This window comes from Phaseolus vulgaris, chromosome 5, assembly GCF_051622355.1.
Source record: "Phaseolus vulgaris cultivar YP4 chromosome 5, ASM5162235v1, whole genome shotgun sequence".
Lineage (NCBI taxonomy): Eukaryota > Viridiplantae > Streptophyta > Magnoliopsida > Fabales > Fabaceae > Phaseolus > Phaseolus vulgaris.
The window spans coordinates 9,057,660-9,191,018 of NC_143502.1; the positions used below are offsets into that span (position 1 = coordinate 9,057,660).

At 33.2% G+C, this 133,359-nt stretch overlaps 10 protein-coding genes and 1 pseudogene across 16 annotated transcripts; 4 read left to right on the top strand and 7 right to left on the bottom strand.

Annotated features, from left to right (window-relative positions):
- The first annotated feature begins 23,263 nt into the window (after positions 1 to 23,263).
- Positions 23,264 to 31,791, top strand: LOC150027464 (uncharacterized; annotated as a pseudogene).
- Positions 31,792 to 35,931: 4,140 nt separating this feature from the next.
- On the bottom strand, positions 35,932 to 36,931 carry LOC137835093 (uncharacterized). The gene has a single exon (XM_068643440.2). The coding sequence runs from the start codon at positions 36,502 to 36,504 to the stop codon at positions 36,040 to 36,042; it is 465 nt and encodes a 154-aa protein (XP_068499541.2). The 5' UTR covers positions 36,505 to 36,931; the 3' UTR covers positions 35,932 to 36,039.
- A 3,885-nt stretch (positions 36,932 to 40,816) lies between these two features.
- On the top strand, positions 40,817 to 41,869 carry LOC137833931 (uncharacterized). Its single transcript, XM_068642001.1, has one exon. It carries the CDS (start codon positions 40,817 to 40,819, stop codon positions 41,867 to 41,869), a length of 1,053 nt encoding a protein of 350 aa, XP_068498102.1.
- Positions 41,870 to 46,238: 4,369 nt separating this feature from the next.
- Positions 46,239 to 46,893, bottom strand: LOC150027465 (uncharacterized). Its single transcript, XM_090302509.1, has one exon. It carries the CDS (start codon positions 46,773 to 46,775, stop codon positions 46,344 to 46,346), a length of 432 nt encoding a protein of 143 aa, XP_090158635.1. The 5' UTR covers positions 46,776 to 46,893; the 3' UTR covers positions 46,239 to 46,343.
- Positions 46,894 to 51,303: 4,410 nt separating this feature from the next.
- LOC150027466 (uncharacterized) lies at positions 51,304 to 54,591 on the bottom strand. Its single transcript, XM_090302858.1, has 6 exons — positions 53,646 to 54,591; positions 51,995 to 52,128; positions 51,814 to 51,918; positions 51,655 to 51,730; positions 51,484 to 51,579; positions 51,304 to 51,402 (listed from the first exon to the last, which is right to left on the bottom strand). Exons 1-6 carry the CDS (start codon positions 54,546 to 54,548, stop codon positions 51,304 to 51,306), a joined length of 1,413 nt encoding a protein of 470 aa, XP_090158984.1. The 5' UTR covers positions 54,549 to 54,591.
- Positions 54,592 to 58,314: 3,723 nt separating this feature from the next.
- Positions 58,315 to 59,238, bottom strand: LOC137835094 (uncharacterized). Its single transcript, XM_068643441.2, has one exon. The coding sequence runs from the start codon at positions 58,835 to 58,837 to the stop codon at positions 58,391 to 58,393; it is 447 nt and encodes a 148-aa protein (XP_068499542.1). The 5' UTR covers positions 58,838 to 59,238; the 3' UTR covers positions 58,315 to 58,390.
- Positions 59,239 to 69,184: 9,946 nt separating this feature from the next.
- LOC150027467 (uncharacterized) lies at positions 69,185 to 69,913 on the bottom strand. Its single transcript, XM_090302510.1, has one exon. The coding sequence runs from the start codon at positions 69,799 to 69,801 to the stop codon at positions 69,370 to 69,372; it is 432 nt and encodes a 143-aa protein (XP_090158636.1). The 5' UTR covers positions 69,802 to 69,913; the 3' UTR covers positions 69,185 to 69,369.
- An 11,979-nt stretch (positions 69,914 to 81,892) lies between these two features.
- On the bottom strand, positions 81,893 to 82,629 carry LOC150027468 (uncharacterized). The gene has a single exon (XM_090302452.1). It carries the CDS (start codon positions 82,523 to 82,525, stop codon positions 82,094 to 82,096), a length of 432 nt encoding a protein of 143 aa, XP_090158578.1. The 5' UTR covers positions 82,526 to 82,629; the 3' UTR covers positions 81,893 to 82,093.
- A 12,281-nt stretch (positions 82,630 to 94,910) lies between these two features.
- LOC137835095 (Tetratricopeptide repeat (TPR)-like superfamily protein) lies at positions 94,911 to 97,046 on the top strand. The gene has a single exon (XM_068643442.2). The coding sequence runs from the start codon at positions 94,911 to 94,913 to the stop codon at positions 97,044 to 97,046; it is 2,136 nt and encodes a 711-aa protein (XP_068499543.2).
- A 4,915-nt stretch (positions 97,047 to 101,961) lies between these two features.
- On the top strand, positions 101,962 to 117,542 carry LOC137835096 (disease resistance protein At4g27190). 7 transcript variants are annotated; one of them, XM_090302465.1, is made up of 10 exons: positions 104,769 to 104,906; positions 106,346 to 106,394; positions 110,904 to 114,236; positions 114,525 to 115,001; positions 115,292 to 115,534; positions 115,623 to 116,179; positions 116,264 to 116,346; positions 116,503 to 116,596; positions 116,698 to 116,802; positions 117,102 to 117,542. In XM_090302465.1, the coding sequence occupies exons 3-7, from the start codon at positions 110,928 to 110,930 to the stop codon at positions 116,298 to 116,300; spliced, it is 4,623 nt and encodes a 1,540-aa protein (XP_090158591.1). In that variant the 5' UTR covers positions 104,769 to 104,906; positions 106,346 to 106,394; positions 110,904 to 110,927; the 3' UTR covers positions 116,301 to 116,346; positions 116,503 to 116,596; positions 116,698 to 116,802; positions 117,102 to 117,542. The 7 variants fall into 7 exon arrangements, with proteins under 7 accessions (XP_090158586.1, XP_090158585.1, XP_090158587.1 ...); XM_090302460.1 differs by lacking the exons at positions 104,769 to 104,906; positions 106,346 to 106,394 and adding an exon at positions 101,962 to 102,088 and having other exon boundaries at positions 116,678 to 116,802; XM_090302459.1 differs by lacking the exons at positions 104,769 to 104,906; positions 106,346 to 106,394 and adding an exon at positions 101,962 to 102,088.
- A 5,114-nt stretch (positions 117,543 to 122,656) lies between these two features.
- On the bottom strand, positions 122,657 to 123,796 carry LOC150027469 (uncharacterized). The gene is made up of 2 exons (XM_090302859.1): positions 123,354 to 123,796; positions 122,657 to 123,257 (listed from the first exon to the last, which is right to left on the bottom strand). The coding sequence occupies exons 1-2, from the start codon at positions 123,794 to 123,796 to the stop codon at positions 122,657 to 122,659; spliced, it is 1,044 nt and encodes a 347-aa protein (XP_090158985.1).
- Positions 123,797 to 133,359: the final 9,563 nt, after the last annotated feature.

Genomic DNA, 133,359 nt, shown 5'->3' on the forward strand with positions numbered 1-133,359 from the left:
AAGAATCAATAATTAAATACTAGAATCATAACACACAAGACAAAATAAAGGTTATTCACCTCTATAAAGAGAAACAACTGATAATTAGAAAAGACACCAAATTATTCTCCTCTATAAAGAGGAACAACTGATAATTAGAAAAGACACCCAATTAATATTAGGATCCTTCTATAACTCTGGTATCCGTATCCTTTAATACAGTGGACAGAGAATTTTCTTGTTGTTAGCAATTAAACATAAAAGGTGCACGTGAGCATGTCATTTTTTATTATTATTTTATGCTTTCAGTAGAGATTATATTCTTGTGAGTGAAAGCAGTTAGAGGAATATCTATAAAAGGGGGGGCTTGAGACCCTAGTAAAGGTATGTTGTTTTTTAGTACTACAGACTGAAATTGATTATTATTTTGTATGCTCTCATTGACTTGATCGTCGAAGTGTGATCAACAGGTAGAGTCTCCTCTGTTTAAGCGCAACGTTGTTCTAGTGCACCAAGAAGAGGTAGATTAGAAGCGGACATTGCCCATCCAATCAACCCAAAGGTCAACTGGCGAGAACAAATGTAAAAAAGACTTTAAATACAAATTTAATTAAAAATATTCAAAAATTTATGAGAAATTAAAATTTAATTAAATTTGTTTTTAAACTAGAAGAGGAAATGAATAAAAAATCAGTTGTATTTGTGAATGTAATTCATATATATATATATATATTTATGCTATGTTTCCATCTAGGTGAGTATTGTTTGGATCGATTTAACCTCCTTTTACACATATAATTATCCCTCTTTTTTTATATATATTTTTTAATTTTAATAAATAAACACATTTTGATTTAATTTTTATAAAAATAATTGATTTTCATTCCTTTAAAAAATACTTTTAATATGTAACCATTCTCTTACACTTAATATTTGGTGGAAATGATATCATAGATAAGAGAGTATTGTAAGAAATTATGTAAACTAATTTCTAAAATGTGACTCACATGACATTGAGTTTGGACTTTAGGCCCGAATATGATTTAATATAATAATAGAATAAAGGGTTCATTGGTTAATGTGAGAAATATATATCTGATGATACCTAATGAAAACTTACATCTGATGGAGATTAGGAATTAAGAGCAATAGGTTTTGTCTCTGCAAATAAATGTTGTCCCACTATTAGCCATCAAGAAAGTGTGTGACAATAACGTAATTGCCAAGTTGAGACAAAGGAGATAAAGTAACTGCTCAAGTGAGATCACTCATGGATCAAAGTAAGTGCTTATTCCTTCTTGATTGTATGAATATGTGTGAGAATCATGATGTGATAAGATCTATATGTGAACATGACTGTATGCGTTCATAATCATGTTTTATTTACATGTCATATCAGAACCTCGTTGCTCATTTTTCTGATTCTCCATTAATGTTTTCCAAAATCTTAAAGAACCCTAATTTTGTTCCCAATTTAATTAATCCCAATTGAAGAACCCTAATTTTAAAATTAGGGTTTATGGATCAAAGTTTCCATTCCTCAATAATAGAACCTTAATCTTCCTATACCCAACGCCATTAACGGTGTTAACACCCTGTGAATCTAAACACGTCACCACCGCAAACCTCTGTTGTCGTCGGCGTGCACATCTCCGTCACCTCACATATTTGCAGCTGACGACATAGGTGGTCGCGACCTGGTCGACATCAAGGAACGTGGTGGTTCGTGCGGTGATCGTGGATCTGTAAGGATCAAGCCCATGGTGCGGTGAACGTGGCTTAGGGTGTGACGATGTTGGTGTTTAAGCCTGGTTCGACGCAAACGACCAACGTCATTTGGCAGCAGGGTGGTTAGCGTAGTGGCTCGCGCGGTGGATTGGCTGGAGGCGCGGTGGTAGTGCAGTGGTGGTGAGTCACGTTGGTATTCAACATGATGGATGGTGGAATCGAAAAGAAGCCGAATGGCACAGGGTGGCAGTGATTATGTTCTAGGGTTTTAGCAAGAGGGAAAATAAACCTTATGTGAATTATTCCCTACAACTTATGTCATCAATTTTTTTTTTTAATTCAATTAATGAATCACATGTGCACCTTATTTCATTATTTGGTTGCACTTATGATTGTGAATAATATCATGGATCAAGCAATTTGGTTGCATTTTGTGTTGCGGGAAATTGCAGAAAAATAAAATTAAAAATATGCATGTACGAATTAATTAATTCCACCTTATGTTATTATTATAATTAATTCAATTTGAATTATATTAAAGTTTAATTAATTAATTGAAAGTGAGGAATGAAAAATTAATTTTTCCGCTTTATGTATTAAATTTTAAATTGAAATTTTGGAATTATTTGTATGATGGATTTGTAATCACCAAAGTGATCAAATGTTTATGTTTTATTTAATTCCAAATTATGGATGAATTTTATTTCAATTAATGATATAATTTATGGAATTATTTGTATGATAGATTTGTTAATCACCAAAGTGATTAAATCTTTAAGTTTTATTTAATTCCAGATTACTGATAAATTTTATTTCAATTACCTATAGAATGGATGCTAAATTATTTATATATGGGTAAATGGAAATTCATTATTACAAGACATTTTTTTGGATCACCCAAAGGTTGATTAGTTGTCCTTATGATTAATGGATATGATTGTTGGTAGTGAGTATGTGTTATTAGTTTTGCTTGTATATCCAAAGATAACAAGTGTTTCTAGTTAATGCATATATCTTGCATCTATGTTTTGTGTATTAATGTATCACCCAAAGGAGAACATTAGTATGCATAGAATGTTTGTTATCTGAATTTGTATTGTATGTTTAGTTTATGACTCAAAGTATTAATGTTAAGCATGTGTGATCAAGTATCTGTTCCTGTATCTTTATGCGGATGAAAGAAATCAAGGAAACCAATCCATACATTATGTGAACAATCAGGGAGTTGGAAAGAAAGTCTTCAAGAAACATGGAAAGGGTAAAGGACCACTGAAGATAAATGAGTCCTCTACTAAGCTCTAGAAGAAGAATGACAAATGTCATTTCTGCAAGAAATCTGGATATTTCCAAAAGGATTGCCTAAAACGTAAGGCTTGGTTTGAAAAGAAGGATAAGCATAATGCTTATTATGTATGTTTTGAATCAAACTTAGCTGAAGTTCCACATAATTCTTAGTGGATTGATTCTGGATGCACAACTCATGTTTCTAATATGATGTAAGGATTCCTTTCAACCCGAACCATAAAGCCAAATGAAAAGTTTGTCTTCATGGGAAATAGAGAGAATGTTCCAGTGGAAGCTGTCAGGACTTATCGTTTAATCCTCGACACTGGATTTTATTTAGACTTGATGGATACTTTTTATGTACCTAGTATATCTAGGAATTTAGTTTCATTGTCTAAATTTGATGTTGCCGGATACTCTTTTAAATTTGGGAATGGTTGTTTCAGTTTATATCAACGTACCTATTTGATTGGATCTGGTACTCTTTATGATGGATTATATAGATTGAATCTCGATAATTTATATGCTAAAACTCTTATCGCATCATAATGTTGGCACTAAACGTAGTTTAATGAATGAATGTTCTGCTTTCTTGTGGCACAAGCGTTTGGGACATATTTACAAAGAAAGGATTGAGAGATTAGTAAAGAGTGAAATACTTCCAAGTTTAGATTTTACTGATCTGAATGTGTGTGTGGATTGTATTAAAGGCAAACAAAAAAAACACATAAAGAAGGGAGCCACAAGAAGTACTGAGCTTCTTGAAATTATACACACTGATATTTGTGGACCTTTTGATGTAAATTCTTTCAATAAAGAAAGATATTTTATCACCTTTATTGATGATTTTTACCGTTATGGTTATGTCTATTTACTGCATGAAAAATCGCAAGCAGTGAATACTTTGGAAGTTTATATAAATGAAGTGGAAAGGCTATTAGACAGAAAGGTGAAAATTGTCAGGTCAGATAGAGGTGGTGAATATTATGGAAAGTATGATGAAAGTGGACAACACCCTAGTCCGTTTGCTAAGTTCCTTGAGAGACGTGGTATTTGTGCTCAATACACAATGGCAGGTACACCACAACAAAATGGTGTTTCAGAAAGGCGTAATCGAACCTTAATGGATATGGTTAAGAGCATGTTAAGTAAGTCAACCTGTTTCATTGTGGATGTATGCTTTAAAATCTGCCATGTATCTGTTGAACAGGGTTCCTAGTAAGGCAGTTCAAAAGACACCTTTTGAATTGTGGACATGAAGGAAACCCAGTTTGAGACACCTGCATGTTTGAGGATGTCAGACAGAAGTTAGAATATACAATCCGCAAGAAAAGAAATTGGATGCAAGAACAATCAGTTGATATTTCATTGGTTATCCAACAAAGTCAAAAGAGTATATGTTTTACTGTCCTACCCACAACACAAGAATTGTTGAATATGGAAATGCACGGTTCATTGAAAATGGTGAAACTAGTGGGAGTGGTGCTTCACGAAATGTGGAGATTAAGGAAGTTAGAGTACAAGTTCCTTTAACTAGTACCTCAACTTCAAGTATTGTTGTTCCTAATGTAGTTGAACCACCCAACAATGATGAAGAACAACAAATTAATGATCACGAGGTTAATAATGAACCTATAGTAGAATAACCACAAGAAATAGAATTAAGAAGATCTCAAAGAGAGAGAAGGTCTACTATTTCGAATGATTATGTAGTCAGAAAATGAATTAAGTATTGATAATGATCCAGTTTCATTTTCAAACGCCATCAATGATGATAATTCTATAAGTGGTTAGGTGCCATGAAAGATGAGCTTAAATCAATGGCACAAAATGATATATGGGACCTTATAGAATCGCCAAAAGGGTGCAAAAGAGTTGGGAGTAAATGGGTCTTTAAGACTAAACGTGACTCTCATGGCAATATCAAACGTTACAAGGCCCGACTTGTTGCCAAAGGTTTTACTCAAAAGGATGGCATTGAATATAAGGAAACATTTTCACCTGTTTCTAAGATAGCTTTAGAATTACCATGACATTAGTAGCTCATTATGATCTTGAGTTGCATCAAATGGATATCAAAACTACCTTTTTGAATGGGAATTTAGAAGAGGATGTTTATATGGACCAACCAGTGGGGTTCATTGAAGAAGGAAAGGAACACATGGTGTGTAAACTTAAGAAATCAATATACGGGCTTAAACATGTTTCTAGATAATGGTATCTTAAGTTTAATGATATTATTGTGTCATTTGGATTTAAGGAAAACATTGTTGATCGGTGTAAATATCTGAAGGTCAGTGGGAACAAGTTTATATTCCTGATTTTGTATGTTGATGATATCTTGCTTGCAACTAATGATCTTGGTCTATTAAGTGAGACTAAAAAGTTTCTCTCTAATAAATTTGAGATGAAAGATATGTTGAAGCTGGAGGAAGCTTCTTCCCTACCAAGGCTTGATGTGTGTTTGATGAAGAAAATGGCTTGGGTGCTTTGAAGATTGTAATAGGTTTTTAGATTCATTTGTAATTAGGCTTGTAAGTGTGTATGATTGCCTTTTGCTGTGTAACCTATCCTAGATGCCTAACCAAGTCTAGATCAAGCACATGGTGTGGTTAAATGGTTTTTGAAAAGTCTTTTGAAATGTTTTTAACAGTTTTAAAACAGTACACAAATAAATCTGTTTTATGGAGAAAGAATCTGTTTATTTCTTCTCTGTTAAAAAGGCTTTCGTTTAATGGTTTTTGAAAAGCTTTTTAAAATGGTTTTAACAGTTTTAAAACAGTACACAAATAAATCTGTTTCATGGAGAAAGAATCTGTTTATTTCTTCTCTGTTAAAAAGGCTTTTCTAAATTTCTGTTAAGGCACCAAGGGAAAGCTCAATTCGTTATTTCAGTTAAGCTGAGCTGGCCTGTGCGTTATACTTTAATCTGTTTTACTGTGAAAGAACAGGTTTATTCCTTGGTGAGTTGAAAGGTTTTTCACAAGTTAGTTAGGGCTCCAAAGGTACCACTCAGACAGTTATTTCTGTTAAGCTGAGTTGGCAGTTTTCACAAATAAATCTGTTAAGATTCAAAACTGAATCTGTTGTTTTCTTAACTGCTTTTCAACTGTTTTATGAAAAGAAGTTAGAAACTGTTTTCTATATAAACAAAGTCTCTCTCACATGAATAAGTGCTGAGGAATTACGCTTTTGACAGAGATTAAACAATTTCCATGTGAGAAGAAGGATTGAAAAGAGTTTTTGAAAGGTTTCCAAAGAGATTTTCAAGTGTGCTTGTTCTAGGAAACCTTGAATCTTGGTGAAGGTGCTGGTGCAGTTTCCGCAGCAAATTGAACTACTGGTTTTGAGTTCTTGCATCTTCTTTTCAGGTGTAATCTTTCCTTTATTCTGTTTTGTAAAGGTGTATGTGTTAGTCACTCCTTGATAGGGTTTCTTGGAGTGCAAGGTGTGCTGAAATAGGGTTTTTCAGCATTGTATGTGATGTTCTTGTAGGGTTCAAGAACTGCTGGTGTTGTAAGTAATTGGCACTGTTTTTTAGTGAATTCCACCTTGGGGTAAGGTGAGACTGGATGTAGCTCTGTATGAGTGAACCAGTATAAAAACGTGTGTATCTTGCATTCTCATCCCTGCACTCTTTTCTGTCTTTGCTTAATCCTGTCAAGAACTAAATCTGTTCTTTTTAAATTGAATCTGTTAATTCTGGGTTAAGTGAAAATTGTTCTTCCTGTCTTGTTAAAGGTTTCTGATCATAAACAAGGTTGCTGCATATAATGGCTTAAGTGAATTGTGAACAAACTGACCATTCATTAAAACCTGTGAAAGGAACATTTTTCTTGAGATCTTGTGTTGTGTAATTTTGGTTGATCTCTAAGCATAGCTATATCCTTTATCCTCACAATAATAAGCTGATCTGGTTCTGTTCTGATTCTCTGTTGATCACAATTTTACAGTGAACAAAATTCAGATTGTGCCATTACTGCTCTGAAAAATCAATCTGTTTCATGTAAAATCAATCTGTTCTTTTTGCCTCTGGAATACTGAAAAATTGTGTGTTCTTGCGAAAATTTTATAAGCTCAATTCACCCCTCCCCTCTTGAACTTAGACACTAATAGACCCAACAAGATATGGGTGAGGCATACTATGTGATAGGAATTGAAATATTTCGTGCTAGATCACAAGAACTATTAGGTTTGTCTCAGAAAGCATAAATTAATAAAGTTTTAGAGAGATTCAGAATGGATAAATGTTCAACATCTCCTGTTCCAATACAGAAAGGAGACAAATTTAGTCTCATGCAATGTCCAAAGAATGATTTGGAACAGAAACAAATGGAGAATATACCTTATGCATCTATTGTTGGGAGTTTAATGTATGCTCAAACTTGTACACAACCAAATATTAGTTTTGCAGTTGATATGCTTGGTAGATACCAGAGTAATATAGGATTGGATCATTGGAAAGCTGCAAAGAAAGTTTTAAGATACTTACAAGGAACGAAGGATCACATGCTTACTTATAAAAGATCTGGTCATCTTGAGGTGATTGGATATACATATTCAAATTTTGCTGGCTGTGTGGATACACGAAAGTCTACATTTGGTTATGTGTATCTTTTAGTCGGAGGAGCGATTTCATTGAAAAGTGCGAAGCAGTCAGTCATTGATGCATCCACCATGGAGGTTGAATTTGTGGCATGCTTTGGGGCCACAGTTCAGGCTAATTGGTTGCAGAATTTTATTTCAGGACTTGGAATTGTTGACAGTATTGCCAAGCCACTGAGAATTTATTGTGATAACTCAACAACTGTCTTCTTTTCTAAAAGCGACAAGTATTCCAAAGGTGTTAAACATATGGAATTGAAATACTTTGTCGTTAAAGAAGAAGTTCAGAAACATAGAGTGTCAATATAACATATTAGCACTGATCTTATGATTGCTGAACCTTTAACAAAAGGGTTACCGCCCAAAACATTTACTGGTCATGTTGTAAATATGGGCATTATGTCTACTAGTGAATGTTGTTATTAATGCTTATTTGACACTCTAAGCTCATTGATAAATAAAGTTTCTGAAATTTCTGATTTCTACTTTATGTATATGCATGTAAATTATGTTGTGGAAAACAAATTATGTTGTTATTGGTGAAAAATGACATTATGTTTGAACCTATTATGGATTTCTCATTATAAAGTCATATTAAGGAGAAAGAATGATATAGTAGTACATGGAAGGAAATGTGTTGATTGAAATGACATGTAACCGCCATGACTCTTATTATTTCTATATCCTTGATTTTGATGGATGATAGAACCAATTTATGTAAGGCCTTCTAAATGCGCATTTATGTAATTATTAAATCATGAAAGTATTATAACTCATATGAGTCAAGTGGGAGAATGTAAGAAATTATGTAAATTAATTTCTATAAAGTGACTCACATGACATTGAGTTTGGGCTTTGGGCCCGAATATGATTTAATAATAATAATAGAATAAAGGGCCCATTGGTTAACGTGAGAAATATATATCTGATGATACCTAATGAAAACCTACATCTTATGGAGATTGGAAATTAAGAGCAATAGGTTCTGTCTCTGCAAATAAACGTTGTCTCACTATTAGTCATAAAGAAAGTGTGTGACAATAACGTAATTGCCAAGTGATAGATTGGGACAAAGGAGATAAAGTAACTGCTCAAGTAGAATCACTCATGGATCAAGGTAAGTGCCTATTCCTTCTTGATTGTATGAATATGTGTGAGAATCATGATGTGATAAGATTTATATGTGAACATGACTGTATGCGTTCATAATCATGTTTTATTTACAAGTATGATATGCTTACAAAATTGATCTTCTATAGCTCTCCTAAGGTTTTGGATAGAAGGTACGAAGGTTGGGATTGTTTGGGTATTTGGTGGTTGGCTCAAGAATCAATGTTGCTTAGGGATGGCAAAATGGGGCGAGCTATATGGGTCGGTTTGTGGCCCGCTAGTAAAAAACGTGGGGTGGGTTCAGTTTTTCAACCCGCTGACCCACTTTAGCTCGTCCTGCATAATTCGTAGCCCGTACGGGCCAACAACGGGATGGGGTGGGGCGGGCTAACCGGCTGGTTCGCAAAAAAGAAGACGTTTGTGTGTTGACTTGGTAGTGCCAAGTTTGACTAAAAAAAACTAGGTTTAGGTTTTCCATTCATATTCATTCATCTGCGTTGCACAATAAAAAAAACATTAATATTTTTATTGTATTATTTTTATAAAAAATTAATTAATTAATTGTCATTGTTTTAATATATGTAAATGACAGGAAAGATTATAATTATGAAAAATTGGATGAAAGTTCTTCTAAGGCTGCATCCAATGTTATTGAAATGGAAGAATATTAATGTTTTTGAATTAACTATGTTTATTATAGTGGTGTTTATGTTTAATGTTTTTGAATTAGCTATTTTTAATGTTTTTGAAATGGAAGAATATTGATATTTGATTTTTTATCTTAATTGAATTATTAATCTTTGACTATGTTTGAAATGGAAGAAACCAATATTGATGTTTGGTGAAAAGACCTGATTTTGCTTTTAGTACATATATTTAATTTGAGAAGTTACCTCCATTTTGCTCTTCATGCAAAATTATAGGACATGATATTTCTAAATGCAGACAAAATCTTGATAACCTCAATAACATGACCAAACTGTCTACTATTTTGTCCAAATCTATTGTTATGCAACCAAAGAAACTAATGATAATGATGCCCCTCACAAGGAAGTGGATGGTGTCATAAATAAATAGGTAGAGATAAAGATATATGATGTACCTATTCGTAATGTAGGGATGATGGAAGTTTAGGGAGTTGTTATTGATCTTGATACCTTTTGTTGAAGTTGTTGTTGGCCTGGTGGAGAGTGGATGTCTTGTTGGTCAAAAGTTTAAGAAATCGGCTGAAGATAGAGAGACTGATTCATGATCTCAGGATGATATTTTTGCTTATATGCCCTTTTGGAAGTTGTTTATGACTAAGTTGATTTACTAAAAAAAAACTCATTGCCTCATGAAAATTCTAGTCTTTTATAGAAGGATTCTCTCGTCTCAAATATTCAGCTAATGCAACAAGTCCTAAATTAGTTGTTGCCAAATGGGTTATTTCTAAATTTGTTTTTCAAGATTTTAAATTTCTTTTAGGTGATGAACAAGAGGCTCGAGAGTCATGTCCAACCATCTTACCAATAGATACAGTTGAATATATCTTGACTGGTATTTCTTAGAAGAAGTCAATTTGGTCTATAAGTTATGGGATGAAAAGATGAAAAAGGAGGAACCATTAAGTGAGGACGATGAATTAGTTCAAACCTCCAGGAGACCGAGTCGTCCTCTTAAAGCTGCAGTGAAAACCAATAAGATGACCTCCAAAATAGGTCAACCCAAGAAAAAGTAATCGTAATAATGCGCAACAATATCATACAATTACTAACATGAAAGCTTTTATAAAAAAAAAAGAAAATATATCATACAAGTTGGATACAAACGAGAGTCCATATGATTGAATTTCCTTCCTCTTTGTTGTCTTTGGGAGCTACGCATTAAAAAATGTTCTTTTGTTTGTCTTCTTGTCTTTATTTATTTATTTTCATTTTTTTTATTTTAAATTCTCAATATAGTTGAGTTGTTTAGGTTACTCTTGAAAATTTCTTTATTTTTTTACATGAATTTGGTCTAGTCCCATAGTTTCATTTTTTATTTTTTTTTATATTTTTTTTATATAAGGACACATGATGTTTAACATGAATTTTATTAAAAAAAAAATCAAACTAATGTCATTTTGCCACATTGCATGTGGTAATGTCATTATAATCTTATAACTAGCAATAACAACATCTCGTAATATTTATATCTTTTGTTAAAATTTAAAATTCAAGGTGTTGATACACATTGTAATTGCACAAGTTCAATTTATAAAAGATATAACATAAATTTTTAAAACGCTTAATTAAGTTTTAAATCACATCTATTAATTTTTTATTTTATTAAATGTATAATTTTTTTTTTAATTTTTCAATTAATTAAGTTCCTACTATATTATTTTATCTTAAATTAAATTGATATGTTCATTTTATTTTATCCTTGCTTACATATCTTTATAAGAAAAAAATAAAAGTTAACATAACTAAGTTCTAGATTCCTAATAAGTTTAAGTATTTTTAATTGAGTTTTTATTCAAAATTTACATAAATTTTAATTATCTTTATCAAAATGATATGGTATGTTGTTGTTTTAGTATTTAATTTTAAAAAATTAATAATATCAATTTTTATAAAAATAATTAGTTATTTTATTATTGTTAAAGTTTCTGATGTACTTTGAAACAACATAATCAAATAATAGTATCATTTCATTTGACGGAAAAATAAAAGTATATAAAGATTTTATATACCTAATTAAATTCAAGAATTTTTAACTAAAAATATTTAAATTTTTAAGAAACTTAAAATTTAGTTATATTAATTATTCTGATATGTTCAATATAAAAAAATATTAATTATACCTAATCACGTCGTTGAAAAAGTTAAGACCAATTTATATATTCTTTTCTTCTTTAATGAAAAAAGTGACAAAATTCTAAACATCAAAATGAAAAATATCTAAAATATAATCTTATCTCAACAAAATATTTCTATCATCAGAATCAGAATTAACTGATATATTCATTAATTTCCACAAGTGCCTTTTCATTATGACATCATATAATATAATAATAATACTTTATTTTTCCCTACCACTACATCACAACGACATAACAATCCATACAAATATAAGACATTCTTTTTACTAAAAAATGACTAATTAACATAATTTAATAAGATATGACATGAGTAAGGGAAACATTAAATCCAAATCCAGTACCAAATAACAACTTTCCGTAGGTAACCCAACAATTATTTAATCAAGAGAAAAAGTTGGTTTGATAGAAGTTTTTTCTCCCACTTCACTCTACAATCTCTTTTAATATTTGAATATTATGTTTCTGAATCAAAATTAATATAAATAAATTTTTAAAATAAAATAATAATATATTTAATTGTCAAATAAACATAGATATCTTTTAATTATAGAATATTGAAAGAAAATATAAAAAACACAAAAAAATCAAGAATTTTATACTGGTCCACTCATAACAAAGCTACATCTAGTCTCACCTCACACCAAGGTGGATTTCACTAAAACAACACAATTTATTTACAAGAAATTATAAATATGTTTTTGAATACTACAAGAATATAACTCCCTCAGTGCAATACCCTATCATAGCTGGGAAACATACCAAGAAACTATATTGGCCATAATCTAATACAGAAATACAATAGAGTATAGAGAGGAATGAAGTAACCAAAAAAGTGAATCAAGAAACACTAATGGATTTCTCAATTTCACAACAACAAAGAAATATTTTTGACCTCAATCTAGATGATGAAATTTTTGCTCCAATAAACCTCAAAGATCTTTCAAAAGCTATTTCTCACAAAAACTTGAATCACAAAAACTCTCTTAGATGTAAAAGTTGTAAAATGCATGAGTCACCTTTTTTTTTGAAATAATGTAGACCCTTTTATAGAGATTTAACAAAAAAAAAATTATTAAAAAATGCAGTTAAGTAAAGTCAATCTATTGAAAACTCGAAGCAATCTATTAATCTCACTTAAAGAAATATAATATGCATGAAAAATGATTTTTCTCAAATGGAAAGAAGTCAAACTGAAAACATGTGTTATGTTACATATTAAAACATGGTTTTCAGTATATAAAACATATTTAAGAAAAAAACTAAAACTTTTAAGTATTTTTAATCAATTAATTTAAAAGATAAGAGATTGAAAAACTATAATTTTCCAAAAATCAATTTAAGAACCAGTTGAAAAACTTTTTAACTAGTTAAAAATATATGTTCTTGGATTCATTATAATTTCTTAAGGCAAAAGATAAATCAAGATACACAAAATAAAAACTAAACTACCTAGACACTTAAGGTAGTGAGTATTCAATATGACTTCAACAAACACTAAAGTTAGATCCTTGAGATGTCCAACAAATATTTTTAATTTGTTAGGATTTTGTATTCACGTTATTGGAGTATTAGATAATGTGAGATACTCTCCTTAATTCTCTTTACGAATTATACTCTTTACGAATTATACAATAAGTGGAGATAGTGTAAATTATATAAGTTGTTGACTATTTACATAATTTTTTTTAAAAAAATGAAAAATATATTTTTAAACTTTATCAAAAAAGCGTATTAAGTAGCAAATAATACATACAGTCATTCAAACATTCAAATGGATTGTTTTTATTAAATATTAGATGACCGCTGATATTTAAAATTTATTTGAACGAGAGATATAACACTGAAAAAGTTGATGGAGGGAATAACAACAAATAAAAGGGCCTAAAATAAAATCTCAAGATTTGAAACAAATCTAAGGGTGCAAAAAGTAATGTAAATAAGGGAGCCATTAACATATAAATATGGGCAGTTTCTTCCTGCACCCCACAATTTTTTAAATCTCAAAACTGATCTTCATCTTTTATTTGAAATTGGGATCTGGGAGTGTACTATGGATTCATCAATCTGAAAGTGAATCATGTTCCTTTCTGGATGAGGGGTGTTCCAGAAGTAAAGTTTGCATAAATTGTTGATTTTTGGATTGCTGAATCCGAAAGCCTAATCTCTATTACGGATTGGTGGATCCAGAATGATTTTTTTCAATTATAGATTTCTGAATCCATAATGCATATTTTGAATTACGGATTGACGGATCCGGAATGATTTTTTAATTATGGATGTTCTGCATTTTTTTTATTTTGGATTAACACTGTCATTCATGTACTACCGGAAGCATCAATTCAGGAGGTTAACAGATGCGCCAATCCAAAATTTTACTGGAAGCGTCAATCCAAAATTTTACCGGATTTCATAATCCAGAATGCAAAAAAAATAAATGTACAATTTTTATACAGGGATGATTTTGTCTTTGCACAAAACTGTGGGGGTGCAGGAAGAAAAATGTAGGGGTGCAGGAACAAATTGCCATAAATATGCAGAGAAAAAGTGAATTAAAAAACCGTAGATCCCAAGTGTGTAAAAGGTATTTTTTTCCTACCCTTCCCATACCCTTACATTTTTCTTTTCGTACCTTTACATTTTTTGAAATATCTAAATTATTTTTGATAGTTTTGGGTCATTCCAAAATAGGGGGTGTTTCATAAGCAAAATATGTTTTTGGAATAGGAAATTCATAAGACAAAAAAAAACCATTTTTGAATATCCATTCTGAAATCCATTTTTTTGACTTCAAGAATGGTAAATATGGAATTCATAAAATGTGCTTCAGAAAGAGTACTAGAAAATTGTTAGAGTCTGTCCTTTCCATGAATAGGTCACGAACTTCTCTTTCTAAAATGTAATATGCATGTACTCTACTAAAAATACACCAAAATAATGAATAAAGTAAAGAAATATCAGCGCCTCTGCTTGCTCTCAATAGTGTCCATGAAAATGCAGAGAAGAAAGAATGAAGGTGGTTTGCGCTAACTTTGAGATTTTTAAAAATTCTAGGTTAATTTTGTAAATTCATATAAATATGGGGTGTAAGAAGAAAAATATAAGGGTGCAAGAAGAAACAACCTGAATGCAAATTCTCTAAAGATGTATGAGTGCATGACTCCAAGGGAGTTTCTTCTTGCACCTTTACGTTTTTTTCCTGTACCCCTACAATGTTATGCAAAGACAAAATTATCCTTATTATTTTCTAAAAACCTTAAAACACACTACCCACACTCTTTCTTCTTCTTCCTTACGCACACCACAAACCTATATTTCCAACATTTCTTTGTCTTTCTCTGTGCACGGTGACTTCATCTCATCGCACAGAAACCGTGAGGCACGTTTTGCTTGATGATGGTTTGGTGGTGTCTCCGACGACTTGGTGGTGGTTCGGTGGTGTCTTTTCATCTCATCCCTATTTTTTTGTTTTTTTGGAATCGTTATTCCACAACATAGTCCTAGATTGAGTGTTCCAAAAATTCCCGGATGAGTGTATCTAGAAGTTATCCGGATTGAAATGCATTCCAGATCCACCATTTCGTAAGCTAAAAAAATGCATTCCAGATCCACCAATCTGTAACTGAAAAATTGCTTAAGAATACAACAATCCATAAGTCAACAAATTGCTTATGAAACACCCCCTCATCCAAAAAACATAAAGCTTTACTTACGGAACAACCAATCCGTAGATCATATTTTCACTTATAGATTGATCCATCCGTAACACAATCCGGATCCCGATTTCTGGGAACCTAAAACACCATAACTACCCAACCTCTTAAAAAAAAAACTCAGTTCTTACCTCTAAAAGCTAACCAACACTTCGGCAACGCAACCCACTCCTTCACCTTGTTTCATGTAGCTAATATGAGCCTCCACCAATGCCACCAATGAACAAAGAAGAAGAAGAACGGTGGCAAAGCAACTCATCCACAATGCCCTTTTGAAATAAAAGACCAAGGCTAGTTTGGGAATTTTAAAAATTGTAGGGTTGTAGGAAGAAAAACGTAAGGGTGAAAGGAAGAAACTCTTTGACTCTAATTGGCAAAGCAAATCGTAGGCCCATTTGAATGCAAAGATTTCTCTCACCAATTTGTTGCAGACAATTTCTTCCTGCACCCGCATAATGTTATGGAAAGACAAAATTGTCCCTATTAATTTTTAAAAATCTTAAAATGCACTTAAGCCTAAACTATTTTTTTCTTCTTCATTTGCCTCTCAGCAGTGTCGTTCATCCTCTTTCTCAGCAGTGTCATTCCATTCCTCTCTCAGCTGATTCCATTGCCTCTCCACGGACTCCATTCCTCTTCACCAATTTGTAACATAAATTAGGCTTTCGGATGCAGTAATCCAGAAATTAACAATTTATGCAAAATTTGCTTCCGGAACACTCCTCATCCAAAAAACAAAATGATTCAGTTCAGAATTGATAAATCCGTAGCACACTCCTAGATCCCAATTTCCAATAAGCACAAAAATGTCATAACCACCAATGCTCCTAAAAAAACTTAATTCTTACCTTTAGAAGCCATGCAAGACTTCGGCAACGCAACCACTCCTCCATCTTCTCCACACAATTAAAATGACTCTCCACTAACACCTGAGATGAATGAAGAAAATGAATAGTACCATATAAACTGAACCACGGTGCCTTTTTCAATTAAAAGGTCAAGGCCATTTTTAGGATTTACTACATTATGGGGTGCAGGAAGAAAACCGTAGGAGTGCAGGAAGAAGAAGCCTTTGATGCAAATTCCAATTCTCCAAACCAAATCGTGGGCCTAAAAGCAGAAAATGCAAACGGCAGCAAAGTTATATACTCAAACGCAAACACACTACTTCTATCTATATATCAAAGGAAAATATTTTGTAACACCCTAAAAAAGTAAAATACACATAAATGACAAACCATTATAATAATATTGTAAATTAAAAAATAAATAAAATATAATTAAAATATTAATTAATTTATTTATCAAGTACATGTTTATTATTTTGTATGGTATCAAGATATCAGCACTTGATCCTGCCTGTTGACCGGAGCGCTGGAGAATGCCTCGTCAAGGATCGACGTGCGCGCCGCTTCTCACCTCCGTTCCTCCTCTGGATCTATCTCAAGAACCTGCAAAGAAACGATACGGCGCCGCTGCGGCCGATCGCACTCCGACGCTCAAGTCAGTGACGGTATCACCAAATACTAAGAACTGGAACCGTGCAAAAACTCTCTCACAAACAGCTCTGTCACTCGCAAGCGTAAAGTGTATGAACTGAACGCGCGTACCTTAGAAAATCTGTTAAGAACTCTTATATACCTGGTGATTTTCTCTCTCCTGGCAGTTACAGACCGTACGTTCAACTAAAAAAAAAATATCCCTATATGTTCAACTAAAAAAAAAGAAGCTTGAACAGAAGCACTATAACTTTGCTGCAAACAAATGGAATACAACAATGGGCAAAGGAAAAAGCAACATGCATTTGAATGCAATCAAAACTTCATCAACATGCAGAACCAATCAAAAGTTGAATGAATTTTGTGACGGGGTGCAGAGAGAGGTGTCAAGGAATAGATGTGAGAGGGTGGGAGTGAAAGGTGGAAATGGTGAGGGTCTGTTAGAAGTGACCGTGAGTGAGACAAAAAGGAGGTGAGAGTTCTTTTTTTTCGAATGATAAAAAGCCTTTTATCAAACAAATGCTTCTTCCTGCACCTCCCCACAACCCCATACACACGTAAAATTACCATTTTATCCTTTAGTTAAAAAAGAAATAAACCCTAAAACCATGCCTACCATTTTCACCTTATTCCTTCTTCTTTTTCTCTGATTGCGACATCCATCCCAGTCACCTCTGGCACCCCAAGCACCCCATTTTTCATCTTTGAAGGTTTTTTTGTGATTCTTTACAATGTTTGGAAGCCTTTAGTCCCTTTGTGGTTATGTGGTGACAAATTATAGTTTCTCAGATGTATTTTACTCTTATCTTGCATTGGTTCCTTACTTTTGCTTGCGTTGATTTTTTTTTTTCGTGATTTAAAAACCTTTTGATTACGTAATTCAGATGTCAATTTAGGATCTAGGAGGTGTTTTCTATATTTGAGAATTTGAAAGATTTTTTAAAAAAAATATATTTTGGATTACATAATACATAAGTTTTTTCTGAATTTGGAAAAAACTTCCTGATTATGTAAGCTTTTTTAAAAAATTCTTCCAAATTCTACTAATATGGCAAACACTCCAAAATCATAATTTAGCTTTCGGATTACACTATAATTTTTTTAAAAAAACACGTTCTAGATTACGTAATTCATAATAAAAATTTGTATTACGAATTGACTTATTCAGAATATTTTACCAGATTTAGGAACTAAGTTTTAGATAGGCTAATCTAAAAGGTACACAAACATTTTAATTAATTTTGGATTGTATAACCTAGAGAATCATCGGATTACAAAATCTATGATATACAAAAAAATGCCCTCCATAACCAAACCTTCAAACATTTGATTTTTTTTACAAAAGGCTATTTTTGGAATTATAAAACTTATGGGATGCCGCAAGAATCTATGAAGGTGCAGGGAGAAGCAACTTTACCAAATTTATGAATTGGTTAGGCCCAAAAACATTTTTAAGTCAACATGTAGTTGTTAAAACAAAAAAAATTAATAAAATATAAGTAACTACCATTTTAATTTTTTTTAGAAATATTTGAAATGGAAAATTTTATCATTTCATGATTTTTTTTATTTTTCTCATATATTATTATTATGTATTTTTTTATAAATATTTCATTTCCCAAAGACAAAATCAAGGAGTTGACAATCTATAAGACGAATGTTTTGTTCAAACAACATATCATGAAAGACACAAGTATTTCGTATGATAGATGATACAACAATATGCAGTCTCTCCTTTATTTTTGATAAGTAGACGATAAATGCATAAATTAAGCTAACATCATATTTCTTTAACATTTGTACGTTTATGCTATATTGCAGGGAATGCCCATTACTATTTTTTGTCAAAGAGATCCGTTCAAGATTCAAGTACAAGCCACCATCAAAATCTCTTGGAGTTCGAGCTAAAATTTGTTTCTCCAACAACTTTTTGACACAAATAACATTTCAAATTTGGGTTACTTATCTACTCTGTAGGATATGCGCTTTTAGCATGAGATGGCGTAAAAGACTATGGTACATAGGGAGACAAGTGTTGCGAGGGATTAAGGATGTTGCGTAAAGAAGGAATGCATTTAAAGTTGCATGGAATGAATTTATTGCAATTCCATATCCAAGCTCGTTAGACGAAGAAAGGTCAAACATGAAAGCTAAAGTTGCTTAATGCCATAAACAGTCTCTTAACGATTATCTTCTTCCAACGCCTATATAATGCTCAATGGGAAGAAGATAAAAAGTATATGTTACATTGTGCAACAACAAGGCCTAGATTTTTTAGTCTTATAAGGCTTCATAGAGAACACTTTGAGTGTTCATCCAGCAAGCTAGGAGAGAGTGCTTAAGTCTTGCATTTGTCGAAAGATGCAATCCTCCCCTAGAGAGCTAAATCAACGATCTAAATTGGGAGAGAACATTCAAACCTTGTATCTATCGTAAGGCGCAAACACTCCTTAGTATGCAAACTCAATGATCTATTGATCACATAAACACTTAACCTTTCTACCTCAACTAGGAATGGTTGTTTAACAAACAATACTTGTTAAGCTAGGTGATGAGAATCAAAAGGATGTTGTTAATAGGAAGAATGGACAAGGGCCAAATCATTTAAAGTTCTTCTTATTAGTCTTTTCAAAAGATGAGGCCCAAGCCCAAAGCCCAAGCCCAAGAAGGCCAAAAGCCCAAGAAGCCCAAGACCAAACATTAAATAAAAGAACATCATTTAAATTACTCTTGTATAGTTGTAGGAGGTGTGGATATTAAATAAAGGAGTGTGAATATGTAAAATAAAGTCACATTGTCCATGTGACTTAGGAGAGTAGGTGTAGGTGTAGTTTTTAGGAGGTGTTATAGTAGAAAAAGGTCACACCTCCCACGTGACTTGTTTTTGGTGGGAATTTCAAATGAGTTTCATTTGAATTTTCCCACCTATTTTTCAGCACCCTCACACTATAAATAGAGGTGTGGGCTCTTGTAAAATTCAGAATTGGAAATTAGAAGTAGAGAAACTATACTCAAGTTTAGAGAGAAATTGTGAGTCTTGTTGTTCCTTTGCCTTATCTTGTTTGCCAATGGTGAGCTTCAAGTGGCGGCAACCTTTCACTTATCTTGGAACAAGACTCCAAGTGGCGTGAATGCAGTTCCAAATTCTCAAATCCAGCAAGCTTCATTCAATAAGTGTTCATTCTTTCATCTCTTGCAATTTCAATCGGTAGTTTCAAATGTTTTAGTGTTCTTCATCCTTTTCACCGTTTGATTTTGTGTTTCTTAGCTTGTTCTTCAATTTCTGTTCTGTTCTTGTTGTTTCTGTTTTTCAGTTGCGTTTATATCATGTTCCTTGGTTGTGTAAAAGGAAATAGCACTCTTAATGAGTTTGGATCATCATTTTGGAAGGCTTGGTCTCCATTGATGACTCCTTAAGCTTCTTTGCACCCATTCTGTTTTCAGCTTGTTGTTTTTGTGATTCTGATTTCGTTTCCTTTATTCTAAGCACTCTTTGATCCTTTAATTGTTGTTATTCTTCTCCTATAATGTTGTTTTCAAGAGTTCTAAAGTGTCTATGTTCAATCCAACTCATATCACTAGGAGTGACTTAGAAAAGAATACTTAAGGGAGTAGCCAGGAGTGGTTAGGAGTCCAAAGAATACTCATTTACCTAGGAGCAACCTTGTTAAGAATATTTTTAACACGAACAACCAAGAAGGGTGTCGATATGAAATAATACTCGTTGAGCTAAGAGTGGCTTAGGAAATAATACTTAGTTAAAACAAGAGTGACTTGTGGAAAGAATACTCAAGGAATTAGTTACGAGTGGCTACGAACCAAAAACACTTGAAATGTACTTCGTAGTATTAGTCTAGCTACGTAATTCAGTCTGTTGATTGAGAATTGAGTATCATTTGTTGCAAAAGAGGAATCAGTATAAAAAATTGTGTATATTTTTCTCTTTAATATCTCTTTACATTACATGTTATTAATTATCCTCTACACTAACCTAGGAAGGAGAGTCAATGTGAGAAAATGTATTAACAATATTTAATATATTTTCTAAGTGTTTTAGTAAAAGTTTTCATATTGTGTCTTTTGTGATATATCAAACACAAATGTTATAATCTAATTACTTGATGGACAAAACTATCGTCTGAACACCTTCCATAAAACTATATTTACGAATTTTTTTTAAATATTAATTAAAACACAATTCAATTTTCCTCTTCTTTTGTTTTTCTTGTTTTTAAAATAACTATATCCTTTTTTACTATTAAAAGAGTTGATAAACTATGACAAGTTTGTTACTCATGAATTCACTTGTCTACTTGCCTACTAAATATTGTTGTTAACCATTTCTGGCAATATAAATTTGATATGGAATCTTTAGTGAAAAAAAAACAAAGGTGATACGTGTTGTGCTTTTGTGTGGAGTATTTGCATTAAAAGGAATGACATGATTTTTAAAAGAGATAATTTTGAGGAAGATGACTTGCTATAACAAATTAGTTTTATGGCATAGTCTAGGATAAAAATATAGTTAGCTCTTATTTTGATTAAACATTCAATCTAGGTTTATGCCTAAGGATGAGTTGGAAGAAGTTAGAATAAGGGTTGGAGGAGTAACATAGTTGTATGATGGGGCTTAATATGGGACCAAGCAAGGAAAGTATGAGAGGGAAGTAAGCAACTGGTGGACATTATGAAGCAATTGTGGAATAACAATCAGGTGCAACAGAAATAATCTGCATGTTTTATAGTAACTTAGTAGAGAGATATAAGTAATGTGGCCTATTGGACTAGTTTTTGTGCATATTAACCGATGGAACCCTAAGAGATAGAGCAAGCACTAACCTAGCCTAACTTTCCAGAAGGATGACCAGGAACATGACACAGGATCCAGGGTTAGGTCAGGGTTAGTCCATAGCTAGTGCATCAGATCCTATCATTCCTTAGAGGATTACTAGCGGCAGAGCCCACATGATTGGAGTTGAGCATCAACTAGTTTCTTTTATTTTTAATTTCAGTAGATTAGGGTGTACTTAGCATAAATTGGGCTTGAGTCAAGCCCAACTCTCCCTAACTTCTAGAAAAACCTTTGACCGCCCCATTTAGTCTCATTTTTTATCCTAGATTCTAGAAGGAAGACTTAGCTTTGGTGGCACACTATGCTTGACCTAGTTTCTAAAAGGTCTTAGCCTTGGCCGTCCCTCTCTCTTTCTCTTGTTCTCCAAGGCATTCTCTCCTATAAATAGGGTGCCTTGCCTCTTGTATTTTCACATTGAATTTTGAAGTAAAGAAACTCTGCTTGAGTGTTTAGTGAGTATTTTTCTCATAAAGTTTTGGGTCTTATCTTGTGAGAGCATGCTCCAAGTGGTGACTCTTTACCACTTTTCTTGGATTTCCTCAACCTTCCAAGTGGCGTGACCAACCATCCAATTCCACAAGCTTCTCTAATCTTTCTCTTTTATTTTCTTCCATTATGCCCTTCCATTGTTCCTTTCATTTGTGTTCTTATTTCCTCTTTTAATTAGATCATTATATTGTCTTCCCTACCATATATTGTTTTCAATTCCGCAACATATCATCATCTTCACTTATCATTGTGTTTTCTCTTTTGCTCTCTAGAAGAAACCCTTCACAGTTAACCACTTGGTTAAGTTCGTGTCCAGTGGAAGTCTTCTTTGAGCTTATCACCATATTCTGCTAAATTCAAAAAGCTTAAACAAAAGTGAAACCTCTAAAAGGTGCCAATATAAATTCAACTCACATGATTAACTCTAAAATTCATTTAACAATTTTAGGAAGCAAGGATAGAATGTGTTAAGTGAAAAAGATTATTACATGCTGATATAAAATGGACCAAAAAATTATCACTAAATGACATGGTAGTAAGTATCGTAAGGTTCACGATACGAATTGTAAGATACGATATGAATAGTTTTCAGTCCCGTATCGTAGTTGTATCATGTGGATCGTATCTCAAATTGTATGAATCGTGAAATGGTTATGTATCGCAAATTGGGTTTTTATAATGCTTTTTTAATGTGAATCAGGTCAGGTCACTTGAATTGGTTTTATAAAAATCCTCATTTCAATTTTTTTACTCGTGAACAAAGGTTCATCTCCTCTCTAACAACAATGAATATCGAACTTGAGGTGGATGACGAGAAGGTGTGAAATATGACAAAGGCAGTGAAGACGAAGTGAATGTTAGAAGGAAGTTGTTGTAGTTAGAACAACGACGAAGCACACGCTGGAGCGACGTAAGGCGCGAGACAGTGGGTTTGTGAGCGATGATAGCTGGAGGTGTTGTAGTCATAAAGGCACTATATTCAGAATGATGAAGAAGCACACACTGAAGCAACATGAGGCGCGAGACAATTGGGTTCACGAGTGAAGATAGTTGGCTATAGTCACAAGAGGCGTTGTATTCGTCGAAGGCATGAAAGTACTTTTTCTTTTCGTAGGAAGAGCAAATAGGGGAGTTTGTTTTACTGTTGTCTTTATTTATAAAGATGAGTAAATAAAAAAGAGAGTCATATATTACTTGGAAGTATGGTGAAAGTTTTCCTACAAATAGACTACAAGTAAAATTTAAATTTTGCTCTTATACTTGTTGGGGGTGGAATAGCAAGGATAAAGCATCATCTTGTTGGAACATAGAAAGATGTTATTCCTTGTTCTAGTGTTCCAAATGAGGTGAAGGTAGTATTTCTTAAGTTGCTGGAAGATAAAGAAAAAGATAGAGGAGTTGAACTTGTATTGTGGAGAAGTTACAAAAGAAGTAGCAAAAGGAAAGAATGAACTCCGCCAAATGACAACCAATGCATTTTATAAGAATAAAGAAGATGTAATTCAAGAATTTTGGAACTACATTTATGGTAAGGCATTGCCATTTAATCTTGTAAAGAACCATCTTTTCATCCAAATGCTAAAGGTTGTTAGAGAGTATAGGAAAGGTTTAAAGCCTCCTTTTAATCATGAGGTAAGAGTTTCCTATTTGAAAAAAGTTGTGTATAAGGTACAAAAAAATGTCTAAACATATAGGAGTGATTGGTAGAAATGGGGATGCACATTGATGTGTGATGGTTGGACGAATGGCAAAGGAAGATCACTCACTAATTTTCTTCTTAACAGTCCAAGTGGTACTATTTGTTTGAAATCCATTAACTTTAGTGATGTGATAAAAGATGGCAAAAAAATGTATGAGTTGTTGGATAGCATAGTAGATGAAATTGGAGAGGATCATGTTTTCCAAGTAGTTACAGATGGTGCTTCTAACCTTGTGGCAACTATAAGAATGTTAACGGAAAAGAGAACCAAATTATTTGGGTCTCCTTGTGCATCTCATTTTCTTGATCTAATTTTTGAGGATATTGGAGAGCTTCGGGTATATTACAATACCATTGGCAATGCAAAGAAAATCACCACTTACATATATAGTCACACATGGATTCTTCATTTTTTTTATAGAAAGCACTCTAATGGAAGGGAATTAGTAAGACTAGTTGTCACACGTTTTACTACTTTTTATCGTGCATTAAATTGTATTAAGCAATAAAAAATGCTCTCAGATCAATGTTTGCTTAAGAGGAATGGGCTACTAGTCCATATGCTACTAAAAATGAGGTCAAGCAAGTGATAAATCTAGTGTTAAGTGATGAAAATTTTTGGAGATCAATCACATATTGTCTTAAATGTGTGAATGCGCTTGTAAAAGTGTTGAGGCTTGTAGATGGTGATGCAAAACTAGCCATGCCTATATTTGTGAAGCAATGGATAAAGCTAAAGAGAAAATTGTTGAAAATTTCCAAAAGCAAGAAACAAGGTATAAAAAAGTTTGGAAAATTATTGATAGTAGGTATAATTTACAACTACAATAATATGATTTAATAATAATAATAGAATAAAGGCCCATTGGTTAATGTGAGAAATATATATATCTGATGATATACCTAATGAAAACCTACATCTGATGGAGATTGGGTACTAAAGCTATAAGGTTCTGTCTCTGCAAATAATAGTTGTCTCACTGTTAACCATCACGAAAGTGTGAGACAAGAACAGAATTGCAAGAGATAGATTGGGATAAAGGAGATAAAGTAACTGCTCAATTAGGATCACTCATGGATCAAGGTAAGTGCCTACTTCTTCACTTTATGTTTTGTGTGAGAATCATGATATGATAAGATCTATATGTGAACACATTATTGTATGTGTTCAATTTACGTTTATTCATAAGATCTATATGTGAACACATTATTGTATGTGTTCATGTGAACACATTATTGTATGTGTTCAATTTACGTTTATTCATGTTTTAAATTACATGTGGTATCAGAGCCTTGTTGCTCATTTTTGTGATTCTCCATTAATGTTTTTTTTTTCAAAATTCAAAGAACCCTAATTTTATAGATATTCCCAATTTTTTTTAAGAATCCTAATTTAAAATTAGGTTTATAAATTAAGGTTTTCATTCCTCTATAATAATTCCCTAATTGTCCTAAGCCGTCAATATTAGAGAACCCTAATTTTAATTAATCCCAATTGAAGAACCCTAATTTTAAAATTAGGATTTATGCATCAATGTCATTAACGACGTAAAAACCTATGAACCTGTAAGTGGGACTGCAAGCCTTCGCCGCTGTCATCCTGCGTTTTTCCGTCACCACCCATAACTGCAGCGGTGCTAGTGGCACACGCGGTGCGGTGGCAGCATGGTGGCACACGCGGTGCCGTTGCGCTTGCGGCGTATCTTCGTTTTCTGACCTCCGCGCCCAGCGATGGTTCACGCGGTGGGGCGCGACGACGTGTTGCGCAGCGCGAGCGGTGGTCGCTGGACCTTGTTCGCGCGCAGTGGCGTCGGGGTTGGAGAGAAAGAGCGACTGCGTCGCGCGGTGGTTCGGAGCGAGCGTTCGCATAAAGGTCGGCAATGCGCGGTGGTCCTTGGCTGGTAGTTGCTGCATGATGCGTGGTGACTGTGATTGGTTTTTAGGATTTCATGATAAAGTGAAAGGTGGTGGCTGTGATTGATTTTTAGGGTTTCATGAAAGGGAATTGTATTATAATATAAAATAATGAAACAATATATAAATAAATAAAAATGGGTGGACCGTGTACGAGTAAGTCTATGCACCTAACATCTAACCACCAAGTATTGTGGGTATATAGGATTTAAGAAAACCATATTGATTCAGGAACCATCGTAAAACTGTACTTAAGTGCGATTGAAGAAATTAAATATTGAACTGATTAAGGAATATTTCTTTTATCTCAGCACAGACTGCAACTGGTGTAAGTCTATGCACCTAACATCATGTTTCTTTATTTTTATTTTTATTTATTTTATTTTGATTAATGTTTAATTAAAGTTTTAATTCAATTTGAATTATATTAAAGTTTAATTAAAGTTTTTATGAAATTTTATAAAGTTTTAATGTATTTTTATTTGCATTAAATTAAAGTTTAATTAAAGTTTTTATGAAATTTTATAAAGTTATAATGTAATTTTATTTGCATTAAATTAAAGTTTTAATGAAATTTTATTATGTCATAATGTAATTTAATTTGCATTTAAATTAAAGTTTAATTAATTGATTGAAAGTGAGGAATGAAAAATTATATTTCCGCTTTATGTATTTACTTTTAAATTGAAATTTTGGAATTATTTGTATGATAGATTTGTAATCACCAAAGTGATCAAATCTTTAAGTTTTATTTAATTCCAAATTATAGATGATGAAATTTTATTTCAATTAATGATATTATTTATGGAATTATTTGTATGATAGATTTGTAATCACCAAAGTGATCAAATCTTTAAGTTTTATTTAATTCCAAATTATAGATGATGAAATTTGATTTCAAATTATTTATGGAATTATTTGTATGATAGATTTGTAATCACCAAAGTGATCAAATCTTTAAGTTTTATTTAATTCCAAATTATGGATGATGAAATTTTATTTCAATTAATGATATTATTTATGGAATTATTTGTATGATAGATTTGTAATCATCAAAGTGATCAAATCTTTAAGTTTTATTTAATTCCAAATTATGGATGATGAAATTTTATTTCAATTAATGATATTATTTATGGAATTATTTGTATGATAGATTTGTAATCACCAAAGTGATCAAATCTTTAAGTTTTATTTAATTCCAAATTATGGATGAATTTTATTTCAATTAATGATATATTTCTGGAATTATTTGTATGATAGATTTGTTAATCACCAAAGTGATCAAATCTTTAAGTTTTATTTAATTCCAAATTACTGATAAATTTTATTCCAATTACCTATAGAATGGATGCTAAATTATGAAGTATATGGGTAAATGGAAATTCATTATTATAGGGCATTATGGATCACCCAAAGGTTGATTAGTTGTCCTTATAATTAATGGATATGATTGTTGGTAGTGAGTATGTGTTATTAGTTTTTGCTTGTATATCCAAAGATAACAAGTGTTTCTAGTTAATGCATATATCTTACCAAATAAAGTTAATACTATTAGCATCATTATGTTTTGTGTATTAATGGATCTCCCAAAGGAGAACATTAGTATACATATAATGTTTTCTGAATCTGTATAGTATGTTTAGTTTATGACTCGAAGTATTAATGTTAAGCATGTGTGATTGCAGTATGTGTTCCTGTAGCCTTACATTCGCAAGTTACGTCTGTTCCAGTCTTTAATGGTCTAAATTTTTCTGACTGGAGTGAAAAAGTCCAATTTCACTTAGGTATATTGGATCTTGATTTGGCCATTCGAATCGAGAAACCTGCTGTTATTACCGATGATAGTAGCAATAAGGAGAAAGCTCATTATAGGGCTTTGGAAAAGTCAAATAGACTCAGCCTGATATTTATGCGAATGAGCATAGCAAACAATATTAAGTCTACTCTTCCCGAAACTGAAAATGCAAAAGAATTCATGAAGTCTGTGAAAGAGTGCTCCCAAACAGCTGATAAGTTTCTTGCTGGGACATTAATGATTACCTTAATCACCATGAAATTTGATGGTTCTCGTACTATGCACGAACATGTCATTGAAATGACTAATATTGCGGCAAGACTTAAGTCTCTGGGAATGGCAGTGGATGATAATTTTCTCGTACAGTTCATTTTGAACTCTTTACCGTCTGAGTATGATCTTTTCCAGATGAACTATAACACTATGAAAGATAAGTGGAATATGCATGAATTGCATAACATGTTAGTTCAGGAAGAGACTAGATTGAAGAATCGAGGAAACCACTCCATACATTATGTGAACAATCAAGGAGCTAGAAAGAAAGGTTTCAAGAAACAAGGAAAGGGTAAAGGACCACTGAAGATAAATGAGTCCTCTGCTACGCTCCAGAAGAAGAATGACAAATGTCATTTCTGCAAGAAAGCTGGACATTTCCAAAAGGATTGTCTGAAACGTAAGGCTTGGTTCGAAAAGAAGGGGATTACTTTCAACCCGAACCATAAAGCCAAATGAAAAGTTTGTCTTCATGGGGAATAGAGAGAAGGTTCCAGTGAAAGCAGTCGGCTCGAAATTGGATTTTATTTAGATTTAATGGATAGTTTTATTTTTATTTTATGTACCTAGGATATCTAGGAATTTAGTTTTATTGTCTAAACTTGATGATGCCGGATACTCTTTTATATTTGGGAATGTTTCAGTTTATATTACTGTACCTGTTTCATTGTGGATGTATGCTTTAAAAAACCGCCATGTATCTGTTGAACAGGGTTCCTAGTAAGGCATAACACAAGAATTGTTAAATCTGGAAATGCACGGTTCATTGAAAATGGTGAAACCAGTGGGAGTAATACTTCACAAAATGTGGAGATTAAGAAAGTTAGAGTACATGTTCCTTTAACTAGTACCTCTACTCCAAGTATTGTTGTTCCTAATGTAGTTGAACCACTCAACAATGAAGAACAACAACAAATTAATAATCATGAAGTTAACAATGAACCTGTAGTAGAACAACCACAAGAAATAGTATAAAGAAGATCTACTATTTTGAATGATTATGTGGTTTATCTACAAGAGTCAGAAAATGACTTAAGTATTGATAATGATCCAGTTTCATTTTCAGACGCCATCAATGTTGATAATTCTGATAATGGTTAGATGCTATGAAATATGAGCTTAAATCAATGGCATAGAATGATGTATGGGGCCTTATAGAATTGCCAGAAGGATGCAAGAGAGTCGGGTGTAAATGGGTCTTTAAGACTATATGTGACTCTCATGGCAACTAATGATCTTGGTCTATTAAGTGAGACTAAGAAGTTTCTCTCTAATAACTTTGAGATGAAAGATATGGGTGAGGCATACTATGTGATAGGAATTGAAATATTCCGTGACAGATCACAAGGACTGTTAGGTTTGTCTCAGAAAGCATATATTAATAAAGTTTTAGAGAGATTCAGAATGGATAAATGTTCGACATCTCCTGTTCCAATACAGAAAGGAGACAAATTTAGTCTCATGCAATGTCCAAAGAATGACTTGGAACGGAAACAGATGGAGAATATACCTTATGCATCTATTGTTGGGAGTTTAATGTATGCTCAAACTTGTACACGACCAGATATTAGTTTTGCAGTTGGTATGCTTGGTAGATATCAGAGTAATCCAGGATTAGATCATTGGAAAGCTGCAAAAAAAGTTTTAAGATACTTGCAAGGAACGAAAGATCACATGCTTACTTATAAAAGATCTGATCATCTTGAGGTGATTGGATATACAGATTCAGATTTTGCTAGCTGTGTGGATACACGAAAGTCTACATTTGGTTATGTGTATCTTTTAGCCGGAGGAGCGATTTCATGGAAAAGTGCGAAGCAGTCAGTCATCGCCGCGTCCACTATGGAGGCTGAATTTGTGGCATGCTTTGAGGCCACAGTTCAGGCTAATTGGTTGCGGAATTTTATTTCAGGACTTGGAATTGTTGACAGTATTGCCAAGCTGCTGAAAATTTATTGTGATAACTCCGCAGCAGTCTTCTTTTCTAAAAACGACAAGTATTCCAAAGGTGCTAAACATATGGAATTGAAATACTTTGCCGTTAAAGAAGAAGTTCAGAAACATAAAGTGTCAATAGCACTGATCTTATGATTGCAGACCCTTTAACAAAAGGGTTACCGCCCAAAACATTTACTGGTCATGTTGTAAATATGGGCATTATGTTTACTAGTGAATTATGAATGTTGTTAATGCTTATTTGACACTATGAGCTCATTGATAAATAAAGTTTCTGAAATTTATGTTGTTTTCTACTTTATGTATATGCATGCAAATTATGTTATTATGGTGTGGAAAACAAATTATGTTGTTATTGATGACAATGACATTATGTTTGAACCTATTATGGATTTCTCACTATAAAGTCATATTAAGGAGAAAGAATGATATAATAGTACATGGAAGGAAATGTGTTGATTCAAATGACATGTAACCGCCATGACTCTTATTATTTATGTATTCTTGATTATGAATAATGATAGAACCAATTTATGTAAGGCCTTTTAAATGCGCATTTATGTCATTATTAAATCATGAAAGTATTATAACTCATATGAGTCAAGTGGGAGAATGTAAGAAATTATGTATATTAATTTCTATAAAGTGACTCACATGACTTAGAGTTTGGGCTTTGGGCCCAAATATGATTTAATAATAATAATAGAATAAAGGCTCATTGGTTAATGTGAGAAATATATATATCTGATGATATACCTAATGAAAACCTACATTTGATGGAGATTGGGTACTAAAGCTATAAGGTTCTGTCTCTGCAAATAATAGTTGTCTCACTGTTAACCATCACGAAAGTGTGAGACAAGAACAGAATTGCAAGAGATAGATTGGGATAAAGGAGATAAAGTAACTGCTCAATTAGGATCACTCATGGATCAAGGTAAGTGCCTACTTCTTCACTTTATGTTTTGTGTGAGAATCATGATATGATAAGATTTATATGTGAACACATTATTGTATGTGTTCAATTTACGTTTATTCATGTTTTAACTTACATCTCCATGCAACAACCTATTATCTCAATCCTAGGTAAGCTAAATTATTTCTAAATTATTTCTACTAAGTAGTACTAAATTCTTTGGTTTCATCAACTTATTTTTTATTGTGTTAGATATCACTATGACAAAAATTTCAATCTGGATAGTGAGGTGGTGGTTGGTTTATATGAAATATTTTAAATAATGATTTTGGATGCAAGAACAAGAGTTACAATTGATAAACAACTTGAAAAGTTGAAGGGAGCTAAGGGGATTTTTGGAATGAATATGGCAATAGATACTAGAAATATGAAACAACTCGGTAATTAAATTACTCATTATCATTCTTATATGATTTATAAACTTTTAATTATATTATAGTTGAATACATTTTTTTATAGCTCTTTGGTGGGAGAGTTATGGGGGAGAAGGTAAAAAGTTACTGAAGGTAGCCATGAAAATTTTGAGCCTCACATGTAGTGCAATAGGGTGTGAAAGGAATTAGAGCACATCTAGCCAAGTGCATACTAAGAGAAGGAATAGATTGGAACAACAAAGATTAAATGCTCTTTTGTATGCGAAATACAATTTTCAACTTGAGACGAGACAAAAGAGTAAAGAAGAGAAGGGGAAACTTATAATCCCATATGTTTGTAAGATATTGACTCAGATGAGGAATGGATCACCGAAAAAGAAAATCCTTGTTTGCCTATTGAATCCTCTTGGATTGATGTACATGAGTGTTTTGATGTTGAAGAGGGAGCTCCAAGAAAAAAAGGAAGAGAAGTAATTATTTTTGTTTAGAACTTTTAGAACTTGAAAGTTCAACAAACTATAACTATTTAGAATTTATTTGTTTTTATTTTGCCAATAAAGGTCCTAGAAATTTAAATACCAATACCAATAAAAATGGAAAATGCATAGTAGGAGATGAGGAAGAAATTGAAGACATTCAAGAAGAAGAAAGTTTAATAGAAGACAAAGATGACTTGAGTGATGTTGATGTTGGAGAGGAATAGGATGAAATATGAATGATTAGGATAAAATATTTTTTTTGAAGTTGTTAAGTATGTACAAGAAACAACCAACAATAATTATGTAGTAACAACAACAATAACACTAATCTTTTGAATGGCTATAATGCAAAATTTGTTTAGTAGCATATAACCATTGTTATAGAAATCTTATGCAGCAATCACACTATTTTTTGAGCTTGTATTGTTGAAATTGTGTGGTATTTATATATGTAGATACAACACTCAAAATGAAATACGAGGTTGTTTTTTTATTAATTGCATCTTTGCATGTTTACATATTTTATATATTTAATTATATGTACATTTTTTAATGTTTATGAATCTTACGATTCACGATACGCAACAACTCACAATTCAGAATATCATCTCTTTAATAGACTACTTGTATCTTGATTCAATTACCATGCTAAGTGGTAGGAGAGGAGAGGTAAAAAAAATATAGGCGGGATGGGGATAATTATAGGGATGTAAACCATTATATAGCTTCCTTGTGGATTTTGGTGATTATCTATGGTAGTATTGTGGATTAAGACAACATCCTAAGGCATAAAGGATATACAATATAGGTTATGAAAAGTTTCTCTCTTTCTGCTAAAGCTGAGATAAAAAGGATAAAAAGAGTAATTGGTATGGATGTATTTTTGTCCTAATATCAAATGTTGATTGATGGGCTATTGTAAAAATTATAGGATGCTATTGGCTTATTATTATGTGTGTTTTTGTAACTTAAATATAATGCAAGAGTGGATGAGTAAGAGTTTTGCATTGGTTAACACATTAAAGGAATCGTTGTTTAGGAGGGGGAAAATCTAGATTTGATTATCTACAATGGAAGAAACTTCTCACACCGAATTCTATTTTTCTCTTTGTCTAGGCTCAAGAGGTGAACCAAGATTTTCTGAACATTTATTTTTGGGACGATCCTATACAAGGACCACATTCTGGAATGTGATTTTGATTCTCATGGCTATCTAGTTAATGCTTTTGTGAAGCATTTTAGGAACATGACCTGATATGATGAGGGGGCTTAATAATGTTATTATTTATGATGAAGTACTAAAGGTAGGACCATACAAATGACAGATGGATTAAGAATGTAGATCAAATGTGGATGTCATGATTTTAGTATTGTTGTGAATTTATTATGAGATTATAAAATTATATGCAACATATATTTTTGTTTGTATAAAGATTGTTGGATTAAAGCCAACCAATTGGTAGGTTGTTGGAGGGAGGATATAATCACTAAAGGGTTAGAGTTTTTCTAATTTTTGTAATGTGTTATATTTACTATGCGTACTTCTTATACCTTTTATGAAATTTCTCTTTTCAACATAAAAAGATGGAATGAGTAATATTAGAATTTATGGAGGTTTAAGAAATTTTAGTTAAGAGGAATTAATATCGAAGATAAATGTAATAGAATTTTTTTTGAGACAATGTACAATACATGAATGTATAACATTAGTTAACAAGTTTTAGAAGTTTATTATATATTTTTATGAAGGTTTGAAAACAAGTAAATATTTGATAGAGAAGTTGGATATTAGATATATCAAAAAGAGAAGGTTAATTGATTATGGGTTGATAAACACTTGACAAGTGTCAAATGTTTTTTATTTTTATATACAATTAGGTATAGAAAAGGAATGATTTGGATGAGAAAATATCATGAAAAGAGTGTCTCCCCACTAAGAGCCATGCTTGACCTAAGTGGAGACAATGGTTTGCAAATTTTATGAAATTTTGCAAAAAAGGTTAGGAAAATAGCAATAGAACAAAGAAGTATCAGAATGGCCAATCCGCTCAGTGCATACATCAAGCGCTAAATGAATTGTTGAAAGAAAACACTAAAAGAAAGAATCTTCAAGTGATAAATGCCAAGAAATCCACTAAGCGAATCTATGCTAGAGAAAGACCAAGCCATGGAGATTGGGGTTGTTGAGCATATCTGCAAGGCTCTGAGCGAAAATTATTCTTCAAGCTTAAGAAATTCATTTTGCTGGAGTTACGCTTTAAGTGGGGCCAAAAGAAATCTTCAAGCTTAAAAAAGCCCATTTTACTGGAGTTAGGCTTAGAGCAGAGCCAACAAAATTCTTTGGAGTTAAGAAAGTCTTCATTTTGCTGAGCTTAAAATAGACTATGAGCCAAAAGCGAATTGGCTATGCACTAAGCGAATAACATATTCGAGGTAACCTATCACTAAACTCTATAATAGGGAGATCATGGTTCAGAATAGGGAGGTTGAAATGAAGGTGTAACTTATGCAAAAGAAAAATAGTCCAACTGACATGCAATATCCATGACTATAGGTCTTTTGTTGTTATCTATTCATTTATGAGTTTCTTTGTAAACACCATCATGAGTAGTTAAACTCATTCTGTTGGGATTGAAGAACAATGTAACATCTCTCAATTTTTGTTATTTATGAATACTTGTTGTTTCAATTCTTTTGATTTGATTGAATGTTTAATGCTTGATATGTGAGGAATCACCATTCATGCCTTTAGAACTTGAATGATATTGGGAAACATGTTCACTTTTTGAACTATTTTAAATCAACCAAATAAGTCAATGTCTAGGAAAAATTGAATGTTTGACTTGGACTATTCCCATCTTAATGCAAAAGCAGACTATTATAAGTTAAGAAATTGATTATGATAGTTTGTTGTTCTAGATAACCATGATTAATGAATTAAATTTGTTTTGAGCATAAGGAATAGTAAACTTGACCAATAATGCATTTATAACTAACTATATCAAAAGAGATTTACAAAGTGATTCAATCCCAACACTTGTATTGAATAGAAAACTTCTCCTTTTTACATCAAGTTTCAATCTCATTACTTATATGTTATACTTATTTAATATCACATATGCATCCCCTTATGATCATATTCCCACTTCAAAAGGAAGGATATTTCTATTTTGGTTATAACTAGTCCCTATAAACACAACAACCTCTTTTATCAACTGTACCATAGTTGATTAGGTCCATTTGCTGAGAAATCACACTCCATCAACAATATGCAAAGATGTGAAATGAGCATAGAGACATGTTTTTGGACAAAAAATGACTAGTAAGTCTTCATAAACTATATATGTAACATCAGGTGCCAGATTAAGAGGAAAACACCATAAAGTGAATTGTAACCCAATTGGGAGAATGGAAGGTGCTAGAAGTATGCGTGGCTAATTCTACCCTTTGGGATTGGGAGTAATCTGCTCAAACTCTTATGTATTGAGGTGATATTTTATATATTAATATTAAGTTCTTGATTGATTATTAAAAAAAAAAACTATATATGTAACATCTTAAGAATTTAAGTGTGAGTTTGAGCTCTACATTAATTAAAAATGAGAAAGTTATATAACATATGAAGACTAACAAACCTATTACTTTAAGGTTTTTGGTTACTTATAACTTAATAGTGTCAAATCTCTTCAATTAAACTCAGAAGACTTAACAATGGTATGAAGACATAACAATGGTACGAAGACTTTAATATTCTTTTACATATTTTTTTTTTATCTTTTAACAATTATCTCTTTCAATTTACATTTGTGATTTCGTACCTTTCTTCTACACTTAGTATTCATGCTATTTAAATGTTACTTTCTTTCTATATTTCTTGTTTATGATTTTGTTCATTTACATTCTTGCTTTACTCTTCTAAGAGACTCTTTTAATTTTTTTCCAAAACTTATTTAGTTTAATTTTATTACCATTGATTTGAAAAAAAACTTTTCTAGCATTTTAGAAGCTTTCATTTTCCGAGATTCCACTTATAGATTCATATCGAAGCCAATATCATCTAGTGTTAATAGATATTAGAGCCTCAATTTGTGTCCTAGAAATACTTTTCTTAGATACAATTTAACACATTTAATTAAAAATTATATTTAATTGCTAGTCCAAATAAAAAAAATAAAAATACTATATTTCTTTTAAAAATCAACTTTTATAACTTCCTTTAAAACAGGCAAATAACTTACTCTTCTATTTATTTTCTTTCAAAAATTGGACCTATCGATTAAATTATTGAACAATTATAGTTTCCATCCTTAATTTCCCTTTCTTGTCAATTCAATATCTAGTGAGGATTTGACATGTCAAAGAACTTTCTTTTGCTCATAATGAAAATCTCATCCAATTTTTTTTATAGAAACATTTTGAGGGCTACAACATGGATTTACATGAACAATATGGGAAGTAATTATTAAAAGGAATCAATTGCATGCCATGTCTTGCCACAAGGAATTGTATCCATGATCTCCCAAGTAGTTGTTTGCCAAGGCATAGTACTCCTCTCCACAAGGGTCAACACACCAACTTCTATCTTCAAATGGGGATGATGGCACCAAATCCATGTCCACCCATCCCACACCAAACTCACTTGATGAATTAGCCCAATATTCAATCTCTCCCATGTTCAATGATTGAGTGCCACTCTCTTCCATATCATTGCTCTCAAACATTTCTGAACCTGTGGAGGATGCTGAATCATCATGATCCCCCATCTTGCTTCCACTTATTTCAGCCTCAAAAGACCTAATCAAGCTATCCAATCTGTCATCATCACCCTCATCACTTGGTGATGGCTCTTCCATCAATGACATTAGAAGAGCACCATTGATTTGCAGCTCATCATCCCCCTTGATGAGAGCCAAACTCTCACACATTTGAGATGCCATTCTCTTTTGGTTTGTTGTCTTAGGAAAAGAGCTAGAAGAGAAGAAAAAAGATGAACAATGATAGAGAGAAAGAGTGTGTGTGTGAGAGAGAGAATAGAATATGTAATAAGAGATAACAAGCTTTAGATGAATGAATTGAATGAGCCAAAGGGGGCTTTATATAGGCACTCAAGAAGGGGACATTACAACCACCTTGAACCAGACAGCCATGTGCACATGTGCACTCAAGAAAACTATGTTACATTATTGATTGATCATGCATGTTGCATATCCATATAGCATAGAGAAATTAAAAAAAGTTGTGGCAATAATTAAGCAAATGTGTGTGTATGTGCTCGTGTGCTCTGGCAATAAGGACGGCTTGAAGTAAGCAAGATCTCATGGAAAAAACCATAGAATCTGACCCAAAAACCTCAATTTTGTGAGTGGGACAAGGAAACATGAAAAGACAAGCTTTCAGTGGATGAAACCTCTAGTTGCAATAAAGTGGGGAATAGTTTTTTGCATAGTATAGTGAATGGGTTTTGCATAAAGTGGGGAATAGTTTATACAATCACTTGATGGGTGTCTATGTGTTAGGGCATAATTAAAGAACAACTTCAAAATAATATTCTTTTTAATGATTCCTTTCTCCATCTTTTTCAGTAAAGAAGTGGACAAAGAAAAATGTTGTGCACTTCACACAAAAAAATAGTAAGATTTAAAAGGGTACATATATAGTTCTTTAACTCCAAGATAGACTAGATCAAATATGGAAAAAAATAGTTGACCAAGGACTAGAAGGACACACAATCCTTCAACTTTTAAGCATAGTAACATGAAGTTATTGGTGGATATAAAAAATGTTATGAATGCTAGATAAGAATATTGTGATCATTGAATACAAAATTGGAAGCTTCACCAGTGATAGTGTGCCAAGGTTCCAAAATGATAAGAATCATGAAAAAAGGAGAAAAGGTAAGTAGTCTTTTTTTTAGAAGGTGGAGGATATGTACACGTTATTGATTATAATTACGGTAAATTATCAGATAAAAAAATTATTTTCATTTTTTTTATCAATAAGAAAAGAATAAATAATAGAGATATAAATAATAGAGATATTTTAGGGATATCACAACCCTTATATAAAAACAGAGGCATCATTCAACCTAGAGACTCAAAGATACAAAAATAGTCACCTTTATCGTTAAGTAAACCTACTCTTCCCAACCTTAACCCTTTAACATTTCTTTATAATAGATCTCATACATACCAAAGATTTTAGACACCAATCCGAATAAGAAAGTTATTTTCATATCCTGTCCGCACATGCTACAAATATAACTCTTCATCGTTATCCCCTCTTTACCAAATTAACTTTAGACGCAATTTTGATGAAAAAATTATTTTCATCACATGTAACATTTATTATATAACTAGTTAACTAGGGAAAATGCAACACTAATTTGCATGCTCTTTTAATAGTTATTTTATATAATTTACTAGGTCATAAATTATAAATATAAATAATTAAGTGTATTTAACTAAATATTATTTTGCGATCCTATATTTTCAAGTTAATTTCAATATCTCATCTCATCACGTTTAAAGTTTTTTTCACTTATTTCTTAATTTTATTTAATATTTTTATTATAAATTTAAAAACAAAAATAATTGTATTTAATTTATTTTTCTATAAAATATTTTATTCTTTTTATGATTTTTGTGGAAGAAATAATATTATTTTTTAAATAAATATTTGAGTATAACTTTTTTAATAATTTTTAGAATTTATTATTTTTTTTTAAAAAGCTTTCAATGATTTTATTTAGAATAAAATCATTAATATTTTTTTTTATAGTTATTCAATATTAAAGGCTATTATAGCATCCTTTACTAACGAAATATGCTTAACAATTTAAACATTTTTTTCTTCATATAATCCTTTATAAAAATATTTTTCTCCTATCAATATTATTTTATATTCTCTTTATTTTTTTTCCTTTTTTTGTAATTATTGGTGAGTATGTGTAAACTTTTGAAAAAAAAACTAGATAAATTATTTGCAAAAAGAAAATTACTTTTTAAAATATAAACATCATTATTTATCTTTTAATGTGTTTCTATCTATACTTAAAAATGTAGTGTCTTTGGTGTAAAAAACACTTTAGTAAATGGAGATTATCTTATCCCCACTTTAAATTCTTTAATTTTAGATAAGGTTCCAATGCAGAAAAAATTGATTCCACTTATATTGATAATGTCAAATCTCTAGAAAAGGATGGGGAAAAAAAAATCTCCATATGATCTATATAAAAATTGGAGGCATTTAAAATCTGGTTTGTGGGGCTGTCTAAGATTTTGGGTAACTTTTACACATTGTGCATGTAGGATTTTGAAAAGATATGCCTCCAATGAATATGAAAGCAAGTGGACCCAATTAAACAATGAAGAGATTGATGATAAACCATTGTTTGTGACCACCCAACTCACATTTAGATGCACATGTTGGCACTACATTATTTTTTTGTGGGGTTTAATTAAGATAGAGATTAGATGCCTAGAATATATCACTTTAAAATAATGGATGGTGAATGAACCCACTCCCATGTGATGAGCATCATTTGTGATCCTTATTGGCACAAGACTACATCATTGGGGAATTAAGCATATATATTATATTTTTTTATGTTAATCAATTGAATGTTGACAACCAATGCTAGTCTTTGAAGCATGAAGCCAGAGTATCTTGTACCATGCTTTATTGCAAAAAGGGTGAGAGTCTTCATGCCACCACAACAATATCTTTATATATTAGTCAAAAGTCATTGTAACAAGAAACATGATCATGGATATTCTAGCAACAGGATCCTTGCTTTGCACATTAGTTTTTGCTTAGTGCTCTTCCCTCACTATGCATTTATGTAATGATGACCAAGATAAGCTTGAGATAGTTTTTTTTTTTTAAAGTTAATTGTATGTATTTAGTTATGATTAAGTTTTTTGATAATGAGTAAAACAGGATTTCACTTTTTATTTCTTTATAATGAGTTCTCTTTATCATGAATTTATCCATTTTTTTTATAGAAATTGTAATAGGATTAGTTAAAGTAGCAAACGGTGAGAAAGAGTTTCTTTGGACAAACTTTTCTATCACTATCTGTAATAGAAAAAATAAATAAAGTGTGTTTCTACTTAAACTAAAATTAGTTCATGTATAAAAATATAAATAAAAAGTAAAAAACTTATATGAAATTAACTTACACACAAAAGTAATTTAATTTATATACACTAATATATTATTTGGCTGTCATCATTATTAAAAAATTATTAAATAAAAATTAATTATAGAGAAAAAATAATTAATTATTATATTTATTAAGTTAATTACTATTTTAAAAATTAAAAAAATTATTAATATTTAATTAATTTATATTATTGATAAATTATTTTAAATTAATATCTAATTACTTATCAAGATTTTAATTACTAAATTTTTTAAAATTGATAATTTAAACTTGATAATTAATTAAATATCAATTTAAAAATTATTTATCAATAATAATATAAATTAATTTAAATATTAAATAATTTTTTAATTTTTAAAATAATATTTAATTTAATTAATATATTAATTAATTATTTAAATTTTAAAATTAATTTTTATTTAATAATGTTTTCGCAATTCGTACCATCATTCAACCTAACAGTGGAAAAGAGATCCCTCCAAAACCTGATAATCGAACCCTATAATAGCAAAGGAAATGCTTTCAATAGATATTTTGCAATAGTTTCTTACCTTCAACTGAACATTATTGGCTTCTGTGTATTATGTGATTGATTGACTTCCATTTTATAAAGTGTGAGTCTGTTTAAGGTTTGAATTGCACATGCCATATCAGATATATAATCATATTACCAGCTACATTTTCTGTTTTGTTCTTTCATTTTTTTTTCAGATAAAATATTAGATAATTAAATATTTTTCAATTATAATACTCTTAGTTATTGTCACTTTAAATATTATAAATGATTGTATTTATAATTAAATAATTTATTAAAAAATTTAATACTATATGCACTCTTACCAATTTGTACTTGTAAACTCATATAAAATAAAACACTTCAACTCTCTCCATTTATTTTAAAGAGTTATTTTTGAGAGTTGATGCATACCCTAGTGGTGGTATGTGATAGGGATATAGTCTTAATGAATGTAATCAGAATTGTGTTTCCTAAAACTTGTAATTTGCTGTGTTGATTTCACATCGATAAAAATGTGAAAGAAAAATGTAAAATGTTAGTGCATCCAAGAGAGGTATGTGATCAAGTAATGCAGGCTTGGGGATCTAGTGTGGATTGTGATATTGTTGAGGTCTTTGAAGATCGTGTCAATACGTTTGAAGTTGTTTCTTCTCCATGGACTATATTTGTTGAATATGTGATAGGTACATGGTTACGTCCACATAAAGAAAATTTTGTGAAGGCATGGACAGATAAGGTGATGCACTTAGGAAACATAACAAGTAACAAAATTGAGGTGCCACATCGGAGCCTAAAGAGAATTCTTCAAAACTCCATGGGGGACTTATGTTTTTGTTGGGATTCGATCAACAAGATGATTATTTTACAACATAATGCAATCAAAGCTTCATTTCAAAAGAGCTTTCATGTTGTGGGACATCGGTATAATGTTACAACATACAAAAAATTGGTAGGTCATGTGTCTAAATATTCTTTAAACCTTATTTTCGAAAAGCTTGTTAGAGTTAAATCTATGAGATTTGATAAAATTAGTTGTGGTGGATGTACTCTTACATGTACTCATGATTTTCCATGTACATGTCAATTGGCTTCATTTGGTGTGAGTAGCATACCACTTAAATTAGTGCGTGTAATATGGACTCGATTAAGCTTTGAAGATATTGCAACTGAACATTGCTCATCTAAGTTGTCAATTGAGAAAGAGTTTGAGGTCTTCTCAAAGCGCTTTAAAGAGGTTGACGTTGCAAGTAAGGTTAGCATCAAAATTAAGTTGGAAGGGATTGCCTTTCCAAAAAAGACATCTATCTACACACCACATGATAAGGTCAGAACAAAAGGTGTTGTAAAGGCTCGTCCTACCAAATTTATGAGATCAACTAAGCGAATCCCTTCTTATTATGAACATGTGGGTTTCATACACTCACAACATGATAGTTGTGGAGTGAAGGACACATACCACAAATTTTCCAACATAATCCATTCTTACGCTAGATCAATTCACGTAGGATTTCATCCATACATTCTTGATGTTGTCGATGTTAAGGTTGATGGCCATTATGCATACTGTGTTGTTGCTGCTGAATTGGGTATGGAGAAGAGTCCTGGGTTGTTGTTCGAATGAATTTGTTAAAAGAACTCAATGAATGGAAGCAAGAATATGTTAAACTTTGGTGGTGATGAACGATATGAATATTTGAAGAAGTCACTTCTTGTTGATCGCATGTCAATGGTACCAACCAATGACACCCTTTTATTTGCACTTTACATTTGCTTTAGTGATTTAACTTCATTTGCACTTTGACTTGCAGGCAGGAACAAATAAGTGGATGCAACCTCTTTACGAATGCACAAAGCAATTCTCTATCTACATTCTCATAACTTGCATGAATAAGACCATCTAAGTTAAACATTTGCACTGTAGCCTCTATGCACTCATGTGGTACTCCGAACTTATTCACCTTTCTCCCATGAGAAACAACTTTAAACTCACCATGATCCTACAATAATCAACAAATACATACATATTATACTCAATTAACCAGTCATATCACTACAAGAAAAATCCATTTTAGCTGCTAACAAAAAGCGGGGCTATAAAAAAGTTCACTGGCATGAGTGAAGTCTAATCAAGTTGGACACAAAAATAAACATCAAATATTGTGTCCACGATGGAGACCTTTAACTCACAATAAAAAATATTAAAATAATACTAATAAGTTAGCTTCTAGAATGGAGACACAAAGTAGATGCAATCAAAAAATAAGTTTGCAAAATGATACTGCATCGAGAATAGAGACACAAAGTGGATGCAAGTTAATATTTTATTACATTTAGCATAGGTATAAGTGACACTAAGGTGATGTGGATGTTTATTGTCACCTTAGCCCATGCTAAGTTATTTAATGAGAAAGAAAATAAAACATTAAAACATTTTTGTCTCACGTTTTCATTTTCTCACACTTTCAATTTCTCATTTCTATCTCACACTTTCAAACTCAAAATCCCGAAATTCCTCCCAAAATCCCTACGTCTTCTTCATGGCCATTTCGCTCTCCTTAATTTCATTTTTCGTTTTTCGTTTTTGTCCATATAACCATTTTGCTCTCCTTAATTTCGTTTTTCATTTTTTGTCTTCATGACCGTTTCGCTCTCCTTAAGTGCATTTTACTCATATTTATTTCCTGGATAGTGTTCCCAATATCAACAATTTACTCACATTTGCTTTCTCACGCAGTGTCCCCAACGGTGATGCTAAGTTTAATTATTGTTGGAGATCCCACTTCAACTAGAGATTAAAACATTTAATAGTATATAAGTGGGTGCAAACCTCACCTTATAAGTCGATTTTATGAGGTTGAGTTAGGCTTAAAGTCCACTTCTTAATATGGTATTATCATAATCATTTTGAGCCTATTCTAGCGCGATTATTTGTTGGACTTATCAAGTCATCCGCTATCAGGTCGTTATCAGACCACCAATAATATATAGTCTCACGCACGAGTTGGTAGCCTCAACGTGAGGGGTGTGTGTTGATCCACATCGACTAGAGATTAGGACATGTCATAGTATATAAGTGGGTGCAAACCTCACCTTATAAGCCGATTTTACGAGGTTGAGTGAGGCTTAAAGTCCATTTTTTAATAATTATTTAATTCTATATCGATTTTAGTGTCATCCAAACCTACACTATAATTAAATAATATATTTTTCTTTATGTAGGCTTAGCCAACACTACCTTGTAAATTTGTGTCCCATTAGAGGTTTTCTCTAATGCATAGCCACCAAAAGACTAGCTTTCATTTCTATTGGGACGCTAAGCCCACACTAGCCTCATGCAACGTCTCTCTTTTGCACTTTGTGTTGCTCTTTTGGGGACTCTACCATCATTATTTCTTGTAGTGTATAAAATCTTCATTACTTACCAAACCATCCCATAACTGTCTCGCCACATGATCTTCATAATTAATCAGTAATGACTTATTCGTTGACACTCCTGAATAGCCTTCATCCTCAATTTCCACTTCTTCATGTTCAATATTTTCTTCAAAGTCCTCATTTCCAGTTAAATTACTATGACCACCACTTTTTCTTCTCACATATGCAGTTGGTCACATGCGGTCGACCTTAGAAGATCTTCCTCCTTTAGTCCTCACCATGTTCCTATGCATTTCATAAATGGCCTCAAATGAAAAAAAAAGCAATTTTCATATTGTATTATGGGTTAACATATCTGGAATACTTCTAAATTTCTTTATCCAGAACAATGACTACATAATAGCTTCTGAATTTTTATATCCGGGTCGTTTGTGGATATTCACATCCTGACGTTTTCACTCGCCTTTTCTGCATATGAATCACAATATTTGGGAAACCTTCGAATTTCGACATTCGGATTCCAACTAAAACAAAAACCACTTCCGGATAACCATATTTGGAGTGCACCAGTTTTCATGAAAAAGTTACTGTTTTTCTCTAATGAGCACTACCTTCTCTAATGAATTTGTACAACCAACCACCACCGCTGAACCAGGACAACCAAACACCACAACTTTCGGCTCCGTCGCCGACTCTCCGCGCAACACAACTCTTGCCTCTGTTAGTCGCTGGAATGAACTTTGCACCTCAATCAACCCTATGCCTTATTTTAAATGACTAAGGGAAAAATAATCAATTTCTTTTTAGGTGTTGGGTGTAGTCAAAAGTGATGTGGTGCATAGAGAATTAGCCAAAATGCGGGTTAGGCTCAATCTTTTAGTTCGCTGACCCGCTTAGGCTCGTCCGGACTAAGGATAAAGTGGAACATGCTAGCCCATATGCTCGCGTAATAATAAAAAGATTGTTTCTTTCTGCATCCTTCAAATTTCTTCTTGCACCTCATCAATTCCAGAAATCACCTCTTTTACAAGAAATATGGGACAGGTCAACCCGCATTACTATCCCTAAATGAGAAAATGAGAAATGAAATTGCTTGATAACTAAAGGTAAGTAATTTGTTCCTTAATTTATCTTCAAAGATCTTTCCTAGAAAAATAATAATTTAAGTTTCTTTAAGAAACTTGGAGTTTAAAAATTTTCCAATCTTCGAATTTCCGTTATGAGGATGGGAGGGAAGTTCATCAATATCTAATTAAAATTTTCTCAAGAGGGATTAATTCTAATATCGTGGTAAAAATTGATTACAATTTCACTTTACATGAAATCACTCAACATGTGAGCAAAACTCTTGAAAACTAGATACCATATTCTCAACCTACGAAAACACTCATTTTTATTTTTTTTGTAGAAAACTTATTTTAAACACTAATTTAATGTATTATTTATAAAGGTAACCTATTTTATATTATTTTTCATTGTTTCTGAAAGCACAACTTGCACAATCTAATTGATTATTCTTGGAGCTAATGGATTACTGTAAACCTCGTATCCCTACCAAACTCGAAATGATCGATTATATTAAAGATTAATTGATTATTTTGTTCATTGTTAAATTTGAAAACTCAACAAGAACAATGTAATGAATTATTTAAGTGATAATTTATTAACTACGAGTTTCAAACAAGTTCTAAATAAGCAATCATTACAAAAGATAATCAATTAACTCACTTATAAAAATCAATTATATGTGAGAATATACAACTTATAGGATAATCAATTTATATTTAATCATAATTAATTATTTGAAAATATAATTAAATACAAAAGAAAGAAAAATGATGAAGATAATATATAGTCTAATGCAAACTTATTAACATACATAAATCGTATTCAATAACTCAAAAACAATAACATACAAAATGAAAATAAATTTATTATATCATAAAAATAAAATTTCTAAATAAAGTGTCCCTTGCTCAACATCGGAATACATGTTCATACAATGTACGAATTAAGAATGCCTAACTATTTAATCAACACTATATTAAAGTTTAATTTCAAATTTTTTATTTAAACCAACTTAATATTAATATATTGTTAATATTTTTCATTTTAAATTTCGATCTATATACATTAATCATCTATAAACCAAATTGATCTCGACATCAATCCTCTATTTCAATAGGGAAATGTTACCAATAAAATTATTTCTTTTTTATTTATTTTAATATATGTTATTTGTGAGGTTGCTATATATTATGAGGTAAAAAAAACTCAAATACTACTCTATATTATTTTTCTTTGGAAAGTTTTTCTTTCTTATCAGGAAACGAATAAAAAGAATCTTTATCAAATTAATTTGAGTCATCAGTAAATACTAAATAATTTTGTTTGACGAATCGGCAAAGTCAACTTTCTCAAGAACAATTAATGAATGAATATGCTTTTTCTTTAAAATAATTATATTCAATTTTTTAAAATAAAGTGTGGGGCAAATTTCATTTCGACTTTTTATATGATAAGATATATTGTTGTGGTGTTGAGAGACGAGTGGAAAAATAAAATTATAAAATAACAAGTATGAATTTTAAAATTCAAAAGCATTTATTCAAATGGCTCTCTCTAAAATTAATTTTTGGAATATCCATTAATTTTGGGAATAACATGTACATGTAGATATGGACACATTCACAGATAATTTTTGGAATACTAAATTTATTTCAGAAAACTAGATCACTTGGTCCTTGTGCCAAATAACTAGTCTCTCTATATTGCTGCTTTAAGAAAATTTCATAAGACAATTGAAAATCATCAATATAATTTGCAGCTTCATATTCAATTGATGCATGCTCCATCATCTCATCTTCACAAGGGATCCATGAATTCATCTCATCAAAGGGCAAGGAAGAGATGATGTTCATGTCAACCCAATGATCAGGCTCACTGTATGATGTGTCCAGGTGTTCCATCTCACAGATTTGATCAATTTCAGTGTCACTGATCTCTGCCTCCAATGACTGAATCATATTCACAAGTCTATCATCACCACAGAAATCTTCTTCCTGCATTTCTTCCATCAGTGACATAAGAAGAACATTGTTGGCCTCTGAGAACTCCATCCCCAACTCAAACACACCTTCTGAAAAAGACATGTTAAATAAAAAGGATTTTGTGAGTGACCCTTTTTCTTTGGTGTATGGAAATGGTTAAGGTGAGAGAAATAGAAGCAAATTATAGATGTAGAAGATGCAAGATGAGTTTGAAAGGTGAAGAAGGGAGCCTTATATAGAGAAATAATGAATGGTACAGTAATTAATACTAGGTGGGGTAGCTTTGGTTGTTGATGCTGCATGTAGGGCAAATGAATAATAAATGATGTAGTGAAAAAGATAAGCTAAGATTCATATAATTGTGCTAAGATATAATAGTATTGATGGAAAAAAACTAATGCTTTGACCCGTCGGTGTCTACATGTCCAGCAACAAATCAAGGCATTCCAGGTGAGCATATATGGTATTTGGCTAGCTATGATGCACCACTAATTAGGGTTTGCAAGTTGCAATAGAACTGGGACATCTGAAACCAGACAATGTGCCCACTTAATGACCAATAATTAATGTAACATGCATAAAAAATTAAAAGCATAAAATCAAGGACACGTTTGAGTGGACACATATATAAATGATTGAAATTGAAAGTAAACAAATTGAAAAAAAAACGACTATGGATTCCATTGACCCTATATGAGTGATTATAAATTTTCTCTAATTGAGTAGCACCAAAGAGTATCGGTTGAATATAATATATAATTTTTATACCGGTTGAAGGGTTATCGTATATGATTTTTATTTGGTTCATTTTTTATATATAAAAAAATATGAAATTTTACATTTTGAAACAATAATTAATGTTAATGTTGTTTATCTGATAAAATCTTGTTTTCATTGGTTATATAGTAAATCACGTAATATATTGTTGTTTTTTATGTTGAGAATTATTTCAACTAATTTATTACAAAAATTCTTTTTCACATGTATTATATTATTGGAGTGTCACATCTATTTTGTACATTTATGAAAGAGAAAAAAAATACTAACATCTTTATTTTATACGTTAAAAACATTGTCTTGTTCTTTGTTTTTTTTTTTTTAAATTAACATTTTTAGAGTGAGACAAATGTCATGTTGTTGTTGTCCTTTTAAAGACTTTTTTCAATATGAGATATGAGTGAAATTCTTTTAGAATTATTTGATGTTAAATATGTATTTTTTTTCCTTTCATGTTTTAACGGTTCATATGATGTGTTTCCTTCACATACAAGACATGCTCTATGATCCTTCATTCTATAACTTTACAAGTTCTCACATGTAGCAAAATCATTAATTGTACAAAATAACATGACATACATAAGAAAAGATTCTTTGGAACCCATCAAACACTTCAATCCCCTCTTCCCATAACAATCTTAAATCTTCAATTAGCGGGTTGAGATAAATATCTATATCATTCCCTCATTGTTTTGGATCAAAGATCCTCATAGATAACATTGTGTATTTGGGCTTCTTACACGAACCGGGATCTAAGTTATAAATCACTAGCAAAATAGGTCATGAAATATGATTAATACTGAAATGACCAAACAAATTCATTTCATTGGTAGCTAGTCTAAGTCTTAGATTTCTTGATTCATTTCAAAATTGAGAAAATTCATTATCAATGTTCTTTCATTACAAAGAATCGGGTTGATGATGAAACAATTCATCACACTTTTGGTCAATTGCGTGTCATCTAAGGTTTGTAGTATCATTTTAATTTCCAAACAAATGCTTAACCCTTAAAATTAGTAAAAGCTATCAAATTGCTCTCTTAAGGGGACGGTCCTTTGTTGCCTTTTCATTATTCTCTTCATAATCATCCTAACCTTATATCGTAACAATCCACATTTTTGTATATTTTAACTCTTCAAGCTATTTTCTATATAAAATGTAATCATTAAGGCATGCATGTAAATTTTTATATTTCATACCGATTGGGCAAATTATCTTCTTTGCCTTATATTTTGATTTCCCTTCTATTAGCATTTCCTTCAACAACTAAAACAATTATGTGAACTTGTTATTGGTCAATTCATTCGTTACCCAAATTCATCAATCTTAACACCGTTGTTAATCATGTGAATTTAGTTGAACTATGGTATAATGGAGTCTGTATATCACTAGATATAAATTCATACATATGCACTTTAGCAAAAGAGTCTACTCCAACACCACAGATCATGTCTTCCAATATGTTGTCCATTATTGAATCAACAAACTCTACAATTTGGTACACGGTTGGAAAATCTAACAATTCACCATGTGATGTCTACATTATATAATTTGTAAGAAATCTCATACAGAAGATGCTCTCTAATTTTGAAAACAGGCAATGCTCTCCCATTCAAATAATTCATGGAAGAACATTTCATCTTTACTTTGTTGTCTCTACTATCAACACTACATTGTGAAAATGTATAAATTCTTTCACCATCTCTAGTAATCACCACTTATGCATATTAAATTAATCAAACTCTTATCAATATATATGTTCTATTCGTGTGCAACTAGAATTATGTTTTGTATGATGCATGTAAATCTCACTCTTTTTTTTTATTAAAGGTATAACCCTATCCCATTCAAGAATATTTAAATTTTTTATAGTTCAATACTACATAAATAAATAGGAGCATGAAAACTTACAAAACACAATCAATAAAAACATTAAGTAATATATTAAATATAAACAAAACTAAATAAATAAATTAACATCAAAATTCTAAATAATTCTAAACTCCTAATCTAACATAATATAATTTAAATTTTCACTGTAATATAATTTAATAACTTGAAACTCAAAATTCTAAAGTTTAATATAACATTGTTAGGAAAATTTCAACACCCATGATTTTATTTAAGTGCTAAAAACAACTACGTGTAAGATATGGTCCTGTTTTGTTTGTAAGAAGATAGTATTTATTCAACAATAGATCATGTAAGACACAAATATTTCTTTGGTCAGACCATATAACATTATGCAGTCTTATTTTACGTCTGATAAAATATTTGACAAAAGCTTAGACTATACACACATAAATTTAAGCTAACCTTGTACTACATTAATATCCATATACTTATTTTATTATGCATGGAATATTCACTACCTTCGCCTATCAAGAGGATCCATAAAAAGATCAAGTCACATGAAATCTTGGATGAAGAGCTAAAGTGTCTTCTTCAACAACTCCCTAATGCTAGCATTGTCAACTTTGAAAATATTATATGGTTCATATGAATTTCCACTCTACACAAGTTCAAGTAAATGCACACTCTCCAAGAAGATATAAATATATAAAACTATTAGGATGTTTCATAAAGGAGAAAAAAAAAGTAATGGTGCATGATCTGAATTTAATGCATCTTTCACATTCAAGCTCTTCAGACGCAAGAACGACATTCAACTAAGTTGAAACTCCATAATGGTCAGAAATAAATTTACAACTACTATATTATTTAATGTCTATTTAAAGTCATTCATCAAGAAGAAGAAGAAAAATATAAATAATGTTGCATAGTGCTAAAATGTTTCTCAAATTTATCTGCCCTAGGAAGCTTCATAGCGAACATTGTTCGTGTTCACATAGCAAACTAGAAAACAATGCATAAACATTGTATAAATACATTATTCATATCTAGTGAGCAAACTTGTGATATGTTGATCACTACTTAGATTAGTTATTTATCTTAGCTATGAGTGACTGTTTAACCTAAAGAAAGACTTGGTTGAGAGCTTGGAGATCGGGAAAAAGTTGGTTAAGGTAAACATGCTCCAGTATGTTGATGACACTCTATTTTTTGTAAGGCAAATATCAAAAGTGTGTTTAACATAAAAGTTATTTTGAATTATTTTGAGTTGACATTTGGTCTTAAGGTGAATTTCCTCAAGAGTAGACTTTGTGGGGTTGGGGTGGATCAGACGAAGATCCTCCGTTTTGTGACAATATTAAATTGTGAAGTGATGAGAACTCCATTTAAGTACTTGCAGATGCCTATAGGGGGTGTCATAAGAGGGGCAAGTTTTGGGACAAAGTGGTCAACAGAATAAAGAGCAGGCTAGGTAGGTGGAAGGATAGATACATCTCGATGGCTGGAAGATTATGTTTGATTACACTAGTACAAAAAGGTAAATTAACGACGGTTAAAATCGACATTTAAAGACGGTTCCAGAACCGTCGTTATTACAGGCGTCGTTAAAAGATATGATTTTTAACGACGGTTCTGGGAACCGTCGTTAAAAGGTATGGACTTATAACGACGGTTGTGAAAACCGTAGTTAAAAGTGGTTTCTATTTTTTCAAAAAAAAAATTACGTGACTTTCAAAGACGGTTCCTCTAGGAACCGTCGTTATAAGTGTCCCTTTTAAAGACGGTTCCAAGTGGAACCGTCGTTATATGTACTGTTTAAAAAAAAATAAAAAATTTTATTTTTTAAAAAATCTCAAATAACCTGCATAAAGTTTTCAATTCCAGAAAATAAAAACATTTCAAATCATAATTTAAATATAAAAATTACATACAACAAATTATAACATAATACAAAAAAGTTTGGTAATATATGAAAAAATTTGTCATTGTAATGATTTATCTATACTAGAGTGTTATACATGGTTACAAAATACTTTGACCATGTTGTTCTCACATACTCCAATGCTTCTAAATTTAGCGGGTGTTGGTCGTTGAACAACTGTGACATTTGAAATATTTTGAATTAGTGCATGATTAATAAATCTCAAATTTTAAAGTGTTTATTGTATTGAGGTATTACCTTATCCCAACCTTTCATAATTTCAGCTTGCAAAATAGTCAACATCCACTGCATAACATAATAACCGCACTCATAATTTTGAGGTTGCCTGTTGGACTGCATGTGAAAATAAATGTATTAAATGAATGAGTGAAACACATTAAATTAAGTGAACAAATATACTTTAAATACCTTAAGGTACATCCAAGTGAGTTTTTGTGCGTTTGAAGTTCTCCTCCCACACAACATATTATATCCAGAGTAAGCACTAAAATAATAAGATTTCATGTTAGAATACATAACATTATATAATATATAAGTAATAATAAATGTTAAATGAAACTGTCGTACCTATCTATAATGTTTTTAAAATAGGCAGGAGGTTTTTTATGCAAGGAGCAAAACCATGCAGCGGTATGATCTTGAACAGATATGATCAATAGTTGCCAATGACGCCTGTATAACAAATCAGTTAATTAGTTTCTCTTATTTCAATAATTTATTAAAACTTATTTAATAAATAAGAACTTACTCATGGATGTACGGAGCAAAATAAATGTGTTTTCCACCATTCTTTAAGGCAGTGGTGATGTATGTTTGTGTTTCCGACTTCTTGTTTCCAATTGATTGAGTGATTTGAGGGTCTAAAAACCCATATATATTATGTTTCCCCTCATCAAAGCATAATCCAGAAAGATACCTAAATTTCAATAAGTTAGTACTAGTATATTTAATAAATCAAAAGTATAAAGAATTTAAAATTTGAACTTACATCATCCATAATTGCAGAACTGTTATGTTAATCTCTTGATCTCCGGATGCAAGGTCCAACAAATCAGACATGTGAACGTACAACGGTAGATTACTATGCCTTCCAAAAACATTGGCATCCCATGGAACCTCTAAGACGGTTGTATCTAAAGCTGTAGCAACTTCCACCAATGCCGCCAGAGGATCATCAATGGAGACTATTTTCTTCTTTCCCAGAGGCAAATTTGTCTTAGGTTCCTGCTTATGAATCTACGAGAGTGCCAAGCTTTTTCAGGAACTCCTATACATTTGGCTTTTGACATGTACTCGGAACAAAACTCAATAGATTCTTCTGAAATGTATCTTTCAATAATGGAAGCTTCTGGACGACATTGATTCTTCACATATCCCTTCAAAATCTTCATGTATCGTTCAACTGGATACATCCATCGCATATAAACTGGCCCACACAATCTGATTTCTCTTACAAGATGAACAACCAAGTGTACCATAATATCAAAAAAAGATGGAGGAAAAAACATCTCGAGTTGACACAAGATAACAATTATTTCTTCTTCAAGTTCATCCAACTTCTGAGAGTCAATCTCTTTACTACATATGGAATTGAAAAATGAACATAGTCGAGTGATTGTATGCCTAACATTTTTGGGCAAGATTCCACGAATAGCCACTGGTAATAATTGTTGCATCAGAACGTGACAATCATGTGACTTTAAGCCAATTAGTTTCAAATCATTCATAGATACAAGACTCTTCACATTTGAAGAGTAGCCTTGTGGTACCTTAACACCTTTAAGACATTCACAAAAACTTGTTTTCTCTTTCTTTGACAAAGTGTAACACGCTGCAGGCAAGTATGTACGTTTACCAACTTCTCTCGGTGCCAATTCCTCTCGTATATTCATTTCAATCAAATCCAGACGTGCATTCACACCATCCTTTGTTTTGCCTTTAATGTTCAGAAGTGTTCCTATTAGACTGTCACACACATTCTTCTCTACGTGCATTACATCTAGACAGTGTCTAACATCCAACTTACACCAATACGGAAGATCAAAAAAGATTGATCTCTTCTTCCATATTTCACTCACCGTTTGCTTCTTCTTCATTTTTCCAAAAGTCACATTAACATTTTTGATTTTTTCATAAATTTCAACACCACTTAAGGGAGTGGGAAAAATGTCATGTTCTTGGTATCCGTTAAAAGCTTTTTTCAATCGACGATACGGATGATATTTCTTTAGAAATCTACGATGCCCAAGATACACGGTTTTTCTTCCATGTTTCAACTGCTCATAAGATGTCTTGTCTTGACATATTGGACATGCTCTATGGCCTTTCACACTATAACCTGACAAGTTCCCATATGCAGGGAAGTCATTGATAGTACAAAACAACATCGCATGCAATCGGAAAGATTCATTTTTAAACGCGTCAAACACATCAACCCCTTCATTCCACAATAATTTCAAATCTTCAATCAATGGATTAAGATAAACATCTATGTCATTTCCAGGTTGTTTTGGACCAGAGATCATCATAGATAACATCATGTATTTGCGCTTCATACACAACGCAGGAGGTAAGTTGTAAATCACTAACAAAACGGGCCATGAACTATGATTACTACTTAAATTTCCAAAGGGATTCATTCCATCAGTTGCCAATCCAAGTCTTAAGTTTCTTGATTCTTTTCCAAATTCAGGAAATTCTTTATCAATATTCTTCCACTGCAAAGAATCAGCAGGATGACGAAGTAATCCATCACATTTTCTATTATCTGCATGCCACCTAAGGTTTTTAGCGTCATCTGCATTTGCAAACAAACGCTTAAGCCTTGGAATTATCGGAAGATACCAAACAACCTTAGCAGGAGGACCTTCCTTTGTCAATTCATCAATTTCATCATTCTGACCAACCTTAACCTTATAGCGTGACAAACCACACCTGGGACATCTTCTTAAATCTTCATACTCATTTCTGTATAAAATACAATCGTTAGGACATGAATGTATTTTTCTATACTCCATACCCATTGGACAAAGTATTTTTTTCGCCTCATAATTTCGATTGGGCAAGGTATTTCCTTCTGGAAGCATGTCCTTAAGCAATTGAAGCAATTCTGTAAAACTTTTGTCGGTCCATCCATTCATTGCCTTCAAATTCATCAACCTTAACACTGCTGATAATCGTGTGAAGTTAGTTGAACCAGGATACAAAGGAGTCTCTGCATCATTAGACATATTTTCAAAAACTACATTAGCAAATGATTCTGCTCCCACGTCACGAATCATGTCTTCTAATCTATCATCCATTGAGAAATGAACTTCCTCCGAACCTCCGTGCACACTTGGCAAGTCTAACAATTCACCATGCCACGTCCATGTCGTATAACTTTTCAAAAATCCATCACACAAAAGATGTTCTCTAATTTCAGAAACAGTCAATATCCTTCCATTTAAACAATTGATACAAGGGCACCTTATCCTTACTCCATTATTATAACTAACGGCATTATGTTCTGCGAATTGTATGAACTCTTCCACCCCTTTTTCGTAAGTATCACTTATTCGTGATGTATTAATCCAACTCCGATCCATAGAACTGTTAAACTAAGAACCAATACTTTCAATATGTAATCATGAAAAAATAAAACAAAAATGCCGAAGGTCGGACACCTCCGGACTCAGAACCAATGCGTTCAATATGTCAAAACAATATATAATCATTGAAAATTAAATCAAAACTGCCGAAGGTCGGACACCTCTGGACTCAGAATAAATTCGTTCAATATATGCAATCAATATCTAATCATGAAAAACTAAATTCAGATTGCCGAAGGTCGGACACCCTCGGACTCAGACTTAGTACATTCAATATATAAAATCAATATCTAAATCAGAACAAACACTCTCAAAATATAATAAATCAAAATTTAATACATAATTAAATAATAAATAAACATATACTAACCTCAAAATATAAACACTGGTCGCAGGGGTAGAGCAAGATGGCGCTGGTGTGGAGCGGGGCGGCGCTGGTTGCAGGGTTGTGGCAGCGTGAGGCCACGCTGGTCACAGGGGGCCGCGGGTGAGCTCTAGTCGCGGCAAAGCAAGGCGCGTGCGAGGCTAGGCGGCGCGGGTGAGTGCTAATCGCGGCAGGGCACGCGCGAGGCTAGGGCGCACGCGAGTCTAGGGCGCACGCGAGTCTAGGGCGGCGCGGGGAGCTGGGGCGGCGCGGGGAGCTGGGGCGGCGCGGGGAGCTGGGCCGGCACCGAGCGCACAGGGGCGCGCGAGTAGTAGGGGCGCGCGAGTAGCAGGGGCGGCGCGGTGGTTGTCGGTGTGAGCGCGAGGTCTAGGGTGGAGAGCTAGGTCGCGCGGGCGGTGGAGCGGCGACACTGGCGGTGGCGTGAAGGTACTGGGTGCGGGTGAGAATGAGAGAAAGAGGGAAACTGGAATGTGAAAATGAAGAGAGGGAAGGCGCGCTGGTAAGGGAAAAATTAAAAAAACAACTCACTTTTAACGACGGTTCAGTAGGGAACCGTCGTTAAAACCTCCTCATCCACATTTAACGACAAGCTATAACCGTCGTTAAAAAGCCAAACAAAATTCAATATATTTACGAAACTGCCACCGCCTCGCTTATTACGATGGTTCTTTTCTAACCGTCTTTAAAGGGAGTCATTAATGAAGTTTTTTGTACTAGTGTTAAGTCAGTTTTATCGTCAATACCTCTGTTTTGTCTTTCTCTATTCAAGTTTTTGTTTACTGTGTTGAAGAAGATTGTGTGTCTGCAAGGGAATTTTTTATGGGGTTAGGGGTTAGAAGGGAGGAAGATTGCATGGGTTGCTTGGGATAAGTTTTGTAAATCTAGGGAAGCGAGTGGGCTCGATATTATTAAAGTTAGGTTGTTTAATCTAGCCTTGTTGGGAAAGTGGATTTGGCGTCTGAATTCGGACAAGGGTGGGTTGTGGAGGGAGGTCATTGAATCTAAGTATGGAGGATGGAGAGGCCTGAATGAACAGTGGGATAATAATAGAAAAGTATCTTTGTGTTGGAGAGATTTGATGAAGGTCTGGAGGTCCGTGGAGTGGGGAGGGAAGTTTGAAGACTGTTTCAATTGGGAGGTTGGAAATGGGAGAGATATTCTGTTTTGGACTGACAATTGGGTAGTCTTGGGAGTCTTGAAAAGCAAATTTCCGAGGCTCTTCTCTTTGTCTGTTCTTAAGGAGAAAATCTAATTGATTGTGAAAAATTGGTTAATGGGGTTTGGGAATGGAACTTAAATTTGAGAAAGAGTCTTTTTTTCTTGGGAGGAGGATCAAGTAAGCCCGCTTTTAGAGATGATTTCCAATAAGAGGCCCGAGTTGGAGACCGCGAACAATGTTTGGAAAGATAGCGAGTCAACAACGTTTTCAGTCAAGTCTGCTTACAGTTTATTAAGGGAGAGGGAGTCGAGGAAGATTCGAGAATGTACAATTTCTTCTTGAGGATTAAGGCGCTTCCTTTAGCTTAAGTCACAACTTGGAGGGTGATTGAAAATAAGGTTGCTTCTAAGGTAAATCTGGAGAGACGAGGGATAGGGGTCGAGAGCAATCTTTGTTGCTTTTACAAGGTGTCAGAGGAGTCAACAAATCATTTGTTCTTCGGATGCAAAGTCGCTTGGCTAATTTGGAATCTTTGTTACGACTGGTTAGGAGTGAGTTCGGTTGATCTTCTTGTCCCTGGGTCACATTTCAAAATTTTGGATGCGTCTACTTCAGTTAATCTTATTATGGGTAATATTTGGATCACGTTGGTTAGCAAGATTTGGAGACACATGAATAATTGTTTATTTAAAGGTGAAGTGGTTGATCATATTGAAGTTTTCTCCCTGAACATGTTAAGGTTTGGTCTTGGATCTCTTCAAAGGTACCGTAAGTGAGTTTCTCATTCTCTGACTGGTGCCTAGAACCCCTGGTATGTATGCATTCAATTTAATGTTACTATAAGGGTGGCAAGGTTGGTCCTTGATCTTTCTATTTTTCTTTAGTTGGTAGTGTTGAGGTAAGCAGTAGGAGGTTTCATTTTAGTTTTTGTTGTGTATGTGGGAATATGTTTTTTGCATCTCCTACTCGGTATGAGAGTTGGACCACCCCTTAAGTGAGTCTATTTAATTTTATTGTTTCTTGCAGATAAACAAAATGTGTTAGATATATTAGGATAGAATGAGTTGAAGAATAGGAGAAAATAAATAAAAAAAAGGAAAAACTACATTTTTAAAAGTATTAAAAAATTTAAAATAAATAATAAATAAAAAGTACTATTCTGATACACTTTCATCAAATAATCCATTGTTAAGTAGTTGATGTTACCAAACCTGTAGTTCCTTACATAAATTTATTTCAAACAATATTACAGTTAAAAATTTCTATATAAATTAAAGAAAAAAATGTTGCAATTGTGAAAAGGTTAAGATAGAAAAGGGAAAAAGGTTGAGAGTTTGTGAGAAAAATAAAGAAATTTAAAGAAAATATAATTGGTTCTATTATTGGGTGAATACACTCATCTATTATGTTTCTAAGAAATAGTTGTTGACAGTCTTTTATTCACTATTGAGTATTGTATTCAACTCCTTTTTCAAACAGAAGGGCTTAGTTCCTATTTACCACCTTACTATCTACCTCTTAGTCAATCATATTTTTTTTTTTCTGTTGAGAATCTCATCTCCTTCATCGTATATCCTTCTTATTTATTTTCAAAAGCTCTTTCAAAAATTGTATATAAACTTCACTTTTTTTTATAGTTAATTATGTTTATCATAGAGAAAAATTAAATTATAATTTTATATTAAGAATTAACCCTTAATTCTAACTCAAAATTTTATAAAATCGGTTTATAAAATAATATTTGCATCATATATTATTAAATATCTTTATCTTTAATTAATACTATTAAATATTTTTATTTGATATGGATTTTTATATTTTAAATAAATAAAATTAAAAAACGATGTCTATACACTAAATTATTGTTATGTATCCAAGTACGATTGAGGAAATGAGAAAATTGATAATGTTCAAGTAGGTTTCGTAAATGGGTATAGAGTAAACAAAAGATAAAATTAAAAAGGTTACAAATTAATTACAAAGTAATCCATCTTATCATGCTAACTAATTTCAGAAAACTAGATCACTTGGCCCTTGTGCCAAATAACTAGTCTCTCTATATTGTTGCTCCAACAAAATTCCATAAGACAACTGAAAATCATCAGTATAATTTGCAGCTTCATATTCCATTGCTGCATGCTCCTTCATCTCATCTCCACTAGGGATCCATGCGTTCATCTCATCAAAGGGTAAGGAAGAGATGATGTCCATTTCAGCCCAATGATCAGGCTCACTGTCTGACGTGGAGCAATCCTGATCATCCAGGTGCCCCATCTCATAGAATTGACCAATTTCAGTGTCACTGAGTTCTGCCTCCAATGACTGAATCATGCTCACAAGTCTATCATCGCCATAGTACTCTTCTTCATGTGTTTCTTCCATCAGTGACATGAGAAGAACATTGTTGGCCTCTGAGAACTCCATCCCCAACTCAAACACACCCTCTGAGGATGACATGTTAGTGAAAAAAAGGAGTTTATGAGTAACCCTTTTCTCTTTGGTTTATGGAAATGGTTAAACTGAGAGAAGTAGAAGCAATTAGGGTTGTAGAAGATGCAAGATGAGTTTGAAAGGTGGAAAAGGGACCTTTATATAGGCAAATAATGCATGGTCACTAATTAATATATGTAAATGGTGGGGTTGCTTTTGTTTTGCTTGCTGATAGTGCATGTAGGCCAAATCACTAACTAATAAACTTTGTAGAGAAAGATAAGCTTTAGATTCATATAATTGTGCTAAGATATGATACTGATGTATGTATGTATATATATATATATATATATATATATATATAGTTGTGATGGAAAAAAATTAATGGTTTGACCCATTGGTGTCTAATTGTCGAGCAACAATATGTGCCATCTGGCTGGCTAATTAATGGTGGCAACAAAAGTGGGGCATCAGAAACTGGACAATATATGCCCACTTTATGACCAATAATTAAGTAACATGCACAAGAATTAAAAAAATTAAAGCAAGAACAGCGTTTGAATCGACAAAGATGTACATTATTGAAATTGAAAGACAATGAAAGAAATCAACGAGGAATTGATTTGCATATGTGATTTGAGTTTAGGAGAGAGAGAGTGATGATAAGTTATTGTACACTTGATATTTACAAACCTATTATTGTGAATTTGCCTAACATGTCCTAAATCTGTCACATTCACATTTATAATAGCGTATGAAGAATACTACTGTAGAGAATACCTCGATATTTTTATCAAAATTTTATTTTATTATTTTTTTTTTCTCAGACAAAATTTTATTTCATAATTTAAATTTTAGTCGACACCTTAATAATCATGCAATTAAATTTATGTCTCTATCAAAAAGTCCCTTCATCTTTATCTTGAGGTTCTCTCCGTGACCTTGTGTGTTCATCTATAACACCGAACATTAATAACATGGATAAAACACTACTATAAGAAAACCTCATCTTAGAATCGATTTAAAATTGTCCCTAATTTTAAAAATCCTACACTAAAAATCCAACTTCAACTCCAAACTAGCATTCACATTAACCCCAACTTGTTCGGCCAAGACAAACCCCGATTTCAAACAATGGAATCGATTTGTGTCTCTCATATTCTAACATCTCCCTATTACACTAACAACGGTAAGGAAGAAAAGGGGAAGAAAGAAATGGTGGATGGAAGAAATCAAATAAGGAACAACTGAAGAACAACTGGAGGCATGATTTTGGGTTTGTCGAACTAGGAATTTGGTTTCAAAGAAATTTGGGGAAGGCCTCATGTATTTAAAGTGAACCTAAAGTGAATTTGGACTCAGTAATAAACCTTACATAGCGTCGATCAAGCCCACAAACTCACCTAATACCTACATAGCGTCGATCAAGCCCACAAACTCACCTAATACCTACATAGCATCGATCAAGCCCACAAACTCACCTAATACCTAGCGTCAGTCTGTAACGTGGGCTAGACCCTCTCTACCTTTTTTTTTCAGTTTTTTAAAATATAATTTATGGCCTATAGTGTGGACTAGACCCTTTCTACCTTTTTAAATATATATATATATATATATATATATATATATAGTTAAAACATGTAGCGTGGGTTAGGTCCCCTCTATCTTTAAAAAAAAATATAATTTATGGTATGTAGTGTGGGTTACACTACAAAAAGAAAACTTATTTTAGCAACCACCGTAATTGGTCGTTAAAGCTATAAAATTGGTCGCTAAATATATTTGCAATCAAAATAACATAATGAAGGTGACAACAAAAGTTCTAGTCGTAAACCACTTCGTAACCACCTTTGTAGTTGGTTTCAAATTTGCAATTGAATATCTCGGCCACATAAATGCTTGATCATCAAAATTGAGTTGCTAAAAAGAATAATAATTAATTGTATTAGAAAACAAATTTGGTCACTATTTTTTCAATTAGAATGACTAAATGTGTTTTGATTGTTGATTTTAGTGTTTCTTTCATGGTTGTCATTGTACGAAGTTAATTGCCCTCCCTATTTTATCCCTCTCCTCCTCCCTACCAACATTAACATATTAATAAGGATTGTAATATTTCCAATACAATTTTACTAAGCATTCTTTTTAAGTTTTCAAGATCAATCAACAATGAACATAAACCATATTTCAAGAATCTGTTATTTAGTCTTTCAAAATGAACATATTATTAATTATGACCTATTTTTGAAAAATCTTTCACAATCTCTTTCGTCATACAATCTTAAAATTGTGAGAAAAAGGATTTGGTAATTTTCTTATTGTCCTTCTCGTTAGCTTTTTTTTATCAGCAATTAATAAATAAATTAAAAATGACATTTCAGGGGTGTCCCAACCCTTATACATAGCTCATCTCCACATATACTGTCCACAAAAAAAAAAAAAAGCAAACACAAAGGCCTAGGCTACATTGGCTCTTGCTTTAGCATAACACAAGATAAAAAACTAGCATAACACAAGAGAAAAATAAGTTATTTCATTATATGTTTTAACTAATGCAATCACAAATTCCAGCTTGAAAAGCTTCTTCCAATCCAACTTTGTACTAGAACTAGACATAACATAGTCATTCATGTACACCTAGGCTCCAAAAGTAAGCAGCTATTATGTAGCAAAAAAACTTCAATTATGCAACAATTGTATGCAGAAAAAAGGGTGTGCAACAATCAATTTAGCTCACAATTGTGCCCAAACCTGATTTTTATTTCCTTGGTATAATTACAACTATCAAACACTGCCACACCATTTCTCAAAGCTTTGTAGCTTACCAAACCCCTTTCTGAATCACGGCTTCAACCATATCCCTTATGTAGCAAAGGAAGCAGAACAAAAAAAACTTTGCCAGCACCTCCCCCCTTCTCAACCCTTATACAACACTTTTGCATGCTCACAAAACTGCATGATTCTTCCTCATTGTTGTCATACTTAAAATGCTGACAAGCAGCTTCTAATATTCCACCTATCTATGTACTAGCTTAATTGCATTTCACACCTTGCTCCTTCCAGATAAATCTAACCATGTCCAGACAAGGTTGTTCGTGCTGCAAAAAAAAAAGAGACAAGGGCATAGCAAGCAGAATAAGAAGGAAAAATGGGATGGCTTGGCCCTCATAGAAAAACAGAAATCAGCATAACCTATGCCTTAGTTAAAGCCTCAGAACTATGAAACCAATGTAGTGGCTCCAAACCTTCCATTTTGGGATCGCCAGTGCTGGATAAAAGTTTTATCCTTTCCTACATTTGAAATCACTAAATTTCACTGCCACATCTTCAGTCTCTGCATACAAATATTTTTCTGCACTGGATTATGCATAGCGTGACAACTTTTGCACTATTCTTTGCTCCTTGATCTTTTATGCATAAGAATTATCTCGTCCTTCCTTCCATTGCTCAATCTGGTATGAAACTCTATGTGGACAGTTGTGGTAGATTTGTAGTTGTTATGATGTTTCAAGAGTTGCATCTGCTCTGCTCCTCCAAATACCAGTTCCCATGACTACACAATTCCTTTGGTATCCTTCAAGGCCCTCCTAACTCCCTTTTGGATACTCACCCTATCCTTCACTACTCTATAACCATGTAGACCTCAGGCTATGTACCCTTATGGCTCCCCCTCCCCTTACTTATAGATTTTAATGCATAGGATAGGGTTGAAGTGCCAATTAGATATATAGAAATTGAACGAACATAACCTGTATTTCATCCACAACCATAAACAAAGTTGTGTCAGGTGGAAATTTTCTTTCGCGTCAGAAACCACTTGTTTAAAGACCACACTTTTTCTTTGTTCCCAAATACCCCTAACAACCTCCACCCACACCCTTTCCATACTAGATTCTTCTTCAAACTCAAAAGCACTAAGTTAAAGTTCTTAAGTGACACTTCAAATCCTTATGTTGAACGTACAAAATACCTATCTATCCAAAACAAAGAGCCCACACCCGTTGTGGAATGGCGCATTCAAAAAACAAGTGATGGAATGTCTCCTCCGCGACTTGGCATAGTGCGCATGAAGGCATAGTAACCATCACTCCTCTCCTAATCAAGCTAATTCGTGTTGGGATTTTATCCAACAAAATCGTCCAAGCACTAGTGATGACATTGGAGAATGTTTTAACTTGCTAGAGCTGAGTGAAAATACCCCTTTGCACCCATATGGCATGATTAGCAAGGCGCTCGTACGGTGATTTCACAGAGAATTCCCCTGAAGCACCTCTTTCCCACACTTGAAGGTTCTTTTTCTTATCAGCAATAACAAATATATAAATGCGAACCACTTCAGGGGTGGAACAACCCATATACAAGGGAAACATAATCCAACATCGACCAGGACCCTCCAAACCAATCAAGCAAAAACACAGACCACACTAAAGTCCTAAGAAGCATCAAATAAGCAAACGCATACATTCCAAAGGTTCCAAACACAAACTGGAAAATGAGACCGAAGCAATGCGAGATTTTGCAGAAATCCAAGACCAAATATTTGCTTGCATCAAAGTACAAACTTCCGATGCGTCAGCCACTCCCCTATTGAAAATAATAGAGTTTCTGTGAATCCAGATTTCCCCCACGACCCTAACCCAAATTGTATTCCACACTTCATTAATCGAAGCAGAGGACATGTTCATCCTGAACTAAGCAAAGTTTGACATAGGGTCATTGTGAGACACGAACGACACTCTCAACCACTTATAGCAGTAACACCATACCCGCCAAGCAAAACTGCAGTCAAAACACAAGTGACGGTAGGACTCTTCCTCCTTTCCACACAAACAACACAAAGAACTTTCAACCAACACCCCTCGTCTTTCCAAGTTGACCCTAGTACAATCTTGTTCTAGATCACCCTCCAAGTCGTAAATAAAGTTGAAGGTACCGCTTTACAATTCCATAACTTACTAAAAACCGAAGAAGGATCCGCCTCACAATCCCTCCTCACCAGAGAATAAGCAAAGTTAACTGAAAACATCTGATCACCCCTTCCCTTCCACACCCACCTATCCGCCTCTCCCAAACCCAGCTTGACTCAACTGATTCACCATAGGCTTCTCCCAATCAAAGAAAGGTCTGCACCAGGATAAATGCCACACCCAAACACCATCAGACTAGGACCCAAGCTCAGCCACCCTAGCATTTTTGGTCGAACATATAGAAAACAATCTCGGAAATACTCTCTTCAGCACACCACAAGCAAGCCACCTGTCCTCCCCAAAAGAAATGTCATTTCCGTCACCAACTTTCCACTTGAACCCATCTTCAAACTTCTGTCCGATCCCTTCGATGCCCAAACCTCTCTCAAGTCTTTCCACCAAAGAGAACTCCTGCTACTTTTACCTTTTTCTCTCAAACTTCTCCAACCACCATATTTAGAGGCGAGAATCTCTTCCAAATATCACCCTTATCTGAATCCAACCTCCAAATCTATTTTCCTAACAGAGCCAAGTTAAAAAGCTTTAAATCAATGACGCCTAGTCCCCCAAGTTCGCGAGGCTTACACACCATTTTCCAAGAAGCCCAAGCTATATTCTTTCCTTCAGCGCCCTACCCGCAAAGAAAGTTCCTTTGAATCCTTACCAACTTATCTGCCACCCCAGTAGGCAATTTAAATAGGGACATAAAGAATAGCGGAATAGAAGAGAGAACAGACTTGATCAAACAAATCCTCCCGTCATCGACAAACACTTGAAGGTTCTTGACCTCCCTTTTCAGGTGCCCGTAGAAATGTTCCTTAACATTTCTTCTTCTTGCAAAGATCCCCACTCAAACCTAGCCCTTTTCCATCTTAACCTCCAATGCCACACTTAATTTACCCACTCACCTACCTGGCCCACTATTTGCCCCTGATTCATGGATAGAGAGTGCATCCTAGGATACAAGGTAATAAGATAACACTGCAACCTAGACATCCTCCTAGAATCTAGCTTTATCCCCAGATCCAACTTTCCATGCCAATGCTTCTTTAAACTAGCCTATTTCTTCTCTCTCGCCACATACTTTAGATAGATCTCTCCAACACCATTGAAATTTCAGCAAAGGCTAGCATCCACCTGATTCCGCACCATATTTTGATACTATAATATCTTTCCACTTCCCTTATTTTCCACTCACCAAACACCATTTCCATTTGGCCAATAGAGCTCCATTGAACTTTCTAATGTCTTTAATCCCCAAACCTCCTTCCTCCAAAGGTTTACACAAATTCTCCCAGCTTACCCAAGATATGGATTTATTATCCTTTCCCCAAGCCCAAAGAAAACTCCTTTGGATACTGATGATTCTAGAGTAAACTGATTTTGGTGCTTTAAATAAGGATAAGTAAAAAAAGGGTAAGGCTGTGAATACCCATTTAATCAAGCAAATTCTTCTCGCTAATGATAGGAACCTCCCCTTCAAGGCACAAAGTCTTGCGCTGACTTTATTCAGAATTGACTCTCAAAACTCCGTTTTTCTGGGATTACCACCAACTTCTAACACCATATATTTAAAAGGTATATTCATAAGAGTGCATTTTAGAGATTTTGCATAGCATTCGAAGGAGTTCCTATCAACATTTATGCCTGCCAACTTGGATTTATGGAAATCGATTTTCAGCCTAGAAGCCAACTCATAACAACTTAGGATGGCTTTTATAGTGAATATGTTAGAGAAAGAGTCCTCACACATGAAAAGGGTATCATCAACAAATTGTAGCGCCCAAGAATCGACCTTATTCCTCCCCACCTTCATCCTTGTGAGCATGTTGAATTTGATTGCTTGTCTTACCATCCCGGTCAAACCTTCAGCTACATCGAGGAAGAGGAATGGGGCTAGGAGATCTCCCTACTTTAGCCCTCTCGATGGTTAAATTCCTCTGTGGGGTTTCCGTTTACTAGAACAGACACAAACGCAAACTTAATGCAGCCTTTTACCCACTTAATTGATTTATTGTGAAAACTCAGCCTCAGGAACATATAAAAAATAAAATCTCATCTTACCGAGTCATAAACCTTTTCAAAGTCAACTTTCAAGCATAATCCACTCCTCCCACACCTCTGAAGCTCCCTAACAACCTCATTTGTCACTAGAACACTATCTAACATTCCTCTATCTTTCAAAAATATTGATTGACTCTTATCAATAACCGTAGGTAGCAAACTCTTGATACGACAAGATAACACCTTGATTATGATTTTATACAAAGCTCTCACAAAAGAAATATGTCTATACTCTTCCAATTTTGTGGGTTCTCTCACCTTAGAAACAAGGACAATAAAATATACATATAAGTTGAAACATATAAGATTAATAATATAATAGTAGAATATGAAAAATAAATAATATAATTAAGATAATTGATTTATAAATAAAAATGAGAAGAGTTTAAATATAATTTAAAAAATTAAATTGTGAATACCTCAAAAATATATTTATGACTTAAATAACTTTATTTCTTCATATATTAGAGGATTTTGCATATGGTTTAAAAAAAATAAGTTTGTGTTTTGATAATTATATGTGTATTTATTAAGTGATGACATGTCCGTTAAGTAGTGACACTTGAATGACACATGTTTTTCTTTTGCATTTGGTTCCTTCTAAACTATGTTATTTGAAGTGAAAAGTTTTTCTTTGGTGAAGTAACCATGTCAACTGAGTACACATGTACTTTTTTTAAATCATGTTGTTTGAAAAAAAAAATTAATTAATCTGATGCAAACAGTGTCTTCCTATGGTTAGGGTTTGGATTTTTTCTTTCTTTCAACATTCCCTATCTGATGATAAATTATGAAGAACCAAAAAAAAAAAACTATATACGTGTCGAACTCCATCCTCTTTGAGTTTCACTTAAGATAAAAATAAAATAAATAAGAAATACAAAATCTAACATAATGGAAACAATATTATTTTTATCATATTGATATAACTTTTTCTTTGATAAGAATAACTTTAAGAAAATACACGTATCATCTTAGTTTGTCTACAGATAATTGATCATTTAAAATATATCAATAAATGAAAGAGTCCATGATGGTAAAAAATTTATAAGAACCAAAAGTGAAATGTAAATAAATTATTGAAAAAGGAAAGAAAGAAATTTTTTTGTGTTAGTACTACTTAGTCATTGACAAGTGAAATAAAGGAGAAATCATCACTTAAGAGAATAGAGAATTTGGGATAATGATGAAGAAGATGAACTTTGCACATTCTTTTTGTCATGGATGGTTACCGTTGAAATATGTTTGCTGTCATGTTTTATTCTGTTGACACTCATATATAAAAATGTAATTTGTTTGTGATGGGTGTATTTCAGTGATGTTTTGTTATACTTAGGTAGTTTATTTTAGGGAGGGAGGAAAATGTTTTTTTTCTTGTTATCCTTTTCTTTACCATTATCCTTAAAGCCACCAGCTCATATTATCCTGTTTTACTCTTGCTAGCTGTTGTACTCTTGCTAGCTAGTAGATGTAAAAGTTGAAGCGTATAAAATTAAAAATATAATAAAACATAATAATTAAAATTAAATAATACAACTAAAATAATTTATTTATAAATAAAAATGACAAAAGTTTAAATATAATTTAAAAAGTTAAATTGTAAATACCTCCAAAAATATCTGTATGAGTTAAATACTCTTCATAAAGCATATGGTTTTAAGAAAAAAAAAAGTTTGGATATTTGATAATTCTTTTTTTTTTTCCTTACTATATCTTCGCATTCATTCATTAAATTCATTAATTGATAACGTGCGTGATTAAATAACAAGTGTGCTTTCTTTTTTTTTTTTTGCATTTTGTTAGCTCACTTAGAAAAGAGATAGATTCTTGTGGGAAATAACACAAGAGCATGAATTGTTGGAGAGAATTAATGGAATCATTCTGAACACGGATTACGATAGGTGTGCATGGGATGAATAGCAAAATATGTTAGAATTGTAGGTCTTAAACAAGAGGGGTGAATTGTTTTTGAAAGATTTTCGCAAGTATTGAAGGTAAAGTGCAAAGCTATGAAGAATTAATTAATGAAAAATTTGTCCAGTCAAATATAAAATTGTTTTTAAGTTTGATGTTTAAACTGGTTCACTCTTAATCAAGAGCTACATCCAGTCCTCAATTGAGAATCCACTATGTAATCAAACATAGATTACAAAACACACTAAGAATGTTGATCTTGAATCCCTTAAGAACACACAACACTCCTTGACAACACAAATATAGAAATACAATGATCAGGGGAGAAAGTGATAGAATACACAAGGGTATTACAAAGCTTAAAGTTCAGAAGTACAACACAATCCTATTCCACACACTTGATCAATGAATCAAAGCTCTTTCAATTCTTGAAAAAATTGTTTTTGATAAACTCTCTTTCTTGCTAAAACCGCCTTTATATATACCAACTAAGTTGTCAAAATCATTTAATTAAGGAGACAAGACACTTAGAATCATTAAAAACAGATTAAAACCACTTAGCAGAATTTGATTAAGGTTTTCAGAAAAACAACTGGTTGATTTATCGAAACAACCGATTGATTTTTGTTTGATAGCATAGGCAAAGACAAAGCTTTTCCAAATCATTTTAAAATCTACTAAGTGTCAAACAACCTGTTGATTCGAGATTTCAACCTGTTGAAATTTCACTTCCTTCTAGAAAACTCATCTTTTCTAAAGGTTAAAGATTCAATTGAGCTTGTATCATCTTAAGGAGTGAATTAACAAGTTTCAAACAACTAGACAACACACACAACAACAAGGTCTTTAAGCTTTCCACTTGAATTTGGAGACATCAAAACATCTTGTTCAACATGATAGTGTTTTCTCAAATTAAAAGATAACAATAAAGAAAATGGATCAAAATGATAAAAAACTTTATTAATGAAATGTAAAAGATTTTATATTGAAGACCAAAATAAAAATGAAAATTACATGTATTAATGTTACTTAACCGTTTAATACGGAAAATCATTACCTAACATAAATATCAAAGATAAAAAAACATGAGACAAAATTTGAGGACCGAATACAAAAGAGTAAAATTTATTTGATACTATCTTTATTATTAAATTTAAAATAAATTCATTTAAATGTTTTTATTTTTATTATTTTATATATTCTTTTTATCCGCTAAAATTAATTCAATTGAAAGGGGTTCTTATACAAAATTATTTTAAATGTATTAACTATTCAACATATATACAATTTCATTAAATATTTATAACTTTTTTGTAAACTAGCTTAACACCAACTACTTTTTCTGCTTTAAAAGATCTTCAACTATCAATTAGCTAGTTAACTTTGTATAAGATAGCCTATATCTTGGATAGAAGTACAATTGAGGAAGTGAGGAAAATCAATTCTAATTAATGTTATGGTAGGTAATTAATTACATGAAACTAAATGTAGAAAAAGTAAACAAAAGATAACATCAAAAGGTTTGGTAATAAAATTTACTTAACAAAACCTTTACAATTTAACTACAAATTAATCCATCTTATCTTCTCTTCTCTTGTATTATGTTAACTGATTTCAGAAAACTACATCACTTGACCCTTGTGCCAAATAATTAGTCTCTCTATATTGTTGTTCCAGGAAAACTCCATAAGATAACTGAAAATCAGTAACATAGTTTGCAGCTTCATATTCCATTGCTGCATGATCCATCATCTCATCTCCACAAGGGATCCATGCATTCATCTCATCAAATGGTAAGGAAGAGATGATGTTCATGTCAACCCAATGATCAGGCTCACTGTCGGATGTATCTAGGTGTTCCATCTCGTAGATTTGATCAATTTCAATGTCACTAATCTCTGCTTCCAATGACTGAATCATGCTCACAAGTCTGTCATCACCATAGTACTCTTCTTCCTGTGTTTCTTCCATCAGTGACATGAGAAGAACGTTGTTGGCCTCTGAGAACTCCATCCCCAACTCAAACACACCCTCTGAAGAAGACATGTTACAATGGAAAAATGAAAAAAAAAAAAGAGTGAAAGACCCTTGTTATTTGGTTTATGGATATGGTTAAAGTGAGAGAGAAATAGAAGCAATTATGGTTGTAGAAGGTGCATGATGAGTTTGAAAGGTGAAGAAGGGACCTTTATATAGGCAAATAATGCATATGAATGATAAATTGTGTAGTGAAAGATAAGATTCAAATAATAAGTGGAAAAAATTAATGCTTTGACCCATTTGTGTCTACTTGTCGAGCAACAAATCAAAGCATTCCAGGTGAGCAATATCTGAAACTAGACAATATATGCTCACTCTATTTCCAATAATTAAGTGCAAGATTCACAAGAAATTAAAAATAAAATAAAAGCATAAACAGTGTTTGATAATTAAAGATATAAATGATTAATATGTAAAGTATGGTAAGTTGAGAACCCAATAACAAATTCTTCTAAATACAATTCATAAAAGAAGAAATAGGTTTTACTAAAATATTATAAAGAAATACTTTTTTTCAAATAATCTTTTTCTATAATGACGAGAGAGTAAGCATCAAATAAATAAAACAAACATAGTTAATGCAGATTTGATATTTATTAACCTATATATAAGTACCTGAACATGATAAATTAGACTCGTGTTTATAATATTTAATGCAGCATTATGAAGGACAACTTTAGTTAATCATGAAATTAAATCCTTATTGCTATGAAAATCTTCCATCGTCTTTATATGTAAGGAAGTCTCTCTAGATATTAACCATTAGTCAAATACTCATTTTTACAAAGTGTTTTTTTAGTTTTAATTAACACTTAGAATCTCTTTTGTACGTTGCTTTAATAACAAAAAAACAAAATATTTTTCCAACATAAAAATTTATATATTTTATAACAATTATTTTCTTGATAATAATAAAATTATCAATTTAAAAAAGAATAGATAATAGAAAATTTATAAGATATTTTCTTAGACAAGATAATTATAAAGGAAGACAGAAATTGGGAGAAGTTCAGAGAGTTCGGATTATAAAGAAATTTAAAGGATTTGACTTTGAACATATGGTTGAAGGTAAAAATAACCCACAGAAGTAGGAAGTTCATAAAAAAAATAGTTCATAGTAACAATAACAAAATGTGAAGAAAATCTCTATGGACAACATTCAGTTTTTGAATTAAAAAATAAAAAATTTTGTTTAAAATTGAGAGTTTAAAAACATTTGCTTTACACATAAAAAATATTAATTTGCTTCAAATTTAAACCATTCACAATATAATTTAAGTTAAATTATTAATATTGATACTTTGATTTAATATAATTTAATTATAAGTCTCAAAATTTGAAAACACACACAAAAACACACTCTCACACACACACGTGCACTCGCACACGCACACTCCGGCGATCAAGTCAGTGAGAGCATTCAAACTATAAAATTTGTTTCATTCTAAAGTATTCAGAAAGAGCGTACCTTTACTCGGGGTCTTAAACCCCTTTCATAAACATCCCTTCAACAATTTTCATCAACCATAATATTATATATTTCAACAACAAGAAAATAATTTTAACAATATAAGTCAACAATAAGAACATTTTGTTAACGTGCACCTTTATTTCGGGTGCAATGTCATGTCATTCCCAACAACTTTTAATGTATTTAAAATATAATATATATATATATATATGCTTTAACCAATTCAATTATTTCTTTTGTTGTTTTCACTTTAATTATCTTTTTTGTATAGACTACCAAACATTTAAGTCGACCTCGCAGTCATGGGCCCATACCTGTCCCAGGCCGAGTTGAGTATAACTTATGTGAAGACTTTAAACTGCAATACCATGCAGATTCCTTTCAAGTATTTGGGTCTAGAAATAGGAAGTAATCTAAGGAAGGCACAATTTTAGGAGTCTGTCTTTAATAAAATCAATGCTAGACTGAGTTCTTGGAAAGGGAAATTCTTGTCTATGGTAGGAAGAATCTGCTTGATCAAATCAATATTTACATCCATCCCCCTGTTTTATTTGTCTTTCTTTAAAGATCTGGTTTCGGTTTGTAACATGATCAAGAGTATACAAAGGAGTTTCCTGTGGGCCTGGGGTAGAGACAATAGGTCTAAACCCTGGGTAAGTTGGGAGAATATTTGTAAGCCTTTAAAGAAGGTGGGTTAGGAATAAAAGATATCAGGAAATTCAACTTTGCTCTAATGGCGAAATGGAAATGGAGGATGATGAGTGATGAGGAGGGGAAATGGAAAGATATTTTGAAGTCTAAATATATAGCGATATCTAGTAATAACCATGTCCAGTTGAACAAGCAATCATGGTGGTGGAGAGATCTACTTAACATTTGTAGAGAGGGTGAGGGCGAATGTTGGTTTTATAAAACTATAGTATGGAAAGTTCGATCTGGTGATTCAATCAGATTGTGGGAGGATCCCTGGGTTGATAACAATAATCTCAAGGATTTATTTCCTAGATTATATTCTTTGTCCTTAAATCAAGGGATGAAAATGGGTGAGACTGGTTTTTGGGATGAATGTGGGTGACAATGGAACTTAAAATGGAGGAGGGAGAGGTTTCAATGGGAATTGGGCTTGGAGGAAGAATTACTGACAATTTTGGCTAGGGTAGTCTTATATAAAGACTCCAAGGATTTAATTACATGGAGAGGGGATCCCAAGAGGATTTTTTTATGTGAAATCAGCATATACTCTGCTAGCCAACCAAGGTACCGAACCAAGTAGTGGTGTGTTTAGTTTATTATGGAAGACCAAAGCTTTGCCAAAAGTTATGATCACTGCATGGAGAATTCTCTTGGACAAAATACCAACTAGGAGGAATTTGGTGTCACGTGGAATCATAGTGAGCTCATCTCTATGCGTGTTTTGTAACCTGGCAGAAGAAACTACCCGGCACTTATTTTTGGACTGTATTTTCGCACATCATGTGTGGATGTTGTGTTGCAGATGGATTGGTATTTTGGGAGTACATAATAAGGATATTGGCAGTCACTTTGTGAACTTTCATCTAGTCCATATGTCCGAGAAACAGAATCAGGTATAGAAAGGAGTGTGGGCAGCGATTGTACGTTGTATATGGGAGCACAGGAATAATGTGTTTTTTAGACAAGGGGTCCCTAATTCTGAGGAAATCTTCCAAGCGGCTCAACTTCTCTCTCGGCTATGGTTGAAACATAGGGAAGGCTCTTTCTTATACTCTTTCTCTGATTGGCACTTGAATCCTAATCAGTGCCTTCTATGTATCCGATGAGCTTGATCTGGTGTAAAAGGGAACATATATGTAGTAGTGCACTGCGAAGAGACACCCCTTTTGCAGATGAGAAGCTATGGAACTTACTGGTGGAGGCAGGGGTGATCATATACTGAGGCAGTATAACAATGTGAGACATTGTTTCCTGGTAAGTCTGAGGCAGATTCACCCTTGCTGTAAGCAGGTAACAGTTTTAGCAGGTTAACTACAAGGAAGTTTAGAAGAGATGGAGGAGTTGCTGGAAAGTATAGGGGGCATAACAACTGTATATCTATAGTAATCTCGTGATTGGGGTCAATGCTGGTGAATGAAGGAGCAGTGGGAGATGATGCCAATACATACTAAGGCAACTACGTTACTATAATCATGCTCCCTTGGTACAAACAGGGAGCACAAAATATACTTGTGTTATGATAACAACAGGGACTGAATCTATCCAAGACTTTATATGCAGCTCTGGAGAGACAACCCGCAAGATACGCAGAGCAGCGAAGAGTGGAAATATGGTTAGACCTTGTTTGGTTGGGTGAAGGTAGTTTCGTGATGCATGCTGGGAGCTAGAAAAAATCCAGATCTTCATCACATAATTAATCCCTTTTTTAATTAGAGAAAAGGCTCTTATGGATTAAGGGGTGCAGGGTAGTTGGCTCTTCTCTTCGGACACACAATGAAAAGAGAAGTTTTGCAGATTAGGTAATGTACTCGGTGGAGGAGAGAAGATGAAGGAATGAGGTCAAGGACATAACAGGGCATTTGTGCATATGGTCTGTTGTACAGACAAGTGGCAATCTCTATGCCTTACGCAAGTTGCAACTGTGCTGGAGTCACTAGGAGTAAGCACGTGGTTTCTAAGCCATTATCTTTTAATGACTAACGGTGTATATAAGCTTTTGTGGGCACAATCCCTTTGTTTTTAGTAGGTACCGAAGAATGAGATGCCTTAGGTGCTGGCTATGTTTCCTTTGGGAGTACACAGGTGGATTTTGAGATTTTTGTGTATGTGTTGTAGCTGGTTGTAGGGTCTCTTTTTTAGTCTCTGGTGGGTCTCATGGTTATTATATACGAGCTGGTTGTAGTGTTGGATTTCATAGATTTTGTATACGGGTTGAGGTACTCCTAAAGTACCTCCTTTATTTTATTCTATTCTTTGCTGATCAAAAAAATCATAACCGAACTTACTACACTTGAAAACTTGGACCGAATACCTAAGCACGTTCAGCCAGTGTCAGAACTTGTGAAGCAGAGGAAGGAATAGAAAGATATTATAGGCAAGTTTAAAATCCAATTTACAGTATTCACAAAAAATATCACATTTTAAGAAGTTAATTATACAAAACCTTTTCTATGAATACAATTGATGAAAAGGAAAAAGAAAATCTTCTTCATTTGAAAATATAAAATAGTAAGACATTAATCTTTAAACTATTTTTGAAAATTGTTGTAATCCATTTTTTTTAAATCGAATGGTTATATATTATATATATCATTGTTCCTTTTTTTTAATTAATTCAGATGCATATATGACCATTTTCTATAAAACAATTCCATCTCAATGTCAATCCTCAATTTACTAAAGAAACTTAGCAATAAAATTACTTTAAAGATTCTTATATCCTTGTATCTTCATTTCGATATGATCTTTAAGACGTTTATTATCAATTGTAATTCTAAGACAAATTCTCCGTATATCTCCATAGCTTATTATTAATATTTTTATAATTCCAACTTCAATTGAAGCATAAATTAAAATTAACAAAATATTTAATTTACATAAACTTCTTCTTAATAAAAATATATATAAAAATGAAAAGTGACTAAAAATTCAAGATGTCTGAAATAAAGTTTTCTATAAAAGAATAATGAACACTACAAGGAAAATCCAATTTATCTACGGACAAAATCCGTATGTAAATCAACATTGCCTACGGATTACTCACGAAAAAAAATTCGTATGTAATTTACCTACAGATATATGTCCGTAGGTAACAAAAACAGCATTACCCACCCACAGGTGGGAATCAAAGCCAAGTCCCTTGAGATATGTCCATAGAAGCTTTTACCATTACACCAGTCAGGTTTTGTTGTCATGTTATGATTATTATTATATTTATAAGTATGATTATCAATATTAATATAATTAATAAAATAAAAATTAATAACATTCTTCAAATATTTAATATCATCATTATTAATAATATTGTTTAATATTATTAATATTATTAAATATTATTAATATTATTATTATTAATATTATTAAATATTATTAATATTATTAAATATTATTAATATTATTAAATATTATTAATATTATTATATATTATTAATATTATTAAATATTATTAATATTATTAACTATTATTTATATTATTAATATTATTAATATTATTTATATTATTAATATTATTAATATTATTTATATTATTAATATTATTAATATTATTAAATATTATTAATATTATTTAAATATGATTAATATTATAAATATTTAGTAATATTATAAATAATGTTAATATTATTAATATTATAAAAAATGTTAATTTTATATATATTTTTATTAGCACTATTTATATTATTAATGTTATTATTACTGATATTATTAATAAAGGAGTGAATAATGGGTGACTTTGAGAGTACAATAAATAAACATGTGTGATTCCCCTCAACCTATATCTAAATAAAAAAAAATATTAGGGTGTGATAAGATTTCTTTCATAATTGCCTTTGAGGACTCCCTAATAGATATGTTTTCTGGCATGGACAAGTACAAAATATGGATATGCTTTTCCTAAAAAAATAATGTACCATTACAAGAAAATCATCAAATAGAAACTAATTTTAGAAATAAAAAATAATTAGTTGCAATAATGACTAAATTAGAAACTATTTTAAAAACTAAAAAAAAATGGTTTCTAAATTACTTTATATTATTGTTAAAAAATTTCTAAATTAGTATCTAATTAGCTACCAAAGTTTTAAGTACCAATTATTTAGATTCTAAATTTGGTAGCAAAAACCTTAATTGCTAATTAGATACCAATTTAGAAACCATTTAATAATAATTAAAACTAATTTAGAAAAAAAAAGAATTTTAGCCTCTAAAATTGTTTCTAATTTAGTCACTATAGTAACTAATTATTTTTTGTTTCTAAAATTTAGTTTCTATTTCATGATTTTCTTGGAGTGTAATTTTTATTTAGAATAAAGTTAATCAGAAATAACATATCTGAATATATATTTAATTTTGTTAAGCTATGTGTATGTAACATGAAACATGTCAAATTAGAAGCAAATGAAAACTGAATATATAAATATATATATATATATATATAAATATGAACATAATTTTTTTTAGAATTACGCATGTGATTACTAATAAACTTTTTAAATTTTGATTATCTTTCCATTTTATAATTCTCACGTTTCTTAAAAGAAAAGTATTTACTTTGGGGCATTAACTAAAATTCAAAGTGTACCACGTACTGTTTCGTTTAAAAGCTCTATGATGATTCGTTCTAACATTAATTTAATTTAATCCTATTTTCTCACGAAGAAAAAAAAAATTATAAATTTAATAAACTAAAAATTTAAAAACTAATACAAGTAAAAAGAATTAACTAATATCTTGAAGTTAAATTTGCGTAAGGAATATATATATATATATATATATATATATATATATATATATATATATTATATACAATTTTTTAAATAGTGGAAGATGACGAGTGTGTACATATCCGGCTATCCACATATCCGTCCCAACACTGATTTCCATCCTTATACCTTATTTTCATTTTAAATTACTAATTTTTTTAAAATTTATTAGGTAACTTACAAAAAATTTATATTATTTTTTTATTTCTTAATTATGCAACTTATTTCTAGGTTATGTATTTAAACATTCTTACTCTTTTCTATATAATTATTTGACATTTATCAACTTGTTATTTGATACTTTCATTTGATATTTATACAATTATAATGTCTTTCTTTTGATATTTATATAATTATAATTTTTTTTTTTGATATTTATATAATTATAATTTCTTTCTTGGTAATTCACATTAAAGAAAAGAAATGTGTATCCTTTTTATATTAGATAGTTCATAATATCATGTTTCATTTGCTGTAATTTTTAGTTTTTATAAATAATTATTTAATTGATATTCGAATCAGTTAAGGACAAGTACAATATACTTGTTTCTAGATAGAGATAAAAATGAGACAACAAATTCATTAGCATTAAATATATGAACGTAGATGGAAATAAGTTTTTATTTCAATGATTGGGATGAAATAGTCAAACTCAGACCCATTCCGTCGTTTTACCATCCTGTTCTAAAGATAAATATCACCACCAATGTTTGGCAATGAAACTTAACTTGGATAAGGGGATTTTTGCTTGGGAAGAGTCTCAGGTATGCTAGTTGTTTGAGGTGGTATCCTGTAAGAGCCTCGCCTAAGAGATTGAGGACAAATGGGTTTGGAAGGGTTGTGAATCTGCAGAGTTTTCTGTCAAGTCGACTTACGATTTATTAAGGGGAGAGAAAACAGAGGATTAAGACTCTTTCTTCAGCTCATGTCACTTCTTGGAGGATGATTGAAAACAACATTGCTACCAAGGTCAACCTGGAAAGACGAGGGATTCAGGTTGAGAGCAACCTTTGTTGTTTGTGTAGGGTGTCAGAGGACACTACAAAAAAACGTGTATATAGTGGCGGTTATAATATGACGGTTATTAAAAACCGCCACAATTAGCTGTATAATACGACAGCTTCGTAAGCGCCATAATGTTCCTTCGAAATATGGCATTTAGAACCGCCATAACTAGCTTTCAAAATAAAATTTCTCCCGCTTTTCGTTCCCTCCATAACCTTCATCTTTCCCCAAGTTTTTTTTCGTTTTCCCCTCTTTCACTCTTCGAAAATATACCTTTGACTCTTGGAAATGTACTTCTTTCACTCAACCTCTAAACCCTAACTCTCACCCTCATCCTCTTTCAATCTTCACGTTCCTCCTTTCCTTCTCAGCCCCATTTCATAAACCCTCCCTCTCACCCTCACCGTAATCGTTTCCTTTTTAGCCCCATTTCGTAAACCCTCGCCCTCACTCTCAATGCAATCATTCCCTTCTCAGTTGTATTTCGTAAACCCTCACCCACCGCCCTATTTCGTTCTCTCACCGCAATCGTTCCCCTCACTCTCGATTTAGGGTTTTCAGTCGCATTCGTTCTCCCTGCAGTCGTTCTCACCGAAAAATCGTTCTCGTTTGTGCAATTTTTGGTCGCCATTACCACCGTTTGTCGCAAGAGGTATGTCTTCTAATTTTGTGGTTTGCAAATGGGAAACGATGCTTTAATTTCCAGTACTCTTTGGTACCCAAGCCTTTAAATTTTTTTAGATTCGTGGGACATTGGTCAGGGGTGCACGATACCAAATACTTGAAGGAGGCACTGATCTTTCTGTTTTTGTATTTTTGTTATGTAAAATTGAGCAGAATCATTCATAAAATTTAGTTAATTGTTTATTTGGGGGTTGACTTGCTTTTGAAAACGTGGTTGATTTTGATGAACAGAGGTCTGACATTCGAAAGACGATGATGAACTTGTTCCTAGGACAAGCCATGGAAGGGAGAGTGGAGAAGAAGATGAGGGAGACGGGAGAGTGGGTTGCCGCTAATGCCGAGGCCAAAATCACTTCTTCCAGTACCTTCTCCTTTCACCAACTCCAATCTCATTTCTAATTTAATGCTAATAATCTTAACGCCATTCTTCTCTTCTTCTGTTGTAGGAAAAGGAAGATTTCTGTTTTTGGTTCAATGGATGCTTCCAATTTGGATAACATTGTTCCTAATAGCTTCTGGAGGCATCAAAATACCATTCACCAACGCCTTTCTTGACGATCTCCTCATGTGATATATCATTTGGGTAATTGAAGTTTAATATTTAATATTTCAAATCCTTTGGCTTTTTGGTTAATGTTTAAATAATAAATATGTCTTGTTTCAAGAATTTAATGATAAAAATAAGCTAAACTCTTGGAATCAATTGATCATTCATTTGATTCAATGATGCATTTTGTTACTTCTTATGCACTATATTTTGGTATGACATGTGAGTTCAAGCAAGAATCACGTGATGGATTCATGGAAGCTTGTTTACATCTTGTAAACCGTGATTTTGATGCATGGACCAAGGACTTTGTCACTCTTGGGTATTAATATTTAATTATGTTCCCTTATAGTTATTAGAGTGACTATTGTTATTGAAATAAGATATCACTTTTATGGCAATTTTGGAATATATTGTTTCTTTCTGGATTTATTTGCTAGTTATATTTTATTATTTCGCAATACCTTATCATGCGATTGAGAAATGAAAACTATTGCTATATCAGTGAGTTTGTTTCCCCTCTTTTGAATTTCACTTTTTGCATCATTCATCTATTCTTATGCCTCACTACTATTCTTTGCTTCTGGGTTACCTTTCGGGGTGTCTCAGCTAGTTGTCTATTTTTTGGGATCATATATGCCAAGTGCTGTCAGGAAATGTCCTTACACTTTCTTGGGCGTTAAAACGGTCTACTCTTGACTACAATAATGAATGGTTATGTAGTTGTGAAGTTGTAGCTGCATCCCCGTACTTTTAAATCGTGTCTAACCGTTCTAATAGCCATGATTTTGTGAGTTTTACTGACTTGTAAATAAGAACTTTCAGCTGCTCTCGTAGCTCTTCAATTCGGTGGAATAAAATTTTCTAGAATTTGAGGAGTTTATGATAGACTGCAGCAGGTTAGTTGTTTGTGCAATTATCTTAAATGTAAATTGTGAATAATTATTTCTAGTTAGCTTATCTAAAGTTCCTTTCTAAGAGTAGAATATTTATAATGGATAATGATATATACAACAACAGTTTTTTAATCTGTCTTTTTAGGGTAGAGGTGCTAATCTATATATCTTACAAGATTATGTGCAACATATATCAATTGTATATATCATCTCATAACCTCTTTCTACTTTCTTTTTAGCTCCATAATTTAAGTATATATTTTTTTTTCTTGTGATATCATTGTACACATGTTTTATTACTATAATTGTGAAGGTGGACAATGTTTCAAAAATATGTTTTATTATTATTTTTGTTAGACTGATTTTAGCATTTTTTTTACCTTTGTCTATTCGAAATTGTTTCTTAGAGCATCTTGGAAGTTTTGAATCACATTTCAGGTAATAAATTTATAATTATAATATTTGTTTCACCTTTACTTTTGGGTGGACTATCATTGTTTCCCTTGTATTAACAGTGCTACATTTCTAGCAATCATGGTGCATAACTTTTTCATATTTGATATAGTCCATCCATTTGTATAATTCCTTGCACATCTGCCTATTTAATTCCTTGCACATCTGCCTATATAATTCCCTGCATATTTTTCTTCATTATAGTACTATTTTCATTTATTTTTTAAAAATTAAAAATTAACTTTAAACATATTTTATTTATTTCAGGCACCAGATGTTGGAAGTGATGTTCCATCACCAAACCAAAACATTATAGGATCAAGTGGAGGCAACAAGGCGAATTAGAACGTGACTTGTAATATGTTCAAATATGAATATTAATATTTTGACAATTTAATGTTATCATTTTGATTTACTTGTAGTTTTGATTCCTTTGACATTATCAACTTTGTTCTCTTAATGAATGAATGAGGTCATTTTTTTATAGATATATTTCTATCATTCAATTATTAATATTTATCAAGTTTAATTATATTATGAAATTAATTTGTGTTATGACATAATTATATTATGAAATTAAATTGTGATAAGAAATTTATTTATAATATAAAGTTTAATTATATTATGAAAAAATCAATTATAAGAACATAATTGAATGAATTATTAAAAATATTAAAAAAAATAATTTAATATTCTAATTACAATAATGATAATGGTTATTGTAAATGTCATATTATACCGTATTAAGTGGCGTTTAAAACTGTCGTTATTTACATTGAAATTGGTTTACCCAGTTTTAAAATTACGACATTTATAACTGACGCTAATTAAACGCTTAAAACCGCCTCTTTATACAATGCATAATATGGCGTCTGCTACAACGGTTCTCAATTGACCGCCACATTAAACTTTGTGCCGGCAAGAATTCTGGCGGTACACGATACCGCCACAGACGTATAATGCGGCGGTTAAAAACGTCAGTTTTTGCGAAAATAACCGCCGCATTATACACGTTTTTTTGTAGTGGGAGTCGACAAGTCATTTGTTCTTTTGTTGCAGAGTCACTTGACTAGCTTAGAATCTTTGTTACGCTTGGTTAGGAGTGAGTTCGGCAAATCTTCTCTCTCCTGTGTCACATTTCGAGCAATTCAAAATTCTTGATGCGACAACTTCAGTTAATCTTATTTTGGATAATGTTTGGATTGCATTGGTAAGCGAGATTTGGAGGCATATGAATAATTGTTTATTCAACGGAGGAGTGGTAGACTATTCTGACTTCTCCTTGACACAGATTAAGGTATGATCTTTGATCTCGTTAAAGGTACCATCAGTGAGTTTCTCATTCTCTGATTGGTGCCTATATCCTTTGATATGTATGTACTCATTAATAGTTGTTGATAGGGTGACGGAGTTAGTCTTTGAATTTTAAGTCGCTTTTTAGCTAGTTATGATAAAGTAGGCAGTTGGAGTTTTCTTGAAGTGTGTGTCTTTTTTACTCTGTAAGAGGGTTGGACTACCTCTAAAGTGGACTACATTTATTATATCTTTTTTTCTCATAAAAAATCATATTTCTTGTATGCAAGTATGATTGAGTAAACGAGAAAAATCCATTCTAATTAATTTTGAGCTAGGGAATTACATGAAATTAAAGGAAGAAAAGGTAAACAAGATAAAAATAAGAAGTTTTGGCAATAACATGTACTTAAATCCTTCACAAACTAATTACAAAGTAAAACCAGGTTAATTGTCTTTTGTTTCCTTGTATGATTCTGTTAAATGTTAATTAATTTCAGAAAACTACATCACTTGGCCCTTGTGCCAAATAATTAGCCTCTCTATATTGTTGCTCAATGAAAACTCCATAAGACAACTGAAAATCATCAATATAATTTGCAGCTTCATATTCCATGGATGCATGCTCCATCATCTCATCTCCATAAGGGATCCATGCATTCATCTCATCAAAGGGTAAGGAAGAGATGATGTTCATGTCAACCCAATGATCAGGTTCACTGTCTGATGTGTCCAGGTGTCCCATCTCATAAATTTGACCAATTTCAGTGTCACTGAGTTCTGCCTCCAATGACTGAATCATGCTCACAAGTCTATCATCGCCATAGTACTCTTCTTCCTGTGTTTCTTCCATCAGTGACATGAGGAGAACATTGTTGGCCTCTGAGAACTCCATTCCAAACTCAAACACACCCTCTGAGGAAGACATGTTACAATGGAAAAATGAAAAAAAGAGTGAGAGACGCTTTGTTCTTTGGTTTATGGATATGGTTAGAGTGAGAGAAGTAATTAAGGCAATGGAAGATGCAGATTGCTTTGAAAGGTGAAGAAGGGACCATTATATAGGGAAATAATGCATGGTACACTAATTAATATATATAAAAGGTGGGGTTGCTTTTGTTTTGCTTGTTGCTACTCTAGTACAATATATGAAGAACAAATTATGCAATGAAAGATAAGATTCATAGAATTGTGGCTAAGGCAATACCTATATAATTATGATGAAAAAACTATTAATTGTTTGACCCATTGATGTCTAGTTGTGGAGCAACAGGGCATTGGGGGTGGACAATATATGGTATTAGGGTAGCCATAATGCACCCACTAAAGGTTGCAACAGTGGGGCATCAGAAACCAGACAATATGCCCACCTAATGACCAATAATTAAGTAATGCGATTTTTTTTAAAAGGAATTTGTAGGAACCACCCATGATTAATAATTTTGTAAGACTGTCGGCTATGGGTTGGAAACCTCAATGTGACCATGTTAGAGAAGAAAGTGAAATGATTTGATTCTTGATTAGAGGAAGTTTCAATGTCAAAATTGTAGCATGTCCAAGAATGAAATTATCTTCTTTTTGTGGACACCCTGTACCTAAAGAGACCTCTATTATAATTGTAATGCAAATAAAGGAATGAGGAATTGGAATATGACAAAGAGGTATGGAATGAATACCCCACTCAACCATTGAGTACCCTCGACCACAAACACCAGAATGTTGAATGAGAATTATTGGAATTAGAGTGAACCAGCACTAGCTAGAAATCAAAGTCAATCTGTTCAACTAAGTCACAGGAAAATCTGCAGGTCCAAATGAATTTTGAAAGGATGACTATTATAAATGGACTTTTAAACTTATCTCTAATTGATGTGATTCTCAACATACTCCTCATGTTAAAATTGTCATCTCAAATATGAGACTATATATTTATGGATGATTTAATAGTGGTTTGACAACGGATAGTTTGACAAGTTTAACAAACTTTCGTTAAAATAGATTTTAAATGACTTTGATATCTTTTTAAGAAATGAACTTTTAAACTAACTCGACTTTATAAAACCGATTTATAAGATAAGATTTGAACTCATACATTATGAAATATGTTTATCTTGATGTGAGATATCCAATAATATATATGAAATATTTTTATCACTAGAGATTTTCAATAATCACTTGTGTAATTTAGCTAATAATTAATCCCTTTTACTAGAAGTTCAAGCATGGTTAAAAGACATTTAAAGAGTAATGTTGTATATTTAAAATTAAATAACTCCCCTTTACAATTTTATAAAGCTTATATTATTCCTGTCTATATTTGTCATAAGTGATTATTTATCTTTTCAAGTATATATATTTCATTTCAAGACAAACAGTACATATATTAATGTGCATTCAGAAGAATATCTGAGCATAATTTGGACACATATGGCTTTATGAATAGGATGTGGCATTGTAACAGATGAGAAGTGTGGTTTAGAATCATGGTGGCAAAATAATTGTTGTGGTGTTTAAATCTCTTTGGAAAGAAAGGTTCATATGAAGATGCGTCCTATACATGAACCACCGGCATGCAGAGAAGGGACGTACGTGGTAGCAGTTGGTAGAGGGATATGCACACGAGGCACCCACGTGGGTGTTCGTTTGGTGTGAAACCAACACTTGCACGACTAGTCCCATCTGTATAATTAATGTATATATTTATGATTACTTAGCCATGTATGTCTTCTTGTTTAAGGGAGAAAGTCTCTAATTGATGGAGACTTGTAATACGTGTTAGGTATTGTGTTTATATCTGTATATCTCTGCGCATGCACGCTATGATATCAAAATTAAATATTGAAAGATTTAGGTGTTTCTATGCATGCTGGCGTGTAGTTTCAACTAGGGATCCTAATTCTTCTTGTCATGTGGCGAACAAGGTGTTGTTTGATGCTCGAGATTTGTAACAATTTTATAATTTGTGTTTGGATCATTGAGGTAAACTTGGACAAGCAGATTCGGAATATGTGGATCCCCAACAGATCGGTTTCTTGTGGAGTTGGAGTATGTCTACTTATGGAATATCGGATGATGAAGAATTGTGTAGCCTTTGTTAAAATTCCATTAGTTAAGTCAGAATATACTAATCTTCAATGAATTGGTTTATTGGCATCAGAAATCGAAGACTTGTATTCCCATGACAGCCACAACTCCTTGATAATAACATAAGACTCTAAGTTGTATGAAACAACTATGAATTGAACTTAACAAATTCCTGAAAAATTGAAATGGCTTCCTATTAAATCATATACTGCCTGGTTCTATAATCACTGAGAAATTACCATCTCAACGTAACTATAACCACCCCTTATAAAGATGAACACCACTCTATAACTCAAGCAATAGTTATTCGTACATGTCATACATGTCATAGATGTTACAGGTTAAGTGTATAAATATAATTTCAAGAGTATTTCTCACTTACTTAATACTTTACATTTACTTATTACTAGGATATATTTATATATTTTTATATTTGAACGTTGAATAGTCTTTTACCGGTGGACTTCCGTTCGACTTTATTACTAAAGCTCGACAATCCTTTCTAAAAGAAATTGACTCATTCACTCAAATCGGATTCTCCAACTCGAACGACTCTGTCTTAAGTCCAGTAAAAACATTTGGCATCCACCGTGGGGAGGTGTCTTGGGGAAGACAAGTCTATAACAAGTGTTCTCGTTGGTAGACCTCGGACAGATTGAATGGGCAAGCTCCTCTTCTGATTTGTCTCCAATTAGTGCCTCGAGGTACTTGGTGCTCCAATAGGACAAAGGGGGCTCTACCTGTTGATCACACTCCGACAATGAAGTCAGTGAGAGCATTCCAAAATATCAAATCAGTTTCAGTCTCAAGTATTCAGAAACAACATACATTTACTTAGGGTCTCAAGCCCTTTTTATAAATATCCCTTCAACGGTTTTCTCCAATCTCAACAGAGCAAGATTTCAACAAGGAGAATATAATCTCAACAATACACAAACCCTCCAGGCTCGAGCCGAGCTTGGCTGGGTGAAGAGTCTTTGTAGCGTTGGCAACTAACGTTACGCTTTTGTAGTGGGTAGGTGAGGCGTAGTTACCGAAGCGTTTCCTGATGAGACATCCTACCACACTAAATCTAGAGCGTCCACGTGGCACGTGCATCAACGACAAGGAAGCACTGTCGCTTCATCTTCTTCTTTCGAATAATTAAAAACCCATTTTCTCTTCCCTTATTTGTTACGCAAACTTCTACTCTTAGAACTTCTCTTACTCAAAAAACTTTCTTCGCACTTCTTCTCATCGTCGAGTTATCACCCACCTCCGTCGTACCAGGTATTTTTCTCCACTAATCTCTATTGCCAATTATTTGTTCATCTTACTGATTGCATTGCCTAAATTGTAATCTTATTCTGATTTGCTTTCTCTGCATGGCCTGAACTGTGCTTGTATTTTGTTTGCATTTATGCTTGCGTTCTAGCATGGTTCAATGTATCCCTGGGCAAAAATAGAGCTTCTAAAAGAGGTTTCCTATTACACAACCCATTTACATCTTAGGGAGTTGAGAGAAAATGGGTGTACCATGAGTAAAAAATATGAGGGGTGTGTAAAAAATGTGGAGTGTAGGGAGGGGGAACCTATTTGTTGTGACGAGTCGTTGGACCTCGACGATCCATTTTGCTACTTTTATGCCACCTTTTCCAAGAAGGTTCTCCTTCGTCTTCCCTTATGCATTTTTGAAAATGAGCTACTGACCGAGCTCAATGTAGCTCCTGCCTAGCTACATCCAAATAGTTGGGCATTCATCCAAGCTTTTATTATTTTGTGTTCATAACTTGGCATCTCGCCAAGCGAAATTTTTTCTTTATTTCTTCAAGGCTAAGCACACGAGCAGTAAATTGTGGGTATCCCTAAACGGTACCCTTGGAAGAGGTTTGCTTACCCTCTTCCAGTCGTCATAAAAAAATTTCAAAGGTAAATTTGTTAAAGTCTGAGCTTCAAGAGGAGATCCGACCCTACTAGACGGATTTCCCTTGTACTGGTCCCTTAAACTCAAATTCCAGAGTGCTCGGTGCTTGGAAGATTTGTCTCCAAAAGACCAGGGTATATGTGAATTTTTGACAAGCTTGAAGGTTGTCTTTGACACCTCTTATCTACTGACCAAAGAGTATCTCCCTAGCTCCTTGAAGACCTATATTGGTACTCCTCATTTCCTACCCTTGTAAAAGGTACCTATATCATTGTCATTAACCACTTACTTGTCTTTTGTTTTTTTGCTGAAAGGATGTTGTCCAACATTGGCAAAGCGGAGATGGATGAGCACGTTAGAAAGATGAAAGCAGCTGCCAGTCTGAGCAAGGATTCGTTGGTACCAAAAAGGAAGGCACCTGTCGAGGTTGCTCCAGTCCAATCCCAGGACGAGCAAACCAACTTGGACCTTGTTTTCAAGAGAAAAAGGCGAGAGGCAGCTTCCCTTGAACAATCCAACTCGGATGGCCGAGCTCCACACCAGGAGGTCATTGCCATCCAAGAGTGTGTGTCCGAAAGCTCACGCAGAAAAAGCTTATGGGATGCTGACTTCGACGTCCTTGCTCATGGCAAGGCTTTCTTCTTGTCCCTCAAAAACAAAAACAGGTTACCAGTCCATTACGAAGACTTACTTTGTCGTGACTCATTGAAGTTATTCAGCCAAGCATTTGCTTGGTCTGCCTGGCTGATGACAAAGTGCAAGATCACAAAGTGTCTGAAGACCACAAAAATAAGGAGATCATTGAGCTCCGCCAAGGAATGGATCGCCTTTAGATGGAGATCAACCAACTTAATCACCTGCATCAAAAAGCTCAGCATCTCTACACCGAGAAGACCCGAGAGGCACTTGCCCTCTCCGAAGAGATGGACAAGCTTCTGGGTGAGATAGAGAACCTAATGAAAGAGATGACTCATAAAGAAGAGGACTCCAACAAGATTATTTAGTCTCTCAAAGATGACGCTACCCGATCCTTCTTGGTCGGTTTCGAAACTTCTCTGGAGTAAGCAACAATAGTCCATCCTACCATGGACCTTTCCGCACTGGATTCAAGCAAAACCGTGGTCGACGGCCAATTAAGAGGACTAGTCTTAACTTTTATAATACCTATGGACTATAATATTTATTGGCTTGTCACACTTACTTGACATTATGACCCTTTGAAAAAATTATGCATGTTTTTTTTAGCGTTTGTAGACCTTCTTACGTATACAAATGTATGCCTCAATGCTTAACTCATTCTCATCATCTTAACACAACTAATATCGCAAATTTCTACTAACTTAAGTGTAAAGTAATAATTTATTTACCTTGGCAGAACGTCTACCCTTCAGTAAGTGATGTATTCGGAGTTAGGACAACCTTTACTTCAACTTGAATCTCACGAATAACTCTGCCCCCCCTTATTGGGCGGCCCTTGGTATGATTACTGCATCATAGGGTGTCTATTTAGGTAGTTGCACCTATCCCATGCTCGATCATCTTCACTAGAACAAGTAAACTCCTCTGTTGAACCAAGTGGTGTTCAATGTTTTGAAGAATCCAAATCCTTTGAAGGATGATAAAGCCTTTGCTTTGCTTGATGTTGTTGTGCTGGTTTTAGCTTTGTTCTGGGGTAGTTCAATGTTGTAATCAACCCTTAGATTAAATCTCAAAGCAATTAGCATCTCAATTTTATCAAAGCAAAATGTTTTTCAAACTAAGTTGAAACAACCGATTGTTTTGTCGAAACAACCGATTGTTTACACTTAGGTGTTTTGAGAAAGTTTGAAAACTGTTTTTTGAATGGTGTTTTTGTTAAGTAACAAAAGAACCGATTGATTCGAGGAAACAATCGATTGTTTGTTTTAAAACCATAACATAAAAACTGTTTTCTTTCACTGAGCTTTAAATGCTTTAACTGAATACGCTCCAGTCATTAAATGCTTTGACCAATCAACTTTAAATACAATTAAGAGTTTGTTAAGATTTGATAACAAACTATATTCTTAGATATATTCTGAAAAACTGTTTTAATGTTTTAAGGATCTTGAAACAAAGTGTTCATCTAAGAGTTTTTAAAAAGAGTTATGAGATTGCTAAAGAGTTGAGAGATTGATCAAGGTGCTGAATAGGATTTTACTTGTATTGATTTCAGATATTCATCTGTAACAAGTGTAATCTTTGTAAACTGCTGAACAATTCGTTTGTGTGTGTTGCTGAGATTGGCTGTGTGTTCTTGAGGTGTTCAAGATCAGCAATCTTAGTGTTGGCCAAGGAGAGTGTGTTTCTTGAGGTGTTCAAGGTCATTCTCTTGGTTGTGGTGTAAGTGATCAAGTGGTGATTGCTTAGTGGATATCTCAAGGTTTCTGAGAAGACTGGATGTAGCTCTAGTTTTGAGTGAACCAGTATAAACAACTGTGTACAATCTCTCTATCCCTATCTCTTTAAATTCAGTTTGTTTGTTGTTTGCTGGTATAAACAACCGATTGTTTCAAAGAAACAACCGATTGTTTCAAAGAAACAACCGATTGTTTTTCCTGGTATTACTGTTTTGCTTGCTGTTTTGGCTAACTGAATTGCTGAATCAATTGGTTTCTGAAATAAGTTCATTCTAGCTCTGAAAAGTTTGCGAAAACCCCTTTAAACCATTCACCCCCCCCCCCTCTAGTTTAAAGCCATCTTTTCTAACATCCTCATCATAGGCGCCTATACTCGAATGACTCCATTCATTTCGAGCTAGATCGTCTTAGCATGTGCCAAACTAAATCTAATAAACCCACTCCACAAGGCACCTATACTCAGATGACTCTATTCACTATGGGCTAGGACGTCTTACCGTGTGCCAAATAAGCTAATTCAACAAATGAATTTATCTCACAGGGTGCCATGCTCAGGTAGTCGCACTTACGTCGAGCTAGGTTGACTTACCATGCACTGAATCAAGTAAATCGTCAAACAAATTAACCTCACAGGGCGCCTATGCTTGATTAGACGTACTTATGTCGAGATAGGTCGACTTACCATGTACTAACTCAAGTAAATCAACAAACAAAACAATCTCACACGGTGCTTATGCTCAGGTATATGTACTTACGTCGAACTAGGTCAATTTACCATGTACTAACTCAAGTAAATCAACAAAAAAATTAATCTCACATGGCGCCTATGCTCAGGTAGACGTACTTACGCTGAGCTAGGTCGACTTACCATGTACTAACTCAAATAAATCAATAAACAAATTAATCTCACAGGGCGCCTATGCTCAGGTAGACGTACTTACGTCGAGCTAGGTCAATTTACAATGTACTAACTCAAGTAAATCAACAAACAAATTAATCTCACAGGGCGCCTATGCTCGGGTAGACGTACTTACGCCGAGCTAGGTCGACTTACCATGTGCTACATCAACGTTATTCAATCAAAATTAATGCACCATCTTCTAAGAACAAATTTATCACTAGGTGGCCTCGTTAAAAAATCCCTTCAAGGGAAAAAGAGCATCACCTTAAACATCATATTGTTTAAAAGAAAAGCATCAAAATGAAATGTCTTAACTAAAGTAACACTTGAGATTAGCCACATTGCACGTTCGTGGGATGGCTCCCCCTCCAGGGTTTCCAGCTTATATGCTCCATTTCCGAGCACCTCGACTACGCGAAACGGGCCAATACACTTTGGAGATAGCTTGTTCGCCAGCTAGTAGGGGTGGGCCTTTCACATCACCAAGTCGGCAACCTTGAACTGCTAAGGTTTCATCTTGGTCTTGTGCTTTAACTCCACCCTTCTCTTTAAAGCCTTTGAGTTACGGGCATGATCACACACTTCGTCCAACAAATCTAGGTTTCACATTCCTTCCTTCATTAGATTCTTCAACAACAAAACTTTAGAACCTAGGATAATTCTCTTGTATCTCCACTAGTATCATAGCATCTGACCCATATACCAAGCTGAAAGGTATCTCTTTGGTTGTCGATTGCGGAATGGTGTGTTAGGACCACAAGATTCTGGGAATTTCTTCTTACCAAGTTCCCTTTTCCTTTTCTAATCTCCTCTTCAACCCCCTTAGTAGGACTCTGTTGGCTCAGCGTGACCATTCGTCTAGGGTGTTCTACCGAGGCGAATACCTGCTTTATTCCGAGCTTCGAGCATAGCTTACCAATTGTTGACTAGTGAACTGAGTTTCGTTGCCGGACACTAGGTGTCTCGGAATCCCAAAATGGCACACAATGTTCTTCCACACAAAATGTTGGACCTTATGAGGAGTTATTTGTGCAACTGGCTCAGCTTCAATCCACTTGGTGAAGTATTCAAAGCTACAATGAGGTACTTCATTTGACGTATCACCAAAGGGAAATGGACTAAAATGTCTATCCCCACATATGGAAAGGCCATGTGCTATAAATTGATCGCAGTTCCTTAGCTAGTTCATGACACCAATCGGTGTGCTTCTGACATTGCTCACAACGTTGGACATATTTCAGACAATCATCCTTCATCGTCAGCCAATAATACCCAACTTGGAAGGTGTGGCAACTTATGAAGACGACTCCATTACCATCTTTGTGGTAATGAAGTGTCATAATGTGCATTATATGTTGGTTAGCCAAGAAAGTTATGTTTGTTAGTCAATTAATTTTGTTAGTTGGTTAGTTAGTTAGTTATATCTCATAATTAGTTAGTTTGTTCATGATAACTCTCAATTTTGTTGTATGATGCAAAATCGGTCTTGAATCCTTGCTTGTTTTGGATTTTATATTTTTGAATGGATTTTACGGAGGCAATGCAAAAGGTAGATGAAGGTAGAATTCAAATTAGAAAGATGAATTTGATTTGTGGAAGTAGAGGTTTAGAAGAGGCAAGGTAAACTTTGATTGAAAGTATTTTCTATAACAACATGCAAACCGATTGGTTGTGTTTTCTTTAGTAACACGGATTCCAGATTTGGGTCTCTTGCAAATTGAAGATAAAGATTACTAACCATGGTTTTAGTTCCTTGTTTTTCATTCTAGTTCTGAATTTCACTTTTTCTTGTGTTCAATTTGTTTTAATTTCTATCCGTTTACATTTCTGCACTTTACAATTCTAGTTACAATTTCTTATCAATTCAATTACACTATAATTAAAGTTCATTTACATTTTCTACCATGCTCTATGTTACATATTTAGCAATTTATGTTTCCTGCAATTTATTTTCTCGGCACTTTAATTTTCTACAATTTACATTCCCAGTTGTTTACTTTACTTTTCTACCTTTTATTGCAACTTAAGTTTCCTATCATTTACGTTTTTATGAAATTCATGTTGGTCTCAGATTGTTTGATAGTCAAGTGAAAGTCACTTTAATTAGTTCATAATCTTTCATTGAATTTCATTTTGTTTTTTGTTAAACAACTATTAGACGAAGTAACTAACGATTGCAGGCTAGACTAAATGATGATTGTATCTTATTGGGTGAGTTCTTTACCTTTATTTTCATTTACATTGAATTTTATTTTCACGTCTATACATTCATCTCGTTTATGTTTCTGTCTGCATAGTTAGGTTCACTAAAGAGTCTATTGAACGATCATTTGCAGACGATCTACTGTTGGTTTTCCTAAATTTTTTTAGTTTAGTTACAATTTTGCTTAAATCTCATTTTCTTTCCCCTTTTGTTAATTTGTAACAGAAAAATTATACACAATTATTTTTGCATATGTGTTGTTGCCTTTGGATTCGACCTATGTTGATCCTACACTACATTATATATCGAATCAAATCAAATTATTGTACGTATTCTTATACTTAGTGAATGCTATTATTAAGATTTTAAATAATTGTTCTTGGTAGGTTCGATATCCGTCCTTAGAGACAAATTATTACTTTTGACTAGGTACACTTGCCGTAAAACAAAATCCATCAAACAACACGGTCAACACGGAGCGCCTCTACCAACAACTTCGTAGCTCCAACCGCATTTAAGGTAGCATACATGTAGAATTTGTTGGGTCTATTAGTGTCTAAGTTCAAGAGGGGAGGGGTGAATTGAGCTTATAAAATTTTCGCAAGAACAAACAATTTTCAGTATATCAGAGGCAAAAGAACAAATTGTTTTTACATGAAACAGATTGATTCTTCAGAGCAATCTAGCACAATTTGAATTTGTTCAAATTAAAATTGTGATCAACAGAAGGTTATAACAGAATCAGATTAGTTGGATATTATGAGTATGAAGAATACAGCTATGCTCAGAAATTAATCAAATTCATTCAACACAAGGTTTTAAGGAGAATGACTCTTTCTCTGGTTTTAATGAATAGACTATTTGTTCACCGATCAATTAAAACATCATATACAACTGCCTTGTTTGTGATCAGAGAGCTTTAACAAATCAGGAAGAACAGTTTTTATTAAACCCAGAATTAACAGATTCAATTTCAAAAGAACAGATTTAGTTCTTGACAGAATTAAGCAAAACTAGAAACGAGTGCAGGGATGAGAAGAAAAGGCACGCAAGTTTTTATACTGGTTCACTCATACAGAGCTACATCCAGTTTCACCTTACTCCAAGGTGGAATCCACTAAGAAACAGTATCAATCACTTACAACCACACCAGTTCTTGAACACTACAAGAACAACACAACCAATGCTGTAAAACCCTATTTCAGAACACCTTGCACTCCAAGAAACCCTATCAAGGAGTGACTAACACTTACACCTTTACAAACCAAAATAAAGGAAAGATTACACCTGAAAAGAAGATGCAAGAACTCAAAACCAGTAGTTCAATTTGCTACAGAACTGCACCAGCACCTTCACCAAGATCAAAGGTTTCCTAGAACAAGCACACTTGAAAATCCCTTTGGAAAACCTTTCAAAAAACTTTTCAATCCTTCTACTCACATAGAAAATGTTTGATCTCTGTCAAAAACGTAATTGCTCAGCATCCTTTCATGTGAGAGAGGCTTTTCTTTATATAGAAAACAATTTCTAACTTCTTTTCAAAAAAACAGTTGAAAAGCTGTTATGAAAACAACAGATTCAGTTTTGAACTTAACAGATTTATTTTGTGAAAACTGCCAACTCAGCTAACTGAAATAACTGTCTGAGTTGTACCTTTGGTGCCCTAACTAACTTTCGAAAATCCTTTCAGCAGACCAAAGAATAAACCTGTTCTTTTACAGAGAAACAAATTTATTTTTGTGCAGTATCCTGATTTTAGGAGAAAACTCTAAAAAGCTTTTGGAAAAACTTTTAACCACTTCATGTGCTTATTCTAGGCTTGGTTAGACATCTAGGATAAATCATATAGCAAAAGGAAACCTTACACATACACAAGCCTACATACAAGATCATCTAGACCTATTACAAACTTAAAAACAAACTAGCTATTTTCTACACCAAACACACACTAACACAAGGTAGAGAAGAGGCTTCATCCATCTTCAACAGAATTGTCTAACGATGGTCGGGTGCAACACATTTGACACATCATCCCATGTGATGGTGAAGTCCCCAATAGGTTGATGAAAATAATATATGTTGAGATGACACCTCTCTACAAAGGCAAATATCCATCTTTTGTCTGCACTATTGTAGCTAGAATGAACTAAATCTGACTAACGCCAACAACTCAACCACAACTTCTATTTATTCTTGTGGTGACCATAACTTATTCATTTTTCTATCACGTGACACCATTTTCATTTTACCACGATCTTACAATTGTCAATGAATATCATTTTAATTTTTCTAATAAATAAAACATTAATTTCAATGCATACATGTCAACATTATTACTTACCACTTCATTCCATAATTTTCTATAATCTTATCCTGATATCACCTTGGCAAAAACTTATTATAGTTTTGGATCATCTTGTGAGAAGTAGTTCCAACCAATATTTTTTTCTTTACACCCACAAATCATAAAAAACAACAGAAGTTATTTCTGTGTGAAGAAAATTTTATTGTGATCAAAGTTTATATCCATTTCATGAACATGTTAATTTCTTAAAATGTTCAGTAAGCTAAATTTTTTTCTTATAAAAAATTACTCCCGTTGATTTTTACTTTACACATTTTAGAAGAAAAATACTGATTTTTAATCCAACTTTTTATAATTTTTATACGTTTTCTTATTAATGTTAAATATTATGACTATTTATATTTCGTATCAATATAATATTTTTAAAATTTGAATTAAATTAATTATTTTTGTTAGTTTGTGTATTTAATTACGAGAAGGAGTGTTTCATGTTTCAACGTTTTGTTAATTATCTGTCTTCCCCGAATTTCCTCTAGAATATGAAGCAGCACTTCAGAACTTTACAACAACGAATCACTAAGTTGAAGCAATTTCAGTTCAAGCTTAATCCGAAACTTAATGACTCCACAAACAGTGGTGTTAGAGACAGCAAATTTTTGATTCAGTGCAACAAACAGATCACAGAGAATGGACGAAATGGCAACGTGAATGAGGCAGAATCAGTATTCCAGAGGATGCCCATAAAGAACACTGCCTCTTGGACCGCCATGCTCACTGTCTATTCCCAAAATGGCCAAATAGAAAATGCCCGCAAAGTGTTCGACCAAATGCCTTATAGAACTACGGTTTCGTATAACGCTATGATCTCCGCTTATATCCGCAATGGTTGCAACGTGGCCAAAGCTTATGAGCTGTTTTCAGTTTTTTCTGAACGCAACTTGGTCTCGTATGCTGCCATGATCACGGGTTTTGTAAAGGCACGGAAGTTCCACATGGCTGAAGAACTGTACCGTGAGGCTCCACCCGAGTTCCGGGACCCTGCTTGTTCAAATGCGTTGATAAATGGATATTTGAAGGTAGGTGAAGTGAATGAGGCGTTGCAGGTTTTTGAGAACATGGTTGAGAGGGATGTGGTTTCTTGGACTGCCATGGTTGATGGTTTGTGCAGGGATGGGAGGGTTGCTGCTGCTAGGGAGCTGTTTGACAGGATGCCTGAGAAAAACGTGGTTTCTTGGAGTGCAATGATAGATGGGTACATGGGGAAAGGTTTCTTTCAAGAAGGTTTTTCCTTGTTTACAGATATGAGGAGGGAAGGTTTGGTTGATGTTAATTCTACCACAGTGACTATCATGTTTAAAGCTTGCGGAAATTATTGTAGGATGCCAGAGGGCATGCAAATACATGGGTTGGTTTCACGCTTGGGATTTGAATTGGAAAGTGTTTTGAGTAATTCCGTGATTACTATGTATTGCATGTTTGGTTGCACAGACATGGCAGACAAAGTATTTTGTATGGTGAGCGACAAAGATATAGTTACTTGGAATTCTTTAATTTCTGGATATGTTCATAACAATGAAGTGGAAGCTGCGTATAGGGTTTTTGAGCGTATGCCAGAGAAAAACTTGATCTCTTGGACAGCAATGATCACAGGGTTTACTAAGAGTGGAAGAATTGTAAATGCCATAGAGCTTTTTAATATGTTGCCAGTGAAGGATGATTTTGTTTGGACGACTATTATATCGGGGTTTGTAAATAATAGGGAGTATGAGGAAGCTTTGCATTGGTATGCTCGGATGATTTGGGAATGTAGGCCAAATCCTTTAACTATTAGTAGTGTTCTCGCAGCTTCTGCTGCTTTGGTGGCGCTAAATGAAGGGCTACAGATTCATACCTGTATTCTGAAAATGAACCTAGAGTATAATTTGTCTGTACAAAACTCTCTTATATCATTTTACTCCAAGTGTGGGAATGTGATTGATGCCCACAGGATTTTCTTAGATGTAATTGAACCAAATGTCATCTCTTATAACTCAATCATCAATGGGTTTGGACAAAATGGTTTTGGCAAAGAGGCTCTCTGTATCTATAAAAAAATGCAGAGTGAAGGCCATGAAGCGAACCATGTTACTTTCCTTGCTGTCCTTTCAGCCTGTACTCATGCAGGATTAGTTGAAGAGGGATGGAACTTATTTAACTCCATGAAATCACGTTTTGGAATTGAGCCAGAAGCTGATCACTATGCTTGCATTGTCGATCTCCTTGGCCGTGCAGGTTTGCTTGATGAAGCTGTTGATCTAATATGTTCAATGCCATTTAAGCCCCATTCTGGGGTTTGGGGGGCTATTCTTGGTGCAAGCAATACCTACTTTCGTCTTGACCTTGCTAAGCTTGCAGCTCAAAACATTACTGAGCTGGAGCCTAAAAATGCAACTCCTTATGTGGTACTATCTAACATGTATTCTGCTTCTGGTGAGAAGATTGACAGTGACTTAGTAAGAAAGACCAAAAATTTTAAAGGAATAAAAAAAAGTCCAGGTTGTAGTTGGATTACAATGAAAGATGAGGTTCATCTGTTTCTTGCAGGGGATCAATCACATGGTAATATTGAAGAAATGAAAGCCATAATACTGACTATGGATAGGGAAATGCAGTTGTTGTATCATTGTGGGTGCTGACTGACAGTCTTCTTTTCTTTCTTTTACGAACATAACTTCTCTGTTGTTGCAATGTTATCATTGTGTAAGCAAGCAGGCTTCTTTTTCAACAAAAGGTTCTTGGATGCACCTGATGTAATGACGTCTAAGTTAAAGATCATTAGCATACTCCACACACTACTTAATGCCATTTAAGCATTCTGGGTCACCATTGCCTCAGACCTCAACTGCTGTACGGATTAGCACTAACCAAGTAAGTGTTAGAGTTGGTCAAAGTTTAAAATGTGTTTGGTTAGGGAATATATTATCAGTGATTCTGACTGGTTTTTATTTTATCATAAAATATTGTTTAGGGTTTAGGATTTTGTGAGATAATCCAGGAACACACTTCTGAAATGTGTTTGGAATGGTTAAAATTGAAGGATTTAATTGTTGTTGGATTGGAGTACTGGTGATACTCAGGGCATGTTTCAAATGAGTAGTGGGGAGACTATACATGTTTAATTGTTTATAATTTGTCAAGAATTATTTGAGTTTTGTGTATATTATTGTTTATTGATTTGATTACATATACTAGAAATTTGATTACATATATAACCAAAGTATGCAGCCTAATCAAAGTCGTATAATTTTACCCATAAATTTTTTCTTTGATCTTTGTTCTGGCCTCTCCAATAATTCATTTATATATGCATGCATGTATGTATGTCTGTACTTACTAAGAATGCTTTTTCTGTTTAGACAAAACTTTGTTGTTTTCCTAAGATGTGTAACTGTAACCCTCCACTCATAACAAGACGAGGACACTGGTTTGCCATGCTATATACTTTTTATAAGTAAAATAACTTTTAGAGTATTCAGTCAGTTCTTAGGTAGTTGAATATGCATATGGACAATTCTAGAAATTGCATCTAATATTACGCATTCCACTTTTTCTTGAACTGACAAAACAACTGTTTTAATCGAAGCTTCATTTATGCCATGGTCTTCTGTGGTTACAAGTTTTGCCAGCAACTAACTACTGTGATGTGATAACTATTTGCAGGTACAACTTTTATAGATAGCCAATTAGGCTATACTTCTAATTCTCTGGAATGGGATTCATTCAAGTGAAGCTGCGGACAATATAATAATCCAGTGACAACTAGATGAGAAATGCCAATACTACATTGGAATCAAGGTCTTTTCTTTTCTACTTCCACCCTTACACTCCAAAGTGTAAATAATGTAAGCTAAGTTCAAGAGGGGGGTGAATTGAACAATCAATATTCTCTTAAAAATTTGAGCTTGGATTGAAATTCTTGAGAAAATTATTTGATTAAAATATTTCAGGTTACAAAACAGCACATTAAAAAACCAATTACAACTCTGAATGCAGCAAAATCAAACAATTAAACTATTTCTGATAATGAGATTAATCTGTTAAAACTTGTTCCAATCAAGAAAACTCAAAGAACTCAGTGCAGAAATTAAAGAGGAGGGTAGAGAAAGATCACATGTTCAGGTTTTATACTAGTTCACTCTTCCATAAGAGCTACATCTAGTTTCTCAGCTACACCAGCTAAGATTCCACTAAATCAAGTCTTTTACAACACACAAAAACTCCAAGAAAACCACTCTTGAACTGTACAAGAGTATTCTACTCAACAAGTAACTCGCAGTTACCCTATTGCAATTGAAAACCCTATTCAATAACAGTCTAACACTACAAAAAACAAATGAAAGACTAGGAACAATCACACCTGAATCACTGCAAAATCAACAAGGTTCAAAGATTTAGGATACCTTCATTAGCGAAGAATCTATGATCCAAAGAATTGCTCCAAGAAAACTGAGTGGCAAGGTAGGCAAACACAAGTACTAAAGTACAAACTATAAGCAATAGTGAAATAGCACAATTAAAGTCAACAAACCAACTAAAACAAATAAAAACATCAAACTAGTCAAACCGGTCCTACAAGTCAACTATTTCTTCCCCATTGACTACATACATCAAATAGGGTGAAATAGAAACAAAAAAGATAATGCAAGTAATGTTTTTCAAAATAATACAAATCAAACTAAAACAAGGATAAAAAAATGATAATGCATGTCCTAAGTATCCCTTCCAAACTGAAGCTCAATGATTTGATCCTAAACCACTCCAATCTGATCATCAAGATGCTGGAACCTAGTTGCACAAAACTCATAGTGCTACCTCTGTTCATTGGCCATGGTAATTCATTTTAGCAGCAACCTTTCAAATTGGGAAAGAGGCATGTCACGATCAATAGGTGGAACATATGGTATAAGTGCATGCATCACATCCTCAGTGGTCTCAGCCTCTCCAGCATTGCTTGGTCCAGCTTCAACTGCATTGGTGTCCTTTGGAACAGAAGGGCCTCCTTTATCATCTCTGCTTACCTAGCGATCGTTAAACTTGGCAAACCCCATTGTGCAGAGTGACATTGTTAATGTCATTACTAGGTCTGAAACCTCTGATTTCTACCCCTCAAGGTTTACTTCAATTCAAAGTAGTGTAAGAACTTGGAGACAAGGACAACATAAGGAAACTGATAATCTATCAGTTTCTCCACTTCAGCATGTGGTCCTTCATAACATAGATCCAATTCACTCTGATCTTGTTTTGAATGCAATACATTAACACCAAGTCTTCCTCGTCCAACTCTACCTCAAAGTAAGAAGAAGCGACTATGTTTAAATGCTGGATATGAATCTGCAACTAGTAGTGTAGGTTCCAATTATTCTGTGAGTTGTGAGAACTATAGTCAATTGTTAGATGTTTTCAAAGAAACTCATGAGGAAGCTAATAGGTTGACTCTTTCAAACAATAGGCTGGAAAGTAGACTCAACACTTTAGAAGAAGAGTTAAAAAGTGCTAAAACTGATTTTGAAAATTTAGAAATCTTTTAAAAAAACTCTTGTAATTATGCTGAAGCTAGTGAACCAACCAAAAGTTGTGAAAATTGTGAAGTTTTGCAAGGTCAAATTCATCATCTTACATAAACCTTAGCTAAATATTCAAATGGGCAGAGCAAATTTGAATGCTTTACTTGGTTCACAGAATTATGATTTTAACAAAGTTGGCTTAGGATACAAGCCTAGTTTTCAAGGAAAAGTAAAACAGTTTAAAAGTTTTTTTTTTAATCTCAACAAAATGCATACTTCACCTTTCATTTCCTATTTCTATTGTATGAAAAGAGGTCACACTATTAGAAGCTGCAGGGTTAGAAAACATGATATACCAAATGGCTTAGTTAGATGGGTGCCTAAAAGTGCCAATGAAAGGAATAACAATACTGGACCCAATTAATAAGGGGACCACATCCTGCTACTTAAACTTGTTTAGCAGGTGCATCTGACACAAGAAGCAACTATGGTATCTTGATAGTGGTTGTTCAAAGCATATGACATGTGATACTTCAAAGTTTGCAAATTTGATACTGAAATATAAGGGATATATCATCTAAGGTGACAACAATAAAGGAAGAATACTTGGCAGAGGAGACATAGGAGATCATGCCTCAATTATCATAAAAAATGTTATAAAGACTTAAACATAGCTTGCTAAGTATTAGTCAGCTATGTGACAAGGGCTATAAAATCATTTTTGAGCCAAACATGTGCCTGATATGTGAAGCTGAATCTAGAAAAATTCTATTGGTTGGTAAAAGGGTAAACAATGTATATATGTTGGACAATAGCCATACTGATAGGACTCCTAGGCATCACAAGATGCTTATGGGCCTAACATACTGAAAGACCCAGAATATGGCAGATCTATAGTGAGAGAAAGAGAGTGGGCCCAGTAGTGGAAAGAATGAAAATGATAGCCCTGTTGTGGAGAGAAAGAGAAAGAGAGAAGGGCCCAGTAGTGGAGGGATTGAGAAAGAGAGTTGGGCCTAGGAGTGGAGAGAATGAGAGTTAGTTAGTGAAGGGGTGAGGTGGCATGAGGGATGTGTAATGAGGAGTCAGTATTTGGGGAGAGAAGAAAATGGGGAGAATTAGGATGGATTATTGTTAGAAATCTGTTAGGAGAGTATTCTTCTCTATGGGAGGAGTCTTGGACTCTGGTATTTTCCTTGCTTGTAGAGCCACTGAACTCACTGATATTGTTAAATTAATAATATTTAACCTCTGATATTCCTTTGTCTATACATACTGCATCTAACCTTGAGTGCTTATTGTCCAAAAAAGCTGAATCCTGGTTGTGGCATAGGAAAATAACTCATATTCACATGCATTATTTAAATAAATTGATTTCTAAAGATTTTGTGTTTGGTATTCCAAACATAAGGTTTCAAAAGGATAAAGTATGTGAAACATACTTTTTGAAAACATGGGAATTTTCAATCTATTAAAAAAGTAGTCTTAAAAAATTAAAAATACCTTCTTAGAACCACTTGAGTTCTAACCAAATTTAAAAAGCTTTCTTTGGTACTTTAATGGATCAATTAACTTGCTAAGAGGAGAAACAGACTCATACAAAACATAGACTCACACACAGACTATATATACTAAATCTTCATTCAAGGATAGGATGCAATAAATACTTAGCTCCATCCAGCTGCTTCTACACAGAGTTCCGAAAGAAGATAACCTTATATAGTGAACTTGACCATTTATTCTATTCCATTGCTGCTTATCTTACATGCTTTGATTCTATACAGGAACATACAATTCTTTTCTTTTAAACCAAATTTGTGGTGGCTTGTTATTATTATTATTATTTTTAATGGAGGAAGAGGTTTGGAAAAGTTGATGCAGAATTTATTGGTATTGTTCCTGTGGATTGAGTACTGCTTGGAAGACTAGGAGTAGGTGGGACAATTATTTTCTTAGAGCTAGAACTAGTAGACTGGTTATTTATCTTGCCACTTAGATTCTTGTCTAAGGCCCTGACTTTTCTCTGTGTTCTAGGATGCTGTATGGGTCACTGCGCTTAAAAAAAATGCTCAATGCAATCCTCTTCTGGAGTTCATATAGAAGTTGTCACTGAAATTAACACCAATATGGAAGACATGATTTGCTTCTTCAATGTGTGTGTTGATTTGGATTTCCAGGTTTGCACCTAAACTATTTGTTTTATTTTTATACTAAAATTGCTTTAATGGATCATATAGATTTTTCCTTACTATCTTTTTTGGAGATGTTGGGTTTGGTTTTATTTGAATTAAGAGTCATCAGTGCAGAAATACTGTATTGGAAATCAGAAAATAGAACTTAAGCTCTTTCCAGAGCATAAGCTCCCAAGAGAAAAGAGTGTTTTCTCTCTCCAATAAGAAACAAAATATCTTTATTCCATCCTCTCCCTGTATCCCTTTCTGACTCTCCTAACATCCTTGACTGCTATTCATTACACCTTCCAACCCTTGGGCCCTGTAGAATCCTAGCCCACATCCTTGTCCAGTATTCTACCACTTCCTACCTGAGAAAGAACAGCCTTGTCCAGAGGAGAGGAAATTGGCTTCACCCTCACAGGTAGCAGCACTCTTCATTGGTAGTCCTTTCCACCACACCAAAACCTAAGTAATTTGCAGCCATTCTGCATAACTATGCTGAGTTGCTAAAACCTTCTTTGATTCTAAAATATCATCATGTTCCAGCCGGCAAATTTTCTTATGCAGTGTACTCCCCAATAGCCTCAACCGTGACAAAAAGACTGAGCAAACCGTAGATGATGGAGTCATCTGTAGGTCATAGGCCACATCACCTTACTTTTCCAGCACCTGAAGAGGGTCACAGAACCTCTGGCCAAGCTATGGACTAATCGCTGATTGTTATCTGTGTGGTTGTAATTTAAGGAAAACCCAATCCCCAAACTTAAAATTTTGCACCCTTCTCCCTTTACCAGGATATCTTTGCATCTGTTCTTGTGCCTTTGCTAAATTGTATTTCAATTGCAGGAAAACCTTCATCTCTGTCTTGTAATTTTTGAGTCACCACCTCTACCTTCATTTCTCCGAGAATGAAGTGTATTACTGCCGCGGTTTATTCTACCATACACAAACTCAAATGGAGTCATGCCCTGGAAACATGGAAAACAATACTATGTTTCTAATCTACCAACTTCTAAGGTTGTTCAGAAATAAAACATCATAGATATATGAAAACTCCTATAGAATTTTAGGGCATGAGTGAAGGTCTTAATAGAGGGAACAAACTCCAATTATGACAACTTATGGAGGTTATGCATCAAAATTGAACTTGAAATGACAATATATACAATGGACCGCATGTACGTGAGTAGAATGTAACAAGGAGTTGAATCAACAATATGGCTTCCTATAACAATATGATAGTATAAGTCAATTGGCTAAGGTTGACTCTAGTTTTAGTCATACTCTTCTTCTATATATTAAACTTAAATGTGTTTTTTATTCCTGAAAATATATTTTTTTAATTAATTTCAGTAAAAAAGAAATTCACTTGTAGTCCTTACTTAATAAAAAATAAAAATAATGAGAAAAACACAAAAGGTTTTGAACGTTGTCCTCCTAATTCATCACATCTACCATAATAATTACCACCATTGTAAGATTTGACAACCTTACTTTTTTTGCCAAGTTGAAGTTCACAGCCTGAAAGTCTTAAAAACGTTTAGACAATGAGACTTCTCATGTATCAAATATAAACAACAATATATCTATCAACATAATGAAATATTGTTGTCTATTCCAATAAGCCATAGGGAAAATAGACCAAAAGTATGTGTGTAACAGTTTTAAGATGTTATTAGCTCTTTGGCCACTAATTTCCTTATGTTTGTTCATTTTCTCTTTATGCACTCAACATAGATTTCAAAGTCTAATAATAAATGCAGGGGATCAAGAATTTCAACTGACTTAAGAATTCTCTACTTAGAAATACACGTAAGTATCTGAATTCTCTGTTTAATGGTTTACCCACAAATAAATTAGGGTTCATGAAACCAAAAGATTCATTCAGGTATTATATAATTTTATATATCCAATAATCTGAAAGTAATAAAAACAATGATAATACGTATTGAAGTTTTAATTTAATTAAATAAAATACAAAAGAAATACTAAAAAAAAAATAGATCATAGTTTAAGGGATACCTGAATGCATATAGCTGTGACATGAACGAGCATCCCTAAATTAAGTCACTTATGCCTTCTGAGACCTTCATTCTAGATAAGTAATTTTGTATTAAGAATAAATAATTAATCTGGTATGTGAATGTCTGAAAGGCTTCCAATTTAGTGATTGGAAGACCTGAAATTTATTTTTAAACACAATTAGATTTTTTCCTATTTGTAAGACTTTTTCTACATTCTTATCAAATGAGTTTTTTTTTTTCGAATTTTCATTAGTTTTGTAAAGTTTCACGAAATATTTGAATGAAAATAACATTTTATGTGATTTGCCTTTAAAGGATTGTAGCTCTTTTCGAAACAAGTGTTATATACAAAAGATTTCTTTATTTTTCCACAAATATTTTAGGATGTGAGTTGATTCTAAACTAAATCTTAATTTCTAGCTCTTATAAAAATTAATTTTAAATCAAATGTTTTTTATTTTATAGAATATATTAGCGATTCATCAAGAAACTATAGATGTAAAAACATATTAAAAGGTTAGTTTCTCTATTGTATTATGCTACTACTGATAGAAAAAGTAGAAAAAAAAGAGAGAGAAGGTTTCGTGCAGAGCAAGAATGGCATAGCATCAATTCTTAAACCCTCTTCTTGGCATCTTCTCTTTGTTTGTTTTAGTCACCTCCATTATTGATTCAACTCCTAATGATAAAATATGCATTTTCAAAATAATTTGCATTTCCATGATTGATGATGCTTTAGCAGAAGAGAAGAGAGAAGGATTCTTAACTGCTGTTGCCTGTGTTCATCATCTGTTCAGGTTCAATCAATACATCAAATAATTTCTAAGCCCTTATCTTTCATCTTCTTTCTTCTAAAAATTATAGTGATCTTCTAAATGACAGGAGTATTTTTATCTTATTGGATGATCTATTTGCTCCTCATTTTGTTGCTGATAATACTTATTGATGCTTTGGTAATACACTAACTACATGTATGATTTTAATCCAAAGGAAAACTTAAATGCTTTATCATATTAATTTTAAAAGAAATTAATGTGAAAATGGTAGCATGATAACATTATTTCAAACATCACTGCAAAAATAAATTCTATGGAACACAGAGTTTTATGGTGTCCAGCAATTGTCTCTGCATTGTTATACATTAGTTGTGTATTTTTTGTTACACATTAATTTTGAATATAATGAGGTTGGGTAGTTTTTCTTGCAATTTTAAGGGAATAAAACAAAATATAGCTTGTAAAATGACAAAATTAGAAGAAAGACGATATTTTATTTAAAATAAAACAATTTCCTTGTACTTTTAATTCAATTATACTCACATCCCTTATAATATTTAAAAATAATATATTAATAAAAATTCACATAAAATAGAAAAATAAAAAATTACATTTAAAAAAATGGAAGATTTTTTAAAAGCTAAAAATTGAATGACCTAGTTATTTTATATTAACACCGGAAAAAAATTATACCCAATTATAATTTTTACTATAAATATATAAAACGTCATTTTTTGTGTGGAAATGTTGCTTTAATGCAAAATAAGTAAATAATTATGCAATATAATTTATTATTATATTATTTTATACCAATGTAAAAGTAAATGAAGCGAAAATTAAGTGTTTGATTGATAATAATATAACAAAATAAATATCTATTGCAAAGCTAAAATTAAAGTGAATGTAATTTAAAAAGGCGTGATAATGGAAATGAATACAATTTCTTTTCTAATAAAACAGGAAATTATGTTTTAAATGGATGTGAAATAATAAAGTGGTTTTTATATGTAGGAGAAGGTATCCAAATCATTTATTTGTTTAATATATAAAGGAATTTCCTTCTACAAATAGATTTTTTAAAGTTCGTAGTTGTATATATTTTATACTTTTATTTTTTTAATTATATTTTAAAATTTTAAAAAATGAAAATAAATTATTTAAATATTAAAAGTAATTTTACATATTTCAACCATACATTAAAAATTAAAAATTATTCACATATTTCAATAATAAAAGATATTATAAATTGTCCACTAATTTTTATGAATTGGAATTATTCATTTTATTTTCTTAAAAGATATAGAAGTATATAATATTTATTTGTGCACATGTTAATAAAAATATGAAAATTCAAATATAAATTATTAGGACAACAACTAATTAAATATTTATTTGTTGATAAAATAATTAATTGAGTACTTCTATTAGGATTACTAAAAAATATTCTTTACATGTGACAGATATAGTAGTTACATAGGAGACAATCAACAAAGAATTTGAAGTCTTAAGGTTAGTCCATTATCATATTTTTTTTTCCACAATTTTTATGCATTCTTTTTTAATATATTGAAAATATATTTTAATATATTCGGAACAATATTTTCTAAATTATTTTGAGAATTTTTTAAAAAATAATTTGGGTCCATCAATTCATCTTTTCGATGGAGGGAGAAATGTATTGGATGTTGGAAGAAACTCCCAATTATTGAGATGTTATTAGGACAATTTTTATTGTTACACTTCTCGATTAATTCATAATGATAAAAATGATTAATTTTCTGAAACACATAATTTTTCCAAACATTATAATAAAAAAATAGATTTTCAAGTAATACCCTGAATATATAATATGCAATCGATTATAAGGATTTAGGGTACCAAATTACATAATAAAAAATCCATTTTTAATTATTCTGAATGGATTATTCTACAATATTTCCTAATAATTTTCTTACTGTGGAATAATGTTTTTAAGAATAATTTAAAATATAAAACATTCCTTTGCTAGAACATAATTTTTAAAAAATAATTTCTTGAAAAACTGTCACAAAATATTTTTTTAGCAGTAATAAAATAAATAGACACATACCTCACCACTGGCATGCCAATTTATATAACATATAATAAATAAAACATTGAAATTAGATGACTTCTGTTTTGTATTCATGAAGGAAGTAATTATGTTTTCTAACAGTAATATTTTTTTTTCGTTTTCTTTATTAATAGACTTAATATATGATAGTTAATTGTAATCAAAACAGAATTGCATAACTATGCTTGTTTCCTTATTAAGAATCTGTTAGACTATTAATCATAATCCATCTTTAATTCCAAATTTTATAGTCCTTTGAAAAACATTTTGAATTGTTAATGTTTATCTATGAAAACTTGATGTTACGACTTAGTTATTTTTAATTCAGATTAACATACTATAAGGTCTATTAGACCGTTTCGTTTGAGACTTTCTATAGATACTTATTATCTATAAGATCCTTCAGTTGCAAAAAAAACGTGTTAGTATATTCATATGAAATAATCATGTGAACACAAATAAGACAATAGTGATTTTTTGTTATCATCAAAAACATATGAATCATCTACTTTTTCTTGTTTAAATAGACAACACAACAAAAAATTCTCAGATTCTCACGGTTAGGCGAATGACCTAATCAAGTTTCCTCACATGTCTTCATATTAGATAAGGGACATTTGTTGATCTAATAGGTAGCAATGATAGTTTTTTCAACCAAAAAACCTTTAGAACTTCAATACTCAATAGCATATATCTCACTCTTTACATAATGGTCTTTGTATTAGGCTATTCTGTTTAGGAGTCCTAATCACCACTTGACGCCTCGCCATACCATTCTTCTTACAAAAGTCGTTACAGTTCTAAATAGAATTGAAGGCCATATTCCATTTTAAACCTCTTCTTTATATTGGTTTGGTTCTCCACCAAATGCTTCCAACTTTTAAAGTTCTCAAATGCTTCGTCTTTGGCCTTTTGAGAGAGACACGTAGCTACCTTTGCTCCAGAATGTGAGGGAGTAACAGACAATCCCCAAAGATCTACATGAACATAATTCAGAGTCCCATTTGATAGGGTCTTTCTTCTTGCATATTTGTATTTTTCATCTTTGGATAAAGCATGGAAGATTATGTGTGCAGAAGAAATGAATGACAATGATAATATTCAGTGATTGAAGTGGAGAAAGGGTAATAAGCAAAGTAAGAGGTGAGGTCAACTGATTAGGAAGGAGTCTAGGATTAGCTACAAATAATACTACCCTAGAGAGAGCTCAAGAACAAGTTGTATGGCCAAAATTGGGCAGCATAACAATATTCATTCTGAAAATTTCATAGCCCTAACACCTCTATAGTTGTTAGCATCAACTTTCCTTCCTCCATCTTCTTTCTTAGGTTTTTTATTCACAGCTAGTGGCATGTTTGTTGGATTTCACCCAAACTTGTTAAAATACAATGCAACAATTAAAATACCAGTCTTGTTCTTTGACATTCAAGGCAGGCTTATTCATGCTCTTCTTAAAGCTTTTCTCCATAAATAGTTTCCAATGTTGTTCTACCATGCTCTTGGAACTTGTTTCAACCCATAAAAGAGCTTTCTTTAGTTTATACACCTTCCCTTCTTGTTCTTCAATCACAAAGCCTTGATGTTGCTCAACATAGACCTTTTCTTTCAGTTCACCATTCAAAAACATTGACTTCACATCCACTTTCAGTTGCAAGGAAAATTAAAGCTCTAATGGTGTGTCTAGATGTTCCATAAGAACAAAAGCAAGGTTATTAGACTCAAGAGTTCAAGTAGACTCATAAAGAGTCTACATCATGGGAAAAATAGATATAATGACCTACTATTTCAACATTCAACAGCTTAGTTAATCAAAATAGTTGACAATAATTCCATAATTCTAAAATAATTAAGTTCAATAGTGCATATGACTACTATGTAAGTGCCAACCACACCAAGTAGATAAGTCCATACAATTACAAATATAAGTTCTAAAGGCCATAAAAATTAAATAACTAAATAGAAAAGTGTCTTCAAGAATTTTAACTCAGTCTCTGCCAAAACTTTCACCATTACAATTTAACTTCTTCTAGCATTGAGGCACAAGGTTCAAAATCATATCTAGTACTGACAATATAATGCTTGAATATGAAAATTCTTCCATTAAATGTCTTTGAGAAATAATTATGTTAAAGTTTTTTCCCATTGCCCAAAACATCTAGTTTAGGTTTCCATTCAACATCTGCCTTATTTCTTGCAATATTTTCACTTCTAGGTCTTGGAAGTGAGTATGTACCAACATTAGCATAAGAATAATTTGAACTAGTTCTATTTCTGGACATTTTAAAATTTCTAGAAACTTACCGTGACATAGAAAGAAAGAAAAAAGTAAAATAAAACTAAACTAAACACTAGAGTGAATAGAAAAACAACTCTAGCAAAAAGGGACAAAACAAGACAGAACCATTAAACTATATAAAAAAACGAATCTTGTAACAAGAGAAAGAACTTACCATTGTAAAAATAAGAGACACCAACGAAAAGGACACGGGCAAAAAAGATGTGTCGTGGTCTAAGAAGACACAACAGTGTGGCTTGGCAAGACACAATGGCCTAAGTAGACGAGCAATGCAGTTGTGGGAGAAGACACGTGACACAAAGAAGGAGATTGCGAATGTGAGAAAGACCGTGAATGTGAGAGTCAAAGATCAAAATGGTCCTTGGTATTTTCAAATGCAACACATTGCCAAATGACGTGACTCATTCATATGACTTGGACTTGCGAGTCTAATCCAAGTTCATTGAGTCTGCTCTGAGTCTAATTTGAGTCTACCCAAAAATAGGTTTGCATGTGAGTCAACTCAGATAAAGTGAATACACTCGTAAACTCGTCTGAGTTGACCATAGAGTTTGATGATCATAAAAGTCTCTTTAAAATCATTGGACTGTTCTGAATAGCCCTTTGCAACAAGTGTTGCTTTATTCTTTTAGATTGACTCATTCAGGTTATGCTTTACTTGTACACCCATTTCACACCAATTATTTATCTGTCATTTGGCTTCTCAATCAACTTCCATTTATTTTTACTTTTCAATTACATCAATTTCTTGGTACCTAATTCCCCCAAGCTTTTTCTCTTGTCTCTTTTGAAGTTTTCTGGTTCCACAACACAATAGTTGCACCTTATATAAATATCACTCAAAAGTCTTACTTTTTGAGGAGTTAAGTATGGAAATGAGGAACTTGAGCTAAGAGGGCCTGATGATGGTGAAAAACTTAATGTATTTGATGCTAATTCCTTATTTTTTAGGTGTTGAATTATGCTGCAAAATAGTTAAATTGTTTTCTCCTCAACCTTTTCTTCTTGCCAATTTCAATAAGCTTTCGTATCAAATGTGACATCTTGAGTAACATCACCTTCGTCTTCAAGTTTTCTGGTCTATAGTTCTTTGACATGGAGCTATAACCAAATGCTGCTGAATGGAGTGTTATTTATTACCATTATTCTTCACTTTGATTTTTTATTTTTGCAAGGATCTACAACTCTGTCACCACCTTGTTGGTGGTATCTGAAGGTGATATTGGTATCTAATAGTCAAGGAACTTAATTTCTACAAAATTATGCTGTAAAATTTATAACAAGAGGAAGGTAATTTAGGGTGGAATCCGTCTCTATTTTTGATTTTTTTTTTCTTTTCTTACCTATTCAATGATATTCTAAAGACAAAAATAATAACTCAAGTAATAAGAGTGCTCTGACAATTAGAAATATAAAGGGTCACATAAATGGCACTAAATATCTTTATAGACTTTCAATAAGCATTCAATCTCTACTAAACATCCAATCTTGACTAATAGAGTTATGTTATTTTTTTCTTTTCATAAAAGGACTAGTAGAGTTATGTGATATTGAATAAACCCATTAGTAGAGTTAAGGTGATTCGCTGTTTATTGATATATTCCATGTTTCTGTTATTGATTTAAAGTAGAAAGTGAAGAAGGAAGTGGTGGCAATGGATTCTAAAATTGGTGAATCCACGACTGAACATGTTAGACGTCAATTAGGATACATAACCTCCTACAGAAGTAACCATGCAAAGCTCATAAAGGAGGTTGAAATCCTGGAATTCAGAAAAAGTTGTGTGCAAGAAATGGTTAAAAAGGCTAAAAGAAATGGAGAAAAAATTTTAAATAATGTCCAGATTTGGTTGAAGAAAATGGATGCAACAATTGTTGAGGCAAATACTCTTATTTTCAATGGTATCCAAGCAAATTATCCGATGAACATTCCCAATATACAGTTTAGGCACCAGCATAGCAAGAAATTGCAGAAGATGATGCATGAGATTGATCAAGTCCTAGCAGAAGGATTTTTTGATACAATTTCTAAACCACCAATATTAAAAGAAATTCAACAAGTGTTGAAAGATCCTAACATCTACAAGATTGGGTTGTATGGGATTGATGGCGTGGGAAAAACAACACTAGCGAAAGAGTTAGCTCAAGAAGTCAAGAAAGATGGTTCTTTTGATGTTGTAGCTATGGCTGAGGTGACCGATTCTCCAAATGTGGAAAATATTCAAGGCCAAATTGCTAATGCCTTGGCTCTGAAATTTGATGAGGAGACTAAAGAAGAGAGAGCGGAAAAATTGCGTCGAAGGATAAGAAAGGAGAAGAATATTCTTGTTATTTTGGATGATATTTGGGAGAAAGCTGATTTGGCGGAACTGGGGATTCCTTTTGGTGATGACCATAAAGGATGCAAGTTATTGTTGACATCTGAACGACTTAATGTGCTTAAACGTCAAATGGGTACTCAAAAAATTTTCAGACTTGAGCTTTTATCTGATGAGGATAGCTGGGAGTTGTTTGAGAAGATTGCGGGTCAAGATATCAAATTGATTACCACAAACAATTATGGTTCTGCGTTGGATGAAATAAATTTCATTGTAGAAAATGTGCCTAAGTGTTGCAATGGTTTGCCCCTTTTTATAGTTGTTGTGGCAAAGGCTTTAAGAACAAAGGACCTCTCAACATGGAAGGATGCCTTGAAGCAATTGAAAGGATTGAATGAAAAAGGAAATTTTAAGGAAGTTGTGTGCCCTTTAGAATTAGGCTATCGTTATTTAAAAAGTAATGAACTGAGGACATTGTTGTTATCCATTGTTTCACTTGGACCTGGCCGCATCCACACTGGAGAACTATTTTCATGCTATTGGGGATTATATGGAGATTCTTACGAATTAACAAAGGCAAGAAATAAATATTACAAATTAATTGATGATCTTAGGGCATCTTCATTTTTGATTGAAGTTGAAATTGAGTACGTTAGAATGCATGATAGTGTTCGTGATACGGCCAAAGCAATATCCTCAAGGACTCACCTGACTTATGAAGTACCAAATTTCACACATAAGGAGCAATGGGACATAGATCAACTTAAAAAATGTCATTATATTAACTTTCCTTCGTATAATTTAGATGAGCTTCCTGAGAAGCTAGATTGTCCAGAGTTGAAGCTAATGTCACTGAAAAGCAATCTTGGCCACTTAACAATCCCTGATAACTTTTTTGTTGGGATGGGAGAAGTGAAGGTTCTTAATTTACATCGAATGAACTTTGCCCCTTCCCCACCTCCTTCTTTTCGTCTCTTGACAAACCTTAGATCATTGAATCTGTATGAATGTGTATTGGATGATATAACAATTGTTGCAGAACTCACAAATTTAGAAATTGTCTCCCTTGAAAGATCTAAAATTCAGGAGCTCCCAAAAGATATAGGACAATTGGCTTACCTTAGAATGTTGAATTTAACAAACTGCTGTCAGTTAAAAACCATCCCCAAAAATCTTATATCTAGCTTAACATGCTTGGAGGAGTTGTATATGGGGAATTGTAATATTCAATGGGAGGGTGAAGGAGGAGAAAGCCAAACTAACCATGCAAGTCTAGGTGAGCTAAGGAATTTGAATCAGCTTACAACTTTGGACTTGTCAATCCATGATGCTTCAGTTTTACCTGCAGATATGGATGTATTTAAACAGCTACAAAGATACAACATATCCATTGGGAATATGTGGAAGTGGTCTTCATTATGGTCTGGCGATGCTAGGGAAATTTCAAGAACACTTAAGCTTGTTGACTCTTTGAATACACTCATTTTTTTAAATCGTGGGGTACAAATGCTATTCACTACAATTGAGGAACTGAGCTTAGGTAAATTAAATTTTGTTGATGATGTGTCTTATCAACTGAATACGGAAGCTTTTCAAAATTTGAGACATTTATATGTCCAAAACAGTGATGCTTTCCGAAATTTGGAGACACTGATTCTTTGCAATCTGCGTGATATGTATGGTCCACTTGCAAAACAGACATTGCTTCTCTGCAATCTGCGTGTTATGGAAGACATAAGCTATGGTCCACTTGCAACACAGTGTTTTGAAAAACTGCAAGTTTTTAAAGTCCAAGATTGTTATAAGTTGAAGAAATTGCTTTCGTATTCTATTGCGAAAAACCTTTCTCAACTTCAAGAGATTGAAATTGTCAATTGTACTGCCATGGAAGAGATCGTATATGAGGAAAAACTCGAGGATGAAAACATGCATAATATAAAATACAATGCCACGCTTTGTTTTGAAAAACTTCAAGTTATTAAAGTCCATCATTGTCATAAATTGAAAAAATTACTTCCGTATTCCCTTGCTAAAAGCCTTTCCAAACTTCAGGAGTTGGAAATTTTCGACTGTTCAGATATGGAAGAGATCATATATGAGGAAAAACTTGAGATTGAAAATCTGCATAATATGAAAGATTTTGGCACACATTGTTTTCAAAAACTTCAAGTTATTAAAGTCCAGGGTTGTCATAAATTGAAGAAATTACTTCCGTATTCCTTTGCTGAAAACCTTTCTCAACTTCAGGAGATGGAAATTTTGAACTGTACGGTTATGGAAGAGATCATATCTGAGGAAAAACTTGAGGATGAAAATCTGCATAATATGAAAGATATTGGCATACATCCTTTTGAAAAACTTCAAGTTATTAATGTCCAAAGTTGTCATAAGTTGAAGAAATTACTTCCATATGCCCTTGCTAAAAACCTTCCTCAGCTTCAGGAGATGAAAATTTTCCAATGTAAAGTTCTAGAAGAGATCATATCTGAGGAAAAACTTGAGGATGGGAAAGAATTTTCCAAGATCATGCTCCCTAAATTGCGTTCTCTTACGTTGAATACATTACCTAAGCTTCGAAGTTTTAGTTTGCCATTGGAAATAAATAAGGATGATGGATCAATTCCTTTGCCATTATTCAATCAAAAGGTAAACCACACTTTAGTTATGAATGATTTCTTCTTCATTCTTTAATTTCTTTTATGCAACATAAATATTGAACTTCTACAAGTTTCCTAAAAAATAATACTATGCACTTTGTCATTAACCATTTTCATAATTTTCAATGTCGAAACAAATTTGATATTTTTAATCACCTATTGGCAAGATCTTTTAATCTGCCTATTGCTACTTGTTGGCATTGCTTATACTTGTTATGTGCCTAGATCTGATGCTGATGTATTAGCTGAAATCTTAATTGAATGTTATTGATGGCAGGTTAGTTCCCCAAAATTGGATATGCTGGTTATTATCAACTTGAATTGTTTGAACTCAATATGGTACAATCAACAAACTCCAAATTCTGTAAGCAATCTGAAAGAAATAAAAATTACTGGATGTCATGCCCTGCATCATGTTTTTCCAACTGCTGTGGCTAAGGAGCTTCTCCAGCTCCAAGTGCTTGAAATATCCACATCTAAGATAGAGATGATTGTTGAAGATAATAATATTCAACACGCACCAGATGAGATTACTTTACCAAAATTGGAGCAATTAAAGTTGGAATACTTGCCAAGGCTCACAAAGTTTTGCCAAGAAAGTTACAACTTAAAATTTCCTTCATTGAAAACAGTAGAGATAATTGGATGTAATTTGAAGTCTTCTGGTCATGTAGACTTAACCACAAGAACAGAGCTTGAATGGGGAGGTAAAAATGGTCAAAAGGATAATGAGCTTAATCTGTTCAACGAAAAGGTATATGACTACTTCTTCACTATTTAAAATCTTTTATGCATCTTAAATATTGAATTCCATATTCAAGGGCTTTCTAAAAAAAGGAAATGGTGGTTTTTAATCTGCAATGTGGAATGTGAACCTAATCTATTTAATTTACTCAAGTTCCAAAGTCTGCACAGATTTCATTTTCTAACTCACCCTCCACCTCATTATAGCTATGCAAATAATATGATTTATCTTAATAATGCTCTTTCTCCTATCAATAAACATGTAGAATAACATTTTGATATGACTGTGAGTGCTAATAGGTTGCAATGCCCAACCTTGAAAACTTGAAGTTGTCTAACATCGGTTCATATGGGAAGATATGGGATGAAAAATTGCGAGTCCCCTTTCACAGTAAAAACTTGAAGGATTTGATAGCGGACGATTATCTCAATCACACAGAAAGTTTGTTCTCATCCTCGACAGCTAGAGAACTAACAAAACTGAAACATCTTGAGATTCTATCTTGCCCTGCATTGATGGAGATATTTGTCCAACAAGAGAAGGTGAGCATGTTAGACTTCCCTATTGAATCTAACAAATACATACTAATGCATTTACTTAGAATATATGTTGATATGTTGCTGATGATAGGTTACATTCCCAAACTTGGAGACACTGTTTATCAATGGCATGAATGGTCTGAATTCAATATGGAACAACTTTCAAGGTCCAAATTCTTTTCACAAGCTGAATAAAATACAAATTATAGGATGTCGTTCCCTGCATCATGTTTTTCCAGTTGTTGTGGCTAAGGAGCTTCAACAGCTTCAAGTGCTTCAAATATCAAGGTCTAGTAACATAGAGAACATTGTTGTAAAGAGTCTTAGTGGTGGTGCCCTTCGCAAGCATAAGAATAATAGTGATGCAGTTTTTATGCCATTTAAAGAAAATAAAGGTGATGATGCAGATGAGATAGTTTTTATGAATTTGAAAGAATTGTACTTGGAGCACTTACTAAGGCTTGGAAGCTTTTGCGAGGAAAGTTATAACTTCAGGTTTCTAGCCCTAGAAAAAGTACGTGTGATTAGATGTCCCAATATGAAAACTTTTTGTTATGGAAATGTAAGCGCACCCTGTCTCTCAAATGTACGATTTGGATGGACTGAAAATCTTCGTTGGGATGGTGATCTTAATACCACTGTGCAAAGGTAATTAATACTTCAACTATACTCCATGAATCTCCATTTTTCATGCCAACTTCTAGAGTTTATACTATAACTCTAATTTTGTAGAGTTTTCAAACGTATGGAAATTGAGTCTAAGACATAAATCAAAATCCGAAGAAAATTAAGAAACCATCATTTTCTCACGTAAGGTATCTACATATCCTATTTTGATTTTTATACTTCGCTTTTTTTAATTATTCACACTATATTTGGCTTTCAGTTATTTTCTGTGATTTTAATAAGCTATGACATTTTTGCTTCTTTTCCATTTCAATGTTATGTTCGAAATCCATTTAATGGACCAGTGATACCCTGGATGAATATAAAACAAAATTTGAAAGATGCAAAGAAACCAGTTGGACAATTGGAGGATGACATTCCCACTGCAAAATGTTATTGGTAACTTTATTTTTTTAATGAACTCAATATTTTAAATTTTCATGCACTTTACCTTTTAAAGAATTAAGAAATTTGTTACAGCCAAGCATGGCATGTTACAGGACCTTGTCTGTCTAAATTCACAATATTAACCACACGTGTTTGTGGTCTTCCCAGTTATGTTATGAACTTATGACTATGGAAAGGAGGAAGTCTTCATAATTCAGGTAAAGAAAATAGTGAGGAGCATGCTCTATGTTTATCTTTTTTTTCCTTCTCCTAGGTAAAGAAAGCTACCACTAAAACAAACAGTTGCAAGAGCAAAACAATTCGCTTTTACTTTGTTCCTTTGATTTGTTACGAGTCTATAAAGTGTTTTTCCCAAAATTGCAAAAGGATAAGTGTGACAGCATTTGATAAACATAATTTCATTCACACTTTAAAGCTTTTGTCACAATTTTTTGGATTGTCATCATAAATAAATCTATTGTTTTAATTGAGACTCATCTAATTGGGTATATTTTAGGTCTCTCCATGTGCAAGCGTATTGGGACTTCCCTATTGTGGGTTGGATTAAAGTGAACACTAAAGGCGTTGCTCGGGGGCCTCCAGGCCCCGCTGCTTGTGTGGGTATCTTCAGAGTGATTCGCGGGGAATATATTGGTGGTTTCTCTACTTTTTTTAAGGAATCAAAATGTCTTGTATGTTGAGGTCATGGGGGCTACTTTTGCCACTAAACATGCTCAGAGGGCTAGGTTCAAAAAGCTTTGGCTGAAGAGTGATTCTACTTTGCTCTGTCAAGCTTTTTCTTCTGTTAAGTGATTCCTTTGACTCTTAAAGGGAGGTGGAGAAGGTGTATGCAACTATGTGTTGGCATGGATAATAAGTTAGACATTTTTTTTGGTACTTTATTATGCCTTCTTGTCTTAGTTTGGATTTTTTCCATAAGGGATACGAATTTCCTTTATTCCGTATTTAGGTTGTGTTCCTTTTTTTCTTACGTGGGTTTGGTTTGATTCCTCCATGTTTTGTATTCCATTATTTTCTCTTTTATGTTATGTTTCATGTGATGACAAATGATTGGTGGATTTTGAGGTGTCATTCTAGGTGAGATGTCAAAATTCATAGTGATGCCTAATATGAGTTTTGTAAAGCATGCCTAATGTTTTACCGTCAATGCACATTGTAAAGCGCACAAACACACTATATAGCAATAAAATAAAGGTCCAACAGCAAGGGAATGCATTGAGCTTTCCAGTTAGTTCATCAAGCAAAGCACACAACATGAACCAATGCTTACCTCACTAATCAAACTCTAAAGCAAATCCACAATCCACTCAACCGTCTGACCCACAAATGCAAGACAATAACAAAGAAAACCGCAAGAACAGAGAAAGTAAACAAAAAACAGAGTATACGAAGAATCTCACAAATAAAAGATTTAACAGGGTTCGCTTGAAACCTAGTAGACGTCCACAGTCAAAAATTCACTATGAATAGAATTTGAGATTACAACACAAATTTTCTCTCAAGTATTAAAAGTAAACTCTCAACTCAAATTAAGGAATTTTTTTTTTCAATACAAGGTCTATATAAACAAATAAAACTGTCTAACTAATTCTAAAAAAAAAAACACGCCAAACATGTACGAGTCACGTGCACTGGGGAGTGCAAAATGCCAACTGACGCTTGGGAGTTATACAGAGGAGGTAGACGATCTAAACAAAAGCTATGGTTCGAATAGACGATCTTGAACCACTAGACAGTCTTGAACAGTAGATGGTCTACTGATGATCTACTATCTCTAAGAAGATCTAGGAACCTTTGACCATAGACTTTTTTGAACCAATCTTCACACAAACAATAAGTCGTAGATTCACTATATATATTATGCTTGGTGTCATATCCCTTTCGCTGGGTTCTTAACTTATAGCAACGACAGAGATTGTGCCTTCAGAACCCAATGATGACATATCTGTTGAGCTAGCGCAGCTGTCAACAGCTTCAAAGACACCTGATGTCATGTTGTCCATTACTAGTGGCAGAAACAATGTTGAAATGGTCTACAATCCTTTAACCGACTATGTGTACCGATTTTCTGGCTGTTACACTAAGGTCTTTATAGATTGTTGATTGTTTCTCTATGTGCATTTGAATATGTGATCTCTGTGAGTGCAATCTTATTCTATTCAATAGAATAGTGGTTTTCTTTCTGTTGTCTGGTTTCTGTGTTTCTATATTGCTCAAATCCATTATGTTGGTTAATTGTAGGTAGCTCAGAGATTCACCTCCAATATGCCATATGCCATGCTCGAGTTTCTAGCTGAGGTCTACCTTGAGGATTAATACATAGGTCTAAACTGCAAGCAGTTCCATTCAGTTGCACCCACTCAAAACTAACCCCTAAGCACCAAGGGATCACCCTAGGGAAGGAAAGTGGCATAAGAGGGATTTTAACCCTCGCTCATGGATAGGTGGGAGTTCCTACCTCATCCTTTACCACTTGTGTCAGCCAGCATGGGCTTTAGAAAGTCTCATTTTTCCTTTAAGCTCTATAAAAAGTTTATTCACTTTAGTCTATACATTTAATAGAATAAAGTTATTTTAATCCCTCTCTAGGATATAGGGGTTATAAACAAGTGTAAAGAGGGGCTAGAATAAATAAAATGCATATAGAACTAAAATAAACAATTGTGATGTTTTGAGAGATCAAAATCATTTGAAATTTTACACTAATATAATGACTTGTACATGATAAATAACCTTACCCTTAAGTAAGGAAAAACATCTATGGGGAGAGTTTCCCTTTAAACACAAATTTCAAACGTATTTTATACCCCCAAATCAAGCTTTGAAGAAGCACGAAGCCTTTGTGGATCTGTTTGAATTTCTTCAGCATTGTATTTTATTCCATGTCAGTTACCCTTTGTTAAATTGGACCCGAACTCTCCATTTTACTTTTGTATAAATCTGAGGTAGTTGTATGTTTCATGGTTTTTCATTCTATGATGTGTCTTACATTAGGAGTTAAATGCGACCAACCAATTTAGGTATGTGTAAATCTCACAAGAGTATAATATATTATTCAATGCAAAGAATGACTTATATAAGCCTTACAGACTCTGAAAAAACAAACTAACTGCAACTGCATACTAAGTGGCACTAAACTAGGAGTAAATAATGCAACAAATAAAGACCCGTTCAGCCCTTTATTTCAGGGGCCTTATTGACACGTAAATAACTAACATACCCTCCCTTAAGCTTTAGCTTATTTCAGTAACTTCAACTACACCAAGCATGTGTCTGAACTTCTCAAACTGATCGAGCTTCACAGCCTTAGTCATCACGTCAGCCACTTGTTCATTTGTATTGCAGTATTTCAGTTGAACTACTTGTTCATTCACCAAATCTCGCAGAAAGTGAAATCTTACTGCAATGTGTTTACTTCTTCCATGGAGAACAGGATTTTTGGATAATTGAATTGTAGAATTGTTGTCACATAGAATTTTAGTGGCTTCATTTTCTCCTAACCCAAGGTGCTTGAGAATTCTTCTAAGCCAAATGCATTGACATGCACAAGATGTTGCAGCAATGTATTAAGCTTCTGTAGTAGATAAGCTAACTACAGGCTGGTTTTTTTGAAGCCCATGATACAGCTGTAGTTCCCATCATAAATACTAATCCGGAAGTGCTTCTTCTATCATCTAAGTCCCCTGCATAATTGCTATCACTGTAGGTTGTGAAACCTATTTTTTTTTTCCTTTTTGATAGAAAAGACCGTGGTCTATGGTGCCTTTTAAGTACCTAAAAATCCGTTTTGCTGCAACCCAATGTGACTCCTTTGGATTGGCCATGTACCTGCTGATTAGATTTACTCCATACATCAAATCTGGCCGTGTAGCTGTCAAATACATGAGACTACCAACAACTTGTTTAAACTTTGTGACATCTACTGGTGCTCCTACATCATCCTTAGACAGTATAGTTCCAGGTACCATAGGATTGCGAACAGAATTACTTTCTAGCATGTTAAACCGAAGTAATATCTCACGTGCATACTGTCTTTGACAGATAAAAATTCCTACCTCATTTTGTATAACTTCTATTCCCAGAAAATGTCTCATTTTACCCAAATCGGTCATGTCAAATTCTAACTGCATAGAGCTTTTGAACTCTTCACATATATCCTTGCAATTTCCAGCAAAAATCAGATCATCAACATAGAGACTAACAATTAAGAACTTGCCATGGACCCTTTTTGTAAACAAGGTGTGTTCACTAGAGCAACGTACAAATTTTTCTTTGGCAAAATAGGCTTCTATCTTACTGTCGTGGAGCCTGTCTAAGTCCATAGAGAGCTTTCCTGAGTTTGTATACGTAATTTTATTTGCCCTTTGTGATAAATCCAGCAGGTTGTTGAACGTATACCTCTTCTTGAAGTTCACCATGTAGGAACGCGCTTTTGACATCGAGTTGGAATACTTCCCATGAGTATTGAGCTGCCACGGCTAATAGCACCCGTACTGTGTCAAGTCTAGCTACAGGAGCAAATACTTCTGTGTAATTGATTCCATACTACTAGGCATAACCTTTGGCCACTAACCTGGCCTTATATTTCTCTATCTGGCCATGTTCATTGAATTTGGTTTTGAAGACCCATTTCACGCCAATGGGTTTAACACCATCTGGAAGTTCTACAAGCTCCCACATGTTGTTCTTTTCAATTGCTTTCATTTCAGTGTCCATTGCTTCCCTCCAGTTCTGACTCATGTAAGCTTCTTCAAAGGATTGAGGATCTACAAAATCAGTTATCATCATCGCCAGTAAGCTCTCCTCTTCTATAGATAGGTTGGTCTCATAGTCAATCATCCATGATGGTTGTCTCCGGGTCCTGATTGCCCTCCCTTCAACTGTAGGATCAGTGAATGCTGAATCTGAAGTTGGCTCGAGTGTTTCTGGTTGATCATGGCCGACTGTTATTTGTTGAGATGCAGATTCTGTAGTTTCAATTTCTTCTTTGTCTCCCAAATCAAGAGCAAGAGGTGTGCTTCCATCTACCTGTGCATTTCAATTCCTACTCTTATTTTCTTCAAACACCACGTCTCTGCTTACAATAACCTTCTTTGTAATAGGGTCATAGAGTTTGTAAGCTTTTGACTCATCACTTACACCCAAGAGAATACGTTGTTGGCTCTTTGCGTCTAGTTTGCTTCGCTTTTGATCTGGAATGTGAACATGTGCAACACATCCAAATGTGCGGAAGTAATCAACACATGGCTTCACTCCACTCCACACTTCTTCCGGAGTCCCTTAATCTACCGCAGAGGTTGGACTTCGGTTTTGGACATGAACACACCAGCGTACTGCCTCAGGCCAGAAGGATTTTGGAACTTGCTTGTCATGAAGTACTGTTCTGACTACATTCATGATGGTACGATTCTTACGCTCTGCAACTCCATTTTGTTGAGGAGTGTAGGCCGCTGTCAATTGTCTAGAGATACCATGGTGATTACAAAAGGTTGAAAATTCCTTGGAATTGAATACACCACCTCGATCAGTTCTTAAACACACAATGTGAGTGCCAGCTTCTTTTTCAACATATGTTTTGAAGTTTTTGAATGCATTGAACGTTTCGGATTTTGCATGCAAGAAATAAATCCAAGTCTTACGAGAATAATCATCAACAACGCTTAAAATGTACCAAATATTGTTGTGTGAAGCTGGCGAAATGGTACCACATACATCAGCATGGATTAATTGGAGTTTCATTGCTGCTCTCCATGAACTTTGCTTTGGTATGACATCTCTATATTGTTTTCCCAAGAGACAGGTAGTGCATATATCCTTGGGAGTTTTCAGAAAAGGTAGACCAATTACCATTTTCTTATTTGCAAGTGTGCTGAGTCCTTTAAAGTTGAGATGTCTAAATCGTTTATGCCACAACAAAGCTGCCTTATCAGAATCATCTTCAACTTGGAGGCACTGAGAATGCTGGGAGGTCATTGAGATTGTCACATAAAACATCCTATTTCCTCTCATGTTTGTATGAATAATCAATCCTCTATCTGGATGGAATATCTTTCATGTATCATTTTGGATTAAGATAGCCAGGCCTTTCTCTTGAAGTTGTCCCAAACTTAAGAGGTTGGTCTTAAGTTCTGGAACGTAGTAAACATTGGATATAACATGTGTAACACCATTGATTTGAACCCGAATATTTCCTCTGGCAGCAACATTCAGTGGTGTGTCATTTCCAAGTTTCACATTTTTATTGAGCCCTTCTTTATGAATTTCTGTGAACCACTGCTTATTACCAGTCATATGATTACTACATCCAGAATCTAGAAACCAATCTTCTCTCTGAACATATTGTGTCATCTCTTCATATGCCACCAATAGAATCTCATCTTCTGCCTTTGTTGCACCCTCACATGCTGCATAATGAGCCTGCTTCTCTACTCCAGGGCATTCGTACTGAAAATCTCCTAGTTTGTGACATTGGAAGCATTCAACAAGCGCCTTGTTGAAGGGTTGTCTCCCATGTCCTCTTCCCCGTCCACGATTTCCTCTACCGCGACCGCGACTTGCTCCTGAACGATCATCATGAATGACTTTCAGCACTTGTTCGTCAGGTTGAAAACTCTCCATTCTTTGCTCATGAACAAGCAAACTCCCATGAAGTTCATCAAGACTTAGAGTGCTCAAGTCGTTGGCCTCCTCAATGGAGCACACCACGTAGTTAAAATTTGGGGTTAAGGATCGAAGTATTTTGCTGACCACTGTGCTCGGGTCCAATGTTTCACCATTTACCTTCATTTTATTTACTACGGTGAGAGTACGTCCCATGTAGCTATCAATTTTCTCACCGTCTTTCATGTTCAGCAATTCGAACTCCCATCGTAGTGCTTGAAGTTGAGCCCGTTTAACTCGTGTTGATCCTTGGTATTTCTGCTGCATGAACCTCCATATCGCTTGTGACGTGCTTTTCTCTAGTAGTGTTTCAAGGACTTCTCTATCAATAGCTTGAAACAAGTAGTTCTTTACTTTCATATCCTTCAGATTCGCCTCAGTGGGCGTGGCTCCAAGTTTCGGTATGCCTTCTTCTACTAATTGCCACAGTTCCTTACTGCGCAGAAAGTTTTCCATGGTCATGGACCAAAAATCATAGTAGCCATCGAACTTTGGAATGGCCGGTTGAACAAACTTCTCTGGTGCAGACATTCTTACTCTCACACTTCTCATTGATATTGCCCACACTCTGTACCAAATTGCTCTTCACACAAGATCTGGATAATTTCTCTCTGCACACGTAACTCACTTTCTGGATCAGGCCCCTTACAGAGCTCTGATACCAATTGTTGTTTCTTTAGGTATGTGTAAATCTCACAAGAGTATAATATATTATTCAATGCAAAGAATGACTTATATAAGCCTTACAGACTCTGAAAAAACAAACTAACTGCAACTGCATACTAAGTGACACTAAACTAGGAGTAAATAATGCAACAAATAAAGACCCGTTCAGCCCTATATTTCAGGGGCCTTATTGACACGTAAATAACTAACAGTTGTATGTTTCATGGTTTTTCATTCTATGATGTGTCTTACATTAGGAGTTCAATGCGACCAACCAAGGGGAACATATATAGCTCTACTCCTAACCAACATGCAGACTCTTCAAACACAACCAGATATCTTCTTTGAAGGTGTGTTTGTTGTTGAACATGTATATATCCTCTGGCTTTACTTTAACATATATGACAATCTTAAATTATGTATTTTTTATTTATCATTTAGAGAGGAGTTATGGATGAATAGATGAGAAATTTTTCAAAAATGCTTTATAAACTGGTGCAACTTTTAGGGACAAACGCAATATCCGGTATGTTAATTGATCTCATTCAGTTGTCATTTTCATATTTAATTTGTTCCTTTGTTGAAAAGACTGGGTAGTGTATTTTTTTTTTCTCTTTTTCTTTGTCTGCGATTATTGTTGTTGTGATGATGATTACTATTTGTCAGATCATCATCATGATTGTTTGGTTCATGCAACCGGTGATGGAAAAAATGCACGCGGAAGCAACACACAATCACGAATCAACTGCAGAAAATAAACAACACAGGATATAACGTGGTTTGGTCGCCAATCTGCAACCTACGTCCACAACAATTATTTAGGTTTTCATTCTGTTTGTTATAATTTTATTACAAGCACAAATATCTCTTAAATAGAGATTATAGAGGGGACACAATAATTAAGTTTACTCACTAAAACATGGTGTCTAGTCAGCCCAGCCCAATTGGTTTTGGCTTCACACTCAACAATCTCCCACTTGAAGGCACGAAACAATATTCACCTGCGCTTCAACTGTCTACATGTACTTCTGTTATTTATCAACAAAACTCAATGTTCCACCTCTAGTTGCCACCAGCCTTCTTAATCATCTTGAAAACATCGTTGAAACTCTCCTGAGTTTCAACACGTTCGTCATGACTGAAACTGCCACTGACTCGTCCTCTGTTCCTACCGGCTCCCACTTACACAAACTGCCGGATCCTGGAATAGCCTGAGAACAAACATACTTCATACTTAACAAGAAATTTCCTGGAGATGTTTCAACAGCTAGAATACTGGTTCTCCTAACCCACTGTCGTCTAGGAACCTCATCTGAAGCACGAACCGTGCTCCCCCGGCCATAAGTACCTCTGACTGGTCTACTTGAACCTTTCCATGCTCGTTCATCCTGAATCTGAATTGTGGCTCTAGGTTTCTCTCTTGTAAAGACAACCCTCTTCTGCCCAGAAGATTCTGTGAACCGGACTTTGTTTATCTTCCGAACTGGGACGGTCATTCCCTCAGACGGTAATCCAACCATATATAGTGAACCTCTCTTTCTTCCGCGGGCCATGATAATATTTCCCTTGACGACCTTCCACTGTTGATTTCCGAACTTCACATCATGTCCCTGTTCGTCCAACTGCCTAATAGAAATCAAACTTTTCGTCAAGCTTGGAACAACTCTGACATCCTTCAAAGTTCAGAAATCGACTAACGTCTTCAACACTATGTCAGCCATGCCCGTAACATCGAGATTTCTATTGTCTCCAATAACTAGATTCTGCAATGCTTCACTGTTGTGGGTAGCATGAAATGAAGCACTAGAATCCATGACCCAGAAATCCACATTGTTGTCCGTGTAACAGACTAAGAGGTCCTCGTCCACAGAGTCTTCTGCAATGTTGACTTGTTTATCATTTGGACATTAATTCTCGAAATGCCCCACCTCCTTGCAATTCCAACATGTTACACTTGAACAATCCTGAGTCTTTCACTGACTCCTTCTTCTGATCTTGCTCCCACTACCTCTGATATTTCTTGTACCTATGATGACATTTAGTGATTCACTAGATAATTCCCCAGAACTCCTTCTTCTGACTGACGTCCTCGCCAAGAACGACATCACGAATCTTCTCAAAAGTGAATCAATAGGGTCCCGCTAAACTGGTAACTGCTATAACCGTTCCGGACCAACCGTTAGGTAATGATGATATCAGTAGTAAAACTTGAACTTCATCACCGAACTTAAAGCCCACTGACGTAAGTCTAGCTAAGATCGAATTCATTTTATTGATGTGCTCATTAAGTGAACTAGCAAATCCTGAATTTGCATTTTCCACCAACTGAAATTTGTACCATCGAATTTTTCAATTCGGAACTTCCCGTATTCTGCCATCTCAAACGACTAGTCGAGATACTCGATACAACTAATTTCAAATCTTGGCAATTTTTTTTTAATCAAGAACACAAATTTTGCACCACCCAAAATCACTCACCAACAGACCCGATCACAGTCTCCACTGCATTGGCGCTCCGCTGCACTGGACCGCAACTGCGAAGACGCGCACCACCATTGTTCGCGCTCCACACCACTATTGTGTCGTCTCAAGCCAGCACACCTGTAGAACGCACACGCAACCCTAGCTTCGGGACACCGATGTCGCCCCTACGAAACCCTAGCTCTGGGACGCCGTTGTTGCCCTGCGAAACCCTAGTTTTGGGACGCCGCACCAGCCGCAATTTTCATGTCTCGTCGATTAATTTTCACGCCGCTACAGAAATGTTGATTGATTCACCCATTCAAACTCTATTTTCATTTCTGATTTAAATGTCTAGTAACATTAATTGATAGACTATTTTCTAATTTATTTTTTCTATTTTCAAGATGGATATGAATTGTGTGCAGTTTTATGAGGTGATATAAGCTTAACAACATGGGTAAAGATCATGCATGCATATGAAGAAGAATCATATTCTTTCTTAAGTGATCATGGATTTTTCAAAATTCAGTTTAGATCCAATAAAATAGACTGGATCTAAAATTCATATCCATTTTAAATAGATCAAATTTATTTGGATATTTTCAAATTCATTGAAAATATATTAAATCTAAATTAAATCCCATGTTTGATCGACATGATGTGGGATCAACTCAACTCAATCTCAATCGACTTGACTCGATATAACTCAGGCCAACTCAGCTCGACCTAAGCTAGCCCACCTCAACTTGACATGACCCATACTGACTTGGCTCAGGACTAAAATCAACTTGGGCCTAGTTCAACATAGCTTGACTTGGGCCCAGGCCGACTCGGCTCGTCTTGAGCCCGAGCCAACTTAGCTCGACCTACCAGGTCGATTCGGTTTGATCTGGGTCCAAATCGACATGGGCCCAGATCGACTATGCTCTACCTACACCCATGCCAACTGAGGTTGACCTGGAATTAGACCAACTCGACTTGACCTGGGCTCAATCCGACCTAAGCTAACTTGGTACTAGGTCGATTCGGGTTGACTTAGGCCTATGATAAGTAGGCTTGCCCTTGGCATGTAATTTAGATTTTTTTGCTTATTAGCATCACTAGAAAAAATCACGTTAATAGTAAAGATTTACTCGAAGCCAAGTTCCTTGAGGAATTTCTATAAAAGCCATAATCATTACACCAGTCAAGTTTTATTGTCATGCTATGATTATTATTATACTTATGAAATATTATTAATTTTATTAAATATTATTAAGTATTATTATTATGAAATATTATTAATATTATGCAATATTATTAATATTATGAAGTATTATTAATATTATGAAGTATTATTAATGTTATTAAATATTATTAATATTATTAAATATTATTAATATTATTAAATATTATTAAATGTTATTAATATTATTAATATTATTAAATATTATAAATAGTTTAATATTATTAAATATTATAAATAGTTTTAATATTATTAATATTATAAATAATTTTAATTTTATAAATATATTTATTAACAGTATTTATATTATTAATGTTATTATTACTAATATTATTAATTTGGTTGTATTATTAATATCATTAATACTATTATTATATTATTAATATTATTCATATTATTAATATAATACTAACTATATTATTTAAATTATTATTTAATATTATGAATTTTATAATATTAATAATATGTATACTTATTAGTTATGATTATTATTATTTATGAATATTAATTATGATTTTATAATTTTTCATATTATAATAATATTTTAATAATATGTATATAATTATTATGGTAATAGTTGGAAGGTAATAGAGATTCGTGGGTGATAGTTCGTAGGTAATAGAGATTTGTGGGTAATAGTTGGTAGGTAATAAAGATTCGTAGGTAAAAGTTGGTAGGTAATAAAATATGTGGGTAAAAGTTGATAGGTAATAAGATCCGTGGGTAATGGTTGATAGGTAATGCTGAATTTACTTACGAATTCAGAATTTGTGGGTAACGTCTGTAGGTAATGTTGTCCGTAGGTAATGCTGAATTTACCTACGGACTCAGATCTGTGGGTAAAATTCTGTAAATAATACTGATTTTTTTTATAGTGAATATCGTTTAATAAATAGATTGTTTTTTTTTTTTACTTTTGCGTTTTTTCATTCCCTCCATTATGGTACTTCTTTCTAAATTCAAAAAAGAAAAATCATTTCCAAAAAAAATCATTTCCCTACCTACATTCACTTGAGAGAACTACATTGAATTTTGTGAGCAGTCTTGAAAAAGGTAGGTGTAGGTTCATAACTTGTGTAATGAAATGTATATATGCAGTTGAAGATGGGAATGTCATTCACTACTTATTAGTAACAATCTCGAGAAGAGTTGCCAAATTAGTTTTTGAGTCGATTTTTTTTATCTATTGCAATTTGTTTGAGTGCAACTAAACTTCTAAGTTGGAGTTTTGATAATTGTTAAAATTATTTGTTCATATACTTTATTTAGACACTTAATTTATATCATATTGAATATTTTTATGCAAAAAGTGCTCTTACAAAACTCTGAAACTTAGAAATACTTGTATTAAGAGAAGTTACTTAAGTATTGTGATTTTCTATCTAGGGATGGCAATGCAGACTGATTTGTCCTGTGTTTGACTCACAAAATGCGGGTCGGGTTAGTCCGCCCCGCGCAAGGAGTGCGAGCTTATTTCACTAACCTCGCATAAGAGGTAACCCGTGAGCCTGCAGGCCAGCTCGCATAAGAATTTTTTTTTTAAATTAAAATTTCATTAATTATAAAGAAACTTATTTCTATTACTGAAAAATTAATTTTTTATCCATGTTTTAATTCATTCAATTAAGATAAAAATATAAATTCATGTATGAGGGTTGTTAGAAGACCTGATTAAAAATAATTAAAGTTTTGTTTTGCATTCTTATAGTATCTTATGAAAGTTTTACTACAAAATATTTTAATGAAGATGACTAATTTTTTAACTATCCTATTGAAATATCTTCTTTATATTATTTTTTTTATTAACAAATTTTAAATATAAGATTTTACTTAAAACTAAATTCATTGTCACTCTTAAAACTAACTTAGATGATTAAAATAAGACATTTCTTTTTTAGTACATTAAATTCAATTTTTTAAACAAAATAAAATAAAGGTCACACTGCTACAATAATGGATGGATGGGGTATGATTTTTTTTTTAAAAAAAATAAAATAATTATCTTTTTATTTATGCTAGCCAACTCGCCCTGCCCTGCCTCGCTGTTGGTTCGCGTGGGCTGCAAGTTATGGAGGGTGGGCCAAAGCGAGTCAGCGAGCTAGATTAGTGAGTCCGTCCCGCACTTTTTGGTAGCTGGCTGGGGCCGACCCACATGGTTCACCCCACTTTGCCATTCCTATTTCTATCTTAAGGTTTGGGTGCAACAAAAAAAGCACTTATGCTCTGCATAGGATGTTGGAGCTGAGCGAATTAAGGGTAAAGAACACCCCCAAAATGTTACTCAAAGTGGAGACAAATGGTGTTGAATGGGTTTGTTCCAGAAAGATAAAATATGAAACCAAATTTCACTGAGTGAGCTATAAAATTAATTATCACATAAGAAGCCTTTAGTTTGAAGAAAAGTGATCTTGTGAGCGAATCATCTAAGCATTGAGCGTAAGCCACCAGCAAAAGGCAACTTGTTTGAAGTAAAAATAGATTAGAAAAAAAAAAAAGAGCAAAGGGTGCATGGAAGAAATTAGAACTGAGGACACCTTAGAGTTGTGTTATTCCTTCTTGTTTTAGTTACCCCTTCTATTCAGTCAAAGATCCTACTCACCATGAGTGACTTCCAGTGTGTTGGCATTTCAAAGTTTCTTTGTAACATACTTTATTCATATATGCAAGTATAATTTGTTCTTATTTGATTTGGTTTTGTGCTTAATGTCAGACAATAGAGAAATCTCAGGACTTGACAATAGGGAAATGTCTTCTTTGTCTAAAACAAACTAAATCAACCAAAGTTTTAAGCAGTTGAAAATAAAGTGGTTGTTTTTTATTATCATTGTTGTGATATTAATGCAAGGGTTAAATGACTTTAATTAAGGGATTATTGATTGATATTAAATTTTTAGTCAACTAAGATTAAGGAATTAACTTAGTTTAATCTTATGGAATAAAAAAATTATGATATAATTATATGTATAAACAAAAAATACAAATTAATTTTCAAGTCTCATTTAATAATTTTCAAGTCTCATTACTTAATCATATTTTTGGTTAGTGACAATCATTGTATTTAATCATCATTCAAGTTCAGTTTTGAAAAAGTTGAAACTAGACTAATCTACTTTTGATTGATCAAATAGGGAGTTAAAGAAAATGAGACCAACATAGTGGCTTACATTGCCACCCTACTGTTAACTTTTGAGTTGGGTCATATTTGTACCTTTTGGATGCATATATTAGTCACAATTATCTCAATTAACCTTTCTTTAAACTCGTGTCTCCTACTTTTATTTAAAGACTAACCATTTAGGATTTTAATTTAACTAGTCAATTTGAGATGTTGATTCACTGTAACGAATTTCAAACTTATCTATGAATTATTAGATACATTTGTTTATAATATCTAAACATTACATATGAATATATGTTACATACGGATTATTATTTATAAATTAATATTAATGATATTAATATTATTAATATTAATAATAATAATATTAATATTAATAATAATAATTTTAATTAATAAAAATAATATTATTATGAATGTTATTAACAATATTATCATTAATATTGTTAACAATATTATTATTAATATTGTTAATAATAATATTATTATTTTTAATAATATTATTATTATTAATATTTTTATTTTATTATTAATATTATTAATAAAAATAATAATAACATTACTAAAAATAATAATAACAATACTGCATCTAGTTATTATATAGAGAGAAAAATTTCATGCGTAATAATCCTAATAATTACATAAAAGAAAATCTTTATATATATAAATAGTCTTAGTCATTATTTATGGAACAATTTTCGTATGTAAATGCTCCTCGTTATCATCTAAAAAAAAATTCCATATATAAATGGTTATAGTCATCGCATACGAAAATAATTTTAAATATAAATACACCTAGTTTTTATATATGAAAAGTGTCATATATCTAAATTTTCGTTTATTATTATTATTATTATTATTATTATTATTAGTAAATTCTCCACGTCATTATATAAAAAAAAATCATATGTAAATGGTTATAGTCATTACATACAAAAAAAAAATTAAAATAAATACACCTACTTATTATATATGAAAAAAAATTATATATGTAAATTTTCGTTTATTGTTATTATTATTATTATTATTATCATTATTATTATTATTATTATTATTATTATTATTATTATTATTATTATTATTAGTAATATTAATGTAGATAATAACAATCATCTTAATATTATTATTAATAATAATATTAGTAATATTAATAATTATAATTATAATATTCACTACAAGAAAAATCCATTTTAGTTGTCAACAAAAAGCGATGACTATAAAAAAGAAGTCACTAGCAATGGTAAAGTCTACTCAAGTTGGACACAAAAATAATTGTCAAATATTGTGTCCAAAATGAAGAATTTTAACTCACACTAAAAATTATTAAAATAATATACTAATAAGTTAGCGTCTAAAATGAGGACACAAAGTGAATGCAAGTTAAAAGTTATTAAATAATAATAATAAGTTAGTGTCTGGAATGAAGACACAAAGTAGATGCAATAAAAAAAAAAGTTGTAGAATGATACTGTGTCGAGAATGGCGACACAAAGTGAAAGCAAGTTAATATTTTATTATATTTAGCATAGGTCTAGGCGACATTAATATTTGATTTCTAGGTAGTGTCTCTATTACCGGACAAAATCATTATTAGACTTAATTAGACTTAATTACAGGAATATAAATTATAGGAATATAATCACTATAATTAGTCTTAATTACAGATGTTATGTGAGAAAAAGAATATGTACGGTTCTGTACGGTTCTAATGCTATGGTTATATATATATATATATATATGTATCATTGCTATAGATGAAAGACAGATTGAATAAAACAGATAATATTATCAGAGCACAAAACTCTGATACCCGACAAACACAAAGCAAAGGCAACGGTGCACAACCATGGCAAATGCACCAGAAAAGAATAATGCCAACAAAGCAGAGCACGAAGGAGGAGGTGCTAAGAAGACCTACTCGTCATATGATCTCAACGCGAGTGACAATCCCGGAAACATAATCACGCAAGTCCAATTGCGCGGAGAAAATTACGACGAATGGGAAAGAGCAGTAAAGATCTCGCTTCGTGCTCGGAGAAAATGGGGCTTCATTGATGGAACGCATATCCAACCAAAAGATGAGGCACCTGACCTTGAAGATTGGTGGACCGTGCAGTCCATGATTGTATCTTGGATTCTAAACACCATTGAACCAAGCTTACGATCCACAGTAGCATATGCTGAGACTGCACATAACTTGTGGGAAGACATTAAAGAAAGATTCTCGGTCGTGAATGGACATAGAATTCAACAACTAAGGTCGGACTTGTCAAGATGCAAGCAGGAGGGAATGGTGGTGGCAACTTACTTTGGTAAATTGAAGGTCCTTTGGGATGAGCTTGCTAACAGTGACAAAATTCCATCTTGTACGTGTGGTGGATGCAAGTGTGGGATTGGTGCTCAGTTGGAAAAACGAAGGGAGGAAGAGAAGGTTCATCAACTCCTTATGGGGTTGGATGACGCAAGCTATGGGACAGTAAGATCAAACATTCTGGCCTCAGATCCATTGCCGTCTCTGAACCGTGTATATGCTATGTTGGTACAAGAAGAAAGAGTGAGAATGATGGCCAAATCAACGGAAGAAAGGGGGTTGGTCGTGGGTCTCACGATGCAGGCCAACTA

What these genes read in the sequence shown, in the direction of transcription:
- LOC137835093 (XM_068643440.2), bottom strand. Translation starts at nt 36,504, where the DNA reads ATGGCATCTCAAATGTGTGAGAGTTTGGCTCTCATCAAGGGGGATGAT.
- LOC137833931 (XM_068642001.1), top strand. Translation starts at nt 40,817, where the DNA reads ATGCAGGCTTGGGGATCTAGTGTGGATTGTGATATTGTTGAGGTCTTT.
- LOC150027465 (XM_090302509.1), bottom strand. Translation starts at nt 46,775, where the DNA reads ATGTCTTTTTCAGAAGGTGTGTTTGAGTTGGGGATGGAGTTCTCAGAG.
- LOC150027466 (XM_090302858.1), bottom strand. Translation starts at nt 54,548, where the DNA reads ATGGATGATAGATTAGAAGACATGATTCGTGACGTGGGAGCAGAATCA. An exon ending in TTTGCTCCGTACATCCATGA is followed by an intron (nt 51,919 to 51,994) that starts GTAAGTTCTTAT and finishes TTTGTTATACAG; the next exon opens with GCGTCATTGGCAACTATTGA. An exon ending in TCACTTGGATGTACCTTAAG is followed by an intron (nt 51,580 to 51,654) that starts GTATTTAAAGTA and finishes TTTCACATGCAG; the next exon opens with TCCAACAGGCAACCTCAAAA.
- LOC137835094 (XM_068643441.2), bottom strand. Translation starts at nt 58,837, where the DNA reads ATGTCATCCTCAGAGGGTGTGTTTGAGTTGGGGATGGAGTTCTCAGAG.
- LOC150027467 (XM_090302510.1), bottom strand. Translation starts at nt 69,801, where the DNA reads ATGTCTTCTTCAGAGGGTGTGTTTGAGTTGGGGATGGAGTTCTCAGAG.
- LOC150027468 (XM_090302452.1), bottom strand. Translation starts at nt 82,525, where the DNA reads ATGTCTTCCTCAGAGGGTGTGTTTGAGTTTGGAATGGAGTTCTCAGAG.
- LOC137835095 (XM_068643442.2), top strand. Translation starts at nt 94,911, where the DNA reads ATGAAGCAGCACTTCAGAACTTTACAACAACGAATCACTAAGTTGAAG.
- LOC137835096 (XM_090302460.1), top strand. Translation starts at nt 101,984, where the DNA reads ATGCAATCCTCTTCTGGAGTTCATATAGAAGTTGTCACTGAAATTAAC. An exon ending in TGCCATTATTCAATCAAAAG is followed by an intron (nt 114,237 to 114,524) that starts GTAAACCACACT and finishes TATTGATGGCAG; the next exon opens with GTTAGTTCCCCAAAATTGGA. An exon ending in TATTTGTCCAACAAGAGAAG is followed by an intron (nt 115,535 to 115,622) that starts GTGAGCATGTTA and finishes TGCTGATGATAG; the next exon opens with GTTACATTCCCAAACTTGGA.
- LOC150027469 (XM_090302859.1), bottom strand. Translation starts at nt 123,796, where the DNA reads ATGTCTGCACCAGAGAAGTTTGTTCAACCGGCCATTCCAAAGTTCGAT. An exon ending in ACATTGGACCCGAGCACAGT is followed by an intron (nt 123,258 to 123,353) that starts GGTCAGCAAAAT and finishes AAGTCTTGATGA; the next exon opens with ACTTCATGGGAGTTTGCTTG.